At 47.4% G+C, this 144,179-nt stretch overlaps 3 protein-coding genes across 3 annotated transcripts; all 3 read left to right on the forward strand.

The window, feature by feature from the left end:
- Positions 1-37,396: 37,396 nt before the first annotated feature.
- On the forward strand, positions 37,397-41,496 carry LOC117860434 (uncharacterized). Its single transcript, XM_034743723.2, has 4 exons — positions 37,397-38,454; positions 38,533-39,948; positions 40,144-40,258; positions 40,948-41,496. Exons 1-4 carry the CDS (start codon positions 37,726-37,728, stop codon positions 41,163-41,165), a joined length of 2,478 nt encoding a protein of 825 aa, XP_034599614.1. The 5' UTR covers positions 37,397-37,725; the 3' UTR covers positions 41,166-41,496.
- Positions 41,497-46,068: 4,572 nt separating this feature from the next.
- LOC117860435 (nuclear pore complex protein NUP43) lies at positions 46,069-49,837 on the forward strand. The gene is made up of 5 exons (XM_034743724.2): positions 46,069-46,734; positions 47,756-47,825; positions 48,945-49,179; positions 49,259-49,332; positions 49,414-49,837. Exons 1-5 carry the CDS (start codon positions 46,139-46,141, stop codon positions 49,486-49,488), a joined length of 1,050 nt encoding a protein of 349 aa, XP_034599615.1. The 5' UTR covers positions 46,069-46,138; the 3' UTR covers positions 49,489-49,837.
- A 2,085-nt stretch (positions 49,838-51,922) lies between these two features.
- On the forward strand, positions 51,923-99,238 carry LOC140223184 (uncharacterized). The gene is made up of 15 exons (XM_072294729.1): positions 51,923-52,046; positions 85,524-85,785; positions 85,878-85,924; positions 86,009-86,040; positions 86,128-86,195; positions 86,264-86,647; positions 90,263-90,557; positions 90,876-91,565; positions 91,657-91,862; positions 92,652-92,794; positions 92,969-93,063; positions 93,105-93,223; positions 98,568-98,828; positions 98,904-99,036; positions 99,140-99,238. Exons 1-15 carry the CDS (start codon positions 51,923-51,925, stop codon positions 99,236-99,238), a joined length of 2,958 nt encoding a protein of 985 aa, XP_072150830.1.
- The last annotated feature ends 44,941 nt before the right edge of the window (positions 99,239-144,179 follow it).

The raw sequence follows: 144,179 nt of genomic DNA on the forward strand, positions 1-144,179 counted from the left end.
ATGAACTTCTATTGGAAGCTTAGGTTGGATTGCTTTTCCACCACATTCATCTTTGATGAAACACGAAGCTTTCTACCTAAGGAGGGGATGAGTTGAAAGAAACTCATTTCCCTCGTGACCCAAGCTCAGATCATTCCTTTGGCCCACAGAGTTGCATATCCTCTTTCACTATGGGGCCATGGACATTCTTGAGTTGTCTTATCCGGAGGTCAAGCCCACTACTCCATGAGCATGAAGATTCATCCCGATTCATCACAAAGATCATGCTCATCTTTGATATCTCTGAGATCTATCATCCATTGTGCTAAGGCACTACGAGTCATATGATCATCTTAGGGTTTTATTTCATAGGTGCCCCTTTGGATGGTTGCATTTAGTTCTGTTTTATCATAATATCAAAGCAAGGCTCGTAGTTGTATTTTTGCACTAACCTTGCAGCCAAGACATTATTGATAAACTCCAACTAGCGAAGCAAGCTGGACGTACATATGGTTGAGCATGGGATCACAATGTGATGCCCAAGATCATAGACTTCCTTTGATTTAAAAGGTCTATCTTTATAAGGAAAGTTTATCCTTCAGGTATTCTTGGGATGCTAACCATTCAGCGAGAGGCTACGTCAAGGATGGAGAGAAGCAAGGAAACAAGGGCATCGAGAGGACGATGACATCACTACTGCAAGCACATGGAAATAATCATCGCATCATCGTCATATGGGGCAATCATACCCCGCGATGACTAAGGTATGTCATTGAGGTAAGTCCACCACCATGATCTTTATAGTTAAATTAGTCAGCTTGGATAAAAGTGAACTTAAGCAAAAGTCAATTTCATTGGCCCTAGATCTATCCTAGCTTTTACCAAAGTCCCAGCACACGTAGTGGTTGGGCCCCCTCTCTTTTCTTTCCCCTCTACTACACGCACACACACGAGCAACGGGAGGCCTAGTAGAGCCCAACTAGTCTGATTGCTGCTGCCTCCCAGCCTTTGTATAGACGCTCCTCCAATGTTCCTTGACTCGTCCCTCGACGTCCCGGTGGGTTTGAACGTCGGGGGAGAAGAGTTCCTTCTTTTTAAAAAAAACTCATCCTTGTCCTCTCCTCTTCACTCCACTCTCATCTCCACTCAAACACACAAAGATCCACTCCCACCAGCAAACCCTGCTCACCACCATGGCTAGCAAAGGGCTCATCCCCTTTGTCAAGCTGGGCATGTGTTGGGATACGAGGTAGGCTACGCTAGCGCAAATCAAAAATTTCTACCGCGTAAACTAGGAAAACTGCCGTATATGGATCACGGGATTACCACTCGACGCACTGGTGCGGAAGATGTAGACTCGCGTCGGGGCAGCGAAGACGATCAGCGTAGTCAAACGTGGTCGATCACATCAACGTCGAGTGGCACCTCAGCAGCTCGTGCAGCACGGTCGTCCTCGTGCCGCGGCTCATCGTCGGCACATTGTGGCTCGTCGGCGGCTCGTCCAAGTGCTGCAGGCGCAACACCTCCAAGGTATCCACACGTGCAAGGAGGAAGCGTCACAAGCCGGACTGCTAGATCCACAAGTTGCAACAGGCAAGGGCGTGAGAGGCGCAGCAGATTTGTTTCGCAAAAAAAAGGTGTAAACCCTAGGGTGCCTCCACCCCTCTATTTATAGAGGTTCCTAACAGGCCTCTGGGTCCGAGGCCCATTAGTACTTCTAAACCTAATCCAACTCGGATCACATCCGAATTGGGCTTCCAGCCCCTTAAGTGTGTGACCCTATGAGTTCGGATACGTATAGACATGGCCCAAGTACTCCTACTCGGCCCAATAGTCGGTAGCGGCCTCTAGCAAGACGTGCCAACTACTATACGCACATGACGAACCATCACAACATTATGTACATGCTATTCCCTTTGCCTCACGATATTTGGTCTAGTTTCAAGCTGACCACTCTTTCTCGATCCTGTGATTCGGAATCCCTCTGTAGGTTAACTCTTAACCGTACGTAGCATGGCCATGCATTTTTGAATCCGATCACTTGAGGGGCCCAGAGATATCACTCTCAATCAAAGAGGGGCAAATCCCATCTTAATTGACCATATCTCACAGCATGCTTCTTGACAAACCCGAAAGCTATCTTTTTAACTACCCTGTCACGGTGTAGCGTTTGATAGCCCTAAGTAAGTTGATCCACATCTTGAGTACATGTGACAATCTTAGGTCTAAGGACAAAGCGTACATGTTGTGTAAAGAGAGAACTACTTCTCATGTTGGGTCAGTCCTAGCACATGTCTCCACATGTGCCCACATTATTAGTTTAACATCTCCATGTCCATGACTTATGAAATATAGTCATCAACTAATACATGTGCTAGTCTAATATTCATGTGTGTCCTCACATGAACTCCGACTAGGGACAACTTTAGAATAATCATACAAGTAAAGAGTTTCACATACAATTCACATAATTGCAAATCAATTCAAGTAGTCTTTTAATGGATATTCAAGAAACACAATATAAATCATGGATACAAATGGAACATCATCATCTCTATAATTGCCTCTAGGGCATACCTCCAACAGTCTCCCACTTGCACTAGAGTTAATCTAGAATGTACCTAATACCCATAGCTCTTACATGCGCATCATGCTTAGCCTGCGGGAGTGGTTTTGTCAACGGATCAGAAATGTTCAGATCCGTGTGTATTTTGCATATCTTGATCTCACCCCAGTTAACGAAATCTCGAATGAGATGAAATCACCGCATTACGTGTTTGTTCTTCTGGTGATTTCTTGGCTCCATTGCTTGCGCAATTGCCCCATTGTTATCATAGTAGAGATTCAATGGGCTGGATGCATTTGGAACACACCAAGCTCAATAAGGAAATTCCTTATCCAAACACCCTCCTTCGCGGCTTCCGAAGCTGCGATGTACTCGGCTTCTGTCGTAGAATCGGCCACCGTCTCCTGCTTGGAACTCTTCCAACTAACAGCACCACCATTTAGCGTGAACACAAATCCTGATTGTGACTTTGAATCATCTCTGTCGGTTTGGAAACTAGCATCGGTGTAACCTGTTACAACAAGTTCCTCCTCACCTCCATAGACGAGGAACATATCTTTAGTCCTTCTTAAGTACTTAAGAATGTTTTTCACCGTTGTCCAGTGACTCTCACCTGGATCAGACTGGTGTTTGCTTGTCATACTTAGCGCATATGAAACATCTGGGCGAGTACTTATCATTGCATACATGATAGATCCAATAGCCGAAGCATATGGCACTCTACTCTTGCGATTCCGCTCATCAGCAGTCGAAGGACACTGTGTCTTGCTGAGATGTATGCCATGTGACATAGGCAAGAACCCTTTCTTCGCCTCTTCCATGCTGAACCGCTTCAACACTTTGTCAATGTAAGTATCTTGGCTTAATCCTATAAGCCTTCTCGATCTATCTCTATAGATCTTAATGCCCGGAATATATGCCGCTTCCCCTAAGTCCTTCATCGAAAAACTATTTTTCAGTGAAGTCTTTACGGATTCAAGCATAGGAATGTTATTTCCAATCAACAATATGTCATCCACATATAAGATTAGAAACACTAAAGAGCTCCCACTAACCTTCTTGTAAACACAAGACTCTTCTTCGTTCTTGGTGAAGTCAAACCCTTTGACCACTTCATCAAAATGAATGTTCCAACTCCTAGATGCTTGCTTCAATCAATAAATGGATCTCTGAAGCTTGCATACCTTTCCAGCATTTTTCAGATTGACAAAACCCTCGGGTTGTATCATATACACGTCCTCAGCTAGGTTTCCATTCAGGAAAGTTGTCTTGACATCCATCTGCCATATCTCATAATCGAAATATGCAGCTATAGTTATAATAATCCGAATGGACTTAAGCATCACTACGGGCGAGAAGGTCTCGTCGTAGTCAACTCCTTGAACTTGTTGAAAACCTTTTACGACAAGTCGTGCTTTATAGATGTGAACATTTCCATCCATGTCCTTTTTCTTCTTATAGATCCACTTGCACTCTATGGCTTTAACACCATCAGGCGGGTCGACCAAGTTCCAAACTTGATTGTCTCCCATGGACTCTATTTCGGATTGCATGGCACTCTGCCATTTTTCGGAGTCTGGGTCCATCATTGCTTCTGCATATGTCGCAGGCTCATCATTGTCCAATAATCATATTTCCCGCATTTCACGGAGCCTTGCCGACCTTCGTGGTTGTGGTGGTGCTTCTCTTGCCATGGGTATCTCAACTTGCTCTACTACGTTAGCATCACTCATTGATTCTTGCCCGATCAGCTCATCTTGAACTTCTTCAAGATGCACTGTCTTTCCACTCTTTTCTCCTTTGAGAAACTCTTTCTCTAGGAAAACCCCGTTCTGAGCGACAAACACTTTGCCCTCTGACCGGTTGTAGAAATAATATCCCAAAGTTTCCTTTGGATATCCCACGAAAATGCACTTATCCGACTTGGGCGTGATCTTGTCCGACTGAAGTCGCTTGACAAACACTTCACATCCCCAAATCTTTAGAAAAGACAAATTGGGAACTTTTCCAGTCAACATCTCATATGGTGTCTTAACTACGGATTTAGATGGTACCTGTTGGCGTTAGAAATCGGTCAACCGAATCCCAACGTCCGACACACGACCCGGGAGAATCTGCTTAACTCCTGTTCGGTGATTGCCCTGGTGCGGTTCGCGCGGCGTGCCAGCTAATCTGACCTGTTGATTGGCAAGGTAGAATACGTGTCAGGTTCAGAAATCACGATCGGCTAAGTTTCCGATCTCGAGAAAGCTTATCAGCGAATCGGCCGATTTACCGTAATAAAGAAATCGGCTATGAGGCAGCCGATCACTGTAGCCTTGTAGATGGAAAACTACTAGAGTAATCGACACAAAGCTACGATAACAACACTAGGAATAGATCTAATCGGCGATATGTAAAATAGATGAATTTAATAGCAGAACGTGAAGAAAGCCGAAACCACCGATTCCTAGCTGGATAACTGGTGATAAAACTAGAAAAAACAGGTAAAACCTATGATTCTAGTAAATATCGATAACTAGTGAATAAATCTAAACGAAACAACAGTGATACGCCCAAAGTTAAAGCTTAGAATGTATTCGGTAAACGGAACTTACAAGATTGGCCAGAGATCAAGTTGATGCAGCCCTGCCAACTCGCACGAACTCGTGAAAAGAGAAAGTATTTGGCGAAGTCGCCTGCTTGAAAGTAAGTACGAGGAAAAAGTAGTTGGTTGTATTGATTTGTTGATCCCTTTACAGATTTACAAAGGTAGCTATTTATAGCCCTGTACAGATGACTCCTTAACCGACTAGAATTCTATCCCTAATTCAAACAGAAAACGAATATTTACAAGTACGATTCGTGCTAGGTTGGTTATTATACGCTTCATGGGCTGATCTCCCCCTTATCCTTCTATTCCTTTTCAATCCCATACAGGCCCAATTAACCCAACCTCCTAATCGGCCGATTCCTTATCGGCAAGAGGCAACCGATTGAAAACCCGGCACGCTCGACCCGAAGCGAGGCAGAAGTCATCGACCGATCTCGTACTGTAGCACCATTCGACCGATTCCCAACTGTACCTTTCCAGTTTCTTCTCTTCTTGGCACTGATTTCACTAGTGACGAAATCTGGCGTCAACACATGCCCCCCAGTTTCGGAGTAAAACATAGTCTTTTACTTCAAAATTCTCTTCAACTTCTCCTCCGAACAGCCGCAATGAAAATACCCTTCCGTTTCGCGGTCTTCCAGCTGATGATTGCAATCTTTTCGAAACGGGCGCCCACGACAACCACTACTCCCGAAAAACTCGAAACGCCAGCGCGGTGAAAATCCCATTTTTACCCTTCTCCAGGCACCCTTTAAATAGCGGTTCACCCCCGCACTTCATCTTCAAGCTCACGTCTTCCTTTCTCAGCGCGCGCGCCTTCTTCTTTCTTTAGCACCTTTCCCTTGCCGCCGAAGCTTTCTAGCGCCATCCTCCTGTTGCTTTTTCCCTTCTCCTCCAATGGCGGCTCCTTCTGGCAGCTCTCCAGCGCGCGATGTTCCGGAAGTAGCACCTCCGGCGGTAGTGGCGACGGCAGTTGCTCCATCAACAGAAGAAGGAGCTTCATCGGAGATCCCAATGGCGATCCCCATCACGGCCTCATCGTCCGCATCTGCACCGGCAACCACGCCGACCACACAGAACTTTATCCCAGAGGTTATTACCGAATCCTTCTTCTATCGGCAACGCATTTACTTTAGATCTGTTTCTTACTTTTTTACACCCCCCTTTCCTTTTTTAGGCGGTTAGGCATCGCATTACCATCCATCTTACGGGAAATCCCGACCTTATTTGTCTCGGACCTATGGGGAACCCAGATCCAATAGAGCTTATCAATTTAGAAACCCACAGGATACCCTTCAAACAGTCCGGCATGGACCTGGATCACTGGTTGGGCACTTTTAGGTCCTGGCCGAATGAAACCCCAGGTTGGAGGGAGTGGTACCAACGGGTAGCCACGTCGAAGAGTGTCTCATGGGACGAACTCAAAATCGGCCAGTGTATCAACCTGTCTTTGTCCCAGATGGAGAGAAATGAGCCGTTGGTAATAGCGGCTTCTTACTTTTGGTCTGATGCACTTAATGCTTTCTTATTTGGGCACGGACCTATGACCCCAACACTGGCCGATGTGGTCCTGTTGACCGGCCTTGACATTTCTTCCCCGGACACACCTTTCCACCTTTTAGCCGCAACGTCACATCGGCTGGACACAAGGGGAATCGGCGGGTGGAAAGGATTCATCAGATGTAATAAAAGAGCTGGGTCTGTTGAGAATAGGGAGCACACGGCCTTCTTAATGATGTGGTTAGAAAAACACTTCTTTTGTGGAAGAGCCGCCGGCCCATCAACCAACACTCAGGCTTTAGCTGAAGCACTGTCCAGAGGAAACCGTGTTCCCCTTGGGAAACACTTGCTAGGGGCGGCGTACCACATGCTCCACCAAATCGGCATCAGACTGTCCAAGGGAGAGCCGATCGGAAATCCAGGCGGACCCTGGTGGTTCATCAACCTATGGCTGAACCTCTATATGAGCGAGATCACTCAGCAGAGGGTGGACCGTATGATGTTCCCCAACATCGAATCGGTAGAAGCTCCTACCGAACGTCGCCGATGCATGTCTTTTGGTGAAGCAGCATCGGCATTTCCAGGTTGCACGTATTTTGCTACAAAAGTAGCGGAGTACTTCCGATGCTTTTATAACGGCTTTAATGAAGATGCAACCATTTGGTTTCCTTATCGGCGGGATGACCCGATCTTTGAACTCCCAACCTGCTTCGATTCAATCACTGGCCGATTCGACGAAGAACTCAACGATGAGTTAATCAAGCCAAGAATCTCGCCAGCCAACTTCTTTTCGGGGAAAGATGCCCCCACGTACGAGTTCTACAACCCCTCTGTTGCAGCACGTCAGTTCGGCATGGGTCAGCTGCCGATTCAAGTGTATTTTGCTGGCCGAGTCAAGTGCAGAGATGAGCTCACAACCGGTCTGGACTACAGTCGGGTACGAGACCGGATTCCGGACTCCAACACCATTGACCTGAACAACTGGATAGTAGCTCCCTTTGCTGTTCAGCCATTCAAACTCTGGTGGGCCGATTGGAAGCAATTCCTCTTCTGCAATTCGGCATCGGCATACTGCAACCTCCTGGATCCAGCCAACATCGACCCGAACGCCGAGGTATTTTTCCTTAGCCGATTTTTACTCCTCTTAACGCGACTGAACACTAATGGCTTTACTATTTCTTCAGGCCGAGAATCGTACTCCTCCAACTCATAGCCGGAGTGGTCGGCTAATAGAGAATCATCATCCATACACCTCCTACCCTCTCATCGGCTATGATGCTCCGTCCGTGGACGTGATTGCTGGCCGATCGAAACAAGTTCAGAAGAGAATCGCCAAGAAGACCAGTCGCCGAGTCCGAGCCCGTATAGAATCGGCGGATCCTCCTATGCTCGTATCGGCAGAGACTCCGGCCGCACCACCCGCTCAGGCCACCAAAGATGACGATACCCAAGTCATCGCACAAGCTGGGGCAGCCGCCGCGTCATTGTTGTTAGAGGCTGTTCAGGTAAACCTAAGTTTTATTCCTCCCGATTGTTGTTCTGATATTAACCCTTCTTATCTTAGACTGCACAGAGCACTCCCATGGACACACAACAATCGGCAGCAACCCAATCGGCCATCGACGCACCCCCGCTTCCATCCGTTGAGGTATAGCACTATTTCACCGATTTTCCCTGGTATTTGCATAATATACTTATTCAACCTTCTGACACAGGTCATCAGCACACCAAGCGCTCCTCAACCACCGGTCTTTTCTCAGGGAGCTGGTCCAAGCACCGCGCCGATCATCGTGGAGTCTTCCTCTTCCGATGAACCCATGGCACAAGCCTCTGAGCAAGGCATGACGGCTTCCCAAATGCAACATGAAGAAATTCGCTTCAAAGTGGTAAGTTATATTCCGGCTTTATTTAGCCGATTTGCTTCCACTCTCAGCCGATTTATTTTTTCCTCTTTATTATTTCCAGGAGCAAGACACCCCTGACAACAGCCTCTTCTCATTTGCGGTTGCCCTCTCCGACGATGAAGAAGTCGCCTCTCGTCAAATCGCCCTGAGCTCCATTCCTGACGATGTCCGAGCCAAGCTTACCTCCATCCGATCCCTTCTTCAAGGGGATATCGGCCGATTGGTAAAAGATGCTTCGCCGATTCGTCAACTGTTTGGCGACGTCAGCGGGTGAGTGCCCAAAGAAGTGGAGGAAGCATTGGCACCGGCCGCTTTTATCGAGTCCATGAGGATCCCAGTCTTCCGAGCCCTCCGTCACATGGCCGATCGCGCCAAGCTGGCCAAGACCCGTGAAGAGGAGGACGCATTCAAACGTCAAGCTCAGGAGGTGCACCAGCGTATCCATTTTCTAGAAGACTCCCGCCCAGGGATCGTCGGTGAGATAGACCGCCTTAAGCGCCGGAGGGCAAAGCTTGCCAAGGAAATGGAGCAAGTAACCAAGGCAATCAGCGCCGAAGAGAAAAAGCTCCAAGAACTTCCTTCAGTCATTGCCGAATTGAAACAGGAGAGGCAGCACTTGGCCCACGAAGCCCTGAAGCTCCACCGTAATGCGTCAGAAGTCCCTGGATCGGCGGATGAAGACCAACGGGTCCTGGACTCTACCGATCAGATCCGGCGTCGGGCGATCGCGGCTATCGATACCCTTCTGGGTAATCTGTAAAAGCACTGACTACTTGTACGAACCTTTAATAACTACTTTGACCGCCCTTCGCGACGCCTCCCTTATTTATTGCCTTTCCTATTTCCGATGGGACGCATCCTTACCAAATTTCCACGCCTCTTTTTCTTATAAGTACCGGCCTAGGCACTTCCTTCCGAGAGCACCAGCTTGGCTTTCGGTTTTATTCTCTTACCCCTCTCGTCGGTGCGGCTTTCTGTCATGTCTTCGTCGGCTTCCTCCTCCTCTGTCAACCAGGTGAAACCTTGGCCTCGACTTCCCTTTCTCCTTTTAGATCTTAGGAAGAGGATGCCCCTTCTTAATCTTTCTTTGTTTCAGCCTCGGCGTCTTAGCCCTGAGCTCGAACGCGCCATTGAGCTCATACACTCTGAGGACCCATTGTCGTCAGAGGATAAGGACCTGATCAGGGCTCACCGTGACGAACTTCAAGACCACGTCACCGCAGAGGCCCGTGTGGTCTTGGAGTTTGTGGAGAGCAACGGTCGCCGGCGATCTCCAACCGACAGGAGTCATCCGCTTCCTCCGCGAGTCATCCTTGAAGACGCAGCGGCAGGAACTTCGCGCCCGGCCATGGATCGGAGCCACCCTCTCCCACGTCAAATTGAAGCGGAGGCTTCAATGAAAGAAATAGAAGAAGAATACCTCCGTCTCATGATAGAGTTGGGTCGGACTGAGAGAGAACGCAAGAAACAAGCTGGTGAGGCTTCGGAGATGGATGAGGAGTACATCCATCGTATGATAGAATTAGGCCGGGCTGAGAGGGAGCGCAAGAAGAAGAATAATTAGTTATTGTATTTTTTGTTCTAAGGGCGACTTGGGTTTTGTCGGCCGTGTAATCCATCGCCTGTACCGAATGAATACATCGACCGATTTGGACGACTATGTGTTTGAACCGTTTTGTATCGGCTGTGTGCGATTGTATTACGGTCAATCCCTTATGCTCCGACCCATATACTAGGGTAGTATCTTTTTAAGTATCTTCCGTTCAGAGCCCTAGTAAATTCTTCTCCCTCAATTGTTTCCAAAATATAAGCATTTCCTGGAGCACATCTGCCGATTTTATACGGCCCTTCCCATGTAGGGGACCACTTTCCGAACTTAGGATCTTTTGACCCAATCGGCAATACTAGCTTCCAAACCAAGTCCCCAGGGGAAAATTGTTTAACTTTGACCTTCTTATCGTACCATCTGGCTACTTTCTTTTTGTTTACCTCAATGCTTATCAAAGCTCTCAATCGCTGGCCAGCCAAGTCATCGAGTTCCCCCTTCATGAGCGATGAGTATTCATCGGCCATTAACTGGTCCTGGAGCGAAATGCGCCTCGATCCCATCCTTGATTCCCATGGTAGTACTGCGTCGTGGCCATACACCAACTGATAAGGAGATAACTTAGTGGCCCCATGACAAGCCATCCTGTACGCCCATAAGGCCTCGGTCAAACATAGATGCCACTTCTTCGGCTGCTCTTCGATTTTCCTCTTGATTAACTTAATTATCCCTTTGTTGGAGGATTCAGCCTGACCATTAGCTTGGGCGTAATACAGAGAAGAATTCAACAATTTGATCCCCATATCGGTTGTAAATTCCTCGAATTCCCCCGATGTGAACATTGTTCCTTGATCGGTTGTTATAGTCTGAGGGATGCCGAATCGGTAGACGATATGATCCCTTACGAAGTCGGCCATGATAGCCGATGTCACGGCTCTTAACGGAATTGCCTCTACCCATTTGGTAAAGTAATCGGTAGCCACCAGAATAAATTTGTGCCCTTTGCTTGATGGTGGGTAAATTTGCCCGACAAGGTCTATTCCCCATCCCCTGAACGGCCATGGCTTGATAATGGGATTCATGGCCGATGCGGGTGCACGCTGGACATTCCCGAACTTTTGACAATCCTGGCACCCTTTATAATATTTAAAGCAGTCTTCGAGAATCGTCGGTCAGTAATACCCGTTATTCCTGATCATCCATTTCATCTTATGGGCCGATTCGTGTGCTCCCATACCCCTTCATGGATCTCTCCCATTAGAGTCTTGGCTTCTTCTGTTCCTAGGCATTTGAGTAGGACGCCGTCAATCGTTCGGTAGAACAGGTCGTCTTCGAGTAGTACGTATTTAGTAGCATGAAAACGTACTCGTCGCTCCACCTTCTTAGACGGATCTTTCAAGTAGTCGGCAATTTCTTTCCGCCAGTCATCGGCCGCGAGCTCCAGGGCCATTGCGCCTAGAATTGGCCGATACCCAGATGCGTGCTGGGCGAGCTTGTTGGCATCCTCATTATGGTCCCTTGGGATGTGCTCGATTACTGCGGACTTGAATTCTTTTAAGAGCTGTAAACAATCTTCGTAATAAATTCTTAATACGTCGTCTTTGCATTCGGACCTTCCGGTTAATTGATCTACGATAAGCATGGAATCCCCGAAGATCTCAACAGAATCGGCCTTGACTTCTCTTAATAGTTGTAGGCCCTTCAATACAGCTCGGTACTCCGCTTGATTGTTAGTAGCGGTGGCTTCTATCGGCAGAGAAAAATCATAGCTTGCCCCCCGAGGCGATATGAGAACGATGCCGATTCCTGATCCGACCCCACATGACGACCCATCAAAATATAAAATCCAAGGTGCCGGCTCTACGAGGGTAATCTCCGGTCCCCAGTGTTGGGCGACGAAATCGGCCATGACCTGACCCTTGACGGCTTTTGCCGATTCATACCGCAGGTCAAATTCTGACAAAGCTAAGATCCATTTGCCGATTCGTCCTTTCAAGATCGGCAGTGATAGCATGTATTTTACTACGTCATCTTTGCATACGACTACGCATTCTGCCGACAGTAAATAGTGCCTGAGTTTGGTGCATGAGAAGTAAAGACATAGGCACAACCGCTCCACTGGAGGATATCTTGTTTCAGCGTCCAGAAGTCTTCTACTAACATAATAAATTACCCGTTCCTTGCCTTCGAACTCCTGGACCAGAGCCGACCCAATAGCCTTTTCATCGGCTGATAAGTATAACTTAAACGGCTTACCAGTTTGAGGAGGAACCAATACCGGTGGTGAGACCAAGTATTGCTTGATATCTTCCAATGCTTTGCGCTGTTCCTCCCCCCATATAAATTCCTGGTCAGGCTTCAACTTCAACAGTGGTGTGAACGCCTGAATCCACCCAGATAGATTAGATATGAATCTTCTGATGAAATTTACCTTGCCGATTAAAGACTGCAATTCGGTTTTGTTCTGCAGGGCCACGACTTTGTTGATGGCCGCTATGGTCTTCCGATTGATTTCTATCCCCCGTTCGTGCACCATGAATCCTAAGAACTGTCCGGCGGATACGCCGAAAGCACATTTATTGGGGTTCATCTTAAGCCCGTGTTTCTTGGTGCACTCTAGCACTCTTCGCAAATCGGCCAGATGCTCTTCATGTCCTTTGGACTTGACTACGACGTCGTCGATGTAGATTTCTACCAGAATGCCGATAAGTTTGTGAAATATGTAGTTCATGGCTCTCTGATACATGGCACCGGCATTCTTCAAACCAAAAGTCATCACCACCCACTCGAATAGACCAAGGTGGCCCGGGCATCTGAAGGCCGTTTTGGATATATCGTCTTCGGCCATAAGTATCTGATTGTATCCAGCGTTTCCGTCCATGAAACTGATAATCTTGTGCCCCGCGGCAGCGTCGATCAGCACATCGGCCGTTGGCATGGGGTAACCATCCATTGGTGTGGCCTGATTAAGATTCCTGAAATCAACGCAAACACGTAGCTTTCCGTTCTTTTTGTATACTGGTACAATGTTGGAGATCCACTCGGCATAACGGCATTGCCGAATAAATTTCGCTTCGATTAGCCGAGTTATTTCGGCTTTTATGTCTGGTAGAATCTTAGGATTGCAGTGCCGTGCAGGCTGTTGGTACGGCTGATACCCTGGTTTTATAGGTAGCCGATGTTCAACAATAGATCGATCTAAACCGGGCATCTCATGATACTCCCAAGCAAAACAATCCTTAAATTCTCTTAACAAATTTGTCAATTTACATTTGTATTCTGGGTCTAAATTTGCACTAATATAAGTCGGCCTTGGTTTGGTACCATCGCCCAAATCTATCATTTCTAGTGAATCGGCCGACGTGAACCCGTGCCCTAACTTCCCATCTTCTTGGGCAGACTGATCCATCTATTCTGAGCCTTCGGAGCCGACTGCTCGGATCGGCTGCAGGCCAAAATCGGTGACTTTCAGGAAATCGGTCTCCCAAACTCTGCCGGATATGCACCTGACGGTTTCGCAGCTCCACTGCTGCGTGTCGGCTGCCGCGATGCTGTATGCGGAATCGGCGTTGACTACCTCGATGTTGTCGCCGACCCATTGTACCAGACATTGATGCATTGTTGATGGGATGCAGCAATTTGCGTGTATCCAGTCCCGGCCGAGTAGCATATTGTAGGACCCCTTGCCATTAATAACAAAGAAAGTGGTGGGAAGGGTCTTACTGCCGATGGTGAGGTCAACGCAGAGAGCGCCGCGAGCATTTGACACGTCGCCTTTGAAGTCCTTGAGCATCATATCCGTCTTGGTCAAGTCGTCATCGCTTTTTCCAAGCTTCCAGAGCACGGCGTATGGCATGATGTTGACCGCAACTCCTCCATCTACCATCAATCTAGTGAGGGGGCGGCCGTCGACATGCCCTTTAAGAAACAGTGCTTTCAGGTGCTGTCGTTTGTCATCTTCGGGCTTCTCGAACGTGGCCATCATTGGTTCCAACGCCAACCGTGTAGTCTGTTCTTCTATCGCCGATATATCCTGTTGATCGGCGGGAGTCATGAATTCCATCGGCAGTAGGAAAACCATGCCGATATCGGCTGCCGATTCATCACCCGCCGATTCGTCGTCCCCTTTGTCGTTTCTTTTGGGGCGCCACACCCGAGGCCTTCCTTCCTTCTTGTCCGTCGTGCTCTGTTGTTCCTCTTCCTGCTGTTCCCATTGGCGGAGACGTTGGATTCTTCGTTTTTGAGACTTGGTCAATCCATCGGGACACCACCTGGGGTTTATTGGTTTGCCCCCTGACTTGGCGCGTTCCCACTCCGGTTCGAGTCCTAATGGGTTTTCGTTTGTCACCCGAGCATCGGCCATCTCTTCGAGCCGACTGTGAACGTTGGCCTTGTTTTCTGACCGGTCATGTCGATCAGTCCTGCCCCCCTGCCTGTCATGGCATCTATCTTCCGACCGATCATATCGGTCACTTCTGCCCCCCAGCCGATCACGCACGGGAGGGTGCTGGTCATCTTGGTTGCGCCAATTCTTGCTGATCGGTTCTAGCCTTCCGTCTCTGGAGCGTGACCTATTGAACGGCCGATTGCCACGATATGGGCCGTTGCATTCTGGGCAATTATTGGCCGAAGGTAGCCTGAGGTTGTTTTCCCAACAGTGGATGAAGAACGGGCACCTCCAGTGATCTTCGTGCCGTCGCATCGCTTCTTCCCGGGATCTTGAGCATTCATGCTGACGTTGGTATTTCTGAAGCAGGAACTGAGAAGTAATGCGTGGCTCTTCCGATTCGCCATCGTCATCCTCCATACGCCGCTTCCCCTTGACATCTTCAGGCGTAGCTTGATTTCTGGGGTCAACGGCACCACTCTTTTTAGCCGATTCGGACGTCAGCACCTTTGTTTGGAGTGAATTCTTCCCCGTATCAACCATGTTGGTCGGAAAGGGGTGCTGGTCGATCTTCATTAGTTTGGCCGATTTTGTCGGCACTTCAAATTTAAGCCTGCCTTGCTCAATGGCTGACTGTATCTGTTGCCTGAAGATTTTGCACTCATTAGTATCATGGGATGTGGCGTTGTGCCACTTGCAGTATTTCATCTTTTTTAGTTGTTCGGCAGAAGGTATTGTATGATAGGGCGAGAGCTTGATCTGCCCTTCCTGGAGGAGAAGGTCGAAGATTTTATCGGCCTTTGTTGTGTCAAAACCGAATGCTTCTGGCTCCTTTTTACCGAACGGGCATGATATTGGCTTCTTTCCCTTGACCCATTCCGCAAGCCCGACCTCAACGTCTTCCTCGTCCTCCATCTCTTCCAGGAATGCCACTTTCTTCTGGAAATTCCTTCGTGGGTTGAAAGAATGTACCTCCTGTCCACACAATCGGTGGACGATTTGGCTTAAGCTCTCGAACTCCTGCGAGGCGTATTTTTCTTTGATGTGGGGCAGAAGGCCTTGAAAAGCTATATCGGCCAACTGCGCGTCGTTTAGAGTCAGGGAATAGCATTTGTTCCTGATTTCCCGAAACCTCTGCACATATGAGGATATCGGCTCGTCGCTTCTTTGCCTAAGGCTGGTCAAATCGGATAGCTTCATCTCATGCACCCCGGCGTAGAAGTATTTGTGGAACTGTCTTTCTAAATCGGCCCATGTGATAATCGAGTTTGGCGGCAATGTCGTGAACCACTGAAAGGCCGAACCAGACAAAGATGATGAGAACAACCGTACCCGTAGAGCATCCTGCGTAGCTGCCTCTCCGCATTGGATGATGAATCTGTTCACGTGCTCTACGGTTGAAGTGTCATCCATCCCCGAAAACTTGGTGAAGTCAGGAACTTTATACCGATGGGGAAACGGCAATAGGTCATATGTAGATGGGTATGGTGTCCTATAGGTGTAAGTTTGTACCTTCGGCCTTAAGCCGAATTGTTCTTGAATCACCTCCGCAATGCGTGCCGACCAATCTGGCTGTTGCTGGTGAACCGTTGGCTGAGGTATTAGCACGTGTTGGTATACTGGAGGTGGAGTAGCCTGATGCTGAGTGAAAGCAGGTGGCATCTGAGTAAAAGTCGGCTGTGTATTGAAAATCGGTTGTTTGAATGAGCCACTTGTTTCATCATACAACATGAGCTCTGCTGTTTTATTCATCTCTGGTGCGACAGGCTGGTATGGCGGCACGGTCGGCCGAATGGCCGCTTGGAAAGATGCCTGGAATGGAGGGTTCCTTGACTGGCCGATTGATTCTGACCGGCCGTGGCTGATGGTGCCCCCCAAGGTGATGGGCTAACTGGAGTGAATGGTGCAGAAGACAGTTGGATGGAGTTATACCCCATAGGAGCTGATGATGAGGAAGCACCTGAACCCCCAACAGAAAATTGGATCGGCTGTGAAACCGAATTCGAATAATTCTGGTTTGGTGGAATCGGCTGAAAATATGCCGGTCCCCTGTATCCTTGAGGTATCCCACCAGCGAAGGAGTTGACAACGGCGTTGTACACCATATTTGAAAGTACCGGAGACTGATCAACGAAGGCGTGATAAACGGACTGTTGAACCATATCGGCCATTTTGGCCGAGTCCTCAGAAATCGTGATCTGGCGGGGAGCGGGAAACGGAGTCTTCTTGATAGTCTCCCCGCTTCTGGAGTGACTGAAAGACTGTAAGCAAGCTTTACGGAACTGTGCCGTATGCTTATCCAGTTCTTCCTTCTGGTCGTCCTTTAGATCTGCTTCCGTCACCTCAATGACGTTATCTTCGGAGACTTCAGCAGCTTTCGACATGATGGCGGTTGTACTGGTCCCACCGGGCGTGCCAAAAGTGTGTTGGCGTTAGAAATCGGTCAACCGAATCCCAGCGTCCGACACACGACCCGGGAGAATCTGCTTAACTCCTGTTCGGGTGATTGCCCTGGTGCGGTTCGCGCGGCGTGCCAGCCAATCTGACCTGTTGATTGGCAAGGTAGAATACGTGTCAGGTTCAGAAATCACGATCGGCTAAGTTTCTGATCTCGAGAAAGCTTATCAGCGAATCGGCCGATTTACCGTAATAAAGAAATCGGCTATGAGGCAGCCGATCACTGTAGCCTTGTAGATGGAAAACTACTAGAGTAATCCACACAAAGCTACGATAACAACACTAGGAATAGATCTAATCGGCGATATGTAAAATAGATGAATTTAATAGCAGAACGTGAAGAAAGCCGAAACCACCGATTCCTAGCTGGATAACTGGTGATAAAACTAGAAAAAACAGGTAAAACCTATGATTCTAGTAAATATCGATAACTAGTGAATAAATCTACACGAAACAACAGCGATACGCCCGAAGTTAAAGCTTAGAATGTATTCGGTAAACGGAACTTACAAGATTGGCCAGAGATCAAGTTGAAGCAGCCCTGCCAACTCGCACGAACTCGTGAAAAGAGAAATTATTTGGCGAAGTCGCCTGCTTGAAAGTAAGTACGAGGAAAAAAGTAGTTGGTTGTATTGATTTGTTGATCCCTTTACAGATTTACAAAGGTAGCTATTTATAGCCCTGTACAGATGACTCCTTAACCGACTAGAATTCTATCCCTAATTCAAACAGAAAACGAATATTTACAAGTACGATTCGTGCTAGGTTGGTTATTATACGCTTCATGGGCTGATCTCCCCCTTATCCTTCTATTCCTTTTCAAGCCCATACAGGCCCAATTAACCCAACCTCCTAATCGGCCGATTCCTTATCGGCAAGAGGCAACTGATTGGGAACCCGGCACGCTCGACCCGAAGCGAGGCAGAAGTCATCGACCGATCTCGTACTGTAGCACCATTCGGCCGATTCCCAACTGTACCTTTCCAGTTTCTTCTCTTCTTGGCACCGATTTCACTAGTGACGAAATCTGGCGTCAACAGTACCCTATTAAGTGTGAAAGTTGCTGTCTCTAGAGCGTATCCCCAAAATGACAACGGTAGGTCCGACTGGCTCATCATTGATCGAACCATGTCTAACAAAGTTCAATTATGTCACTCGGATACACCATTTCTCTGAGGTGTTCCAGGCGGCGTAAGTTGTGGAACAATTCCGCAACTCTTTAGATGATTGCTAAACTCGTGGCTCAAATACTCGCCTCCACGATCAGATCGTAAGGCCTTAATTTTCTTGCCATGCTGATTTTCAACTTCATTCTGAAATTTTTTGAACTTTTCAAAGGTTTCAGACTTGTGCCTCATCAAGTAGACATAGCCATATCTACTAAAATCATCAGTGAAAGTTATGAAGTATTGGAATCCTCGTCTAGCCGTCGTGCTCATTGGTCCGCATACATCGCTATGTACGAGTTCCAACAACTCTACTGCTCTCTTAGGAAAACCTGTGAAAGGCATCTTGGTCATCTTGCCTAGCAAGCAAGCCTCACATGTCTCGTATGATTCAAAATCAAACGAAATTAGAAGTCCATCAGAATGGAGCTTCTTCATGCGCTTTTCGCTTATATGACCCAACGACAATACCACAAGTAGGTAGGACTCAAATCATTAGGCCGAGGTCTTTCAGCACTTACGTTACAGACAGGTGAACCATCAAGATTTAAAACAAACAATCCATTCATAATGGGTGCAAAAGCCATAAACATATCATTCTTAGAGATCACACAACCATTGTTTTCACTCGCAAATGAATAACCATCCTTCATCAAGCATGAAGAAGACAAAATATTTCGACTTAAACTAGAAACGAAATAACAATTATTCAACTCCATAATAAATCCTGACGGGAGGTGGAGTTGCATCGTCCTGACGGTCAACGCAGCAACTCTTGCATTATTGCCCATGCGGAAATCAACTTCTCCCTTTTCAACGCTTCTACTTCTTATCATTCCATGCATCGAATTGCAAATATGAGCAACCGATCCGGTATCAAATACCCAAGAATTAATAATTGTATCAGCGAGAAATATATTGTCTATAACATTAACAACAAGCGTACCTAAGGTGGAAGTACTCTTACTTCCGCCATTCTTCAACGAAGCTAGGTACTGCTTGCAGTTTCTCTTCCAGTGACCAGGTTCCTGACAATAAAAGCACTCTTTATCTGGAGCAGGTCCAGCTTTAGCCTTGGGCGTTGGGTTTGGCTTGGACACTCCAGCCTTGCCCTTCTTCTTCCAAGAATTGCCTTCTTGAAGCTAGGCTTGTTCTGTACATCCATCACATGGCTGCTACTAGCGCTTTTCTTAATGTCAACCTCTACTATCTTGAGCATACCACACAGTTCATTCAGATCCTTCTCCTTCCCATGCATATGGTAGTTTGAGATGAAGTTCCCATAGCTAGGCGGAAGAGACGAAAGAATGAAGTCAGTGGCTAACTCTTTGCCCATTGGGAAGCCTAGCTTCTTCAATCGCTGAGTGTAACCAACCATGTTGATTACATGTGGTCCTACTGCTGCACCTTCTGCTAGCTTGCACTCCAGAAAGGCCTTGAACACATTGAACCTTTCAGTCCTAGCCTGTGTCTGAAACATATCTTTGAGCGCCACGATCATATCGTGCACCTCATGATTTGTTTCGAACTGCATTTGCAGCTCGGGTTCCATGCAAGCAAGCATAAGGCAGCTTACCTCAAGATTAGCATCAAATTTCTTCTTGTAAGCAACCTTAACGGCAACAGATGCATCATCAGCAGGTACTTGTGGTAATGGGGTGTCTAGAACATCTTCCTTTTTATCGGCCCTGAGAACAATTCTCAGGTTATGGATCCAATCCGAGTAGTTTGTTCCATTCAACTTGTCCTTCTCAAGGACCGAACACAAAGCAAACAGTGTGGTGTTGGTAGGTTCCATTTAATCTACAACAAAAGTAATGCAAAATACACTAAGACAAACGTATCCATGATAGAGCAAATCACATTAAACTATTTAACAGAATCTACTCCCACTGAAATCAATATCCCTCTATTGATACTTAGTGATTCAGGATCCACAACTAACAAGTCTACTAGTGACTTGTAGCATCACCGCTAGCAAACAAGGTAGATCGGTAAGCAACTTCTTGCTAATCATATCACATATGACTCCTATTGTTGGGTCACATCTCCATGTCTTGGCGCCCAACCTTTATGCCCCAAGGTCCTTAACTGTTAAGATAACCTTGTTAAGCAAACCAACCCTTATGCGTGTAAGTGTCCGACACAAACCCGTCTAGTCAAGGAAAACTAGTGGCACCCTAATTTCATAGACCCACCACTAATTGTACAAGACATGGGATGGTGCAAGTTTTAGTTGGGAGGGCATACTAACTTAAACTTTGTGAGGGATCGTTCTACTTCTAACATCACCTCATGCAGGAAGTAAAACATAAATAGAATAGCATGCACACAGTTGTGACACAGTATAGCCCGTTTTCTTATGTGCGCCATTCTCCTGCTGATGAGTCCTCCAAGAACTAGAACATGCTATTGCTCCTAATATCTAGTAATGAAGATTACATAGTTGCTTGGATCATCACAGATTGGTACGCAGACCATTAAATACATTAAAATGACAACACATATGGCTCCAGCCGTGTTGCCGTACGTGTGACATGCAGGTCACGAATGAGTTACACACATGCATCACATACACAAGGAGGCCATGCTGATCACAAGATCCATACATCCTGCAAAACAGAGTTAGGCGTTCTAATGTTCCAAACTTCAGAGGCCCGAAACTCCATCTTCCAAGCTGAATTTGGGAAATCTAATTTCGCCGAAAATGGTAAAGCCATTGAATTTCATGTGTAACTTTTTTTGTAGATCAATTTTCATATAAAATTTTCCCCGATCCGAGATCGTACCGAAAAGTTACGGCTGATTTACCGAAGTACACGCACACGGCAAAATCCCGACCCGGTAGTAGATCCAATCTACTATTGCACATCCCATGTGCTTGGCGTATGAACCTGGATCTCGATTCGACCAATCATATTGATCTTCACTCGCTGCAACTGGCATTACGTGTATCACTTAACTCCGATGGTGGAAACCCGAACGGTAGGAGTATGTCGTTACACAACCATTGCAGCAAGAACACGAAACCAGGACATAGATCAAACTGAAAACTTGCATATCTCCATACGCACACATCCCGAATCCAAAACTAAACAGCTACAGCTCTGATACCACTGTTGAGATATGAGGTAGGCTACGCTAGCGCAAATCAAAAATTTCTACCGCGTAAACCAGGAAAATTGTCGTATATGGATCACGAGATTACCACTCGACGCACTGGTGCGAAATATGTAGAATCGCGTCGGGGCAACGAAGACGATCAGCGTAGTCGAACGTAGTCGATCACGTCGACGTCGAGCGGCACCTCAGCAGCTCGTCTACGTGCAGCAAGGTCGTCCTCGTGCCGCGACTCGTCGTCAGCACGTCGTGGCTCGTCGGCGGCTCGTCATAGCTCGTCGGCGGACTGCTAGATCCGCAAGTTGCAACAGGCGAGGGCGTGGGAGGCGCGGCAGATTTGTTTCGCCAAAAACAGGTGTAAACCCTAGGGTGCCCCCACCCCTCTATTTATAGAGGTTCCTGACGGGCCTCTGGGTCCAAGGCCCATTAGTACTTCTAAACCTAATCCAACTCGGATCACATCTGAATTGGGCTTCCAGCCCCTTAAGTGTGTGACCCTATGGGTTCGGATACGTATAGACATGGCCCGAGTACTCCTACTCGGCCCAATAGTCGGTAGCGGCCTCTAGCAAGACGTGCCAACTCCTATACGCACACGATGAACCATCACAACATTATGTACATGCTATTTCCTTTGCCTCACGATATTTGGTCTAGCTTCAAGCCGATCGCTCTTTCTCGATCCTGTGATTTGGAATCCCTTTGTAGGTTAACTCTTAACCGTACGTAGCATGGCCATGCATTTTCGAATCTGATCACTCGAGGGGCCCAGAGATATCACCCTCAATCAGAGAGGGGCAAATCCCATCTTAATTGACCATGTCTCACAGCATGCTTCTTGACAAACCTAAAAGCTATCTTTTTAACTACCCTGTCACGGTGTAGCGTTTGATAGCCCCTAAGTAAGTTGATCCACATCTTGAGTACATGCGACAATCTCAGGTCTAAGGACAAAGCGTACATGTTGTGTAAAGAGAGAACTACTTCTCGTGTTGGGTCAGTCCTAGCACATGTCTCCACATGTGCCCACATTATTAGTTTAACATCTCCATGTCCATGACTTGTGAAACATAGTCATCAACTAATACATGTGCTAGTCTAATATTCATGTGTGTCCTCACATGAACTCCGACTAGGGACAACTTTAGAATAATCATACAAGTAAAGAGTTTCACATACAATTCACATAATTGCAAATCAATTCAAGTAGCCTTTTAATGGATATTCAAGGAACACAATATAAATCATGGATACAAATGGAACATCATCATCTCTATGATTGCCTCTAGGGCATACCTCCAACAGCATGACCTTCGATCTTGATGGGAAGATCACTCTAGTGAATGCCATTATCTCTTTTGGTGATCTGTCAATGGAGGAAGTATAGGCGGTTGATGTTCAGCCCCTGGCCATCCTACCACCTGAGGGGAGAAGCAGGGCGTGAGAGGCGTCGCTGGGGGGGCCAAACCCCCAGTTTGGTCGACATAGGCCCGCACAATCTTGACTTCCCGCTCGACTGCGCGCTCATAATCACCTAGGAAGACGTAGAAACAGAGGTCGCACGGGTCGAGTCCCTACATAAGGTCGACAATGAGCGATGTTCGCCCAAAGGAGTCAACGAACATCTAGCCGTTCTACAGTATTGACATCTCGGGGCTGTCAAAGATGGGAGGATGTAGCAACACGGGATCAACGTCCTACTCGCCGGACACACCACCTCCAGCATCTCGCTTTGAGGTGTTTGGGGTGAAAACACCGAACGGCGAGTGCGGGAAAGTGCTCAAGCTGGCTCTCACACCCATGGAAAAAGATCTGGCTAGGTTCTTTGAGCCGTCTTCAGGAGGCACCAAGGTCGGGCGGCATCTTTTACCACCGAAAATCATAAGGCTAAGGGGCCAATTTTAGGGTAGTGATGAGAAATCTCCAAGGACCCCCATGGTTAAACAGCTATCCTCCATGATCGTATATTTGCACTTAGAAAATAGGAGACTTATCGATAAGTTAGTAGAGAGGAAGTTAGGAACGGAGGAACTTAAGGATGAGTTTTGAACCCTCGATTGTGGTCTTTGCGCTAAGATATTTTAGGGTTGTAGTACCAAATTCTGGTCCTCAAGATTTGCAGTCAAGTCCCTTCCTTGATTATGTGGTCGTGCAGCCAGCTCCAGCTATAAGCTCAAGATCTGAAGTTTCTTTGGAAGGGCTTCAAGAAGCTGCAGAACTAAGAAAACAAGTTCTTGAACAGGAGCAAATATTGAGCGACTTGAAGATGACGGCATAAGATTCCAATGCAGCAATGAAAATGCAGTCTAAGGAGATTGAGAGTTTGAAGAAAGGAGTAAGACAAACTGAGTACCTCCTTCGTCAACTGCTAAACTTCAGAGGGTAAGGTCAATGTGTTTCTTAGGAATCTGCTCATGTCTTCCCAGCTGCTTAGGCTAGCTTTGTCCTTAGTCAGAAAGACATCATGTGTAGTGGAATGTCTTATGGGACAATATGTCTGTGCTTGTTCTTGAGACATGAATAATAGTGTGTAAAGTGTGATGAGAAATATTTATTTGTATCTGTGGTATGTACAGATTATTCGAGCTGTCAATTACATAATTGATTTGTATGTAATATCACATTAGAATATATTTTAATTAAGCACTTTCTAGGCTACACCTTGTCGTCATCAAGATTTGCGAATCAAGACTCTAGACTAGTAAATTTCTTTTATGCGCGTAAGGCTTCGGATGGTAGCGTGGGAGACACGGGGTTAGACTGGTTCGGGCAAAAGGAGGCCCTACGTCCAGTATCGAGGCTGCTCGTGTTACCCACGCGGGGTTCTGTAGTAGGGGTTATAGATGAGCGAGAGAGGGAACTGATCCCAGGTCTCTTGAGTATGCTTGTGCTCTTACGAAGTGCGAGTCTTGAGGAAAGGAGTCCGCCTCCCCCCGTCTCAGGACCCCCGGTCCTCCTTTTATAGCGCAAGAACGAGCTCGGGGTTACAGTTGAGCCAGGCGTCAGGAGGAGAGGTAGAAAGGATAAGCTAAGTAGAAAAATAATACAAGGGGAGGGTCCCAAGGCCTCCGCTCTTGCTCCGGCCTCCGGTCCTTGTCAGCGCGTCCGGTGAGGGAGGGCGATTCCTTCCCGATCTTGTCGATGATCTCCCTGGTCGTCGTCGCTGTCGAGCATGATGATGATCTTCAGCTTCGGCATCCGTGCCCGCCGGGGAGGAGGTCCGATTCTGTTGCCCCATCGATTACCGTAAGACCCGGACGTCGCATCCCTGAAACTGCCGTTGGGAGCACGGGGCGCGAGAGCAAGCGATGCGCCCTCCTGTGCCGTTCGGCGCAGCTCATGAGTACTCTGCGGCGAATCAGAAGGAGCCGCAGCCACTGCGGCTTACGCCGCACGGCTGCGCACTGGTATTCGGGACCGGTTACGTTGGGGATGCCGCTCCCTTTTGGCTTGATAGGGCCGCGGCGTATTTATGGCGAGGTCGGTAGGGGGACCCACGAGATTGTCATCCTGATCCTCCAGTCCGCGCCCGAGGCTAATATTCGTCTTGTGGACCCGAGCGAGTCCGACCCCCACGCCCAGGGTCGGGCGAGGCGGAGTTTCTGTGGTAGGGGTCGGGCGCTCCCGACCCCGGTCTCTTGGGTCGGGCGAGGCGGAGTTTCTATGGTAGGGGTCGGGCGCTCCCGACCCCGGTCTCCTGGGTCGGGCGAGGCGGAGTTTAGTCTTCAAGGGATCGGGATCGTCCAACCCCGGGACTCCGGGTCGGGCGAGGCGGAACGTGGCCTCTCCCTTTCATATTGGGTTGACGGCAATTTTGCTACCTTAGATGGGCCTGGGCCTTTAAGTTCTGTTGATTTCGTGGGCTAAGGGAGATCGTTGATATTTCCCCCCAACAGTAGCCCCCGAACCTGTGGTGGAGCAAAGATGCTCCTCCAGAGGCTTTTTTTGTCGCTCGTTGGGGATCTCTGCTCGCCCTGCAAGCTGCGGTTGATCAGGGATAGGGAGTGTTGTTGGTCCGGCTTGGCCAGGGAGTTTGATCAGGAGAGGTGTCCTGTGGATGACTTGGCGCGGGAGGACTCCTTATTGCTCCGTAGGGCGCTCCCGCCTTGAGTCCTCAAATCGTGACCACACGCGTGGTCATTGGTTGCGACGCTAGCCCTCGAGCCCCCGCGCATTGCAGGAGACCGATCGGCAGGCTAGATCGGCTTTTGATCGTTACCCCTCAAGCATCCATTCGCTGGGACGGAGGGGATTAGCCGTGCCACGCTATCCTTGTTGGACGAACTGTGGTGCTCGTTGAGCTGCGAACGGGTCGGTTCGAGTGGAGTCCCGGTCCCCGTTCGGGGGGGGTCCGGCTCGGGCCAAGCTGGTGGCATACTCCAGATTCCGGCTGGCCAGTTCATATAGTTCCTGAGTCCGTTCGATCGGATTCGGGGGCTCGTTGCCTTTCTTCGGGGAAAAACCATGAACTTAGACGCCAGCCCGGGCTCGAACGTGAGGTCGGGACGCCCTTGGCTTTTGCTCGCCTGGGTGGTGGCCGCTAGCGGACCCGTCCCTTCTCACCCCTTGCTCGGGGGATGTCCTGGGGCAGCTGTCAAACCCTCTAGAGGGCCAGCCTTCGAACCCCTGGACCATAAGAGCGTTTTTAGATCTGTATCCCTTTTTTACCCACAGTGGGTCCTGGTCCGCTTGCAGAGGAAGTTGTGCGCATGACCTCCGAGAGTAGAAGCGGCAGAAAATGCTGAGCTTGTGGGGTAGGAGGCGGAGTGGTCTCTACGGTTAAAAAGAGATCGTGCGTACGATTTCCGGAGAAAGACGGAGGTGACGGGATGTACCTGACGTCGCAATAGATGCAGTCGACTCGTACTTCGTTTGCCGCGCACTCCTCATAGAGCGGAAGAGCTTTCTTCATCATAATCCTTATCTTCATCGTCATCGTCCTCATCCGTTGTCGTGCTTGAGCCCCTCCGCAGCCTTCGGGGTTCCGCCGCGGCCTTTTTCTTCTTCTGGTGAGTGAAGGCGCCTTCGTCGGCATCCTCCTCCCTCTTTGCCTTGCCCTTGGAGCGATCGAATATCGCCCCGACGGCCTCTTCGCCCGAGGCAAAGTCGGTGGCGATGTTGAGGAGCTCCTTGGTGGTCTGTGGGCCTACACGCCCCAGCTCATGGACTAGAGATCTACAGGAGGTCCCTGCCAGGAAGGCGCCAATGACGTTGGCATCGACGATGTTGGAGAGCTCGGTGCACTTCCTGGAGAAGCGTCGAATGTACCCTCGGAGAGTCTCACCCGACTCCTAGCGACAGCTCCAGAGGTCCCAGGAGTTCCCGTGGTACTTGTATGTGCCCTGGAAGTTCCCTACAAAGATCTCTCTCAGGTCGTTCCAGTTACGGATCCGACCTGACAGGACGTGTTCTAGCCAGGCTCGCGCCGAGTCGGCCAAGAACAGTGGGAGGTTGCGAATAATGAACAGGTCATCATCCGCTCCACCGGCCTGACAGGCAAGCCGGTAGTCGCTGAGCCAAGGCCCGGGGTTCGTCTCCCCAGAGTATTTGGCCACATTGGTGGGCTGTCTGAAGCGCGCTGGGAACGGCACGTTCAGGATGCGTGCGGAGAAGGCCCTAGGCCCCGCTGGGTTGGGGCTCGGGCTCCGATTTTCTCCACCATCGTGGTGACCACCACGGTGTACGCGGTAGCCGCGGTCGGCTCTATCCTCCCTGTACGCACGGGAGCGCCTCCGCGCGTCCAAGGCGTCACGGGCATCGCGGATGGGGCCGACGCGGCGGGGGATGGATGAAGCCCCATCGCCCGCACGTGTTGGAGTTCGTCGAATGGGCGAGGCCCGGTTTCCCCCATGGGAGGAAGGTTGATGGACAGATCCTCCACGCCTCTTGATAGGCGCGGAGGGTGTGACCCTGCTGGCGCCGTGTGTGCGGCGCCAGGATGCGGAGCTTTCTACCTGTTGGACTACTGCACACTCAAGTAAGTCGCGTACCTCCTGGCGGGCCCGTTGCTCCTCGGGCGTTGCCCGATCGGGGAGTCGTCGGAGTAGGGCTGCCGCGGCGGCGACATTCTGGCTGGCGCGTGCGAAGAGTTGGGGATGACCCTCATCCCCGCAGATGCACCACTGGACGTTGCGGGCTCGATGACGCGCCCCGCCCTTGTTGCGGCGGTGCTCGTCCTCCTGGTGGGGCACCGGGACCCTAACAAGGGCGTCAGTCGTAGCTGCGGCGCGCAGTGGGGGAGCGCGCTGCTTCCCTTCGGCGCCGTCGTCGTTGGATCCCTCGGAGTGCACGTCGGCCATGGAGCACTCGTGCGAGGGGTGGTGACTCTCGTCGTTGGAATCGGCGTCATGGTTGGCCATCTGAAGCCGGTGATGTACGCGCAAAGGTCCCCTACCTGGCGCGCCAACTGTCATCGTCAAGATTTGCGAATCAAGACTCTAGACTAGTAAATTTCCTTTATGCGCGTAAGGCTTTGGATAGTAGCGTGGGAGACACGGGGTTAGACTGGTTCGGGCAAAAGGAGGCCCTACGTCCAATATCGAGGCTGCTCGTGTTACCCACGCGGGGTTCTGTAGTAGGGGTTACAGATGGGCGAGAGAGGGAACTGATCCCAGGTCTCTTGAGTATGCTTGTGCTCTTACGGAGTGCGAGTGTGTACTGTTTGCTTGAGGAAAGGAGTCCGCCTCCCCCCGTCTCAGGACCCCCGGTCCTCCTTTTATAGCGCAAGAAGGAGCTCGGGGTTACAGTTGAGCCAGGCGTCAAGAGGAGAGGTAGAAAGGATAAGCTAAGTAGAAAAATAATACAAGGGGAGGGTCCCAAGGCCGCCGCTCTTGCTCCGGCCTCCGGTCCTTGTCAGCGCGTCCGGCGAGGGAGGGCGATTCCTTCCCGATCTTGTCGATGATCTCCCTGGTTGCCGTCGCTGTCGAGCGTGATGATGATCCTCAGCCTCAGCATCCGTGCCCGCTGGGGAGGAGGTCCGATTCTGTTGCCCCGCCGATTACCGTAAGACCCGGACGTCGCATCCCTGAAACTGCCGTTGGGAGCACGGGGCGCGAGAGCAAGCGATGCGTCCTCCTATGCCGTTCGGCGCAGCTCATGAGTACTCTAGGCGAATCAGAAGGAGCCGCAACCACTGCGGCTTGCACCGCACGGCCGCGCAACGGTATTCGGGATTGGTTACGTTGGGGACGCCGCTCCCTTTTGGCTTGACAGGGCCGCGGCGCATTTACGGCGAGGTCGATAGGGGGACCCACGAGATTGTCATCCTGATCCTCCAGTTCGCGCCCGAGGCGAATATTCGTCTTGTGGACCCGAGCGAGTCCGACCCCCGCACCCAGGGTCGGGCAAAGTGGAGTTTAGTCTTCAAGGGATTGGGAGCGTCCGACCCCGGGACTCCGGGTCGGGCGAGGCGGAATGTGGCCTCTCCCTTTCATATTGGGCTGACAGCAATTTTGCTACCTTAGATGGGCCTGGGCCTTTAAGTTCTGTTGATTTCGTGGGCTAGGGGAGATCGTTGATATTTCCCCCAACACACCTAAAAATAACTGGGCCCAAAATTTTGTGGGCTCGCCCCCTCGGCCCAATTTTTCATGGGCCTAACAAAGTTATGACGTCAACAATTGTTCGGCTAAATCCATTAAGAATTAAGCCTAAAACAAAGTTATGACGTCAATATATGTTGCGCTTGATCCAACAAGAATTGGGCCTAAACCAAGTTATGACGATCGCAATTATTAGGCTCGGTCCAACAAGAATTATGCCTCAATCAATCTATGATGATAGCAGTTATTTGGCTTGGTCCAACAAGAACTTGGCCTAATTCAATCTATGATGAAATAATTCGTCACAATTGTCATGTCACGTTGGACTATGGTCCGACATGGCATGCTATGCGGGAGCCAATTTATAACGACATGTGGGACGAACTTTTATTCATCATTATCTTAGTGATGCACCGAAATAAGGAACGTCACTAGTCATGGTTTATGACGCTCGATCAATGACAAAGGGTTTTCGTCAATCGAGTGTCATAAATCACGGTTTATGACACAAAAAATATTTTTATGACACTTTTTAGTTCATCATAGATCGGAAGATTTCTTGTAGTGGATGAAGCGCTTGTACAAGACTATGGGGCATGGCGATCTTTACGATGTCGCACCATAGACGTGCCTCTAGTATCTTTCCCTTAGGTGCTTTTAGCTAGGTTTACTTTCTTTCATTTATTTTCCAATTGGATTTGAAAGCACCTCAATTTTGAATTCAATAAAGTTTTGACTCATCAATCATCCAGCCCGATACAATCCTTTTGCATCACTTGCTTGTCTTTGTTGGAAGAAGCACATAGGTACAAACAAGTGTGGGGGAGCCACATACTCTCTAGTGCTGACATCATGCACCAAACACCCACAAACAGAGCACACCATGCTACACCAACACGTACGTGAAAGGGGAACTAGAGCCGGACCCACAGGGGTTCGGCCGAACCCCTGGTTCGGCCAACATAGGGGTGGCCCACTCAGGCCCATCTTCATCCATTGCATCGGTTTGTGTCTCTGATTCCCTGATCTCACTGATTCATGAGTTTGAATGAATTTTAAATCTGATTAACTAAAATCAAATTCAAATAAAATGAATCAACATGCTCCACCTGCTCTACATGCTTTCTATGGTTGGCTTGCATATGTTTTATTCCATACCTATCATCTTGATACTTGTGAACAAAAATCTTTAGGATAACATGCTCATCTAAGTAGTTGATGTTTGTGATATGGCTTGATAACATGATCTTCGCTCTTGATGTTTAAGTACTTGGGAAATTTATTTGAAAATTTAAAAAGCCTTTGCAAGCTCCTCTTTGATATGCGAAAGTTCTACCAAAGTCATATGATGAGTTATCTTGAAAAACCCTATGCATATGTTGCTTGTCTTTGCATTGAGCTTTGTCAAACTATTGTGACTCTTGTGAGAATTCTTTTCATGCTTTCATGATCAAGATTCATGTGCACACCATTTACCCCTTACTATGCTTCTATGAGAAGTTAGCACTGTACCAACCATCCATTCCACAAAATAAATGCTCCACCAATATGTGTTGGTCTTTCTCTCCAGTTATTGTTACAAAAGAGACATGGGCTATTAACAAAAATATGGACATATGAAGGTCCAAGTATTGAAAAAAAAAGTTCAACACTTGAAGGTCCAAGAAAAAAAAGATAGCCATGTTCTCAAAGGAATTTACAAAGGGAGAGAGATCATACAAAAGAAGTTTCCATTTCATCTACCATCCACCATATCCATACACGTGCACATCTTGATCTAACTGTATGGCTTGTTTTCTCCTTGGATCTGGTTTTTGACTTGGCAATAAATGTGATGCAAGTATGCCTTATTCTTCATACCCTACCTTTAACTCCACATATAGCCATCGTTAGAAGTAGGATGAAGAAAGGCAAGTCTAATACCTTGGTGATGACATATACACATTGAGCGATCTGAGAGAATCAAATGAGGAGCTAAGTAAGGTTTATTTTTGAAAACTTACTAAAAAATCCCAAGTTACGTGACAAAAGGAGTATGACTTGATTCAAGATTGTTCCATACCTCAACTACTCAAGATGGCATGATAGACACTTCAAAATTCACAAGTGCAAAGTATAGCTTGGAATATCCTTTATGCTCACTTCATACCTTTGGAAGTTATGTTTCACCTTAGTCCTTTCTCCTTCACTCGAGGATGAGTAAATGCTAAGTGTGGGGGTGTTATTAACGGCTCTTACGTACCAAATTTAGATCGTCAACTCCTGCATAAATACATAAAAGATAAGCATCAACAGTAGTGTTGGTGAATATTTGTATGCAGGTCCATTGCCGGAGAAAACACACCTCAAGAGCAAAGAAACACACTCTCAACCAATTAGGAGAAAGCATGTAGATCCATGGGCCCACAAATCAGGATTCGATACCCTTGGAATACTCTGAGGTAAAAGCTACAATGGTATTTGTGTGCTTACGAGTTTATTCGCATCGTAATTATACCAATAACTCCCCCAAGAGCTGGGTGAAGACATTAGGAAGCACATAGAAGGTGCGCTGGCAGGCCTCCGACTCGGGGTCCATCACGAGGTGCGCATCGATCTGACGCACTAGGGTGTCGTAGTTGATGGGCTACATGGCAGAATCGCCACAAGGAGGCACCTGTGCTAGCTCAGGGACCCTCGTGGAGGCGTAGGCGACTGAATTGGTTGGCGACGAAGTCCTGGCTCCCGAAGCAAAAAATCCTAGGTTGGGAAGAAGCTGGGGATGAGCTGCAACTCTCCTCTAGCAACGACGGCAAACTTGAGGCTCCCGAAACGAATGATGTCACCCGAGACGATGCCGCCGCCAGCGCTGATACCGAAGGAAGCCATCGAAAGCTAGCAAGGAGTGCGCAACTCTCCCTACTTGGCGCGCCAACTGTCGGTGTTTAGTACCGCCAAATAGTGATTATAAGCTGCGCTTCCTTCACTCCTGATGGCCAGCACACAAGAACAAGGAGTTTATACTGGTTCATGATAATCCCTACGTTTAATTTCGGTAGGAGTCTTTTTTCCTTTGGGATCGAGTGTGCAAAGGGCTTACAATGGGGTGCTTGCAAGCAAGCGTTTGTGCGGTGTATGCGGGTGAGTGTGAATGAGTGCGTGTGAGAGTCGAGAGTGAGTGTTTGAAGGCCTGGCTCCCTTTATATAGTCCAAGGGCTGGGCGACAGTTTGAAGAAAGGAGGGGGCCTTCCTAGGTCGGGAGCTATGAAATGGTCGAAAGGTCATCCTAGGCTAGCAATGGTGGGACCCCCTCCGTTGGGACCTTCATGTCCTATTTTTCCTCGTCATTCTTGGCCTGTATGACCCGCACGATAGCTCCTAAACGGCATGGAGTGCCCACGCCTGGAGTGGCGTGGCCTGCACTAGATGGGCCTCCGTCGTGTCTGCCAACCCTGTGGTAGAGAATGGAACAAGGACTGTCGATCGTACTTATCATGGGTAGGTAGGTTCCGTGTCAATGGCCTAGAGCGAGGCATGCCACCCGTCCTGGCTTTCCCTGACATGCTGGACACCCTCACGGTCACTCAACGTCGTGAGGTTAAGTTCCGGGTCCCACCAAGACGATCAGGCCCAGGCCTGCCGTGACTACCTCGTCCTGCCCCTGACGGGTCATTAGGGGGGGACGGTCATGATGATGTCTGGGCACCTTGTTCCGGGCGTGCGTACGGGCCGTGGAGGCTCCTCCCTCCCAGGTCGTCCTGGTGTGGTCCGAAGAGTGCGGCCTCACCCTTGGACCCACTCGGATAGAGGTCGGTTCCCATGCCCGGTTACGTCCCCGTACGCAGGCAGGCGTGAAGTGGTCAGGAGCATCATGGCTCACATTGAATGTGTCGTGGCTCGATGCTGGTAAGTGCTGTCAGAGGGCAAGTGGAGCACCCCGGGTTCCGCACAGGCCCACATTCCAGGCCGAGTGGTTAGGCAGGCCGTGGCCCCTCACAACCGACCTCCGGAGGTCAGAGCGTGGGCCATGGCGGCGTGTTTGGCTCCTTCTAGCTGTCTAGCTAGTGGGCCTCGCGTCCCATCAGGCGTAGGAGCTTTCAGCTCCCGCCGCAGGGGTACCCTTGGTACTGGAACCCGTCACTTTATGTAGGAATTGACAGCGGATTTGGTACCTAAGGACCGTCAACAACACCCCACACTTAGCCCTTTGCTTGTTCTCAAGTAAAAGCGAAGGACTAAGGTGGAACATAACTTGTTGTGGTATGATGCAAGCATATATATAAGATATTTCAATATATACCTTTACTTGCAGGCCCGTCGATGGCCAGAGGAAGAAGCAGGGTGAGCGACCGCTCATGGCAAAAAAAAGGGCCTCCAAATTTTGACAGCCAAAGACCCTATATCTCAATCTTTCATGATTTGTTCCGCGTCCGATGCATCCACGGCAACTGGATCGTCGCAATGAGCGTCGTCCTGTGCTTACATCGCTGAATGCGTTTCTTGTGATTTTCCCATTGCAAACTCGCGAGTCGACATCTCGGCAAACTACGATTTGCAATCATGTTAACCATCGTCGCTGCCTACGGCGAGGCCCTGGCTTGACGGACGCAACATGTGGCTCCGTGGGGGATCCCGAACTTAGCATTTCACAGATGTAACACCGCATGTGACAGCCAGTAGTCGAGTAAGACTGCAGGAGGATGATCTCCTCGGGCCCAAGAAGCTGCAAGCCGCCAAGACCCAACGGCCATCGTGAGGAGCATAATGTGAGATTGTGAACGTGATTCTTTTATTCCTAAATTGAATTTTTGCCATCGTGGCCATAAACAACACTACTAATATGTGTTGTTCGATTTAATTTAAATTATTTCTTTTTGGTTTGTGAAACAGATACTCCCTCCATCTCAGGTCGTTTTAGCTTTTCTAAGTTCATAGGTATTATTATGCATCTAGACATACACTATATCTAGAAAACCCAAAACGACCTACAGTTTGGGACGGAGGGAGTATTAATTTCCTCGAAGATTATATCTACAAGAATTAGAAAGTATGATTCTGATCCTAAAAAGTGTAAGAAAAACATAGACTAGAGCAGATGATCAATCACAAAAGGACCCATTTTGTATTCGCACACACGGACCTCAAATTCCTGGAGACGGCCCTGTTTACTTGTGAATTTTGAAGTGTCTACCATGTCACCTTGGATGTTTGAGGAATGGAACAGTCATGATTCAAGTCACCACCATTCATTCTATTGCGTAACTTGGATTTCATCCAAGATTAAATATGAACAACATTTCATTCACTTGAGTTTGCATGTCTTCATCCATGCCATGCTTGATCATTTTCAGCTTCAGGACTTTCAAAATTGCAAATCAATTGAGCATGTCTATCTTGAGCCGGTGATTTAGGATTTTCCATTCCTGCTTCACTCCACAATGCTAGATTTGATACCTCAAAATCCTCCTTCACAATGCTAGATTTGATACCTCAAAATCCTCCAAGTATTAGAACTTCACCCTAGCAAAGGGTTCATGGTTCAAGCCGTTGCTGGGTCTATCCTTGCTCGGTACCTTAGTGCTAAACTGCTAGTCCCTTGCTTGATTTCTTCGTCCTATTTTCTTCAAACATTTTATATTCATTTTTTAATTCAATGAATTATCACTTGTCCACAAGATTTTCAAATAGCGAGATCAATAATGACACATAGTCGTATCTCTTGATCATGCACACTATCTTTGCCTTTTCTTCTCCCGATGGCTCCCAACACAAAATCTATTGATGTCGCACCACTCTCTCACTAACCTCTCACTTCTTCTGCACCTGTACCACCAATACCCGCCTACCATCCTCGTGCGCACTCGTGCCTTGGTGCCACACCGCCGCACACCACCCCACACCCTTTTCTTTAAGTCCACTCCCACACCTGAAATCAAACCCCAACCCCCCCCCCCCCCCCCCCCCCCCCCAAACTCACGAACTGTAACCCTAGCTTGCTATCACCGGAGAATATGAGGAAGCCAAGTGGATACGGAGGCATAAAACGCTCGGGTAGCTTCCTTTATAAAATTATTAAAAGAAATAGGTTCATCCCATGTATGGTTTCTTTTCCATGTAATGGAGAAATTTCAACCAAAGAATATATAGCATCAAGTAATTACATTTTTATGTTTGTATATACCGGTTATATGAGTAAAAATCAAGAAAGGTAATTGTCCTATAATATAGTTTGCTTTGTATGTTATATAAATTTTCAATTCTCAGCATATACTATTATGGAATCTATTGCATCAATTTGTAATTTTGTATATATTATGACAACTCTTAAAATTTGAGGGGTATACTTGGATTATAATTTTGCAATATCGTGTAAGTAATTAAGTATATTAAAATATAAGTTTGCATCCGAAATTAAAAACTTAAAGTATCCATGTGAAAAGGCACACTAGCAGATTATCGTTTTATTTTCTAGAGCTTTATATTTTTTAAAATAAAGCAGGTTACCTTGGTGTTTGTTAAAACAATGCATATATGGATGATCCTAGATGGTATGATTCAACCAATTTGCTTCAACCATATGCCATTTTAGTATATAGTTATACCAAGTGTGATGGCATCATCCTGGATGAATTGGTACAGTTCACCCAACCAAACAAAAGATAACTGTCCATTTTGAACTATTTCATAAATGAATCAAATGATACATGCAACCAAACATATAACCAAACATATAGATAGTAGATATTAGGCTATTTTTAATTGGAGTTTCATCATCATTAAATAGGGTGACACATCAGTGTTTTTGATGATGTGACAAGTCGTGAATAAAAGAGAGATATGAAATGAATTTCAGCACCATAAAACTATATATACATTGGTTCTTAGAAGCCTTGTGTGTGCATGTAGTCTTAGAAATAACAAACAAAGAAATTTTACATTGTGTAGAACTATTTCACTATGAACTAAATGTTATGTTACTTTTGTGGTATTTTTGGAACTATAAATATGAAATGACCATCGACAATGGCCTTAGGCCAATTTTAATGCACATTTACAAAGGGGGTGTTTGGGAGGGGGGCTAAACTTTAGCCCCCTCCTTTTAGCCAGATTTTAGCCCTTCTCATCCAAACATTAGGGTTAAAATGGAGGGACTAAACTTTAGCCCTCCATAATCCATTAGCCCCTCCAAGGGTGCTAAAATAGACTAAAGGGGCTAAAAGTGGTCCCCCGGACCAATTCTCCCCCTTGCCCCCCTCCCATCTCTCTCCTCCATGTGCCTCTCGCACCCCCCTCTCGCCTCCACGCTGCCTCCGCCCGGCACCCGCTGCACTTCGCCTCCGCCTCGCCGGCGCACTAGAGTCCGCACCACCTGCTTCACCTCCGCCGCTTCCGCGGACACAGCCTTCACGACTGCAGCACCCCCGCTGCCTCCGCCTCCTCCTCCTCTACGGTAGGATCCGGGCCTCCAACGACGACGACGGCGCCAAGGAGCGAGATCCGCCACCACCTCCACGTGCCTTCTCCGTTGCCTCCGCTCAGCCACGCCTCCTTCGCCCGGCCCAGCTGCTCCTTGGTCTTGACCGAAGCTCAACATCGCATCGGCATCAACATCGAGAACGCCGCCAGCACGAGTCGCGACGAAGCGGCAGCGGCGAGACGAGCACGGGCGGTTGGTGTTCATCCAGGAGGGTCGTACCCGGTTTGAGATCGAGATCCAGCGCGGCGTGTTCCCCCGACGGGTTGAAGGGGACGAACTTGGGCCCCGGGCGTGCTTGAACGAGAAGGGCACGTCGCCGCCGCCGCCACCTTCACCCGCCCCCGCGGCCTCCGCCGGTTTCCCCACCGCCATGGCCGCCGCCGCAAGGGAGGGCCTGGATTCATGTGCCTTGGGCTTGGCCGTGGGCCATCAGCCCTGCGACCGCGCCTTCTCGACCTCCGGCATGGTGGTGGTGGTGGTGGGCGACGTGGAGATCTGACTATGCGCGGTGGTGGACCCATGCTTCCTCTCTTACCCGGGCCTCCGCTTCCGCAGACGGCGGCGGGTGTCCTCCGAACGACACGCCTCCGCCGGCACCGCCGCCTCTGGTCGGCCCCGCGGCCTCCGCCCGACCCTGCCGCGTCCCTAAGCGCCGCCACGTCGCGCTCGTGCTCGTGAATAGGAAGATGACGAGGATGGGAAGCAGCACCATGTGCGTGGCCACGGCCCCGGAGGAAGAAGAGTTGCGGGAGAAGTAGCGGAACTTGCCCCTGACGCTAGCTAGGAGGAGGGAAATGAGGGGTATTGTTGTCTTTTGTCAAGCAAAGTGCTTTAGTCCCCCACCCAAACACTCTAAAGTGCTAAAGTTTAGCACTCCATTTGAGGAGGCTAAACTTTAGCCCAGGACTAAACTTTAATCCCTTCCTCCCAAACAGGGTCTAGAACAGTGAACTCGGTAAAAGACATGCCTTACGAAACTGGACCGGTCGAGCAGTATAAAAACAAAAGACATGAAAGAACCGGTGTGTGAACCGGCGGCGCCTGCTGGCCGCCTCCTGAATATCCGTACGACTGGCAAATGAAGGCTGATTTCTGGGGAATCCGGAACCCGTAAGAAACAGCCCAAGCAGCCCACGACCGGCCCAATCTCATCAGAAACGCACGCGCACGTCGCCGTCGCGTCGCTGTAACCCTAGCCTAGCCGCCCCCGAAGCTTCTCGTCCTTCTCCTTCCGGCGGCCGCGGGCGGCGCGGCGAGTCGGCGGCAACCCCGCCCCCCTACTACTTGCATCCCCCCACCTTACCCCCCGCTCCCCGCCTCCTCCCCCTCAGCAACGCAGATCCTGTCCACCGCGTTCACGAGAGCCACTTCACCGGGCGCGGGATCTGATCGCAATCGGATCCCCTCCACCGCCTCCTCCTCCTCTGGAGGGGCCCCGGGCCCGACGACGACGGAGGCGAGGGTAGACGACGGAGGCAAGGAGGACGACGAGGCGGAGGACGAAGAGCCCATGCCGGCCGCCGGGGCCCGCCGCTCCACGCGCGTCTTCATGCCCAAGGCGCCCAAGCCGCTGCAGCCCCAGGACCAGGCCGACCCCGCCACCAGGGTCCTCCGCTCCGGCAAGCGCCTCGCCGCCGATCGGATCCGCTGGGACGCCAAGGACGCCGCTGCCTTCCACGTCGACGTCAACCAGGACCAGCAGCGCCAAAAAGAGGATCCCCTGAAGCCGGTACTGCCGCCTCTGACGAAATCCTTCGGAATCGTCTACACCAGGAAACGCCGCCGCCGGAGGCACCCCGCCGCCGAGGTTCTCGCCGAGGACGCGGACCGCAGCAGGAGGTTTGGGATAGTATACACCAGGAGGAGGGGCAAGCGACTGAAGGTCGCCCCTCGGCTCACACAGGAGCCGGACGTCTCCTCTGACCTTGCCGCGGCGATTCCATGCTCCTCCTCCCAGGAGTTTGCATCAAGAACTGGCTTCTTGGATGCCCATTTCTCGGCCCTGGATGGTGCTGCAGCTCGCTCTGGGGCTCTGACGCTCGTCGTCCTTGTTGATACATCTTGCTCCGGGAGCTCTCACCGGTTCCTGGGCCTTCTTCTACCTGTGCTGCGGTGGATGCGCTGCAGTCAGCAGCGGGGCAAGGTCTGGAACCTAGCCACTTTCATCTTGTCTGCTGGTGTTGCTGCTGCTTTTGCATCGCAGGGGGTGCACTTTGTCAAGCTCCAGCGCCGGAGGGCTGTAAGCTTTCTTCAAGCCATCATCTGGCTATTTTAGTTTCATGTACAATTGGTGTAACATTTATGTTTCTTCTTGCAGTCTGCATTGTTACATAGGCCTCTGGTGCAGTGTGGGTGGTGTGCACTTCATGGTGCCAAGAAATCTGAACCTCTGGTGTCGGTCATTTTCTCGGCACTTCCTTCATACTTTTGGAGCTTGCATTCTGCTGTAGCTCTTGATTCCATGTATCTGCCAGCTGTGATTCGGCAGAGCAGCCCACTGGTTGGGGGAGCTGAAGAAATCTATCCTCACACTCCTTTGTATGTGGATTATGGGGCTCAGAGCACTGGAATTGCCAAACCCACTGCTGACGTTGGCAGCGATGAACCTTGCAGAGCGGTCCAGGACTACGTGCCCCTTGTACAAGTTGCTGGACTAGTGGTGCATGATCTGAGGCTAAAGAAGCATCAAAGGAAGAGGAGATCAATGAGGCATCCCCGAAATCGACGGCGGATTACATCAAAATTACCTGACAATGGAATTGGGATGAAGCAGAGCACAGCTGCCATCCAAACAGAAGTAAAGCTGCCATCAAGTAGGCAAGAACCTCCTGTGGAGCCTGTCCAACCTAAAGCAGCATTAGAAATTTCTCTTGATTTGCTTGAAAACATGGACGAAAGTGATGTTTCGACTCCCATGGGATCAACTAGGAGAAAGAGATCTTCTGTGAAGAGTCCTGTTGACAGAATGAATGAAAGGCTGGCCTTGGCTGAGGTGAGACAGAACATAGATTCTGTTCACAGCAAAGCAAACCTTTTAATCATTCAAGCTGATAGATGCTGGAGGGAAGAAGGTGCTGAAGTTATGCTAGAACTATCAGATACCAATAAGTGGTGTATAGTTGTGAAGATACAAGGTGTTACTAGATACTCCCTTAAGCCTTCAGATGCGAGGTTACATGTCATTAATCGTCATACTCAAGCCTACATTTGGGCAGTTGACGATGCATGGAAGCTTGAGTTCACTGATAAGTGGGATTGGCTGTTATTCAAAGAGTTGCATGTTGTAGGCCAAGAGCGCAATTCCCAGGGAAAGACAATCCCAATTCCTGGTGTACATGAGGTTTCTGTTGACATGGAAGGAATTGTGGCAGATCCTTTCTCACGCCCTGTGCCGGACTACATCAGGGTGGTGGATGATGAAGTTGTGCGAGCTCTCTCTCGGGATTCTATCTATGACATGGACTCAGAGGATGAACGGTGGCTCATCCAGTTGAATCATGCAGATTTCAATCAAAATAGCTCTCAACGGAATCATATCTCTTATGAAGATTTTGAGATGATAATAAGCATATTTGAAAAGGATGCCTATAATAATCCCCAAGGAACAAACGATTTGGGTGAGCTTCTTTCCAGATATCCTGCTTTAGGAAAGGATGACAACGTGCATGATGTATATGAATATTGGACAAATAAGAGGTCTAAGCGAGCTGCACCATTGCTGAGGATATTTCAGGTAATTTTGGGGACCAAGTTTAGTTCTCTTATCACTGCTTTCTCATTTGTATTGTCTAGCCTTGACTATATCATCTAATTAATACCATTTACCTATTACCAAGCTTAATTCTTTTTATAGCTTGTTCTTCTTTCTGTCAAGTTTTACTTGTATCATCTAATTGACTAATTGATAAACTGTTTCATTATTCCTTAGGGTGTGCCTTTAAGGCGAGGACATCTATCACAAAAAACTGCCATGAAGAGAAAGAGATCTTTGAAGAGACAAAGAAGCCAAGCTGGCCGTGGAAAGCCTGAAGCTTTATTGCAAGGTAATTACTACTCCCTCTGGACTCTTTTGTTAGGCGCAATGAGCCTCAGCCCAGCTACAAAGACGCGCATCGGGTAGGTTTAATTATGTGCCGGGTGCCACGCTGGAATCACTAATGCTGCGTTCTTTCCAACCCCCATTGGCCCCCATCCCGCGATGCCTTGCACGTGATTGGCCAACGCTAGTCTGCATGGATCCCTCACGATGCAAAACTGCTTCATATTCTCTCCACATGAGTTAATCCATGACTTGATACCTGTATGTGCCCTGCATATCAATCTTTTTGGAAAACCGTAACACACCTAATAAAAGGATCTGGAGGGAGTACTGCATAAGAAACCTACTGTTAGATGTCATTAGCAATAAATGTACATCTAATAATGAAATCCAACCAGGAGAGAACTGTTAAATCTCTGCCCTGTATTCTTGTGCTGCCATTTTTCTTCAAAAAACACATTTCTGGTTCATACTGAAAAGTGAACAATATTTCTCTCCCTTTTGTTTTGACATTTGAGACCAATAGCAGCAAGACCTTTCTATCCACTTGACACAAAAGGGAAACCTTGCTCTGCCTAAATAGGATAGGACTTAGAGAACTGGTTAAATGATTTATCATTTTTCACATGATGACTAAGCTTCTATTGAGGAATAATAATCTTGTTTCATCTTTTTGCGCATCATTGTTGACAGACCATGCTGAAGAGGAGGCGGCCTTGCAGAGAGTTGTGCAAGCTGAACGTGCAGCAAAACATGCTGTAGAAACAGCTATTCGTCAGCGCAATAGAGCCCAGTCTCTCATGGTTAATGCAGAACTCGCAACATACAAATCCATCATGGCTCTCAGGATTGCTGAGGCTGCTAGGATATCTGACTCTTCTCGAGATATTGTTTGTACTATCCTTGACTAAAGAAGAATATTGGCTGTTCATTGATTTGTGTGGAGGGCATGGGCAATACTCTCCTTTTTTTTACTTTGGTTAATCGCCCATGGTATTGGCTTTTCGATAAGCTGTGGAGCTATTTTTTCCCCTCCTCTCCTGTTAACTTTGTCAAGCCAATTTTGAGGCGAATGCTGAACTCAAAAACTGTAATTTCTTGTATAAATGAAAGTAGCTAGTTAGAATCTGTATCTTATTTGTACTAATGTTCTGTAGAGATGATGAAAGAAAAAGTAAAAAAGAAAATGTTGCAAGAGATGAAGGGAAATCAAGCATCTGGTTGCATCCCTTTTTGTCTTCAGTGACATGCTGTCTATAATATGTCTTTTCTCCATTTTATCACAATGTGCCATGTTGTGTTACTTCCTGAGTTTATTTACTTTGTTTTGTAAATAAGATTTTACCACACCCTATTGCAATTGAGCCATTGCAATTTGTGCCCATCATTTTGGAAGCAGCAAAGTCACTCAAAGGTGATTGTTTCTGTTGACCATCACTCATCTTGTGCTTGATTGACTTGTTTTCTTGCCTTGGTCCATGTGCTATGTTAAGATCTGTTTCAACCTCATCAGTCATCTTCATTTTTTTATTGTATTTGCAGTGTGTTCTATGTTTTTAGTAACTACTGGTGGTGGATCTGCAGTTTTTACTGACTAAATGGAGTAAGATGATGCGGAAATTGGTGGAACAGTTGGCAACGGAATCATAAAATCATTGGAGTTGGAGAAGAGACCACAGTAAGGCCTTTCTTTGTCATTCCTGTTTGAGCAACATCTTCACACAATCCATCATTGATTTGATTTCATATGTGTTTACCATTATATTGGTATATTTATATTCTGTTTTGTCTCATGTTCTTGTTTACACTGGGAAGGAAGGCAGTAGGAAATTTTCAGTTATGCTAACGTGCCACCGCACAGCATTAGGTTTTTTCTTTCTTTCTTTTTTTCTGGAATACGCAGGAGAGCATTTAGGTATTTCCTGAAATGTACCCCACATTATGTACCCTGTTAGAAGTAAAGATTATTAAGTGTTATTTGCCTGCTCAATGGTCACAAGCAAATGTTTGGTGTGTTATTAATTCGAAGCTAACTTGCGTGTTTGCTACATTATTTGACTTTGTGCTTTTGTATCCATGTGTTTTTCTGTTGGTACTTTGTTGCATGTAACTCGACGAGCATGCATGTCTGTGTGTATATATATATATATATATATATATATATATTTTCTGCAAGTTAGCCATTTGAGTTGTAAGGTAATTTGTGAAACCAGTATACTGGTAACTTTTGTACTGTCTTTGTTGATTGTAGTGTTATTGCTGCTTGTTCTAGGTAGTCGGCTCTTCTTTCTAGGTAATCGTCCCCTAGATTAAACTAAACATGTTCAATATTTGGGTCTTCCTGTAGAAATGTGCTGAAGATTTGTTGGAGGACAATTGCACGGCACAGGTCTGAACCCAGGCAGTACAAAAATCTTAGTCTTGAGAATCATCCGACATCTCCCTTCACCCAGAATAGTTTTGCAAAGGTAATGGAGATGCCATAATTGTTGCTATGAACAATCTAGATGGAATTGTTTATCGGCAGACCAAAGGGTGGCCTCCTGATGGTATGTTCTGGCCAGACCAATGGTTACAGGTTTACAGCATATTGTTCTAGATGCGGGTAGTGCACATTAGTGTGGGCTGTGGTCTGCTCCGGACGGCTGGAGACATGCCCCGAAGTAAGGCAGGCATCTCTGTGGCAACTAAGGTGATCTCTTTTGCTCTCGCTCTCCCGCCCTATCTCCCTCCCTCTCCCTCTCTCTGTGTGTGTTTTGACACGAAGGTGGTCCCTCTTGGTACTACTACCTGTTGGTTTTTTGCCATCCGACTTCAAATTTGTTTGAGCTGGGCAATTTACCTGGTATTTGGTCTTTCTGGGTCCTGGAACCGGGAGGCAACTGCAGTGTGCAGTGTCTGAGCACTGAGCTCATGCTGTGATGTCGTCTGTCAGCAGCAGTTCGGCTGCCGCGAAACCTAGTATGCGTGTACGCAGCGAAAAGTTTACTTGCGTTGAATCTATCATTGTCAGCTGCTGCAGCAGCACTGGATGAGCTTAGGCCTTGGTTCTTTTTTTTTCTCCTTTTTTTTTTCGACACGGCACTGTGTTGAGAAAATTTGAAGTTAGTATCTTTGCGCTGGTGGTTCGGATTGTAGCTCCTGTTTCTTGCATTGTGTCAGTCTCGTCGATCCAAGGAGTTGGGGGGCAAGCACCAACTGGGCCCTTATTGGCGAATTGGGCCTGTGTGTCACGACGGTACGCACAAAGGCCACGATCTGTCACTGGTGCTGAAGAAAAATGTTATTTTCATCATGTAGATCTTTTGGTTGCAAACCTGCCAATAAGCATCCAAAACTAACGTTACACACGAACAAATATCTGTTTTCTTGAGATTTGCTTATCTTCTTGGCATTTACTTTTCTGCCAGCCATACAAAGTTACGGAGTGTCGATCGCAATTTTATACCAGTATGACGTATCCCTCGTAATGATGATGGATTCAATTTCTCGTAACTAAACAGAGTCTTAACCCAAAAACTGTCATATAGAGAAGAAGCAATGATATTTTCATAAATACGAGCGCCATGCTAATTTCATTGCAAGATAAGATCAGTATTACGCTTTGAAATTTTAATCGATTAGTATTAAGGATTTTCAAATACCCAACGGTACTGGGTAGCTCAGTTGGTAAGGTTACTCGTGGTGGAATCTACCCACCAGGGTTTGAGTCATCGACTCGAGTTGGTGCTCGTATTTTTTTTGGATTTAATCAGTGCTATTCTTTTAGTGGTAGGTGATGTGTCCCTTGATAGCGAGACGCTAATGCTATTCTTCCGGTGGTAGGTGACGTGTCCCTTGACAGCGAGACGTCAGTGGTGATTTCGTCAATCTCGAGGATTTGCTAGCTCAGTCTTTCGAAAGTCCTCATAGGAGTAGGGTTGTGTACGTGTGTTTGTATGAGCGAGTGTGCATACGTATACGTATATGTGAGCTTCTGTAATTCATTACAGATGAAAAAAAAAACCAGTATCCATTCCAAAACATGATAAAGACCAATTTGGAAGGCTCGTTTTCAACCCAAAACCAGTGTAAATAGTAAAATACAGGTCCGAAACCCAAAACTAGTGTAAAATAGAGGTCCGAAAATTGCACCAGTTTTGGATTACAACTAGAAAAATTAAAACATCCTAGCGGGCCACACTTTTTTCCTTGATAACTATCGGGCTGCTCCCTTCCTCTCCATCTCTCCCATGTGTGTTCATGTCGCTTGTTTATTCCTCACGAGATCTCGCGGCGGAGCGGCACCAACCCCTTCCTGATCACCGCCTCTCCCACACTGCCATCTACTGCCACCAGCTCACCATCTTCTATTGTTCTGGTGACCCTCAGTGACGCAGGTCGCCTTCAGTTCGTAATATCCTATCCTCTCCAGGTTGGTTATCGCCGCCTTGTTAGGAGAAAATGTTTATATGACTTTTTTTCACAAGATATTACGAACAGAAGCTAAACTACAGGTGAATTAAATTACAAGGTAAAATAAGTTGCTGGACACCCTTCAAGTGTGGCTTTTGCCACGGACCATTAATAAAAGTTTGGATAAAAAACAATCTTCAAATGGTGGTAGTTTGCTGCAGGGCACTACACCCATCATAATATTCGATTTTAATACAAAGTCATTCAAATTGCATACTCTACCCTTAGCTTTGCAACCCATCATGACTTAAGGGTGCGTTTGGTTCCCTTGCTTATTTTTAAGCAAGTGTCACATCAATGTTTAGATACTAATTAGGAGTATTAAACGTAGACTATTTACAAAATCCATTACATAAGTGGAGGCTAAACAGCGAGACGAACCTATTAAGCCTAATTAATCCATTATTAGCAAATGTTTACTGTAGCAACACATTGTCAAATCATGGACTAATTAGGCTTAATAGATTCGTCTCGCCGTTTAGCCTCCACTTATGTAATGGATTTTGTAAATAGTCTACGTTTAATACTCCTAATTAGTATCTAAACATTCGATGTGACGGGTGCTTAAAAATAAGCAAACGAACCAAACCAGACCTAACAAGGCATTGACGGCGTTCAGAGCACCCGCTGTGCAGCAACCAGGAGCACCTTCAGTAGCACATTCAACACGTGGAGGACCACCTCAACCCACGCTACTAGTCCAACGCCTCCACTTCCACATTTGAAGAGTGTCCGGTAGCCAATTTTGCCAAATTACAAAGCTATCAAACATGGCTTTAGAGCTGCTTGGTTCGCTTCCAACTTTTGCCCAACCAAAATTGTGACATGCCAAAATTAGAGCTAGTCAATACTAAGGCATGTCAAAGTTAGCCTATAAAATTTAGGTATTCACTTGTGCCAAAATATGACAACCAATACGTTTTCCTCCCGTGAGCTTTAACAAATTTTTAGTGACTTGCCATTATTTTGGTTATAAATATTGATGTGCCGATTTTTTTAATAATGAACTGAATACTGAATACTAGCAAAAATGTGCAGGTGTACTCTAAATTTAGTTGGGCAAATATTGAAAAGGTAATGCTAAGAGCGGAACGTCCGGAATCTTAAAAAAAAATCAGATGCTCCGACATATGTTGCAATAGTTAAATATCGATGTTGTAACTATAGTTCCCACATATTTCACAGTGACTGTTGCATAAAACATATTGTTTATGTTATGGTGGAAATTTTCTATCCCAAAGTTAAATGATGTAATCATTTTTTTCGTATACGTTTTAATAATTCGACTATAGATTTTGATATTTTGTCGCAATTTCCGTCGGACGTCCTTGCGCGTGCCGATATTGAAATCCAACAGGCTCAATTCCGCTCTCCATCCATTTCCCACTACAGCACAGACCCCCAGGAAGAGGAACCCTAAACCCCAGGAATGGCGGATTCCCCCTCGTTTCGCCGCCACCCGCTCGCCTCCTCCGTCGACCTCGTCCGTTGGCTCCCCTCCTCCGCCGCCTCCCCATTCGAACGCCTCCTCGCCGCCGCCATCTACGACCCCTCCTCGGGCCCGGCCGCCTCCAGCATCCGCCTCCTCCCGCTCTCCGACCCCACCTCCCCGCTCGCCTCCCTCCCCCTCCCGTCCCGCGCCACCGCGCTCCGCTGCTCCCCCTCCACGCTCGCCGCCGCCACCTCCTCGGGCTCGCTCCACCTCCTCCCGTCCTCGTTCAACTCCGACGCGGCGGCGGCCGTCCCCGGCGGCGCGGCGTTCCACGTGGGCCCGGTCCGGGGCCTCGACTTCGGAGGCGAGGAGTGGGTCACGGCGGGGGAGGACGGAAGAGTGCATGTTGTCGGTGGGGGAGGGGATGGGAGGTTGGTGGCGAGGAGGGTGTGGGACGGGAAGGGGATGTCAGGGTACGAGGCCGCCAGGTGGGCGTCGCCGGCGGAGTTCGCCACGGGCGGTGCCGGGTGCGGCGTGCAGTGGTGGGATCGGAGGAAGGGGGATGGCGTGGCGGTGCAGTGCAATGGCATCTGGTGAGTGTAAGAAAACCTGGACCTTCAGTGTTTCTGGTTTATCTTCCTGTTAATGATACGTTTCTGGTAGCAGTAGGATTAAAGAATCTTGGTTACTGTGGTTTTCTTGTGGATTAGAACATTGTGGCTTCACCTCTGTATGTCATTACTCATTACCTTTCCAAATATTGGCACATACAGACATTGCTTTGATAACCATATGTTTCAAGCATTTGAGTTAATCAGGCATTAAGAGTAGTAGATAGATTGTTGGTCATCTATATCTTCCACTTGAAAATCCTGGCTCAATGCTAAACATTTCTATTAAATGTTCCATAGCTATGGATAATCTCTGGTGCAGAATTTGATAAAATTATGCGTTTCTTTCAACTTGGTTTTTTGGTATGCACTTATGCAGTAGTAAAAGGGACTTTCTGTGATGCTTTGGTGCATGGTGCACGCCTGTTAATTCTGTTTGGTAAATAGAACTGTCATTTAATTTAACTATAGTTGTTTAACAAATTCCCAACAGAACGTTTGTTTTTCTCTCTCATTTGAAATGCTTTTACATGAGTACATTTATAGACATGGTGGCATTTGTGAATTGCAGGTAAAAGTCAAAATCTGGTGTCCCGAAAACATGCTTATCCAACAAAGCATTGCCACGCATTAGACAATTATTACTGGTACTTTAGCAGAAAGTTAGTTACATTGATGTGAACATTATGATTGGATAGTTTACTTTCAAGTTTCAACCAGTGGCTGAAACGTATATTCTAACAAGACCTATGTAACTTTGGTATCTTGATTGAAAAATCTAGATTTTCTGCTACTGCTGCATCTAGTCCGTAGTTGAAATGTGATCTGACCTTTGGCCTCCTGTAGCTGCCCTCTTCAAGACAAGCTGTGGGCAACATTTGCTAGCATATGTAGTAAAATAGATGAACTGCCCTCTCCAAACAATCTTTGCTAGCATATTTCCATTGTATGTATTAACGAAGCACTGCTATCATGCTGACAATGAATGAACTTACGGGTGCAGGGGTCGTGGTATTGTTACTGGCATGGTGCATTCCATTGACATTCATTCATCAAGAAAGCATATCTGTGTGGTAAGAACAATGATTTAATATCATAGCAGAAGGATGTTTACTTCAATTGATAAAGCGTTATTTTAAATGGTAAATGGGGATCTAGCCTCTAGGATAATAAATCATCCATTGCAGCAATAAGGCTGCAAGTTGAAATATGGAATTCAGTCAGGCAGAATATCAAGCAATGGTTTGTTTCTCCTCCAAAATTCCTTTAGATTCGTATATCCCAATTAGGCCTGGATTTAGTTCAATAAGAAGAAACCTACATCAGTGCAAAATTTAGAGCTATCTCGCAAGAGAATTTTAGACAAATGGGAAAAGATCCATATCACTTTGTTTTTTGTCAGTTTCAGTTGTGTTCCTTTCTCACTTCCTCCTAATCATTTGGTTTTGCTTGTATTAAAGCTGCTTCAGAGTTAATGGTAACTAATGCTGTTGTTACAAGTTGGATGCTTTGCTGATCCACATCACCCCTCTTATGAACATGATTACATGAATATATGATAAGCAGAAGCTTACCTTGTGCATAATCCAAAATATTAAAATGGGAAATACAAGACTGACCTATGTACATTGTGAAGTCATTAACTTTTGATTGTTCTGAAGAAGTTTTGCTTTCTGTGCTTTCCTTACATGATGATGCTCTTAATGGAACAGCTTTTTCGTGCAAACAATATTTTGCTTACCTAGTTTTCCGAAACTGATTTGTTATTTTATTCTGAGAGTTGCTTTGTCCTATAAAATCTCTTTGTTTATCTAAATATTTAGTTAAATTGAGATTATTTGGTTAGTGTACCAGTGGCCATCTGCTATAGTGTACATTCTTGCATGTGCCACATACCTAAAAAGTGAGCCTGAGAACTGTGGGATAATGGGCCTAGAGGACTCTGGTGTGATATAGTCCAATGGCAAGGTGATTGGGGGCAGTGGACAGCATTTATTGTGTTAAAACTGGTATACAGGTCACTTCATTGCTGCCGATGAGTGGCACATAGCTCATGTTATGTCTAGTTGTGGTGTGAAGACCCTTGATGGTCTTGCTGTTGGTCCACCCCTGTTGAGTCACTCTAGATGAGTTTTATGGATGTGTTTAGATGAGTCATGAATGCAGTATGAATCACCTCTGAATGTTTGTAGGTTGGAGGCTCCTCTGGGACAATATTTGCCTGGGATCTGCGGTGGCCACAGCAGCCTATACCACTCTCTGGTGTAGGCCTTAATGGAACAGCCGAGCCAGTGTGTGAAAGTGAGGTTTGGGAGGTTCATTTTGACACCTACACCCAGTCTTCCGATATCATCTCATCTGCATCCTCAAAAATATTGCCAGTGATGATGTGCTCAGAGGATGGGATCCTTGCAGTTGTCAAACAAGGTAAGCGAGCAACATGTACCACCATTTTGGTTGTTTGTATTTATGGAAATTGCTTGACATAGCTCTTTTATTTTCACAGATGAAAGACCTCTTGAACTGCTTGCTGAAGCCTGTGCTATCAACTCCTTTGACATAGATCCTCAGAACCCTTCTGTAAGTTCATGTCTTCACCGAATGAGCAAGGTTTTTTTTTTTGAAAAATGATATGCCAATACTACTGTGCATTTTGCATAGGATGTGGTTTGCGCACTGGAATGGGAATCGATTGGTGTCCTAACACGCGACAGAGATACATTGGTGGAAGAATGAAAATTTTCTCCATTCAAGGGTCTCCTGTGAGGTGTCCAGCCCTCTGGTTGCAGGAACTTCTATGTCAGAATAAGAATCTTCTGACTTATGGGGGCTCCCCTATTCAGAGAGAGAGTTCTACTTGTGATCCTGGGCCAACCATTGGAGGAAAAAAGCGTGCTTGGCGCACACTGACTCTGCATACTTGACAATGTGTTGTGCTGTTGGAAGCCTTAGGAGCTTCTGTTGTCATGGGTACCTGCTGATTGTGAGGATATTTTTTGGTCTAGCTCCTAGCTGTGTAATTTGGCAATGTTGTATGCTCACTGCTAACAGTTTGATGGAGCAGCAACGCAATTTGGTTGCTTTTCGTTCGGTGTTGGTGGATGTGAGCTGTAACTATTTCGTATGGTCTGCATTGACCCTTGCATTTTAATCGGCCGATGAACATTTTTGCCGCAGCCCAGCTGATCCTGAAATAACGATAGTGTTCGATTTGGGGCGCAGACGTACAGTTTTAAGCCAAGGGAAGATAGCTATTTGCAGTTTGCACCCTCGGCGTACCCAAAATTTGAAATATCACCTTTTAGATCTCAATTAACAGCAGACAAGTCCGAGTGTAATGTCCAGCAGCTGATTACGCCGTAATACAAACAGCATCCTGCTAATGACACTCAGCAACGGGCCCCAGATGGTCGGCGAGGAGTATCATCGCCGTGGAGCGTGCGTCCCGTCCTTCCATCACAAGGAACTGCCCCCTCCGGGCCCACCTGTCACCGGCTGCAACGCCCGGCGGAAACCCAACTCCTTCCATCACAAGGAACTGCTCCCTCCGGGTCCACCTGTCACTGGCCACGGAGCCCGGGAAGAACTGGTCTTCTTTCTTTTATTTATTACCTTCCTCGCGTATGTATAAGATCGAATCCATTCTTTTTCGAAATCCTTTTCAAAAAAGAAGAGCTGAGGGTATGGAAGAATTGGTTGAAGCGAAGCTCGGTATTCTTAAAAAAAGAGGGGAAGCAGAACATGGCATGGGTTACGTACTTCAGCGCCGTAGCGCCTGGTATGAGCCTTGTGGAGAAGCAATAACTAGTTCACGGGGCTCATTGGATGGGGGAATCCAATTGACAGCCTTGACTCGTATGATCATTACCCTTCAACTGGGTTATTCTATTCCACTTCTAGTGCACTGGAACTCGTGGTTATGGACCTGAATCCTTTAGTATGGAACATTGTCTTTTCCAAGTAAAACAGACGTAGCTGCCTTCTTTTTGGACGTGAAGCAAAATCCGGTATTCAAGGAGTTGAACCGGGATTTCTAAATGGATTTCTAAATGGATAGGGACTTCCATTTATTTGTTGAATAGACAGTCTCGCACGGCTCCTAAGTGATAAAAGAAAGAAGAACCGGTCTTCTTTCTTTTTTGATTACCTTCCTCCCTCGCGTATAGGTATTCCCTTCTTAAACTATGAATCTATTCTTTTGGAAAAAGGATTATCTGGAATCATGCATGAATTGGGCGCGGATCCTACTCTGGAAGCAGAAATACCCATATTAATAGCAGGTTGAATTCCGGCATTAAATAGATCCACGGATAAGAATATGTGTTCATCTGTAATTGAGATTACATTAGTAGGAATATAGGCAGAAACGTCTCCAGATTGAGTCTCCACTATTGGTAAAGCGGTCATACTCCCTTCACCTAAAAGACAATTTAATTTAGTGGCTCTTTCTAAAAGGCGTGAATGCAAATAAAAACCAACTTTGTTGACCTTCCGGCACTGGGCAGGCATCAGCTCCTGGTCCGATATGGAATGAACTTATAATCTGATCGCAAATAAAAGCGCTAGTGCCACAACCAGTCCCTCGCGAGATCGCGGCCCTTTGTCCCGCCCATTGTAGATGAGAATTCAATGAATCTTATGCTACTCATTAAATAGATGATTTCTTTTTATTCAATTCTTTATTCTTACATTAAAGAACTCATTTATATGGGAATTTTGGATAACATTGGATAATATAGGTAGAGGTTGTATGTCCTATTGCAAGAATAGTTTACTCGTCTATTCTCTAATTCACCTTCTCTAATTCACCCGATCCGATAGTAACCAACGATCAAAACTTTGGTTCAAAATTCTATTGCTTCCAAAATATCTTTTTTTGGATTCCAGTTTACAAGGGAATTTAGAAAATTCAAATTCTGAAAAAGAATAAGTAGTGATATAACGCAAGGTCTTCAAAAGTAGAACAGATCTTCTCCCCGGCAGAAACCGTCTTTGATGCGGCGCCCTCTTGCCTCCTTTCGCCCTTCAAAAAACTCCCCCCTTCCGCCCACATATCTTTCGCGATCCCACGCCCGTTCCGTCTCCCGTTCGCTGCCGCGGCATCGGAAAATTCCACCTAGATGGCTAGACCCCACCGCCGCTAGCGTGCCGGAGGAAGGGACCGGCGAGGATGTTCTACTCGCACACGATCCTCGCGCGGAAGAGCCCACTGGGCACAGTGTGGATCGCCGCACACCTCGAGCGCAAGATCAAGAAGCCGCAGATCGACGGCATTGACATTCCCACCTACGCAGGTCCGTCGGCCCTGTCCCCCCCCCCGGTCGCTCGGTGATGGTGCGTTGCGCAGAAATCTTGTCCCCGATCAGCATTTGCAATTTGAAGGGGAGAAAAAAAATGCCTTGGTTGGGTTTTGTTTAAATATTTCTTCTTGTCGTAGGGTTTTGCTGAAGATAAAAAGTTCTTTTCTTTCGGTTGGGCTATTCTTGTTTAGATTATTTGCTCCCTGTTAACGGCGTTCAGTTACTGGATGAAGTTTAGTGTAAAGATTTGTTCTTGTCTTAGCATTGTTGCAGAAAAATTGAAAGAAGGTTATTTGATTGGGTTCTGGGAAAGAACAAAATGTCAGGGACTCAGAACTCAGTAAAGTAGCAATTGCATATAGGCTGTTTGTGCAGATGTTTGGGCTTGTTATGCCCAAAGATGTTATCTTTTGAACCAAGCATGCACATTTGAGATTAATGGTGAATTCAATCTGCCAGTTAGATTTTTTATGAAAATTTGAAAAAAGAGGAAGTAATTAGTATTGTCAGAATAGTTCATTGTTTTGAAGTTGTTGACAATCCTTGCCTGCGTAATACTAGTGATTTACTTTCCTTAGATTACTAGCTATGTTTAGGAAAATTAGCTGTAGTGTAATCGGCCTGATTGGAGGCCATTTCTTCTTGCCATGTAATTGTCCATTTAAGCAAAGGAATAGACACAGGAAAAGCTGCCAATTCAGTAGCACCAAAATAAGATCGTGTCCAGAGTGTTCGCGTGAGTATTCTTGGGCTTGTGTGTTTGGCCGTGATCCTGCCGGCAACGTGTGCGTTGTCTCTCCGGCGAGGTTCTAACAAGTTTACGGCGCAGCATCTGTGCCGGAAGTTTGATCTCACCACGTTCGAAGACGGCGAGTCCGTAGAGGACTATGCGCTGCGCCTTAACAACATGGCGGCACATCTCGCCGCACTGGATGAAGAATTGAAGGATGCTGATATCGTCGCGAAGATGCTCCACAGCCTCCCACCCCGTTTCAAGCAGATCACGATCGCCATTAAGACACTCCTCGATGTGTCGACGATGTCGGTCGCCGATCTGACGAGCAGGCTGAAGGAGGCGGAGGAGGCATTCGAGGAAGTGCCGGCGTCGTTGCAGCACGAGGGAAAGCTATACCTCACGGAGGAGGAATGGGACGCACGGCGGAAGAAGCGCGAGGCGGAGAACCACTCCGGCGGCGGCGCAAGAGGTGGTGGCGGCAGCATGAACAGAGGAGGAGGAAGACGCTGGCGCAGTCGTGGGCGTGGTGGCTTGGGTGGGCCGTCAAACTCAGGCCGGCCCACTGGCGACGAATGCAGGCGCTGCGGGAAAATAGGCCATTGGGCCCGTGAGTGCAGGTCGAAGCCCAGAAGAGAGCAGGCTCACATCGTACAAGAAGATGAGGAGGCCTCACTTCTACTCGTGAAGTTGTCCCCAACTCTGACCTCAACACCGCCGCCGCAATCCACCAGCACACCACCGGCCGGGTCGCTGGCGCCTCCCCCATCGATGGCCGCTCCACTTCCCAGGGTCAATCTGGCGTTGCAAGGAGCCGGCCATGTCGGGCATGCACCCCAGGCCCACGAGTAGACCTTGGATGGCCCATTGAGGGGCGTACTCGGACACGATCAGGACAAGGGATAGGCGTATCCCATTTGGACTAGTCAAGTATGTATATAGAAAACTACTCGGGTCTTACCGAGTAGAACTCTGTAATAGTACTCGACTAGGACTCGGACTTGTAACCCTGCCCTCCCGTGTATGTAAGGGCGGGCAGGGACCCCCCTCAACATCAACTCCAGTTCATCCAAGATCAATACAAACCAACACACAGGACGTAGGGTATTACGCGATCTAGCGGCCCGAACCTGTCTAAATCGTGTTCCTTGCGTCACCATTGATTCCTTGATTCTCGACGATCCTTACCGCACAAAAGACAACCTAGGGTACCCCCTAGGCGGGTTGCCGGTCTAAAAACACCGACAGCTGGCGCGCCAGGTAGGGGGACTCGTCGAGTTTCTCAGCGCAAACTCAATGGCAACGGTCATCGTCAAGCCCCTCTTCTTCATCGAAGCGGGCGCCACCTTCGTTTTTTTTATCCTGGCTCTGCATCGCCGATGGCTCGGGTTCGTTTCGGCACCAGATCATCAATGCTCAGGAGAAGAAAGTAGAAGATCGGGCTAGAAAAAACCAAGATTTCAAACTTGAAAATTTCGAGTTCGACCACACGTCGGACTCGACTTCGCTTCGGACCGGTCGGTCCCAATCAATCCCCAAGTCGATTTCAACTTCAAAGCGATTCCCGCACGGACTCCGCAATGCAGTCGAAGTTCACCAAGGCTTTCTTACTCGAATCCAACTCGAACTCGGGCGCGATGAGGATGTCGACTCCAACTCGGTTTATCCGCCAGAGATACCATTATCTGGTCCAGCCCAAGGATTGGTAATAACTTCAACATCACAAGGCAGATTCGTACATTGGCTAGGATTACGACCATCTATTCTTGCCCATAACTACGACTTGCACCTTGTTGCTCATATAGACAACCTCCCATATCAAGAGGGCGTTCCGCTCACTCCCAATCACGAGGAAAGTTCCACAGAGATTGCAACATCAAGCTCCGGAAGCTACTACCCGGACAGGGAAGTCCTTGTTATTACTCAAAATAACAACCTGGGTACTAGCCAGAACAGAACCCCCAGGCGATTAGCATAACTCGACAACATCTCCAAAGATGAGTCTACAGCTGACGCTCCTCACAATGAAACCTCCGAGCAAAGAAACCAAAGAAGGACGTGCAACACTGCTCAAGCCGAACGACGGCAATCCATGGCCACAAATATTCCCATCACAAACCTTAAAAGGGCTTTCGACGCAGTTTAGGCTCAGGAGCACAATACTCCACTCGCGGCGATCGCCTCAATCAATCTTCTAACGACGTTGATGCCTCAAGATAGGGATAACGAAGCCACAACTCAACTCGTGCAGCGCGGCAACGGACTGATCGCACAACTCGCGAAGCAAGCCTACAAGTTACTTGACAAAGAATCACCAATTCCGTCTGTTCCTCGCATCACAGCTCACCAAGAAGGCAGCAAGGGAGCTGTAGACAACAACAATGCCCAAAGAAACGACAATGAAGTTGTCAACCAACCTCCGCAACACAGCCAAGGCCCAAGCAAGCACAAGGCCCCAGCACGCCATAAGGATGTTGGAGAAGTCAGTTGCACCAACTCTGTAAAAAGCATCCGCCCTACTAGGAAGAACCACGAAGTGTCCAACTTTAGTGATCTGCGAGAAATCCTCAACAGTCGGCGCAAGCGAGAAGTCGATAACTACAACCACTTTCCTGCTTTCACAAACCGGGTAATGAAAACAAAACTACCTGAGAAGTTTAAGCCAACTGAAATCACCAAGTATGATGGCAAACATGACCCAATTCAATGGCTACGATGCTACTCGATAGCCGTCCAAGCTGCCGGGGGCAATAACGACACCAAAGTTATCCACTTCCCCATATGCATGGAACCCGCACCACTGACCTGGCTTGAGTCACTCAAACCCAAGTCCATTGACTCTTGGGCAGACTTGACAAAGGCTTTCACCGACGATCCATGGCTAGACTAGGCAACAAGATTGACTTAAGTCAAGTTAAGCAAAAAGAAGGCGAGACCTTACGCGACTATCTGCGACGGTTCTTCAAAAAGAAGGCTACCATAGTTGACATCTCAGAAACAGACGTCATCGAGTGCTTCCAGAACGGACTCTACGATTGACGAACATACCAAGACTTCGGTCGCCGACGACCAACTAATGTCAAAGACCTCAAAGTCATGGTGCAGCAGTGGGCGGATGAAGAAGACAAAGAGCGATAACGTTTCAGCTCCCACCGTAACTGTGGTCGCGATAACAATAACAATGACCAAGATAGAACTTGACACAATGATACTCGAAACAACTATTCGAGTAATCACAACCGAAAAGGAAGCCCGACAACACTGTTGCTGCCATGACCAACTCTAGGAAAAAGGGATCCCGTAAAAATGATGAAGGGCCAACCTTCACTGAGCTACTCAAAAAGCAGTGCCCATGGCACCTGACTAGCAAGCACTCGGCAATAGACTGCTACAGCATGCACCGAGTAATGCAAGACTTACCCGCACCACCACCCCCTGAAGAGTACACCAAGAAAAAAGATAAGGGCAAGAACAAAGTCCACAACGATGAAGACGAAGAAGGTGACTTCCAGACCGCCTCAAAAACTTCAATGTCATCTTCGGCGGTATTCCAGACACCCCATCTAAGCGAGCCAACAAACTCGTACTTAGGGAGATCATGGCCATTGAACCAACGGATCCAACACCGCTAAAATGGTCAGAAGTGCCCATTTCCTTCAGCAGATAGGACCAATGGACCACGTTCTCAGAGCTAGGCCATTTCCCTCTAGTACTCGATCTGGTTGTGGCAGGCTCAAAGTTAACCAAAGTACTCATTGACGGTGGAAGTGGACTCAATGTTATTTTCTCTAAGACATTGAGGAAGATGTGCCTCGACGTCACTGAAATGCTTACTCCAACAGATTCACCTTTCTACGGTATCGTACCCAGAAATGCGGCTATACCACTAGGACAAGTCATCCTCCCAATTACCTTTGGAACTAAGGAACACTACCGTACCGAGTACATCAGATTTGAAGTCGCCGACTTCGAGACATCTTACCACGCCATATTCAGAAGCCCAGCACTTGCCAAGTTCATGGCCATACCACATTATGTTTACTTGGTACTCAAAATGCCAGGTCCCAAGGGAGAACTAACGCTGCAAGGAGATCTACGGCGATCCTACGAATGCGACATTGAAGCCGTGGAAATTGCCGCGACTTCTCAAGCACCTAGTCCCATGCAACAAATCTTCACAGCTTCAAAGAAGCTCCACCCAACCGAACTAGAGATCCCAGAAAACAAGTCGGGGTCCACAAAGGTGAAACCCACCAGCGAGCAAGACTTCAAACTAGTCGATCTCCGGACGGGCAACCCTTCCAAGACAGCCCTGATCAGAATAGGGCTAGATCCTAAATAGGAATCCGCGCTCGTCAGCTTTCTTCAGGCTAACCACGATATCTTCGCTTGGAAACCGGCTGACATGCCAGGTGTGCCTAAGGAGCTGATTGAGCATTCCCTAAATGTCGATCCCAAAGCTACTCCAAAACGGCAACGACTTCGCCAGTTCGCTCAAGACAAACGAGAAGCAATCAAAAAAGAGTTAGCCAAGCTACTCGCGGCAGGGTTCATCAAAGAAGTCTTTCACCCTGAATGGCTCGCCAACCCCATGCTCGTTCATAAGAAAAATAATGAGTGGAGAATGTGTGTCGACTACACCGACCTCAACAAACACTGCCCTAAAGACCCTTTCGGGCTACCCAGGATCGATCAAGTGGTCGACTCCACCGCTGGATGCGCTTTACTATGCTTTCTCGACTGCTACTCTGGCTATCATCAGATAAGCCTCAAAGAAGAAGATCAAGCCAAAACAGCGTTCATCACGCCTTTTGGAGCTTTCTGCTACAAAACAATGTCCTTCGGACTAAAAAAATGAAGGGGCAACTTATCAATGGGCCATACAGATGTGCTTCGAAAAGCAACTTCACGCAATGTTGAAGCTTATGTCGATGACGTAGTCGTCAAAACAAGAAACCAGGAGGAACTCATTGCGGACTTGGATGAAACTTTCTCTAGTCTACGCGCTTTTCGATGGAAACTCAATCCTACTAAGTGCGTCTTTGGAGTACCTTCCGGCAAACTACTTGGGTTCATCATTAGCCATCGCGGCATTGAGGCCAACCCGGAAAAAATATCTGCCATCACAAACATGCAAGCACCAGCTAGCATCAAGGATGTGCAGAAACTTACAGGCTGCATGGCCGCTCTCAACCGGTTCATCTCGAGACTTGGAGAACGGGGACTACCCTTCTTTAAACTTCTCAAACGCCAGGATAAGTTCAAATGGACGAAAGAGGAAGACAAGGCACTAACACAACTCAAAAACTTTCTGTCAAAGCCTCCTGTACTCACTGCTCCTTCTCCGAATGAAGACTTGCTCCTATACATATCAGCTACTACTCATGTCGTCAGCACAACAATAGTAGTCGAACGGTCTGAACCGGGCCACGCTTACAAGGTCCAACGACCTGTCTACTTCGTCAGCAAAGTACTCTCGGACTCCAAAACTCGGTATTCACCGATACAAAAGCTCTTATACGCAATTCTGCTCACCTCCCGGAAATTGCGCCATTATTTCCAGGAGCACAACATCACAGTCATCTCTGACTTCCCGCTCGGCGAAATTCTTCACAACAGAGACGCCACGGGTAGAATCTCCAAATGGGCAATTAACTCGGAGCTCTCACCTTGGACTTCAAGGCAAGGACAGCTATCAAATCCCAAGCTTTGGTCAACTTTGTAGCTAAATGGACTGAAAATCAAGTGCCAACACCAGTCGAACGGCCAGAACACTGGGTAATGTATTTTGACGGGTCCCTCAAACTTGAAGGGGCCGGTGCAGGCATTTTACTCATCTCCCCCAAGGGAGACCAGCTCAAATATGTACTGCAAATCTTCTGGGAAGCATCTAACAACGAAGCCGAGTACGAAGCACTGCTACACGGCTTCGCCTTGCAATCTCCCTCGGCATCAAAAGACTACTGGTGTACGATGACTCACTAGTCATTATTAACCAGGTCAATGACGAGTGGGACCGAAACAAGGACAACATGGACGCTTACTGCAAAGAAGTCCGTAAACTGAAAAATAAGTTCTCAGGCTTGGAATTTCATCACATCGTCCGTGACAACAACGTTGCCGCCGATGTCTTATCCAAAATGGGCTCAACCCGTGCAGAGGTTCCAGCAGGAATTTTCGTACACGAACTGCGTAAGCCGTCCATATCTGACCAAGTCACACCGCCAGCGGTCCAGACTGCTGACGTCTCTCGTGAAATCATGATGATAGAAGTCGACTGGAGGACACCCTTCATCGACTACATCAAAGATCACCAGTTACCATCCGACAAAAATAAGGCTAAACAAATCTTCCGGTGAGTAAAAAATTACGTTCTAGTTGGAGACAAGCTCCACAGGAAAGGTGCATCATCTGGGGTACTCATGAAATGCGTTACCAGGGAAGACGGCCAAGAAATCTTAGAGGAAATTCACAAAGAAACAAGGCTTTTAGAGCAGGCTTCTACTGGCCAATGGCTCTGGCCGATGCTAAACAACTAGTTCAGAAGTGCAAAGGTTGTCAATTCTTTACCAAACAACAGCACGTAGCGGCCTACAAGCTAGTCACAATACCTCCAACATGGCCATTTGCCTGCTGGGGGCTCGACATGATAGGGCCATTACCAACTGCGCCAGGAGGATTCAACCGAGTACTCGTGGCTATCGACAAATTCACCAAGTGGATCGAGGTCAAACCAGTCACTTGCCCCAAGGCGGACCGGGTCCTCGACTTCTTAGATGAAATCGTACACCGCTACAGCTTTCCTAATAGGATTATCACAGAGCTAGGGTCAAACTTCAACAACCATGACTTTTGGGAGTACTGTGAGAATAGCGGCATCGACGTCCGCTATGTCTCGGTCGCTCACCCACGAGCCAATGGACAAGTCGAGCGTGCTAATGGCATGATACTCGACGCCCTGAAGAAAAGACTACATGACGTTAGGAACACCAAAGGCGGCAAATGGCTCACAGAGCTACCCAATGCTCTGTGGGGCCTACGAACCCAACCATGCAAGACTACTGGGCTATCACCCTATTTCCTCGTGTATGGCTCGGAAGCCATACTACCCGCCGACATCATGTGGCAATCACCATCAGTTGAACAATATGACGAAGAACTGGCAGAAGAAACAAGGTGAACAGATATAGACAGTCTAGAAGAAATAAGATGTGCAACACTAGTGCAATCCGCAAGATACCTTGATGGTTTAAGGTGTTACCACGACCGCAACGTCAAGGAAAGATCTTTCAACTTGGGCGATATGGTCCTCAAACGTATCCAAGACACATCAGGGTTGCATAAACTCAATTCACCATGGGAGGGTCCTTACATCGTATCAAAGGTTACGGGACCTGGATCTTACAGACTCCAAGAGCTTTCAGGAGAACAAGTACCAAACTCTTGGAATATAGAACATCTTTGTTGCTATTACCCATAGCAGCATCTGAGTAATCACTTTAAGGCAATAACTCATGATGACTACTCGGGCTAACCGCCCGACTACCGACTTCAAGGTACATTAGTTTTGACAAGAATTATCAACTCAACAAGGATCATTGCCTTGGTACAAAGTTTCTGTAAAGTAATTCTTTACTCAGAACCGAAGATACATCATCAAGGTACATACGAGTACAAGTACTCGGAATACACAAGAACTACAAGCAACTGCCTACTGGCGGGCTGCATTTAAGCCTTAGGCTTTTACTATATCACAAGGCCACTCTGGTCTGCCGACTACAATGGGAAGGGCCTACATGCAAGGAAGCTGCACAAAACGCAGCCATATCCAGGTCCTCTACCCAAGGCAACGCCAGGAACTCCTGCATTACCACTGCCTTGACAGTGGCAACGATGAATCCCACGCGTCGCGCCTAGAGGGAACCAAGGTTGCTCTTTTGCTAGCCTTGCAGAGCTAATCCACTCTACGGCCACATCTCCACCTCTAAGAGAGCGGGATAAAGACCGCGGTACTCATCACCCATCACCCACGAGTTCCAGTGTGTACCCCACTGGATCATGAGCTGCAAGATGAGGCGCGCGATGAAACCTCCTACGAGGATTCTTCTAGCATCGTGGCTATTCCTACGAGCGCAGGAGTCTGTGGAGGGAAGGTGGCCTCAATCTACGAGGAATCTTCTAGCACCGGTGCACTCTTTGATGGCTCTCTACACTCAAACAAAAGAGAACAGTACACCCGTGCATCCACAAAGGACAAAAGAGAACAGTACACCCGTGCCCCTTAAAAGCAGAATACTCGACAGCATCGAGACTACTCGAAACTCAGAATTACTCTAGCCACTTCAATTCGGGCGAGACAGATTAAAAAATACTCTTCGCAAGGCAACCACTTCAAACAACAAAAACAATGAGCAAGCATTAATTTGTCAAAATATTGTTCAAAGTACTCGACAGATTCAAGGGTACATAAAATGCTCAAGGCTCTTCTAGAGAGACAAACTCCGACATCTTCGACGTGATAGGCTCCGCCTTCTCAAGGTACCGCGCATATGCTTCTTCTGTGCCATCACCAGCCACTGCCAAGTCTACCCTCGGGTAGTAAGACTTCACGACTGCAAGGACCTGTTTGCAAACAGCTTTGCAGAGTCCCGCCACTTTACTCGGGGCAGCCTTCAATCGCTCGACTAGTGATTGCGGCCCTACGCCTTCTTCCACGGGGGCTATGGCGTTCACCAAGTCTTCAGCTGCTACAGTTAGCTCCTGGAGTTCGCCTTGGAGTCTTCCCATGGTCTGGGCATGATCCTTGCTTGCCACCATGGCCATGGCAAGCATCACGCCATTCTGCATCTTCCTGTCTTGCTGATGCTCGCAAGCAGCCTGTGCTTCCGTCAGCGCGGCCCGAAGATGTTCAGCTTCATCCGCCACTCGATCGTGCGCGTTTCTCTAGTCGAGGAATTGGCTCCTTGCAGCAGCCTCTTGCCTCTTGAGCTCTACAAGACAAAACAAGTTCAACCACAACCGACTACAATTGGACATACTCGGAGTATGCAGAGTACTCACCTTGATACTTTTTGTTCAGCGACTTATAGCGGTTCTCAAGTTTTTGCTGCAGGACTGCGTGATCCGAATGTTCCACAGCAAAAGACTTCTCTCCAACCTCGTGAACCCTCAGAGCTTCTGTCAGTTGCGCACATTCCTGCTCCAATTGATGACTTCGTTCCTAAAAGGGTCCGAGTATGCAAGGCAATACGATAAGTTAAAAGCCTCACAATTACTCGATCTATGTAACAACTCAAAGAAATTCACCTGGAAACTCCGGAAAACATCAACGGCCCTCTGGAACTCTGAGTCAGATGGCAGGCTGAGCACTTGTCTTTGAGTACTCTCCGCAAGATGAGGAGTTGTACCCAAAGTGGAACCTACAACATTTATCATCAATCAACTGCTTGCTACGACTACAATAATAGAACTACAGAAACATACCTAGAGCAGTTGCCTCTTTGGCTTTTTCAACATCCACTAGAGCCAGAGATCCGCCAGTGGATGTTGATAAGGCAGCACTTCCCGAACCCGATGCGGCGGCGGGAACTTCCACCGAACCGATGACGTCTTGGAGCATGGACATGGTAGCTCCAAGACGACCGGCGTCAACTTCGGGTACCTCCTCAACAATTAAATCCTCCAAGGGAGCTGAAAATGTAGTCGGGGGATCCGACTCTACCCCTGTCTCCACAGGGATAGTTTCCTCCGCATCCCTGCATCAAGAAATGTCATTATATGACTTCAAGACAACTTAAAGATATACACCAGATAAGCAAGCTCACCGAGTTGAGCGTGGCGGAAATCGCACACGTTTCTTCTCGACAACAGGGGCCAAGTAGTCGGCGCCGCAGGAACAACCTGTAAAGTAGAAGTCAAGACTACAATTCAACTCAGACAAGCAAAACTAGTTGGGACAGAATGCTTACCACTGGCGATCACACTGGACAACAAAGAACCATTAGCGACTACTGGCGACACCTCCTTTGCAACACCAGCTGCTTCAGCAGGCAACCCCAGGACCGCCTGGTCAGTAACGGGCAGCGTGGCGGCCGACGGAGTTGGTGCGGATAGCTCGGGGGCTACTCCAACTTCTGTTGATGGCACCCTTTCTAGCACCATATCAACAGATACATTACCGACGTCCGGGTCGGTCACGACTACTCCTTCAGAAGCAGCCTCATCATCACCAAGCGCCGTGTCAACAGCCTTTATGAACAAGACAAATTAGTCACAACAATAGCAAGTTCAAATTCATCAGCTACAGATGAGTTCACGACTACATACCTTGGTACCCCGAGACTTCTCAGGGGTTGAAGCAGACTTAGCCGCAGACATCTTGCGGACTACTCTGCGTTTCTTCATAGGAGGAGAGGGTTCATCCTCCGACTCCTCAGCAACAGTTTCTGACTCTTCTTCGGACTGCGTCAAGTAGTCGGCAAGAACTCGAGACTACAAAAAATAAGTCGATATTAACAACAAATATCACACAAGTCAAAAAGTACAAGTCAAGTGCAAAGACATACCACTTCTAGCTCATACCAGGCATCGTACTGATGAAGAGCCGCAGGGATTACTGGTACTCCCTGATAGTTCCTAAAGAACTTGGCCAGCAACGCCTCTACATCATCATCGGATATATCCTCATTGGACATACGCGATGGATCCTTAAGACCTGTGTACTCACTTCCCGAGTAAGCACGTTTTTGAAGCGGCTGGACTCTTCTCTTCAGAAAGCTGGCCGCCACATTGATCCCAGTTAGACCGAGTGCCTTCAACTCAGTAATCTGCTGCATCAAGTGATCAAGCTCGGGGGTGTCTTTGGGTTTGCTCACCCAGTTTTCTGCATGCTTGGGCGCGTGACCAGTCACCACAGGCAAGCGAGGATCATGGTTCCTGATGTAGAACCACCTCTTCTTCCACTCCCCATGGGAATCAGTCAAGTTATACTCAATGTATGCGTCCGAGTTCCTGAGTTGGAACCCGGTGCCTCCAAAGACTTCTGTCCTTTGTGCACTTGGCTGCAGCTTACAGCGGAACAGCTTCCTAAACAACTCAAGACTTGGAGGAACTCCCAAATACACTTCGCAGAGGTGTACAAAAATTGACATATGCAGTACACCATTGGGGTTCAAATGCACAAGTTGAAGCTTATAGTACTCGACAATACCTCTGAAGAAGTAGGAGGTGGGCACTGCTGTCGGTGTTTTAGACCGGCAACCCGCCTAGGGGGTACCCTAGGTGGTCTTTTGTGCAGTAAGGATCGTCGAGGATCAAAGAATCAATGGTGATGCAAGGAACACGATTTAGACAGGTTCGGGCCGCTAGATCGCGTAATACCCTACGTCCTATGAGTTGGTTTGTATTGATGAACTGGAGTTGTTGTTGAGGGGGATCCCTACCCGCCCTTATATACACGGGAGAGCAGGGTTACAAGTCTTGAGTCCTAGTCGAGTACTATTACAGAGTTCTACTCGGTAAGGCCCGAGTTGCTTTCCATAAACATACTTGACTAGTCTGAGCGGGATACGCCTATCCCTTGTTCTGATCATGTCCGAGTACGTCCCTTAGTGGGCTCTCCAAGGTCTACTCGTGGGCCTAGGGTGTATGCCCGACAAGCCCCCGAGTACTTTGTAGTCGCGCGCCACAGTCTTGGGCATTGCGGGCACTATCCGAGTAGCTAGTCGTAGAGTTTGTAGACCAAAGTGCTCGAGTACTGTCGTGTGGCTGGAAGGTACTCCTTTTATTCCTTCGAGTTGCTTCTGTTTCGAGATTTTATATGGTAGTGCAATGTCAATCGTACTCCATATGGAGTAGCCCTCGAGCCTTAGGTTGAGTCGAAGAGTCATGCTTAGGGTCAAACCAGTCTTTTATCTGTTTTACCCTCGGTGGTCTTTGAAAAAGAAAAAACTGACCAACGGGTACGGTACCCGCAGCCCCCGAGCACTTAGGCGATCTCTGTCGTTGAAGTGGTCAACAGTCCATTGAAAAGAGTAGCCGTTGAGTGTTTAAGGCGATTAATCTGCAATTAATCTGTCCGTTGCGCAACCGACGCGTGGAAACCAGAGCTGGCGGAGATAAAACTGGAAGGTCCCCTTTCGGTTGTTTTTACGCCGCATGGTAATCATATCTGATTATCTGCCTCCTCCGTTCTCCTGCTCCACATTTGCGCCGCCGCCAGTGCCGCCGCTGCCATTGCCGCCCCTTGAGAGAGATCCGAGTGAGAGTGCCATTCTAGCTTGAGGTTGAGTCCGTCGAATGCGCACCAAGAAGATGGGCAAGAAACCCGAGAAGATCCAGGGCAAGGCTCTGGCGATGTGCAAGGCAAAATCCAAGAAGGGGAAGGAGCTGGTGCTGCCGGCGCTGAAGGTGGGGCCGATGAACTAAATTGCGCCGTCGCCGCCTGGGGCCACGTGGCAACATTCAGTGATGAAGGAGAAAGTCGTGCAAGTACTAGTCGATGCGAAGATTCTGCAGCCGAAAGAGATTCTTAGGTGGCGCCCCGCATTTCCAAATGCGTGGAAATTTGAGGAACATCCAGGCGAGACCGTGATGCTCGCACATTTTGTGGAGAGGGGGTTGGCAGTGCCCACATCCAACTTCTTCAGAGGTATTCTCGACTACTATAAGCTTCAACTTGTGCATTTGAACCCGAATGGTGTACTGCATATGTCGATATTTGTACACCTCTGCGAAGTGTATTTGGGAGTTCCTCCAAGTCTCGAGTTGTTTAGGAAACTATTCCGCTGTAAGCCACAACCAAGTGTCCATAGAACAGAAATCTTTGGAGGCACCGGGTTCCAACTCAGGAACTCGGGCGCATATATTGAGTACAGCTTGACTGACTCCCTTGGGGAGTGGAAGAAGAGGTGGTTCTACATTGGGAACCATAATCCTCATTTGCCTGTGGTTACTGGTCACGCACCCAAGCACGCAGAAAACTGGGTGAGCAAACCCGAAGACACCCCTGAGCTTGATCACCTGATGCAGTAGATTATCGAGTTGAAGGCACTCGGTCTGACTGGAATCAATGTGGCGGCCAGCTTTCTGAAGAGAAGGGTCCAACCGCTTCAACAACGTGCTCACTCTGGAAGTGAGTACACAGGTCTCAAGGATCCATCGCGTATGTCCGATAAGGATATATTCGATGATGATGTAGAGGCGCTGCTGGCCAAGTTATTTAGGAACTATCAGGGAGTACCAGTAATCCCTGCGGCTCTTCGTCAGTATGACGTCTGGTATGAGCCAGAAGTGGTATGTCTTTGCACTTGACTTGTACTTTTTCTCTTGTGTGATATTTGTTGTTAATATCGACTTGTTTTTTGTAGTCTCGAGTTCTTGCCGGCTACTTGGCGCAGTCGGAAGAAGAATCAGAAACTGTTACCAAGGAGTCAGAGGACAAACCCTCTCCTCCGGCCAAGAAGTGCAGAGTAGTCCGCAAGATGTCTGCGGCTAAGTCTGCTTCAACCCCTGAGAAGGCTCGGGGTACCAAGGTGTGTAGTCGTGAACTTATCTGTTGCTGATAATTTTGAACTTGCTATGGCTAATTCGTTTTGTACATAAAGGCTGTCGACACGGCCCTTGGTGATGATGAGGCTGCTTCTGGAGAAGTAATCATGGCCGACCCGGATGTCGGTAATGTATCTGTTGACATGGTGCTAGAGAAATTTCCATCAACAGAAGTTGGAGTAGCCCCTAAGCTATCCGCACCGGCTTCGTCAGCTGCCATGCTGCCCGTTGCTGACCAAGCGGTCCTGGGGCTGCCTGCCGGAGTAGCGGGTGTTGCAAAGGAGGTGTCGTTAGTACTTGCTACTGGTACTTTGCTGTCCAATGTGATCATCAGTGGTAAGCATTGTCCCTTCTAATTGTATTTGTTTGAGTTGTATTGTAGTCTTGACTTCTGCTTTACAAGCCTTGGCGAGAAGACAGTGCTGGCAGCTGTTCCTGCGGTGCCCAGTACTCGGCCGCCTATCGTCGAGAAGAAACATGTGCGATTGCCGCCACGCTCAACCCGGTGAGCTTTCTTGTCTATTGAATGACTTTAATTTGTCTTGAAATCATGTAGTCACGTATTTTGGTGCAGAGGTGCAGAGGAAACTATCCCTGTAGAAACAGGGGTAGGGCCAGATCCCCCAACTACATTATCTGTTCCTTTGGAGGATTTAATTGTTGAGGAGGTACCCGAAGTTGACACCGGTCGTCTTGGAGCTACTATGACAATGCTTCAAGACATCATCCGTTCGATGGAAGTTCCTGCTGCTGCATCGGGTTCAGGAAGTGCTGCCTTATCAACATCTACTGGCGGATCGCTGGCCGTAGTGGGTGTTGAAAAAGCCAAAGAGGCGACTGCTCCAGGTATGTTTCTGTAGTCTTGTTATTGTAGTCGTAGCAAGCAGTTGACTGATGATAAATGTTGTAGGTGCCATTTTGGGTACAACTCCTCATCTTGCAGAAAGTACTCAAAGACCAGTGATCAGCCTGCCATCTAGCTTGGAGTTCCAGAAGGCCATCGATGTTTTCCCAAGCTTCCAGGTAGATTTCCTTTTTGAGTTGTCACATGGACCGAGTAGTTGTGAGGCTTTTGACTCACCATAATACCTTGCATACTTGGACCTTTTCAGGAACGAAGTGATCAACTAGAGCAGGAGTGTGCCCGACTGACAGAAGCTCTAAGGGTGCACGAAGTTGGAGTGAAGTCTTTTGTTGTGGAGCGTACGGATCACGCGGTTCTGCAGCAAAAACTGGAGAGCCGCTACAAGTCGGTGAACAAGAAGTATCAATGTAAATACTTTGCATACTCCGAGTATGTCTGATTGTAGTCGACTGTGGCTGATCTTGTTGTGTCCCGTAGAGCTCAAGAAGCAAGAGGTAGCTGCAAGGAGCCAAGTTCTCAACTGGAGAAACGCACACGACCGAGTGGCGGATGAAGCTGAACGTCTTTGGGCCGCGTTGACGGAAGCACAGGCTGCCTGCGAGCATCAGCAGGACAGGAAGATGCAGAATGGCGTGATGCTTGCCATGGCCATGGTGGCATGCAGAGATCATGCCCAGACCATGGGAAAACTTCAAGGCGAACTCCAGGAGCTAATTGTAGCAGCTGAAGACTTGGTGAACGCCATAGCCCCCGTGGAAGAAGGCGCTGGGCCGCAATCACTAATCGAGCGATTGAAGGCTGCCCCGAATAGAGTGGTGGGACTCTGCAAAACTGTTTGCAAACAGGTCCTTGCAGTCGTGAAGTCCTACTATCCGAGGGCAGACTTGGTGGTGGCTGGTGATGGCGTGGCTCGCAACTGCACAGAAGAAGCATATGCGCAATACCTCGAGGAGGCGGAGCCTATCGCGTCGAAGATGTCAGAGTTTGTCTTTCTAGAAGAGCCTTGAGTTTTGTATGTACTCTTGAATCTGTGTCGAGTAATCTAAACAATACTTTTGAACAAATAAATATTTGCCCATTGCTTGAGGTGATTGTCTTGCGAAGAGTAGTTTTACTCCGTGCTGGCTGACCCGAAATCCCAGGGTCGGCTTCGCCCGACCCTTTGGGGAAAACTCCACTTCGCCCGACCCCTTGAGGGGGGAAACTCTGCTTCACCCGACCTTGAGTCCTGGGGTCAGGTGAGCCTGACCCTTTGGGGGAGGAGCTCCGCCTCGCCTGACCCCGAGGGGGGAAACTCCGCCTCGCCCGACTCTGAGTCCTGGCCCTTGAGCAGATGATCGGAGTAGTCCAAGCCCCCGAGATAATGGTGTGAGCGTATGCCGCGCTTGACTTGGAGTAGTTCCAAGTGTCGAGTAGTCACAATGCTGTCAAGTACTCTGCTTTTTGAGGGACACGGGTGTACTGTACTCTTTTGTCCTTTGTGGATGCATGGGTGTACTGTACTCTTTTGTCCTTTGTGGCATAAGTACCGTCACGTGGGCAGAGTCAGGAGTCGTCAGACTCATTGATCATGGGCGCATAGTAATCCTTGGGCAGGTGGTAGTTGCATCTTTCGGCTATAAATAGAGCCAGTTGGAGAGCGAACCAAACCAAGTTCCTGAGTAGCGATGAATTGCCTTTGGTTACTTCTGTTTGAGTGTAGAGAGCCATCAAAGAGTGCATCAGTGCTAGAAGATTCCTCGTATATTGAGGCCACCTTCCCTCCACAGACTCCTGCGCTCGTAGGGATAGCCGCGATGCTAGAAGAATCCTCGTAGGAGGTTTCATCGCACGCCTCATCTTGCAGCTCGTGATCCAGTGGAGTACACGCTGGAAGTCGGGGGTGATGGGTGATGAGTGTCGCGGTCTTTATCCCACTCTCTTAGTGGTGGAGGTGTGGCTGTAAAGTGGATTGGCTTCGCAAGGCTAGCAAAAGAGCAGCCTTGGTTCCCTATAAGTGCGTCGTGCCGGATTCATCGTTGTCGCTGTCAAGGCAGTGGCAATGCTGGAGTTCCTGGCGTTGCCTTGGGTAGAGGACCTGGATATGGCTGCGTTTTGCGCAGCTTCCTTGCGTGTGGGCCCTTCCCATTGTAGTCGGCAGACCTGAGTGGCCTTGTGATATAGTAAAAGCCTGAGGCTTAAATGCAGCCCGTCAGTAGGAAGTTGCTTGTAGTCTTCGTGTATTCCGAGTACTTGTACTCGTATGTAACCTGATGTATCTTCGGTTCAGTAAAGAAATACTTTACGAAAATTTTGTACCAGGGCAGTGATCCTTGTTGAGTTGATAGCTCTTGTCAAAGCTGAGGTATCTTGAGGTTGGTAGTCGGGCAGTTAGCTCGAGTAGTCATCATGATTTATTGCTTTGAAGCCATTAATCAGATGCTGCTATGGGTAATAGCGACAGAGATGTTCTATATTCCAAGAGTTTGGTACTTGTTCTCCTGAAAGCTCTTGGAGTCTGTAAGATCCGAGTCCCGTAACCTTTGATACGATGTAAGGACCTTCCCATGGTGAATTGAGTTTATGCAACCCTAACGTGTCTTGGATACGCTAAAGGACCATATCGCCCGAGTTGAAAGATCTTTTCTTGACATTGCGGTCGTGGTAACGCCTTAAACCATCAAGGTATCTGGCAGATTGCACTAGTGCTGCGCATCTTGTTTCTTCTAGGCTGTCTATGTCTGTTCGCCTTGTTTCTGTTGCCAGTTCTTCGTCGTATTGTTCAACGGATGGTGATTGCCACATGATGTCAACGGGTAGGATGGCCTCCAAGCCATATACGAGGAAATAGGGTGATAGCCCAGTAATCTTGCATGGTTGGGTACGTAGGCCCCACAGAGCATTGGGTAACTCTTTGAGCCATTTACCGCCTTTGGTGTTGCCAACGTCATGTAGTCTTTTCTTCAGGGCGTCGAGTATCATACCATTAGCACGCTCGACTTGTCCATTGGCTCGCGGGTGAGCGACTGAGACATAGCGGACGTCAATGCCATTATTCTTGCAATATTCCCAAAAGTCGTGATTGTTGAAGTTTGACCCTAGGTCTGTGATAATCCTATTGGGAAAACCGTAGCGGTGTACGATTTCATCCAAGAAGTCGAGGACCCGGTCTGCCTTGGGGCAAGTGACTGGTTTGACCTCGATCCACTTGGTGAATTTGTCGATTGCCACGAGTACTCGGTTGAATCCTCCTAGAGCAGTTGGTAACGGTCCTATCATGTCGAGCCCCCAGCAGGCAAATGGCCATGTTGGAGGTATTGTGACTAGCTTGTAGGCCGGTAGATGTTGCTATTTTGTGAAGAATTGACAACCTTTGCATTTCTGAACTAGTTGTTTAGCGTCGGCCAGAGCCATTGGCTAGTAGAAGCCTGCTCTGAAAGCCTTGCCATCTAGTGTCCTCGAGGAGGTGTGGTTGCCACAGATTCCTCTATGAATTTCCTCTAGGATTTCTTGGCCGTCTTCTCTGGTGACACACTTCATGAGTACTCCACACGATGCACCTTTCCTGTAGAGCTTGTCTACAACTAGAACGTAATTTTTTACTCGCCGGGAGATTTGCTCAGCCCTATTTTTGTCGGATGGTAACTGGTGATCTTTGATGTAGTCGATGAAGGGTGTCCTCCAGTCGACTTCTATCATCATGACTTCACGAGAGACGTCAGTAGTCGGGACCGCTGGTTTGGTGACTTGTTCGGATATGGATGGCTTGCGCAGTTCGTGTACAAAAATTCCTGCTGGAACTTCTGCACGAGTTGAGCCCATTTTGGATAAGACGTTGGCGGCAACATTGTTGTCGCGGACGACGTGATGAAACTCCAAGCCTGAGAACTTGTTTTCCAGTTTATGGACTTCTTTGCAGTAAGCGTCCATATTGTCCTTGTTCCGGTCCCACTCATCATTGACCTGGTTTATAACAACTAGAGAGTCGCCGTACACCAGTAGTCGTTTGATGCTGAGAGAGATTGCAAGGCGAAGGCTGTGGAGTAGTGCTTTGTACTCGACTTCGTTATTAGATGCTTCCTAGAATATTTGCAGCACGTACTTGAGCTGGTCTCCCCTGGGGGAGATGAGCAATACGCCTGCGCCGGCCCCTTCGAGTTTGAGGGACCCGTCAAAGTACATTACCCAGTGTTCTGGCCGTTCGACTGGTGTTGGCACTTGATTTTCAGTCCATTCAGCTACGAAGTCGACCAAAGCTTGGGATTTGATAGCTGTCCTTGGCTTGAAGTCCAAGGTGAGAGCTTCGAGTTCAACCGCCCATTTGGAGATTTTGCCCGTGGCGTCTCTGTTGTGAAGAATTTCGCCGAGCGGGAAGTCAGAGATGACTGTGATGTTGTGCTCTTGGAAGTAATGGTGCAGTTTTCGGGAGGTGAGCAAAATTGCGTATAAGAGTTTTTGTATTGGTGAATACCGAGTTTTGGAGTCTGAGAGTACTTTGCTGACGAAGTAGACAGGTCGTTGGACCTTGTAAGCGTGGCCCGGTTCAGACCGTTCGACTACTATTGCCATGCTGATGACATGAGTAGTAGCTGAGATGTATAGGAGCAAGTCTTTGTTTGGAGAAGGAGCGGTGAGTACAGGAGGTTTTGACAGAAAGTCTTTGGGTTGTGTTAGTGCCTCATCTGCCTCTTCCGTCCATTTGAACTTGTCCTGGCGTTTGAGAAGCTTGAAGAAGGGTAGTCCCCGTTCTCCAAGTCTCGAGATGAACCGGTTGAGAGCGGCCATGCAGCTTGTGAGTTTCTGCACATCCTTAATGCTAGCTGGTGCTTGCATGTTTGTGATGGCAGATTTTTTTTGGGTTGGCCCTAATGCCGTGATGGCTAATTAAGAACCCGAGTAACTTGCCGGAAGGTAGTCCAAAGACGCACTTAGTAGGATTGAGTGTCCATCGGAAAGCGCGTAGACTAGAGAAAGTTTCCTCCAAGTCAGCAATGAGTTCCTCTCGGTTTCTTGTTTTGACGACTACATCGTCGACATAAGCTTCAACATTGCGGTGAAGTTGCCCCTCCATTTTTTAGTCCGAAGGACATTGTTTTATAGCAGAAAGCTCCGAAAGGCGTGATGAACGCTGTTTTGGCTTGATCTTCTTCTTTGAGGCTTATCTGGTGATAGCCGGAGTAGCAGTCGAGAAAGCATAGTAAAGCGCACCCAGCGGTGGAGTCAACCACCTGATCGATCCTGGGTAGCCCGAAAGGGTCTTTTGGGCAGTGTTTGTTGAGGTTGGTGTAGTCAACACACATTCTCCACTCGTTGTTTTTCTTACGAATGAGCACGGGGTTGGCGAGCCAGTCAGGATGAAAGACTTCTTTGATGAACCCTACCGCGAGTAGCTTGGCTAACTCTTTTTTGATTGCTTCTTGTCTGTCTTGAGCGAATCGGCGTAGTCGTTGCCGTTTTGGAGTAGCTTTGTGATCGACATTGAGAGAATGCTCAATCAGCTCCTTGGGCGCACCTGGCATGTCAGCCGGTTTCCAAGCGAAGATATCGTGGTTAGCCCAAAGGAAGCTGACGAGCGCGAATTCCTATTTAGGATCTAGCCCTGTTCCGATCAGGGCTGTTTTGGAAGGGTCACCCATCTGGAGGTCAACTGATTTGAAGTCTTGCTCACTGGTGAGTTTCACCTTTGTGGACCCCGACTTGTTTTCCAGGATCTCTAGCTCGGTTGGATGGAGTTTTTTTGAAGCTGTGAAGACTTGTTGCATGGGACTAGGTGCTTGAGTAGTCGCAGCAATTTCCACGGCTTCGGTGTCGCATTCGTAGGATCGCCGTAGATCTCCCTTGGGGCCTGGCATTTTGAGTACCAGGTAAACATAATGTGGTATGGCCATGAACTTGGCAAGTGCTAGCCTTCCGAGTATGGCATGGTAAGATGTCTCGAAGTCGGCGACTTCGAATCTGATGTACTCAGTACGGTAATGTTCCTTAGTTCCGAAGGTAACTAGAAGGACAACTTGTCCTAGTGGTATAGCCGCATATCCAGGCACGATGCCGTAGAAAGGTGAATCTGTTGGAGTAAACATTTCAGTATCGTCGAGGCACATCTTCCTTAATGTCTTGGCGAAAATAACGTTGAGTCCGCTTCCGCCGTCGATGAGTACTTTGGTTAACTTTGAGCCTGCCACAACTGGATCCAGGACTAGTGGGAAATGGCCTGGTTCTGAGAACTTGGTCCATTGATCTTTTCTGCTGAAAGAAATGGGAACTTCTGACCATTTCAACAGTGTTGGATCCGTTGGTTCGATGGCCATGATCTCCCTGAGTACAAGTTTGTTGGCTCGCTTGGATGCGGTGCATGAGATACCGCCGAAGATGACGTTGATGGTTTTTGAGGTGGTCTGGAAGTCGCCTTCTTCATCTTCGTCGTTGTAGGCTTTGTTCTTGTCCTTATCTTTTTTCTTGGTGTACTCTTCAGGAGGTGGTGGTGCGAGTAAGTCTTGCATGACTCGGCGCATGCTGTAGCAGTCTATTACCGAGTGCTTGCTAGTCGGGTGCCATGGGCACTGCTTTTTGAGTAGTTCAGTGAAGGTTGGCCCTTCATCGTTTTTACGGGGTCCCTTTTTCCCGGAGCTGGTCATGGTAGCAACAGTGTTGTCGGGCTTCCTTTTGCGATTGTGATTACTCGAATAATTGTTTCGAGTCTCATTATGCCGAGTTCTATCTTGGTCATTGTTGTGGTTGTTGTCGCGTCCACGGTTGCGGTGGGAGCCAAACCGTTCTCGCTCTTTGTCTTCTTCATCCGCCCACTGCTGCACCATGACTTTGAGTTCTTTGACATCAGCTGGTCGTCGGCGACCGAAGTCTTGGTATGTTCGTCGATCGTAGAGTCATTCTGGAAGCACTCGATGACGTTTGTTTCAGAGATGTCAACTATGGTAGCCTTCTTTTCGAAGAACCGTCGCAGATAGTCGCGTAGGGTCTCGCCTTCTTTTTGCTTAATTTGACTTAAGTCAATCTTGTTGCCTGGTCTGGCCATTGAGCCGGCGAAGTTGTTGGTGAAAGCCTTTGTCAAGTCTGCCCAGGAGTCGATGGACTTGTTGGTGCGGGTTCCATGCATATGGGGAAGTGGATAACTTTGGTGTCGTTATTCCCCCCGGCTGCTTGGACGGCTAGCGAGTAACATCGTAGCCATTGGATTGGGTCTTGTTTGCCATCATACTTGGTGATCCCGGTTGGCTTGAACTTCTCGAGTAGTTTTCTTTTCATTACCCGGTTTGTGAAGGCGGGAAAGTGGTTGTAGTTGTCGACTTCTCGCTCGCGTCGACTGTTGAGAATTTCTCGCAGATCACTAAAGTTGGAGACCTTGTGGTTCTTCCGATTAGGGCGGATGCTTCTAACCGAGTTGGTGCGGCTGACCTCGCCAACATCCTTATGGCGAGCTGGGGATTTGTGCTTTCTTGGACTTTGGCTGTGCTACCGAGGTTGGTTAACTTCATTGCCGTTTTTTGGGCCATTGTTGTTGTCTGCGGCTCCCCTGCTACCTTCTTGGTGAGCTGTGATGCAAGGAACAGATAGAATCGGTGACTCTTTATCGAGTAACTTGTAAGCTTGCTCCGCGAGTTGTGCGATCAGTCCGTTGCCGCGTTGAGCTATGGCTTCGTTATTCCTATCCTGAGGAATCAACGTTGTTAAAACGTTGATCGACGTGATATCCGCGAGTGGAGTATTGTGCTCCTGAACCTGAACTGCGTCGTAGACCCTTTCAAGATTTGTAATGGGAATATTTGTAGCCATCGACTGCCGTCGCTCGGCTCGAGTAGCGTTGCGCATCCTTCTTTGGTTTCTTTGCTCGGAGGTTTCATTGTGAGGGGTGCTGTAGACTCATCTTCGGAGATGTTGTCGAGTTGTGCTAATCGCCTGGGGGTTCTGTTCTGGCTAGTACCCGGGTTGTTATTCTGAGTAATAACGAGTATCTCCCTGTCCGGGTAGTAGCTTTCGGAGCTTGATGTTGCAATCTCTATGGAACTTTCCTCACGGTTGGAAGTGAGCGGAATGCCTTCTTGATATGGGTGACAAGGCGCGAGTCGTAGTCGCGGTCAAGAAGAAATGGTCGCAATCCTGGCCAGTGTACGAATCTGCCTTGGGATGTTGAAGTTATTACCAATCCTTGGGCTGGACCAGATAATGGTATCTCTGGCGAATAAGATGAGTCGGAGTCGACGTCTTCGTCATGCCCGAGTTCAAATCGGGTTCGAGTAAGAAAGCCTTGGTGAACTTTGGTTGCGTTGTGGAGTCCATGCGGGAACTGCTTTGAAGTTGAAACCGACTTGGACACTGGCTGGGACCGACTAGTCCGAGGCGAAGTCGAATCCGACGCGTAGTCGAACTCGAACTCGTCGATTTTGAAATCTTAGTTTTTTCCGATCAGATCTTCTGGTTTCTTCTCCTGAGCATCAACTATCTGGCACCAGAACAAACCCGAGCCGTTGGCGACGCAAAGCCAGGATCCGAAAACGAAGGTGGCGCCGGCTTTGATGAGAAAAACGGGCCTGATGATGACCTTTGCCATTGAGTTCGCGCTGAGAAACTCGACGAGTTCCCCTACCTGGCACGCCAGCTATCGGTGTTTTAGACCGGCAACCCGCCTAGGGGGTACCCTAGGTGGTCTTTTGTGCGGTAAGGATCATCGAGGATCAAGGAATCAATGGTTACGCAAGGAACATGATTTAGATAGGTTCGGGCCGCTAGATCGCGTAATACCCTACGTCCTGTGCGTTGGTTTGTATTGATGAACTGGAGTTGTTGTTGAGGGGGGTCCCAACGCACCCTTATATACACGGGAGAGTAGGGTTACAAGTCTTGAGTCCTAGTCGAGTACTATTACAGAGTTCTACTCGGTAAGGCCCGAGTAGTTTTCCATAAACATACTTGACTAGTCCGAGCAGGATACGCCTATCCCTTGTTCTGATCATGTCCGAGTACGCCCCTTAGTGGGCTGTCCAAGGTCTACTCATGGACCTGGGGTGTATGCCCGACAACTGCCAACCCCCTCTCCACAAAGTGCACGAGCATCACTGTCTCGCCTGGATGTTCCTCAAATTGCCACGCATTTGGAAATGCGGGGTGCCACTCAAGAATTTCCTTTGGCTGCAGAAGCTTCGCATCAACTAGTGCTTGCACGGCTTCCTCCTTCATCACTGAATGTTGCCACGTTGCTCCAGGTGGCAGCGGCGTAGTCTGGTTTGTCGGCCCCACCTTCGGCACCGGCAGCACCAGTTCTTTCCCCTTCTTGGACTTCACCTTGCCCGTCGCCGGAGCCTTGCCCTGGATCTTCTCGGGTTTCTTGCCCATCTTCTTGGTGCGCATCCGATGGACTCAACCTCAAGCTAAAACGGCACTCACCCTCGGATGTCTCTCAAAGGGTGGCTATAGCGGCAGCGACACTTGCAACGACGCAAATATGGAGCAAGAGAGCAGGGGAGGAAGAAAAGTAGATCTGATTACCATATGGCGTAAATCTAACCGAAAGGGGGCCCTCCAGCTTTATCTCCGCCAGCTCCGGTTTCCACGCGTCAGTTACGCAACGAATGGATTTTAAACAGATTAATTGCAGATTAATCGCCTTAAACACTCAACGGCTACTCTTTTCAATGGATTGTTGACCACTTCAACGATAGAGATCGCCTAAGTGCTCGAGGGCTGCGGGTATCGTACCCGATGGTCAGTTTTTTCTTTTTCAAGATTTCCAAGGGTAAAACAGACAAAAAGCTGGATTGACCCTAAGCCTGACTCTTCAACTCAACCTAAGGCTCAGAGGCTACTCCATATGGAGTGCGATTGACATCGCACTACCATATAAAAATTCTCAGAACAGAAACAACTCGAAGGAACAAGAAGAGTACCTTCCAGCCACGCGACAGTACTCGAGCACTTCGGTCCGCAACCTCTACGACGAACTACACGGATAGCACCCGCAATGGCCAAGACTGTGGCGCACGACTACAAAGTACTCGGGGGCTTGTCGGGCATGCACCCCAGGCCCACAAGTAGACCTTGGACGGCCCACTGAGGGGCGTACTCGGACACGATCAGGACAAGGGATAGGTGTATCCCACTCGGACTAGTAAAGTATGTATATGGAAAACTACTCGGGCCTTACCGAGTAGAACTCTGTAATAGTACTCGACTAGGACTCAGACTTGTAACCCTGCCCTCCCGTGTATATAAGAGTGGGCAGGGACCCCCCTCAACAACAACTCCAGTTCATCCAAGATCAATACAAACCAACACACAAGACGTAGGGTATTACGCGATCTAGCGGCCCGAACCTATCTAAATCGTGTTCCTTGCGTCACCATTGATTCCTTGATTCTCGATAATCCTTACCGCACAAAAGACCACCTAGGGTACCCCCTAGGCAGGTTGCCGGTCGAAAAACACCGACAGGCTAGGAGCATGGCGGTGACGGATCTGGGGTGATGGCGTCAGGATTGCGCGCCCAGATTGAGATCAGAGAGGAGAATGTGTTTGCTCACCTTGGAGAAGAGAAGGAGCGGGAGGTAGAAACCTGGGTCCTGGACACCGGCACCACCAACCTTATGTTCGAATCCAGGGCCGCCTTCTTAAAGCTGGACACGGCGGTGCTCGGCACCGTGCTGTGGGGCAACGACTCGGTGGCGCAAATCGAGGGCCGGGGCACCGTCACATTGGTTTGCAAGAACGGCGAGCTCCGGTCATTCTCCGGGGTCTACTGTGGCGGAACCGCCCAACTTAAGCTGGTTTAAGTGCGCCTAATTGCTGTTGGGACAGCAATTATCCGAAACGCACCTAAAACAGCATAAGTCCGGTAGTCCGTCGAGTGTCCCTAGGACTCCTCGAAGGATCCACGACGTGTCTCATAGCCATACATCAGGATAATATCCGCGATGGGATAATATCAACAAATATTACATTTTTACATACATAATTAAGAGGTACGAGTTATTACCAGACTTAAGTTGAGACCAACTTAGTGATGCAGAGTTAGACAAGCTCTAAGATTAAACATAAACAGTTTAGGAGAAGATGCGTCGATAAACGGTTTTCTAGAGTATTGAGAGACTCAGGTCAATACTCTAGGTCTTCGGGGTCTCCTCTTCGGTAGCTTCCTGGGTAGCTTCTGAAAGATAACCACAAGGGGAAAACCTTGAGTACGGGGTACTCAGCAAGTCTTACCCGACTAACCAATATAATAGTTTTTCATTGGAATGCATGTCAGCCTTTGGGTGTGCTTGGTTGACACGATTTTTGCCGAAAAAGCTTACTACGAGTGAGGCCTTAGTTTTGTCTTTTAGTTTAGTTAAGTTGTTACCTAACCATTCTAGATGATAACAGAAGTAAAACAATCATAATTGTTAATTCATACAGTACTTGGCAACAGAAGATTTTATATCACATGTGTTATACTACGATACTCAACAGTGATCAAGTGCATTCATAACCGAGAATTGCGGTGATCCGGATCAATTTACATCCTGCAGGAGAGCATCCCGATCACCAGCATTATACGACTGTCCAGGTCGTACTAACAACCTCTCGATTAGTAAAGTCAATGATTAGGAATACAACTACCCGGACCCAGGGATGCACCCCCACATGGGACCCCACGTCTGGCCTGATCCCCATGTGAGTTTCAGGCTACACCCCTGCCAATCTCCAGCACGTCAAATGCGGGTACGAAGCATTCCTGATCATAGAATTTACTAATCTACTAGGCTTTACTGGTCCCATACCCAGTAAGTGATCAGATGTTATCACTTGATCAGCAGTTAAGACACGGATCGGTCCTCATTCAGATTAATTAGCAGACAGAACTACATCTCTAGCTTCTGTCTGGTTCTATACTCCAAACTATCTTTCATAAGCAGCATGTATGACTTAAGAGTTTTCCCTAAGGTTGGTAAACCAAGCATGTAAGCAAGTAAGCAATTCTAGACTTGGGTAGTTTCTAGGATTTGAACAAGTGGCAAAGATGTCCTTAATTCAAGGCATGATCATACACAAGAATAGGTTTCAAGCAACTCCTAGACTTAGTGCATATAATAACCAAATAACCTATAACTAATCACATGAAATAACGACTCCAAAATAGATAGGTATACATGCACCGGGGCTTGCCTTGATCGTTAAAAAGATTAGTAGAAGCCGACGGATTTGCTTCACAGGGGACAAATTCAAACACTTCGTCGAACTCCAAGGGTCCTTCTGAAAATTCCCAGTAATCCTCTTCTGGTGCTTCTAGATCTATGGTGCATACATGCAGGGGTTAGAATGCAAACTTTTTAAATAACAGACTATACAACTTTCCTTCATGATAAAGTTGCAAGCCAACAAGGACTATACGACTTATCACGATTAAGTTGTAAGTCAAAACACAAAAGAAATCTAAAAGATTAACCTATATTTTTTTTTTCTTACTTAACCCTTCCTATAGCTTTTAATTTTTTTTGATAAAGGTGGTAAACAATTTCTAACTTGAAAATCTAATTTCCTATGAGTTAAGAGTTATTTGTGATTGGTAAAGTATTATTCATATTTTTATACATTTTATAAATATTAAGTATTTATTTAATTACCTTGAAAGGAAGGCATTAAATAAATACCCAAATTTTTATTATTTTCCTAGGGTGTAAAAATTTTAATGCATAAAGGAAAATAAAACAAGCCTAACAAAATTGGTTTCACTAATTTTGGACACTCCTACAAATTTCTGTGATTAAAATGGTGTAAAACGAATTTAAACGGATTATTTTGCTAAAGAAATCTAACTTTTCCCGAAAATTCCCCCGGAAAAACTTTTCTTACACACCCCCATGCTACCCTCTCTCACGAAACATCGGACCCCACAGCGCGGACCCCACCTTCCTATTCCTTTCTACCCGCCGGTTCTCCTTTCCCCCCTGACGGGCCCCCACGGGCCGATTTCTTCTTTTCTTTCCTTTAGCAGCCCAGCACCGGCCCACGGACCCTCTTTTTTTTTCTTCCTTTTCCATGTGACGCCGGCCTGCGTCGCTGCTCTGGGCCTCCGGCCTTTTCTCTTCCGGTCACCCGCGCGCGTGCCACTGGGCCTCAACGCACCGGCCCACAGACGGCCGCACCAATTCGGCCTTCTGCTCCTTTCGCCCCCCTCTCTCTGACGCGCGGGCCCGGGTGCACAGCTCCTTCTTCCTCCTCCCGCCAAAAGCGCGACCGGAACAGGGGGCGGCGCGGCTCGCCGGCCGGCGCCCTCCTGGCGGCGAGTCTAGACGACGACACCAACCCTAACCCTACACGACCTCGTGCGCGGCGACAGCTCCCCTGGAGACGACCGGAGCTACCCCCTCCACGGCGACGGGCGGCAACCCCCTCGGCCGGCCGTGGTTACCCGTGACAACTGCTTAACCGACTGAAACGACTACTTCTACTCCATCCTGGAACCCTAAGGACTCGACTACGACTACTCAAGAAGAAAGAGAGACAGCGCAAGGTAGTTCTCACCGAGAGCGGGCGGCGCGACGGCGGCGGACAGAAGCGGCGGCGAGCACGGCTATTCCGGCGAGGATGTGGGACAACAACTAGCTCGGGGTGTGGCTGGAGGAGTGAGCGAGAGGAATCGACGAGAGCTACTCGGAGGTGGTAGGATTTTGCTTGGCGGCGGTGTTTGACAGAAGAGGCACTGGCGGCGGTAAAAAGAGCGGTGGTGAAACGGCGGCGCGGGAGCGGTAGATATTCAAGCGTTTAACCCTTCGCATGGACGACACCGTGGCCTACCCGTAGGCTGATGTGGTGAGGAGGTGGCCTAGCTAGCTGCGCTGGCGGACGACCGACGACGGCGGCGGCGACACGTCTGGAGGTTCTGTCACTGCTTCTCCCGCCCGTGATCTTCAGAAGCGGCTAACGGTTGATTCTTGATCCGACGGCCTCTCGTGCTTTAACAGAACTTGGAGATAAACTCAAGACCTTCATATTTTATTTTGGCGTCGACTTGAGATAAACATCGAATCAACTGAATTTTTGAAATTTAGCTCGGGTTGGCTCTGAATGTTGACTGAATTGTAACTGCTGTTCGTCAGTTCGACAGTGATATGGACTTTAATTTGGGAACCAATTTAAGGACTTAAATCTTGTTTTTCCAGTCCAACTTCTTCTCAAATGTGTTCTATGATCTCCCAAGTTTCCATTTTGCCCAAGAACACCCACCCTTCTTGATCTACATTGCTCTGAATTTAAATTCAAAGTCGACCCTTACACTGTCGGTTTCAGACTTAGTCATTTTTCAGAGTTTCAGACAATTGTGATTTTGTGCTGACTTTGAGCTCGAGGTTGACTTCCTTCCTTTCACTGTTCCTGGCCAACAACACATGATTATTGTAGTCCAAAGTCTATATTTCAACATGGTATAGTTGTTCTGGTGCACTTGGTTGAAAAATTGTCCAGAATTGAATTTTGAAAACAGACTCTGTGGCTGTTTTCCTGAATCTCTATTTTCGGACAGTGAACAGTAAACAGCAATCCCTCTTTTTCTTTTTCTTTCTCCAATTCTTTTGTGATAATTGGTACTAATCTGATTCCAATTTCTTGATCCCTTAAATCTAAATACTCTTACACTTGTGTTCCATATATTTGACAAAATTTTCTGAATTTCAAATTTGAAATTCAAATTTCGGTCAAAATTTAGCCGAATTTGACCTTTTTGCCATTTTTCCTTCTTTTTCTTTTGGATTTCCTTCTGAATTTTTCATGGTCACTATATTATTTCAAATGGCATTTATTACATCTACTTCATCCCTCAGCTGACGACGAAAATCGTCAGCATCGGCCAGCTCGACGAGGACGGCTATAAGGTCGACATCGATGTCGGGGTGATGAGGTTCTGGGAGTCCAGCGGCCAGTTACTGGCAAAGGTGAAGCGTGCGACCAATCGGTTGTATGTACTTCGCATCAAGATGGCAACGCCGTCGTGCCTGGCGGCGCGTGGACGCGACGGTGAGGCAGCGTGGCGCTGGCACGAGTGTTTCGGCCACATCAACATGGCAGAAATGAGGAAGCTGGCAAGGGAGGAGCTGGTGCGCGGCCTGCCGGAAATCGGGCAGGTCGACCAACTGTGCGAGGCTTGCCAGGCCAGCAAGCAAAGGCGGAATCCCTTCCTGGCGTAGGCGGAATACCGTGCACGGTAGCATCTCGAGCTGGTACGGTGACCTGTGCGGCCCCATCTCGCCGGAGACACCTAGAGGGAACAAGTACTTCTTGCTGGTAGTGGATGATCTCAGCAGATACATGTGGGTAGCCGCAATCCCATCAAAGGATCGTGCCGCGGCTGCCATCAAGGAGTTTCAGGCACGGGTGGAAAGCGAGTCCAGCGTCAAGCTCAAGGCACTCCGGACTGACCGTGGAGGAGAGTTCACCGCTGCCGAGTTTGCGGAGTACTGCGTGGCTGAGGGCGTGCATCGTCAGTGTACCGCGCCCTACAGCCCGCAGCAGAACAACGTCGTTGAGCGTCGGAATACCACAGTGGTGGCAACGGCGAGGAGTATGCTCAAGGCCAAGGGCCTGCCTGGCTGGTTCTGGGGTGAGACGGTGAGCATCGCTGTGTACTTGCTGAATCGGTGTCTGACAAAGAGCGTGGATGGGATGACCCCGTTCGAGGCGTGGCATGGGAAGAAGCCGGCTGTACATCACCTCAGGACATTCGGCTACATCGCCTACATCCGGAACACGACGCCACACCTAAAGAAGCTCGACGACCACAGCCGCAAGATGATCTTCGTCAGCTACGAGTGCGGCACAAAGGCGTACCGCGCCTACGACCCCATCATAAAGTGCGTCCACGTGACGCGAGACGTGGTGTTCGACGAGCAAGCCCAGTGGGACTGGGGCACTGGAGGCAACAACAGCGAGCCAAGCAGCAGCGATGACATCTTCACAGTGGAGTACGCGACCATAGGCCCAGCCGCGCCAGAGGATGATGACGCCGTCAAGGCTCCTGGAGAGGGTGTGCTGGGAGAGCAGTCGCCGCTCCCCGATGTGGGCAAGGGCGAACCAGAACCTGGTCCATCGGACGGCATCGACAACAAGAACCTTGATGCCGATCATGATGATGACGTACCTCTCCGGTTCCGAAACATCGATGACATTATCGGGCCAGCCTCGCCATGTGGCTTAGCACCGCGCGCACTGATGGTAGAAGAGGTACACATGGTGAGCGCCGATGAGCCTGCCTCATTCGCCGAGGCAGAATGTAGCCCCTGCTGGAGGAAGGCGATGATGGAGGAGATGGAGTCCATCGAGGAGAACGACACATGGTGCGTTGCCAACCTCCCACCCGGCCGCAAGGCGATCAGGATGAAATGGGTGTTCAAAGTGAAGAGGGACGAGCACGGGGCGGTGTCCAAGCACAAGGCGCGCCTTGTGGTGAAGGACTATGCACAGCGGCGCGGTATCGACTATGATGAGGTGTTCGCACAGGTGCCCAGGCTCGACTCAGTGCGCCTGCTCATCGCCCTCGCGGCGCCCGAGGGGTGGGAGGTACACCACATGGATGTCAAGTCGGCGTTCCTGAATGGCGACCTACAGGAGGAAGTCTACGTCGAGCAGCCGGCAGGCTTCATCATCGCCGGCAAGGAGCACAAGGTACTCAAACTGCAAAAAGCGCTGTACGGCCTGCATCAAGCCCCGTGCGCCTGGAACGCAAAACTGGACGACACTTTGTTGTCGCTCGGTTTCAGGAGTTGAACAGAACACGCCATCTACGTCAGGCGGATTGGCGGTGCTCAGCTGGTGCTCGGGGTCTATGTCGATGACCTTGTGATCACCAGTTCAAGCCCTGGTGACATAAGGGCGTTCAAGAAGGAGATGGAGGCCGCGTTCAAAATGAGTGACCTCGGTCTGCTTCACTACTACCTCGGCATTGAAGTGAAGCAGAGTGAAAAGGGGGTCTCGCTGAGTCAAGGCGCCTACGCCGGCAAGATCCTTGAGAGGAGCGGCATGGCCGGGTGCAATCCCTGCCAGGTGCCCATGGAGGCACGCCTGAAGCTAAGCAAGCACAGTTCAAAGCCACCGGTCGACGTGATGATGTACAGGAGCATCGTCGGGAGGCTGAGGTATCTGGTTAACACCCGCCCTGATTTAGCTTTTGCTGTTGGGTATGTTAGCCGGTTTCTGGAAGATCCACGGGAGGACCACCTTGCTGCTGTGAAGCACATCCTGCGCTATGTGGCAGGGACCCAAAATTGGGGGCTCTGGTTTGACAGGAAAAAGGGAGATCAGGTACTGTTGACAGGGTTCAGCGATGCTGATTTTGCAGGAGATATTGATGCAAGGAAAAGCACAACAGGGGTCATTTTCTTCTTGGCCAGCAGCCCAATTACCTGGCAGTCCATAAAGCAGAGAGTGGTGGCTCAATCCAGCTGTGAATCGGAGTATATCGCAGCAGCTAATGTGGCTTGTCACGCACTATGGCTTGCTCGAGTGCTAGCAGAAGTGCAGGGGTCTGCGCCGAGTGTGCCACTGCTGAGGGTGGACAACAAGTCTGCTATTGCATTAATCAAGAATCCGGTACTCCACGGACAGAGCAAACACATTGAGGTGAAGTATCATCTAGTCCGGGAGTCCACTGAAAAGGGCCTGATCGAAGTGAAGTTCATCAGGAGCGAAGAGCAACTGAGTTATATTCTGACAAAGCCACTGGGCAGAGTCAAGTTTCATGAGCTTCGCACAAAGATTGGCCTGTTCCATATTGATAGCAAGCACGGCAAGGCTTAGAAGGAGATTGTTGACAATAATCCTTGCCTGCGTAATACTACTGATTTTCTTTCCTTAGATTACTAGCTATGTTTAGGAAAATTAGCTGTAGTGTAATCGGCCTGATTGGAGGCCATTTCTTCTTGCCATGTAATTGTCCATTTAAGCAAAGGAATAGACACAGGAAAAGCTGCCAATTCAGTAGCACCAAAATAAGATCGTGTCCAGAGTGTTCGCGTGAGTATTCTTGGGCTTATGTGTTTGGCCGTGATCCTACCGGCAACGTGTGCGTTGTCTCTCCGGCGAGGTTCTCACAGAAGTTTCCTTTTTCCTTGTCAGTTCACCCAAAATCAGTAATAATGTCTTGCAATTTCGTGAGACAATGATTTTGGAAGAATGGGAGATGTCTGAGAAATTTTTGATCCTTGTGGTCACCTTTAATCACTGAAACAATGTCCCTTTAGATAATCGGCATTCATGGTGGTGCCATTCTACATTCGAGATATTTTGATTGATTTTTTGTGGTTATGTCCCTGTGTTTATTCTGCAAACTTTTCCATAGTCATCTAATATACGCCTTCTGCCTTTGCAGAGAGTATAATGTTTCCTGAGGTTCCAATTGCTTTAAGATTATCAGGGCATCTTCTCCTAGGCCTAGTTCGCATTTATTCATGGAAGGTGAACTACCTTTTTCAAGATTGCAATCGAATGATAACTACAATCAGAACTACCTTCGTTGCTGTGGAAATAGACCTTCCAGTTGAGGTGGAGCCTGCACCGTTTGATTCCATCAGATTGCCACTTACATTAAATCTTGACGACTTAAACTTAGATGATGTAATTTCTCAGATGAAGTAAGCAATTTTTTTGTTCTTTTCTTTTTTTTTTCTTTGCCATGACCATGCAATCTCATTGTAATACTCTTGTTTCATTGAACTTTCTTCAGTACACCCGCTAATGATCAGAAGACTCTTGATCAGATTACTTTGGCAGGTAAGGGAAGTTCAATAAAGTAAATGCTCATGGACATTGCAATTCCTAATTCCTGTGTTTACGATGTCGCTGGTGTTGCAGAAGAAAGAGAATATGTGATGATAGATCTCGATGAGGTATTCATTATTGTCCTAGCTTGTTTCCTTTTTTGCATTCTTTTGTAATTCTCAAATAACTAACATTTTACTTATGCAACGCTGCAGGATGATAGAATAGAACCACCAGCTTGTGGTCTATCACCATATATGGGGCCTGAACCATTTGAGGCAGGGTATGTTTCTTGAATATTCTCTCTCTTTCTTTTCAGTGAAGTAATGTATCCTTTGCAATCATGTCCAGGACATTCCCTCGGTTCGATGATGGTTTTGGAGCAAATAACACTCTTAGTGATGAGATTCCTCTAGACCCTCCTCCTGGCAACATGCTAGAAAAGCCTAACATTGAAACTCCGTCAGATGGAGCACAAGATCCGCCAGAAATAATGCGAGAAGCTCCACAGGAGGAGCCTGACCACTTAACAGATTCAGTTTTTGGTAATGATGACCTCATGGTGGTGGACAAGTATTCTTCACCGTTTGTGCAGAACAAGGTTATCACCCCTCCATCAATGAATGGAATTTCTTCCGCTGGTCAACAAATATCTGGGATATACGTACCCTTCACAACTCCTAGCACACATGATCTTATTGATGATGTCGGGCCCCTAAATTCTGGTTGGTATTTGTTTGGTGACACATTATGCATCTGATGTCCGTCTGTCTTCACTTTTGCATTTTAGTATAATTGATTGAAGCTGTTTTGTAATTCCACCAGCATGAGTTGTATGTGGTATGCTAAAAGGTCAATAGAAATGCATTTTATTGCAATGATAAAAAAATCTCATGATCCAGCTTCCCTCTTTTCAGATTTTAGGCAACCAGTTACCTGAATTGCGTCTTGAACCATCACCACCTCTGCCTCAAGCACAAGATAACAAGAGAAAGAGAGATGATGTTTGACTATCAAATAATGCTAGACGGGGAGTAAGTGATTCTTTCTGACCCACATTTGAACTTACATTCATATCTATTTACTTTAGTAGTCACAACAGCAGGCTGCCATGATTTTGGAGTAACTTAAAAAATGATTTGACATTTTTTTTCTGAACTTTAGAATGAAAGAATTAGATAATCTTGGATCAGTGTGTTGGTTCAAAACGTCTACTTCAATACCGTGTTCAAATTTTCTTCCCATAATAAACTGATAATAATTATATCACCTTGATGATAGGACATCACCTGCTCGGATACAACCACATTGACAACTTTTGGTTCACAGGTGAAATAATTCTTTATCATGATTATATTTGATACATTTGATGAATTGATGCTTCACCATGATGTGTGTTCATTATCATTTTCAGAAATACATACGTGGATCAAAAAGAATGTTAAACATACATGGAAGGTATGGAGGACCAACGAAGTTCATTGGGGGCCAAGTCCAAGTATTCCCAAACTAGGCCACCACGTCACTTTAGGTCCAAGGAAAGAAAGAGATCAAATCCAACATGTTTTGGGGCTGGATTCGGACTGCAACACTACGCTGGACTCCGTTTTGGGCATTCAAGTACTTCATGAAATCCTTATGCAGCCTATTTTTATATGGATCCAGACTCATGTCCATATGTATTTTTAGGCGGCGACAATGATCAAATTACGACCGTGAGGATTTTCTGTTCAAGGTGCTGCGTCACCTTATTTTGGTCTAATGAGCCTTGTATCAAGTTGGGTCCATTAGGGACACATCCTAGGGTTGGAGCACGACCCCAACACCCTTGTAGTCGTCCTCCCACGTTCTTATACCCCTTAACTGCCACTAGGAACACTTGACTTTTATTTAGATGTAAGTTTAACCATTGCTACTTCCTTGTAGACACATCTGTCGAGTAGACCATCTGTTCTACTTGATTCAGAATCCCAACTTTGTGATTTCGGATTGGTTTTTATCTCAATATTTGCAATTGAGTTGATTGTTCTACTTGTTCTTACTTGTTCCTTGATTGCTTGCAGGAATTACCCTGGTGGTTTGGTTGATCGTGCTCCATGAGATCGCGACGACCATTGGTGGTGGTGTATCGGTTGCTTAGGTGCAGCATCCTTGGATGGGTAGTCGGGCCGTGAACATCGTATCCATCCACAAATCGAGTTATCCCCCTTCTCTCATCGAAAGATCAGGATTCAACCTCACTGGTTCATATCAGTTGGTATCAGAGCCTGTGGGATTGAATCATGATATTTCAATGAGAGAAGGGGGATAACTTGATTTGGGAATGGAGACGACGTTCACAGCCCGACTACAACCATCCAAGGATGTTGCACCTTAGCAATCGATGCATCACGTCTAATGGTCGTCGCAATTTTATGGAGCACGATCAACCAAACCACTAGAGTAATTCCTGCAAGCAATTGAGGAACAAGCAAAAACAAGTAAAACAAACAACTCAATTACAAATATGGAGATAAAAACCAATCTGAAATCACAAAGTTGGGGTTCTGAATTGAGTAGAATGGATGGTCTAGTTGACACACGCGTCTATAAGAAAGTAGCAATGGCTAAACTTACATCTAAACAAATCTGAGTGTTCCTGGTGGCGGCTAAGGGGTATAAGAATGTGGGAGGATGACCACAAGGGTGTTGGGGTCGTGCTTCAACCCTAGGACATGTCCCTAATGGACCCAACTTGATACACGGTCCATTGGGCCAAAATAAGGCGACACAACACCTTGGATAGAAAAATCTCTCGGTCGTAATTTAATCATTGCGGCCACCTCAAAATAGATATGGACATGAGTCTGGATCCATATAAAAATAGGCTGCATAAGGATTTAATGGAGTACTTGAACACCAAAAATGGAGTCTGGATGAAGTCGTGGCGGCTGTCGCAAGTTGGTGTAGTGCTGCAGTCTGAATCCAGCCCCAAAACGTGTTGGATTTGATCTTATTTCTTTCCTTGGGCCAAAAGTGACGTGGTGGCCTGGTGGAGGATGTTGGGAATACTTGGACCACCCCCAGTAAACTTCTTTGGTCCTCCATGCCTTCCATATATGTTTAACACTCTTTTTGATCCACATATGTATTTCTGAAAATTACAATGAACACACATCATAGTGCAGCATCAATTCATCAAATGTATCAAATACAATCATTATAAAGAATTATTTCACTTGTGAATTAAAAGTTTCCAATGTGGTTGTATCCGAGCAGGTGATATCCTCATCACTTGATCTCCCCAGGCAATGATGTAACAAATGAAAACATCCAACCTGTATTGAATATGATACTTCATGATACATGGTTGTGCCTTCTGAAATATGGCCCAACCCAAAGGATACTTTTTAGTTCTTTGTTTATGTTCTATTATGGTTATTCTTTGGCTGTGGACATCAAGGGCATCAGCTCCATCATTCTTGTCACCAAGACTGGCGAGCACCAACTCTTCACCGGAGTCTTTTACATCCCCGTGCTGAGAAATTCAATCATCTGCCTTGGGCAGCTGGATGAGAGTAGCTCGTGTGTGGAGATCGACAGTGGAGTGCTCCAGATCTAGGATCAACGATAGTGCCTACTCGCCAAGGTGGAGAGAGGGTGTAATCGCCTCTACATCCTCTATGCGGCGGTGGCGCAGCCCCTCTGCCTTGCTGCTTGCCGCAACGATGAGGCTTGGTGGTGGCACGAGCGCTTTGGGCACCTCCAGTTTAAGGCCTTGAAGCAGCTCAACACCAAGGAGATGGTGCGGGGCATGCCGTGCGTCGACCATGTGGAGCAGCTCTACAACACCTGCATCATGAAGAGGCGAGCTTCTGAGCCAAGGAGCGGCTCGAGCTCGTGCACGGCGATTTTTCTGTGGGCCGGTAACGCCAGCTACACCTGGAGGTCGGCGTTACTTCCTACTACTCATTAACGACGTCTCCTGATACATGTGGTGGTCCTTCTCGACACCAAGGGAGCTGCTCCGGATATCATCAAGCACGTTCAAGCTACTACAAAGAACGAGTGCGGCCGCAAGCTGCACATGCTACGCATCGACAATGGTGGCAAGTTCACAGCGGCTGAGTTCGCGTCATACTGCATGGACGAGGGGATCCAACGCCACTACTCCATACCATACACCCTGTAGCCGAACGACGTCGTCGAGCGGCGCAACCAGATGGTGGTGGCCATGGCCCGAGCCCTTCTCAAGTAGAGGAGGATGCTGTCCATCTTCTGGGGAGAGGTGGTGCTGACGGCCGTCCACATCCTCAACCACTCACCCACCAAGGCCCTTGATGATATGACACCATACGAGGCTTGGCATAGGCGCAAGCCGGCGGTTGCCCACCTCCGTGTCTTCAGCTGCCTCACGTATGTCAAAGAGCTGAGCCATGTCAGCAAGCTCGATGATAGGAGCACTCTAGGGGTGTTCATCAGTTACGCTGAGGGGGTGAAGGCCTACCGCATCCTCGACCTAGAAACACAGCGTGTGCGCATGTCGTGTGACGATGTATTCGGCGAAGAGCGAGGTTGGGCGTGGGGAAAGATTGTTGATGACGGCTCGACTCCGACGTACGACAACTTCACCGTCGACTACGTCCACTTCGAGGGAGCTGTGGGAGTGGGTAGCTCTTTTTCGCCGAGCATGCCTACCCCAGTCCCCGGGTCTCCACCAACTCCGGCGAGTACTACTCTGGTAGCGACGAGCTCTCCACCGCCACCGCCACAACTGGCCACGCCACACTCTCCTGCACTGGCAGCTACTTCGGGCACGCCTGCACCAGCACTGGCTCACAACGAGCACAACCTGGTGGAGTTCGCCACTCCTCTCTCTCACGACGAGGACCGCGTCGATGCATACCACGATAGTGAGCCTCTGAGGCATCGCACCATACAGGACATTCTCGGTGACCAGTCGATGCCAGGATTGGTGCCTTAGGACTTGGAGGCAGAGCTGCACCTCGAGTACGAAAATAGGAAGCCTCACTCCTTCATTGAGGCTGAGGGTCATGCGGCATGGCGCGCCACGATGAAGCTAGAGATGGAAGCTGTTGAGAAGAACCGGACTCGGGAGCTAGCTGATCTTCCTCCCTGTCACCGCGCGATCACCCTTAAGTGGGTGTACAAGCTGAAGAAGGATGAAGCTGGTGCTATTGTCAAGCACAAGGCTTTCTTGGTGGCATGCGGGTTCATGCAGCAAGAGGGGGTTGATTTTGACAATGCCTTCACTTCTGTTGCACGGATGGAGTCCGTGCATCTCCTTCTTGTGCTGGCCGCCCAAGAAGGCTGGTGCATCCACCACATGGATGTCAAGTCAGCATTCCTCAACGACAACTTGAAGGAGGAGGTGTACATCCACCAACCACCGAGATTCGTCATCCCAGGTAAGGAGGATAAGGTGTTGCGCCTGTGCAAGGCCCTCTATGGCTTGCGGCAGGCACTGCGAGCTTGGAATGCCAAGCTGGATTCCACCTTGAAGACTATGGGCTTCGAGCAAAGCCCGCACGAGGCGGCCATCTACCGGTGCGGCAACAGAGGCAATGCCTTGCTGGTGGGCGTCTACGTTGGCGATTTGGTGATCACGGGCACCAAGGATGAGGAGGTGGAGGCATTCAAGGAGGAGAGGAAGGCCGCCTTCCAAATGAGCAAACTAGGGCCTCTCTCCTTCTACCTTGGGGATCGAGGTGCATCAGGATGAGTCAAGCATCACTCTCCAACAGACCGCCTATGGCAAGAGCGTTGTTGAACTGGGTGGGTTCACCGACTGCAACCCGGCTCTCACTCCGATGGAGGAGAGGCTGAGGCTAAGCTACAACAACACGACTGAGAAGGTGGATGTTACACAACACTGGCACCTAGTGGGGAGCCTTCGCTACCTCGCCCACACGCCGCCGGACTTGGCGTTCTCCGTCGGCTACGTCAGTCGGTTCATGCAGCGATCGATGACAAAGCACTAGCAGGCCATCAAGAGGATCCTCAGCTACGTCGTGGGGACTCTCGACTATGACCTCCACTACCCGAGGTGTCCCGGGTTGGCATACTTCATCGGCTACAGTGACAGTGACCACGCCGGCAACATCGACACTAGTCCTTGGCAAGTGCCTCATCAGCTGGCAGTTTGTCAAGCAGCAAGTGGTGGCCCTGTCCAGCTGTGAGGTCGAGTACATCGCTGCTTCTTCTGCTTTGACTCAGGCTCTCTAGCTCACTCAGCTGCTCGGTGATATCCTTGGCATGGACGCTGAAGCAGTGGAGCTTAGGGTGGATAGTAATTCGCTTTGGCTCAGACGAAGAATCCCATCTTACACGAGTGAAGCAAGCACATCAGAGTGAAGTACCACTTCATCCAAGGTTGCTTGGAGGAAGGGAGTGTCAGGGAGAACTACATCAACACCAAGGATCAACTCGCCGACCTCTTGGAAGGATCAAGTTCCAGGAACTTTGCTTTAGGGTTGGGATGGTCTAGCTACAGCTCAAGACACGCAAGACCTAGGGGGAGATTAATAGACTAAGTCATGTGTGTGTTGGGTGTGCTATCTATCTATCTATGTGCCTGTGTGACCTTATCTACTTAGATGCTCTTTAGATGCTTTGCTTAGCTTCTAAGCCACCTACCCATGGTTGGCCTATATGTAACCCAATGTGCCCCTTTGTGGGAGTGGTTAATGGAAAAGATCATTTTAGGCCAACATTCTTGATGTTCCCTTCTCTTGCACAGCTATATGAAGGAACAATTTTATGGTGCAGTAGGTATGTTACTCTACAAGAGAAGAAAGGTACCACAAACAGCCCTGGATATGTGGAAATTCAGCAGGACTAGCGGACAGGCCAGCAGCTTCTTGCTTGAACCCTTAGTGCAAGGTAAGCTAGTATGCTCTTTTATTTTAGAGGTTTATGCTGTCTTCACTTCTCAAAATACCATGACATACACATACCCCAAATTCACTACTCTTCAGGGATGTGCACTTACCTACATGGAACCTACAATAGAAACTTTCCGCGTGTGAGTGACCCTAATGCTGAACCTACCTCTAGTGAACCCATGGTTGATTATGGTGGTAGTCAGGATGCTCCTTCTAAAAGATAGCTCACCCCAAAGTCTCATGGAAATGAGGATAGACCACCAGAAGGTGATTTGACCCCAAAATCTCCATGAAACTCGGATCCACAGCCTGAACCACGGCCCACCCCCAAGTTGCATGGAGGAGCGGGTGCCGCACGTGATGAAGATATGTTGTCTGAGTTCCCTCAATTCTCCCTAGTAGATATGCCATCTCCAATAAGGGAAGAGGATTCTGTTGGAGCCCAAAAGTGGCAACAAAGCTGACTAGGCTAGACTAGCCGGTCAGACCGGTCTCTATGGGCGGTCTGACCGGTCTTGAGTAGTTGGAGGAGTCGGCGCGGTCACAGTTGCTGGCGCGGTCAGGGCGGTCGCTGGCGTGGTTGGCGCGGTCGCTGGCACGGTCGGGCTAGTCGCTGGCGCGGTTGGCGCGGTCGCTGGCGCGGTCAGACTGGTCACCCCGAGTCCGAGATGAATCTTGGAGTCCTAGCCGAATTGGAGTTGAAATGGGACTTTCTTACGGTAAAAGACCTCCCACCCTATAAATATAAAGGGCCTTGGCCGATTGAGGGGCATCACCCAATCGACAAACATATCTTTTATACTTTTTATCTCCGAACCCTAGCTTTTCCAAGCCCTTTGCTTTCCTCCTTCATCTCGACGGCGGTTGAGGATGTTCTGAGTGGCCTGCCGATCTCAGAGCAACCCTAGGTTCGCCATCTCCAACGGAGTCCCTCCTGAGGTGTTGGACGTAGGTTTTCTCAGTGCCCCTGTGAGGACGTAGGTCTGATTGGCCAGGTGCAAGAGCTTCGATGAGGTGGTTTCCTAATCTACGTGCGAGCTAGCATACTCGTGTGTTGGATAGAAAAAGTGCCAACACATTTTGGCGACTCCACTGGGAAAGAAAGATCTGGTTTTTACAACCGTTTCGGAAAACCCTAGCAAGATGGGATCTACTACGGAGATTGACAAGAACAATATCATCAAGGCTTCCATGGAGGGTCTCAGTGAGGAGGAGTAGTAGAACATCGTGATGCTCCAAGAGTACGTGAAGATGCAGTATCTAGTGGGCTTCAAGAAAGATTGTAAGGGAAAAGCGACAAGAGCACGAGACTTCAAGATGCCCGCGATCAAGATGAAGGTTAACATGATCGAGGAAGTATCCAGTGTAAGTAACTTCCCCCTCAATCAATCTGCTATGAACGAAGAGTTCAAAAGGGCTTTTAAAGTTCAGAATCAGATTGCTACTTCTTTGGTAAATCGCTTGAAACAACTTGTAGAAGGTAGATATGTTGAATCTAATAAAAATGATTCTTCTCAAGTTGATTCGCATGGGGTTATGCATGCAAGTCCAACGGCAGACCTAGGTGCTACTCCCGAAAACCCTAAATATGACATGCCATTGAACTTTTATGTAGGACAGACGCCACCTCGGGTCCAACTGCCAAAGCTGAACACGGCTGAAGCGGTCAAACCGGTTCTGGCAGGCGGTCTGACCGGTCAGGCATCTCAGGCCGGCCAGTTAGCGATGGTCCCTAAATCGCCTGTGCCGCTTGCTTTTGTGCCTAGTTTGGTTGTTCCTAACTGTACTAGTGAGCTTGGAGTGAATACACCCTCGGTTAGCACAATAGCATACATGTCGCCCCCGATCCCTAACACCATTGTTGCTTCTAGGGGTATTTCAAACAACGTGTTTTCTGATTTGCATCGCATTCAGAATGGCAATCCACCCCACGCAAATGTTGTGAATACATCAGCCCCAACGCTACAAGAGCCAAATCCTTATAGTGAGGTCAGAAAATTTAAAGAGGAAATTTTGGCTATGATTCAAAGCAAGTTTGGCATAGGTGTAGGCAATTCAAAGTTGTATCAAAAGCAATATCTTGCTGATTTTAACTATGTCCCCTATCCTGTCGGTTGGCGCATGCCCGATTTTGTTAAATTCAGTGGCGAAGATAATCGAACTACTTGGGAACACATTAGTCAATATCTTGCTCAACTAGGCGAAGCTTGTTATTACAATGCTTTGAGAGTTCGTTTATTTTTCTTATCATTAACTGGAACCACTTTGGCTTGGTATTCTTCTTCGGCTCCAAGCTCTATTGATTCATGGGATCAATTAGAGAAGAAATTTCATGATCACTTTTACACCTGGAATTTCCAATTGAAGTTGACGAATTTAACATCGGTTAGGCAAGGCATAGAGGAATCTGTTTCCGATTACATAAAATGATTCAAAGAAACTAAAAACTGATGTTTTAATTTGTCACTTTCTGATAATGGTTTCGCCGATCTTGCTCTTAAGGGTTTAAAATCATCTATTAGAGATCGGCTAGAAGGTTTTGAGCTTCATACCATTGCACAAGTACTTATGGGGGCTTGGACAATGGAACTTAGTATTGCTAAGAAAAAAGATAGCTTCAAGTCTCGTCGGTCTAACATGCATGCTATTGAATATGATTTCGGTAGTTTGAACGACGATGACAATGAAGTTTATGTTACTGAATTTGTTTGGCCCTCTAGAGCTAAATCTTATTCTTGTGCATCCCTTAAGCCGGCTCATAAGAGTCGGCAAGAAGAAGTGAAGTTTACTTTCGATGTTTCCAAGTGTGATCGTATCTTTGATGAGTTGCTTAAACTTGGACATTTGAAAATATCTCATACTATTCCTCCACTTGAAGAGCTGAAGAGGAGAGCATATTGCAAGTTTCATAATACTTTTTCTCATGCAACTAATGATTACAATGTGTTTCACCTATAGGTTCAATTGGCTATAAATGAAGGCCGTTTGACGTTTCATGAAATGCAAGTGGACAAGACACCGTTTCCTGTCAACACTATGGACATAGTGCAGCCTAAGGTACTGGTTCGGCCACATCAAGCCGAAGCTGCCAAAGGCAAGAATGTTGTGATCGGGGAAAGAAACCCAATTTGAGGGGAAAAGAGTTGACAAGGGAAGTGGTGTATGAAAAGACTCCAGATGGCAGTAAGTCATTTAAGATTACTATAAAAGCTTCTGGACACGGAGGGCAAGCAACGTCCACGGCATTGGGTCAAAAGCCGTTCAAGTCTACTGGGCAGAACAAACCGGTCAGACCAGTGTAGGGGACCGATCGGACCGGTCAGCCCCAGGAACGCCGCAGAATGCTGAAACCGAAGCGTCCAGAGATTGGGACTTGGAAGCTTAATGTGGCAAAAGATCAAAGGAGTAGCCCTAGGGAAAAAGTCACCTTTGATATGCTTCTGGATAAATATTCCAAGCAAAAGGCCGTTACAAGTGATCGGCCATTAAAAAAGAGATTGAGGTCACCTAGTCATCGAGAGAGGCAAGATTCACCGCCAAGAGCGGTGGCAAGATAGAGAAGTGACCAAGGTCAACCAAAGTAGTACCCCTCCACATCTTGGGCTCCTCCAGCATCAAATCCCCCATGCCCGGTGTGAGATGACAATGGGGTAATGTGGGTGCCTTACCAGTCCGTGCAACAGCCATCTTTCCATCTTGGATGGGGAGAATCAAGGAAGTTGGCTTTGGACAGAATCTCACACCCCGTGCAAGACTGTTGGGCATCCTGCTCATCTTGTCAGGGTGCACAGACCCAACTGATCCGACCGGTCTACCCCAACCGGTTGGACCGGCCTGTCCAGACGTGCAGAATGCCTCCTCCAAAGCAAGTGTATCATCCTAAGAAGAAGGAGGGGGAGGTTTAGAAGATGAAAATAGACTTAGGGAAAGGTACAAAGAAAGCTGTTATCTAGGTTGGGTCTATGGATATCCCCGTTGAGTGTAATGCTAAAGAGCTGGTTGGTATAGGCAATCTGGTCGTGTCATCTATTCCAAAGGCTCCTGCTGCTAATGATCATGAGGCTAGTAGCAGTGGTTCCAGCTCCAAGTACTTCTTACCAAGATGGTGTCCTCCTGGGTTGACTCGCACCCAAAGGAGGAAGTTGCAGAGGTTAAAGCTGCAAGGAAAGAGGGAACAAGAGTGAGAGAAGCAAAGGGATGAAGCATTCAACAAGTATAGGCCCATGGTCCCTCAGAAAAAGGAGTTGTGAGTCAAGCAGACGCCCCAGCTCCACCGATCAAACTGACCAAGGAACCGGTCAGACCGGTGGAGGCGCCATCACTAGCACCTGAACCGGTCTGACCGGTCGAGGGGTCGGTCAGACCGGTCGAGCCAAAATCGCCACCCAATTTTGCCTCTTTTGTCCCTATGACTTGTGACAATGAGTTGGCATCAGTTCATGAATCAGAGGACGGTGAGCAGCTTGTTGATTACAGTTCTTCACCTGAGTGCATGAACCTTGACATAAATGTGATTCACATGTGGATTGATGGTTATGTCATCTCAGAGGAGGAGCTGGCTCAACTTGACTTTGGGCCTAAGGAAGATGTATTCCAGAAGCCTAAAGCCACTGACAGTCATCTGAAGGCGATGTACATGAAATGGCATATCAATGGGAAACCAATTTCTCAAATGCTAGTTGATGGAGGAGCGATTGTCAACTTAATGCCCTATTCTTTGTTCAAGAAATTAGAAGGTTCAGATCAGGAGCTGATCAAGACCAACATGACTATCAGCGGTGTGGGAGGAGGCGAGCCTATGGGAGCTAAAGGCGTTGTCTCTATGGAGCTCACCGTTGGGAGCAAGATGTTGGCTACCACTTTTTTTGTCGCCGAGAACCAAGGTAACTTCAGTTTAATTTTGGGTCATGATTGGATACATGCGAATCAATGTGTTCCTTCTACTTTGCATCAATTCTTAATCCAGTGGGTAGGTGATGAAGTAGAGGTCGTGCATGGTGATACGTTGGCTTGTGTTGCTGTAGCTGATAGTTCCACCATAAGTGTGCATGATAATGTCAAGGGCTTATCTGGTTTAGATCTTTCTGATTATGAGTTCATTAGTTGCACAAAGGATGGTTCCATCGCTGCTGTAGTAAAGCCGGTTGAGGATCGGCTAACTTATCACATATGATGTAATGAATGTAAATCTAGAGTGGTTGTAGCAGAGGCTAGAACAATATTGGGCGGAGAAGAACGATATGTGTAAGGCCATTGAGGACCTTGATGATATGAGTAAATTAGGACAAGAGTTTATGTCGACTGATCCTTTAGAGAAGGTGGATATTGGTGATGGTACTATACCAAGACCGATGTTTGTAAACAAAAATCTTAAGCCTACTTTTAAGGCTGATTTATTAAAGTTATTGAAAGAGTATGTCGACTGTTTTGCATGGAAATATACTGAAATGCTTGGCTTAAGCCGCGAGCTAGTTGAGCATCGGCTGCCTATTAAGCTCGGTTTTAGGCTTCATAAACAACCTGCTAGATGCTTTAATCCTATTATTTATGACCGAGTGAAAGAAGAAATCAATAGGTTGCTTGATGCAAAGTTTATTAGACCTTGTCGATATGCTGATTGGGTTTCTAATATTTTGCCTGTTGAGAAGAAGGGCACGGGTAAGTTCAGAGTGCGCGTTGATTTTAGAGATCTTAACAGAGCTTCGATGAGGTGGTTTCCTGATCTACGCGCGAGCTAGCGCACTCGTGTGTTGGTCAGAAAAAGTGCCAACAGATTCTCCTTTCAAAACTGTCCATCGAACTCCACATTCTGGGTTAGGAGGAACTGGTTTTACTGAAACGCCACAATCTGTCAGGACCAATTCATTACCTGGACAAAGTACTCCCCACTCTGATCATACGGAGTCCCTGTTTCCAGTCAATGATGATTTTGATGATCAGCCAGAGATTGCAGGGCTCATAAGTACTCCTGGTGGCACATCTAGTGCAGGTACTGGAACCGCAGGATTAGGAAACATGTCTGCTAGGACAAGGTAATAAGATATGTTTGAACTGATCGTGCCCTTTTTATTCAAGTGCAAGTTATGACTTTTTATATGGCATTGTAGGGCTGTTGCACTGTTCTTCAAAGATCATGTGCCTTCATCCACATCGGATGAGCAGCCTGGAAAATTCAGTTTGAGCAGAATCTTGGAAGGAAAAGTAAGAAAGCAAGTTGCACGGATGTTCTTTGAGACAATGGTAATATTTAGAATTGCACTAGTGTTCTTTTTTGCGATATTTTTTTAAGCAGCTGGCAACTTCCTTCATTCGCTGATTTGGATTTCTATATCTTTTTCTGTAGGTTCTGAAGAGCTATGATTACGTTGATGTCCAACAAGAAGAGTCCTACGGTGATATTGAAATCTCAGTTAGACCCTCACTCGCAGAAGCTAAACTTTAACATAGCTATTCAAAATTTTAGAAGGAATGGCACCAGGTTTCATCTGCAAGTAGTTATTCAAAAGTTTAGAAGGAATGGCACCAGGTTTCATCTGCGGGTAGTTATTCAAAATTTTAGAAGGAATGGCACCAGGTTTAATCTGCGGGTAGTTATTCAAAATTTTAGAAGGAATGGCAACATGTTTCTTCTGCAGTTAAGATCATATTAGGATTTGCTGTAGTTACCTGAACAATGGATGCTGTGATGAGTAGTTGGTGAACCTACTAATATATGTAATTGTGATCTGTTTTCGTGCGAGGCTAGAAAACATTATTTCTTGAAGTTTAACATCCGGAGGTCAAATGGACATGAGGAACTTTTGTTCTAACTTATTTGTAAATACTATATGGTAGTTTTTCCTAATCCCATCAGAAATATTTTTGTGGTGGAACTAAGGGGCTGTTCGGATACAAGGTGCTAAACTTTAGCAGGGTCACATCGGATGTTCGGATGCTAATTAGGAGGACTAAACATGAGCTAATTACAAAACTAATTGCACAGATGGAGTCTAATTCGCGAGACGAATCTATTAAGGTTATTTAATCCATCATTAGCAAATGGTTACTGTAGCACCATATTGTCAACTCATGGACTAATTAGGCTTAATAGATTCGTCTCGCGAATTAGACTCCATCTGTGCAATTAGTTGTGTAATTAGACTATGTTTAATACTCCTAATTAGTATCAAACATCCGATGTGACAGGTGCTAAAGTTTAGCAGGGTATCCAAACACCTCCTTAGGGAATATGTGTAAATAGTGCGATATAATGTTTGTGTTTATAGCATGTCTAATAAGACAGTTGTCATTGTAACTTTAGTAAGTGAAAACAAACCTCCAGAAACATCCAAAAAATTGTTTTTTAAACATTAGTATTTGATGAAAACTACAAAATAGGTATTCGCTGGGAAAGAAACCATTGACAAACGTAAAGTGTGTCCTTATCCTCCAAGAGAGTATTTTGGGACATCGGAGCCGTACGTGTGGATCATGGCGGCAGGAGCTCAATCCCGCGGCCGAGGCAAACATCAGTGGTGCCTGCCTGACGCTGTGCCCGTCGCGCGAGAGCAGAAATGGGTGTTCGTCACGCGAGAGGCGCTGCTGCTGGGCGACGCATGGCCTTTGCTGGCAATGGCAACTGCTGGGTCCGGTTACTGTTACCTCAAGCAAAGGACACACAGCGTGGCAAAAAATTTGCTAGGAAGCTGCCGGAAACTTGCTTTGTGGATGACATATCCTTGTATCTATTTGCTAGGAAACCCATAAATTTTTACCACACGACCTTTCACAAATAGGATGCAAAATGAGCTCAAACGAGGATGAGATCAGGAGGGACAAATATGTTGTTGTCTTGGAAGAGTTTAGGGAATTTTAATTCAAATAACGGATGTGCGATATATGAACTTTGGAGCAGTGGTGGACCTTGGATTTGAACGTAGGGTAGGCCTGACCAAAATTTCGATATGCAATATTATACACAATACGGTAACACGGCTATAAAATTCTGTAACAATACAGTATATATGCATAAAATAACTGAATTCACATGCTAATATACTATGAAGGCACTGCGTAGAGAGGTTGATGAGCAGATGTCAGCCTGTTGGGTCAATTCTTCATTGTGGGCTACAAAAGCGAACTGCTAAAAACTTGATGGGAAAAAATTCAGGGCAGTCCTAGGCCTACCTGGACTACCCTCTAGGTCCGCCACTAGGAAAAAGGGAATTTAGATACGTGTTTGATTTATTGGGCTGTCGTGGGTCTTTTTCTTTTCTATTGGGCTAGTGGGGAGCCTTGTTTGCTGGTGTCTTGGGCTAGACGATAAGGGCGTGATTGGTAGCCGGGAGGGCACCGTCCGCCGCACCGTCCCGAACCTTCCCGTGCACTCTCGCGTGTTCGGTTGGCCTTCCCGAACAGAAACGCCGCACCCCCCATTCCTTTCTCCCATTCCATCCCGCATCAGCCTGTCCGCCCAGAGGGCTCCTTCATTCGCGAGCCGGGATGGAGCGATGCTGGCGGGCATTTTTCGGCAGAGTGCGGGAGATGGCGCTGTCCCGGGGCTAAAGGTGCGGGAGGCTTACGGTGACCTCCCATCCTCCCACCATTGTCTTCGCTCCCTTCCTCCCTGGTGAGCCTTCTCTTCTTCCTCCTCCTATTCGACCTCGGTTCACCGGTGGATGGAGGTACTCTGGCGGCGCCCTGTGCCCCCGCCGGTGCTGCGACAGTACATCTCCCCCTCCTCTTACGCTGCTTCGTCCCCTCTCCCGCGATGATCTGTTGATTCATCTTATTTTTCTTGATGTCGATGAACCCTAGGTTCTTCTTATCTCAGATCCATCTGCTTCTTTTGTTGTTTTGTATCTGGATTTATGGTTGTGATGAACCCTAGGTAGTTTGTGATGTGGATCTATGGTTGTCACATATAGAGGTTGATCTGATTTTTTTTATTCTTGTACCATCGTCCCGGTGGGTCGAGGTCCTCCGGTGGCACCCTGTGCCTCCGTCGGTGCTACAATGGTACATCTTGCTAGGTGTCGATGAACCCTAGGTTATTTTTGATGCGGATCTATGGTTGTTCTGCATCTGCATTTATGGTTTTGATGAACCCTATGTTGTTTCTAATGCGGATCTATGGTTGTCACATATACTTGTCAATCTGATTTTTTGTGTCCTTGAACCATGTCTTACTCCTTTGCAACCAATCACGCCCGTAGTACTAAGCTGAGCAAAGTGCCTAGGCCGATGATGATTCCTTGCTGCCGGAGGAGCACCTTCGGGTGTGGCAGCCACGTTTAGGATAACATGTACTTTTGAATGTTTGCTTGCTTAACAACATGACCCCAAGTTCTTCTACTGAGCTCTAATGAACACTGCATTGTATTCTTAGACATGGACTTGCAAGGTAGGCACCAGCCGCGGCTGCTCTTGTTGCTGCTATTGCTGCATGGTTTTTCATGTGGTTTAGAAGGAGAGCTGAGGATGCTCGATCTATTACCTATGGAACCATGATAGAGAGGGACAAAGAGAGGAATAGCAACCTCAGATTCAATGAATCTGATGATGTCCATTGTGTCAACCTACTAAGGATGAGGAGGGCACCTTTCTTCCAACTGTGCGACTTGTTTCGATCTAGAGAGTTGGTTATGGACAGCATCCATGCCACTGTTGAAGAACAAGTTGCAATGTTCTTGCATGTAGTTGGACACAACCAGAGGTTCACAGTCATTAACATGATATTTAGGAGGTCACTTGAAACTATCAGTAGGTTCTTTCATCAAGTCTTGTATGCAGTTGGTGAGTTAAGAAATGAGTTGATTGTTCCACCATCCACTAGTGTCCATTATAGGATCCTTGGCAGCAGGAGATGGAACCTATATTTCAAGGTTAGTGGCCCTTTCCTAATTGTAAACCAACTGACTTTACCCATATGGTAGTAACTTGTTAATATGGCTATGGTTTTAGGATTGCATAGGAGCAATTGATGGGACACATATCTTAGCTAGAGTTCCTTTGAAGATGCAAGCTGCCTTTAGAGGCAGGAAGCACACCATCACTCAGAATGTACTGGCAGCAGTGGACTTTGGTCTCAGGTTCACATATGTGCTTGCTGGTTGGGAGGGATCTGCACATAATGCTCTAATTTTGTTAGATGCTCTTGAAAGGGCTGATGGCCTTACAATCCCACAAGGTACCATACCTCACATATACACATGCCAACAAATTACAGCCACTAAACTGATAAATCATCTCCATTTCTCACATTGTCTAGGGAAATTCTATCTTGTGGATGCTGGATATGCAGCCAGGCCTGGGTTCCTACCGCCATATCGTGGTACAAGGTACCACTTGAGGGAGTTTGGTTCTAATAGGCCCCAAAACCAAAGAGAGTTGTTTAACCTGAGGCATTCTTCATATGATGTTTGCATGTAGTATTTACTTTGCTATTTGATTCCTAAGTACTTTGGTGTTTCTTTTTCTGATGGTATTGTGGTTAGGACATGGCTGTGATGGGTGAGGAAGTTGTTAGTGTTGCCAATGAGGCAGGGGCTGAGGGTGGGGTGGCTACTGTGGTGGAAGAGAACCCAGCAGCCCCTCCACCAATGGAGCCCAGCCTGGGGAGCCAATGCAATGGACCAGTGTTCAGTCAGCCTTCATGCTTAGGAGGTTTCATGATCTGGTTGGGCAAGGGGTCAAAACCGACAAAGGCTTCAAGGAAGTTCATGTTAGGCAAGTTGCTAGGATGGTTTCTGATTTGCTGAAGTCAATATCACCACCAACCAAATTTACAACCACCTGCGCAAATGGCGCTAGAGATGGGTTAAGGTTGCTAGGCTCAAGGATCTCAATGGTGCTCTCTGGAATGAGGAGCATCACATGATAGTTCTTGAGGTGGAGCATCTGATAGGCCACACTAAGGTTAGGCCACAACCATATATCAAACTGTTATGGTTAATAATTGCCCTTTTCTCTAACTATTGCACCATCTCTTTGCCCAACTAGGATCATCCTACTGATGCCAAGTTCTTGAACATCCCAATTGAGAACTATGTCTAGATGGAGGCTATTTTTGGGTCTAGCTAGGCTACTGGTAGGTTTGCCATGGGTTCCAATGAACCTTTAGGTGTACCAACTGACCTTGACCACCTTGAGGGGGGAGATGTTAGATCAGAGATAATTGATTTAGGTGGGAATGAGGGTGATTTCTGGTAAGAAAAATGAAGCCTCTAATGGGCTGGACAGCTCAAAGGGTTTTGATGATAAGGAAGAAAGAGGTGGTACAAGAAGGAAGTTGTGTGTGGAAGAATACCAGTTGATGCATGGTATGACTATTGGTGTTGCCTCTGTTGCTAATACCCTCAAGGCTCCTCAGCACAATGAGGTCCATGAGGATCTTTATGGTTGTGTCATGTCCTGTCCTGGATACTCATAGGAGGCCTTGATGTTTGCACTTGTGTATCTGCTGAAGAACAAAGCAGAAGGCCTATGATTTGTTCAGATAAGTGAAGCCCATAGGATCCTTTGGCTTAGGACCTACCTGAGCCAAGCCAACTTCCTCTAGGTGCTTAAGGAATGCCATCTAATATTTTGATTGCCTATGCTATAGTCTGACATTTTAGGTTAGCACTAACCACTAATGGTGAGGGTAGAGACACCATTTGAAGCCTATCCAAGGCTGCATATATTTTTGTATAGCATAGGACACATGGTTCCACTTTGTAGAGGTGATTGGGAGGGATCTGTTGGGTGTGTAAACTTGAACACCTGCACCTTATCGTTGTGATGGATGCCATGTCTTTGTTCTGGTTATTTGACATTTCCTGTTGGTTTACTACCTGGTGATTCCATCTTTCTTTGATCTTGCATATATGTTGGTTATTTTGAACTGTCTACTACCTGGTGATTCCATCTTTCTTTGATCTTTCATATATGTTGGCTACTTTGTTCTGACTTGATGGAACATATGTCAAGGGAAGATGAAAATAAAATTTAAGGCCAACACTTACTATATCACATTTGCTTTTATCATACATTTACCTTTGCAATTGAATCAAGTTTTATTTTCTTTGTAAGGCACAATGGCTTGGTATGTTGTGTACCGAGATAGGAAGCCTGGGGTGTACGCAAATTGGGTAACCTATCATCAGTAGCTCATATTGTCGTTGTTGTTGTTGTCCACTGGTACTGCTTGTTACTTATTTCTGGCTGTCTTGTTGCCAATCTGTTGTCGATGTGCTGTTACTGCTTTTTCTGTTGGCACTGTCCTACTGTTTTTGTTGCCAATGTTGTATTATTTGTGGTCTGCTATTGCTCTTGTGTCACTGATGCTCCAAGCTCAAGGTCAAGGGAAGATGGAAATAAATCTGAGGCCAACACTTACTATATCACATTTGCTTTTATCATACATCTACCTTTGCAATTGAATCAAGTTTTATTTTCTTTAAGGCTAAGTTAGAGAGTGCTTTGATTGAGATAGATATGCTTAAATCTGCTCCTACTATTTTTGATGTTGTTGAGTGTAATGAATGTGCTATTCATATGGATAGTCTAGCATCTTTACAATCTAAGCATGCTTTGTTGGTAGATGAATTGGATTTGACTAGGGCTACTTTAGATGAGGTCAAGACTAGGCCTGTTTTGCTTGGTGCATGTAAGTCTTGCCCCGCTTTGCAAGTTCAGTTGGACGATGCATGTGCTAAGCTTAGTGCTTTAGAGAAGTCTGAGTTCATTGCTAGATCTAAACTTCCTGAATGCACTGATTGTCCTGAACTCAAGCTTAGTTTGCAACATGCTGAGGATGAAAACTCTTACTTGCGCACGGTTCTTAGTTGGGTGTCAAGTAGGGAACCTCAGCTAGGCATGATGATTCAGGAGTTCAAAAGGGCTGATGGTTTTGGGCTTGGGTCCATTATGAAGGGTTGTCATTTTAATGGGTTGCACAAGTTCTTTGATGGGTTGTGTGAAAAGGTGGGTCAAAATAGTGGTGAGAGAAAGAAACCAAGCTATAATCAGTGTGAGCCACCAGCTGACTACACCCCTCGAGAGTCACCCACTAAAAATAGAGAGCAACCCATTCCAGCTTGTGAGCAAAACTTGTCTGAGTGTGTGAGAGATGGAGTTTTCATTGAGACACCACCCAAAGTACCTAAGAAAGCCATTTGGATGGAAAAACCAAACCATCTCAAGAACAAGCTCGACACACTTCCAGAAATTGCTCCTAAGAAACCTCCACCAAAACCCCAAGCCAAGCCACAATCTAGAGTGAATCCACAGCCAAAATAACTTGCTAGATTCCACAGTGAGTATTGCAAGAAAGGGGGTCACCTTGAGTTTTGTTTTCGTAAGAAGAAGGCTTTGAGGCGTGAGTGTGAGTGGGGCAACAGGGATATGTACCACCCTTCTCATGGTGTACATGTGCCTAGAGTAATCCCTCCACCTCATCGTGTGGATAGTGTGCGTTTTGCTCCTTCACGTGTTTTTGCCAGGCATGCCCCTCGCCATGATCAATATGGCCCAGGACAGCATGGTCGTGGTTTTGAGTCTCAGAGCTACAACGGACCACGTTTTCCCCCTAGCGTTGGCCGTAGTCCTCCTATGAGACGAGAGATGGTTGATTTTGCTAACCCCACTCTTGAGCAAATGGTTCGACACTGGTATTCTACTTGTTTTTCTAACCCCAGTGTTGAGTTATTTGCTCATCCTTGGTCCTCGTTTGCTTGAGCAGGTCAGAGGCCTGTAGAACACATGGCTTATTGATTCCAGTTGCTCTTGACAAATGACCGGTGATCACAGATGGTTCTCCAGCCTCACCCCCGTGATGACCAAGGAGTACATCACTTTCGGGGATAATAGCAAATGTAAGGTAATGTTTGAAGGTGCCATCAAGGTGAGTGAGAACTTCATACTTAAGCGAGTTGCCCTTGTAGATTCTTTTGGCTTTAATTTGCTTTCGGTTTCAAAACTCCTTGACGATGGCTTTAAGGTGTGTTTCAAGCATGGGTCTTCAAAGATCTTGGCCGGGTGATGCGCTCCACAAGATCGCTGCAGTCATTGGAGGTGGTGTATCGGTTGCTAAGGCGCAGCTTGGAAGGCTGTAGTTGGGCCGTGAATGTCGTCTCCATCGACCAATAGAGTCATCCCACATCTCTCATCGAAAGATCGGGAATAAACCCTAGTGGGTTCATATCAGTTGGGTTCATCTCCGCAATCTTCCTAGAGATTTTCGTATCTGTTGTATTAACAAGAGTTGTTAAATCTGAATTCAAATGGGCTGTGTGTGATAGCCTTATTGTTTTGGTTGTTATAGTACCACACAAAAGTTTTAGGCTCCTGCAAAACCAAAAAGAAAAAGAAAGAAGAAAAAAAAGAAAGAAAAAGGACAAGAGAAGGAGAAGAAAGAAGGGCCTGAATCTGTGAATCTATTGTTTTTCTTCATGCTGTGCTAGTTGCTCTTTTTTAGTGACTACCTTTGTGCCTAGGCTCACGTCTCTAGCATGGTTTAGCATAGGACCAACACAGTAGCGCCGCTGAATGATTACTTAACTTGCTTTTGTTACAAACGTGGTGCTAGTATATTTCCTTGGTTAAGCCCACCTACAGCTCCACATATTCGACTACAGCTTGACAGGTTTTTTGTTTTTGTTGCTGCGGCACCGATACACTTCGCTCCACAGTTGTAGACTTGTTGGTTGCCGTCACCTCCTGTTTGGCTTGGTAAGAACTTGTAAGGGCTTGTTGAAACAAGTTGAGTTAGAGAGAATTAGAACCGACACATCATAGTAGTTGACAGGAGGATACATATTATTTTTTTGTTTCTTGTTTTCTACTAATCATGGCAGGTGATACGGAGATTGTTGAGCTGTTGAAACTAGACCGTCATATTCAGGATGTGATTCAACACTTGCTGTTATATGATGGTAAGTTTGATCCTAAAGCTTACATTGATTGGGAGCTAACAGTAGATAATGAATTTGATGAGCATGACCTGTCCGCGAAACAAAAGATTTATATTGCCTCTAATGTTTTGACTAAATATGCTTTGCTTGAATGGAAACGCATTTGTAGGCACAACAAAGTTCTAGAATCTTGGAAAGACTTCAAGTTTCTTTTTAGAGATGCATTCATTCCTGAATATTATGCAAATTATTTGCTTGAAAAATTAGTCAACTTTTGGCAAGATAGTAGGACTGTGAAAGAATACTTCTATGATTTTATAATTCGTATCATGTTTGGTGGATTAGATGACTGCATGGAAGATGTTATGCGTAGGTTCATGAGAGGACTAAATTCTGAAATTCAAACCTTGTTAATTAGCAATTCTTATAGCCATATTGGTCAATTGTTTTGTGTTGCTCTCAATACTGAAAAGGAGATTCTAGTATCTGTGAATAATTGCAAGAATGATGTGACTCATAATGTCCAAAATTTGTCCACTCTGCATGCTAATGAAGAGCAACAAATAGTGGAACCCACTGTCGATTTTCCTTTGTCACAAAATGAATTACTTGTTGTTCCTTGTGATGAAGAGGACTTGTGTGCTGATGATCCTTTTACTCCTATGCCACAAGTAGCGAATAAGTGTGACACTTTTGGTTTAGAACCATACAAATGTGCTGAAGAAAAGCTTTTTCATCCTATTACTTGTGCACAAGATGAACTGAACTTGCTATCCTCTTTAAATACTTTGGGTTATATTGAATTTGATATTCTGTGTAATCTAAATTGTCTAGAAGAGAAACTGAAATTTGATTCTTGTCTGCCACGTTTTAATCATTGTTCGCTTCATCCAATTGGCAAATATGACAGCAAATGCGAATATTTGGTGCATAAAATTTATATTTGCTCTAATCTGAAATATCCTTTTGGGCAACAATACCATGATCAAATAGAGGGCTGCACTAATACTAATAATATCTTGCAAAGTTTTCCTAGTGTTTTTCCATATATTACAGGGTAAGGCCAAAGATGGGGAGCATTACTGGTTGTGGCCATGCAGCATGACCAGCTCCATGCTCCAACATCAAAGCAACCACCTTAGAATGCCATTGGAGCAAGTCGAGGACGACTTGCAGCCAAGAAGGTGAGAATGATGAGGATATCACTTGCTCGGATACAACCACATTAGTAACTTTTGATTCACAAGTGAAACAATTCTTTACCATGATTGTATTTGATACATTTGACGAATTGATGTTGCACCATGATGTGTGTTTGTTGTCAATTTCAGAAATACATACGTGGATAAAAAATAGTGTTAAACTCACATGGAAGGCATGGAGGACCATAGAAGTAGATTGAGGGCCACGTTCAAGTATTCCCAACGTCCTCCACCAGGCCACCACGTCACTCTTGGCCCAAGGAAAATGATGAGGACATCACCTGCTTGGATACAACCACATTAGTAACTTTTGATTCATAGGTGAAACAATTCTTTACCATAATTGTATTTGATACATTTGATAAATTGATGTTGCATCATGATGTGTGTTCGTTGTCAATTTCAGAAATACATACGTGGATCAAAAATAGTGTTAAACACACATGGAAGGCATGGAGGACCAAAGAAGTAGATTAGGGGCCAAGTCCAAGTGATATGAACCCGCTAGGGTTGATTCCTGATCTTTCGATGAGAGGCATGGGATAACTCGATTGGTCGATGGAGACGACATTCACGGCCCGACTACAGCCTTCCAAGCTGCGCCTTAGCAATCGATACACCACCTCCAATAGCTGTTGCGATCTTGTGGAGCGCTCGGAATGAATTTTGCAACAAGGTCAAATCCGTTGGAAAGAAGACAATTTCAGGTTTCTAGATTGTATTTAATCTCCCAAATCGAACATCATATGGATCCGTGGTGGCAGAAACGCAGCAACGATGTATATGGTGATGGTGGATGTCGTGATGACCAAAACGTGATAGAACTCAAAACTCTAAAGAAAAAGACACTAAGACCAGCAACTTAACACAACCGATGCAATCTAAAACTCAACAAGCCCTAACTAAGTAGTGCTAGCAAAGGCTCAAAGGGTTTATAGGATTGCGGGTAAACTAATCTACTAATTTTTTTTGGCCTTTTCTGGACTATGGGAAAGTAAAATAACGAAGGATTGGAAGTCTCTCACCAATAAACCTTGCTTTGATTATCAACTGATATGAACCCACTAGGGTTGATTCCCCATCTTTCAATGAGAGGCATGGTATAACTCGATTGGTTGATGGAGATGACGTTCACCGCCTGACTACAGCCTTCCAAGCTGCGCCTTAGCAACCGATACACCACCTCAAATGGCTGCCACGATCTTGTGGAGCGCGTCACCCGGCCACTAGGGCACTCGTCCTCCAAGCAATCAAAGAACAAGCAAGAACAAGTAGAACAAGCAACTCAATTGCAAATATGGAGATGAAAGCTAATCTGAACTCAGAAAGTTGGGGTTCTGAATCAAGTAGAACGGATGGTCTAGTCGACACACGCGTCTACAAGGAAGTAGCAATGGCTAAACTTTCAACAAAACAAAACCCAATCTGTTTGAGGCAGCTTTAGTCCTTATTAATACCTAGGAGGACGACCAAGGGAGTGTTGGGGTCATGCTCCAACCCTAGGACATGTCCCTAATGGACCCAACTTGATACATGGCCCATCGGGCCAAAATAAGGCGACGTAACACCTCTGGACAGAAAACCTCTTGGTAGTATTTCGGTGATTATGGCCGACATAGAGAAGATATAGATATAAGTCGAGATCCATATGAAAATAGACTTCATAATGATTCCAAGGAGTACTTGAACACCTAAAACGGAGTCCAGATGAGGTCGTGGTGGCTGTTGCAAGTTGACACAGAGCTGCAGTCCGAATCCAGCCCCAAAACGTGTTGGATTGGAACTCTTTCTTTCCTTGGGCCAAAAGTGACGTGGTGGCCTAGTGCAGGACGCTGGGAATACATGGTGATATGAACCCGCTAGGGTTGATTCCCGATCTTTCTATGAGAGGCATGGGATAACTCGATTGGTCGATGGAGACGATATTCACAGCCCAACTACAGCCTTCCAACCTGCGCCTTAGCAACTGATACACCACCTCTAATGGCTGCTGCGATCTTGTGGAGCGCGTCAACCGGCCACTAGGGCACTCATCTTGCAAGCAATTGAAGAACAAGTAACTCAATTGCAAATATGGATATGAATGCTAATCTGAACTCATAAAGTTGGGGTTCTGAATCAAGTAGAACGGATGGTCTAGTCGACACACGCATCTACAAGGAAGTAGCAATGGCTAAACTTTCAACAAAATAAAACCTAATCTATTTGTAGCAGCTCTAATCCTTATTAATACCTAGGAGGACGACCAGGGGGGTGTTGGGGTCATGCTCCAGCCCTAGGACATGTCCCTAATGGACCCAACTTGATACATGGCCCATCGGGCCAAAATAAGGCGACGTAGCACCTTTGGATAGAAAACCTCTCGGTAGTATTTCGGTGATTGCAGCCGACTGAGAGAAGATATAGATATAAGTCCAGATCCATATGAAAATAGACTTCATAATGGTTCCAAGGAGTACTTGAACACCTAAAATGGATTCCGGATGAGGTCGTGGCGGCCGTTGCAAGTTGACAATAAGCTGCAGTCCCAATCCAGCCCCAAAACGTGTTGGATTGGAACTCTTTCTTTCCTTGGGCCAAAAGTGACGTGATAGCCTGGTGGAGGACGTTGGGAATACTTGGACTTGGCCTCCAATCTACTTCTTTTGTCCTCCATGCCTTCCATGTGTGTTTAACACTATTTTTGATCCACGTATGTATTTCTGAAATTGACAACGAACACACATCTTGGTGCAGCATCAATTTATCAAATGTATAATATTTAATTATGGTAAAGAATTGTTTCACCTGTGAATCAAAAGTTACTAATGTGGTTGTATCCGAGCAGGTGATGTCCTCATCATTCTCCCCTTCCTGGCTGCAAGTCGTCCTCGACTTGCTCCAATGGAATTCTAAGGTGGTTGCTCTGATGTTGGAGCACGGAGCGATGGTCAAGCTGCATGGCCACAACCAGTAATTCTCTCCTTCTTTGGCCTTACCCTATGGTATATGGAAAAAACTAGGAAAACTTTGCAAGAAATTATTAGTGTTAGTGCAGCCCTCTATTTGATCATGGTATTGTTGCCCAAAAGGATATTTCAGATTAGAGCAAATATAAATTTTATGCACCAAATATTCGCCTTTGCTGTCATATTTGCCAATTGGATGAAGCGAACAATGACTAAAATGTGGCAAACAAGAATCAAATTTCAGTTTCTTATTTAGACAATTTAGATTACACAAAATATCAAATTCAATATAACCTAAAGTATTTAAAGAGGATAGCAAATTCAGTTCATCTTGTGCACAAGTAATAGGATGAAAAAGCTTTTCTTCAGCACATTTGTATGGTTCTAAACCAAAAGTTTCACACTTATTCGCTACTTGTGGCATAGGAGTAAAAGAATCATCAGCACACAAGTCCTCTTCATCACAAGGAACAACAAGTAATTCATTTTGTGATAAAGGAAAATCGACAGTGGGTTCCACTATTTGTTGCTCTTCATTAGCATGCAGAGTGGATAAATTTTGGACATTATGAGTCACATCATTCTTGCAATTATTCACAGATACTAGAATCTCCTTTTCAGCATTGAGAGCAAGACAAAACAATTGACCAATATGGCTATAAGAATTGCTAATTAACAAGGTTTGAATTTCAGAATTGAGCCCTATCATGAACCTACGCATAACATCTTCCATGCACTCATCTAATCCACCAAACATGATACAAATTTTAAAATCATAGAAGTATTCTTTCACAGTCCTACTATCTTGCCTCAAGTTGACTAATTTTTCAAGCAAATAATTTACATAATATTCAGGAATGAATGCATCTCTAAAAAGAAATTTGAAGTCTTCCCAAGATTCTAGAACTTTGTTGTGCCTACAAATGCATTTCCATTCAAGCAAAGCATATTCAGTCAAAACATTAGAGGCAATATAAATCTTTTGTTTCGCGAACAGGTCATGCTCATCAAATTCATTATCTATTGTTAGCTCCCAATCAATGTAAGCTTTAGGATCAAACTTACCATCATATAATGGCAAGTGTTGAATGACATCCTAAATATGAGGGTCTAGTTTCAACAGCTCAACAATCTCCGTATCACCTACCATGATTAGTAGAAAATAAGAAACACAAAAATAATATGTATCCTCCTGTCAACTACTATGATGTGTTGGTTGTAATTCTCTCTAACTCAACTTGTTTAAAACAAGCCCTTACAAGTTGTTGACGCCAGATTTTGACACGTGTGGAATCGGCGTCAAGAAAGGAAGAAATTAGGAGATGCGGCAAGACACAGAGGTCACGATTGGAAATCGGCTGATTGGTGCTACAGTTGAGGATCGGCCGATTGGTGCTGCAGTGTTTCCGCGAATGGAGTTGGTAGAAATCGGCCGATTGGGAGGCTGGAGCAATTGGGCCGGTATGGGCTTAAAAGTGAACTATGAAGATAAAGAGGGAGTCAGCCCATGAGAGCATGATGATCAACTCCAGTACGAATCATACTTGTAAATATTCGTTTTCATTTAAAATTAGAGATAGAGTTCTAGTCGGTTAAGAAATCATTTGTAACAGGCTATAAATAGCCACCTTCATAGATCTGTAATCACCACCAAATCAATACAACAAACTACTATTTCCTCGTACTTACTTTCGAGCAAGCGACTTCGCCAATACTTTTCTTCTTTTCACGAGTTCATACGGGTTGGCGGGGCTGCATCAGCTTGACCTCCAGCCGATCCTGTAAGTTCCGTCTATCGAATAATATCTAAGCTTTAACTTCAGGTGCATCGCTGTTGTTTCGTTTAGATTTGTTCACTAGTTATCGATATTTACTAGAATTCTAGATTTTGCCTGTTGTTCTAGTTTTATCACCGGTTATCCAGCTAGGAATTGGAACTTTCGGATTTCTCGTACTTTATTACTTAATCTATTGCTTTCTGCATAGCCAATTCAGATCTATTCCTAGTATTGTTACTGTAGCGTTGTTTAGATTATTCTAGTAGTTTTCTTTACTAACGCTGCTTAGCAGTCGGCTGCATTATAGCCGATTTCTTTATTACAGCAAATCGGTCGATTCGCTGATAAGCTTTCTCGAGATCAGAACCTTAGCTGATCGCAACCTCTGGGATCTGACACGTTTCTTTCCTTGCCAATCAACAGGTCAGATTGGCTGGCATGCTGCGCGAACTGCACCAGGGCGATCACCCGAACAGGAGATAAGCAGATTCTCCCGGGTCGTGTGTCCGACGCTGGAGATTCGATCGGCCGATTTCTAGCGCCAACACACTTTTGGCACGCCCGGTGGGACCAATACAACCGCCACTATGTCGAAAGCTGCCGAAGTCTCAGAAGATAACGTCATTGAGGTGACGGAAGCAGACCTCAAGGACGACCAGAAGGAAGAATTGGAAAAGCAGATGGCATACTACTGGAAGACGTGTCTGCAATACTTTAGTTGTACCAGGAGCGGGGAAACTGTCAAAAAGACTCTGTTTCCAACTCCCCGCCAGATCACAATCGCCGAGGACTCGGGCAAGATGTCCGAGATGGTCCAACAATCTATCTATCAAGCTTTCATTGATCAATCCTCAGTGATTTCTAATACGGTATACAATGCCATCATCAGCTCCTTGGCCAACGGCGTATCCCAAGGATACCAGGGGCCGACGTATGCCCCACCTATTACAGCCCCGACCAGGAGTTATTCAAATATACCCTACTTGGCTCCTCAGCCGATCCAGGCTCCAGTTGGAGGTCCCAACGCCTCCTCATCATCAATCCCTCTGGGGCCTAACGGCGCGCCATATCTCTAGCCGCAATCCATTCAGTTATCCTCCGTGCAGTTGTCTCCTTCGAATTCAATGCCTTGGAGGGCACCATCGGCAACGGTCGTCCAAGATCAATCGGCTAGCCATGGAAGCGCTCCAATCCAGGCACCTTTCCAATCGGCTGCGCGGCCGATGATGCCACAATATCAGCCCATCGTGCTGGAGATGAGCAGGGGCGCAGAAGCAACGGAAGCACTTCAGGGCGCTGCGCCGATCGTACTATATGACGAAGCGGCCGGTTCACTCAGATAGCCAATCCCGACTACGCAGCCGGCCACATCACATCAAGTGGCACACATTCTCGCCCACCACCTGGTCATCCCGCCGCCGGTCTACCAACACGTGCCGGTTCCCCAGCCGATAGTCCATCAACAACAACCTGACTGGACGGCACGCATAGTGGAGGTGATTCAAGAGCAATTCGGTTTAAAACCAAAGATGCAAACCTACACATACAAGATGCCATACCCACCTACTTAGTACTTACTGCCATTTCCCCATCGGTACAAAGTTCCTGATTTCACCAAGTTTTCAGAGCTGGATGATACCTCAACTGTAGAGCACGTGAACAGATTCATCATCCAATGCGGAGAGGCAGTGGCGCAAGATGCTCTACGAGTGCGCCTTTTCTTGTCATCCCTGTCTGGGTCAGCCTTCCAATGGTTCACTCCACTTCCACCCAACTCAATACCTACATGGGCTGACCTGGAGAAGAAAGTTCACAAATACTTCTACGCGGGGGTACATGAGATGAAGCTTTCAGATTTAACCAGCCTCAGACAGAGAAGTGACGAACCGGTATCCTCGTACGTGTAGAGGTTCTGGGAGATCAGGAACAAATGCTACACCCTAGCCCTGACTGACACACAATTGGCCGATATAGCCTTCCAAGGTCTCCTGCCTCATATCAAAGAGAAATATGCTTCACAGAAGTTTGAGAGCCTAAGCCAAATCGTGCATCGATTGTCTGGACAGGAAGTACGCCCCTTTGATCCGTGAAGGAATTTCCAGAAGAAGGTGGCGTATTTAGAGGAGGCTGAATCCGAAGAAGAAACAGAAATCGGCCTGGTGGAGTGGGTTAAAGGAAAAAAGCCGATATCATGTCCATTCGGGAAGAAGGAGCCGGAAGCATTCGGTTTCGACACATCAAAGGCCGATAAAATTTTTGATCTTTTCCTCCAGGAAGGACAGATCAAACTCTCGCCATACCATACAATCCCGTCGGCCGAGCAACTAAAGAAGATGAAATATTGCAAGTGGCATAACGCTACTTCCCACGATACAAATGGATGCAAAATCTTCCGACAGCAAATACAATCAGCCATCGAACAAGGTAGGCTCAAATTTGAAGTCCCAACAAAGCCGGCCAAGCCGATGAAGATTGACCAGCACCCCTTCCCCACCAACATGGTTGATACGGGAAAGAATTCGCTCCAGACCAAGGTGCTGACATCTGAATCGGCTAAGAAAAGCGGTGCCGTAGACCCCAGAAATCAGGCGGTGCCTGAAGACATCAAGGGGAAACGCCGGATGGAGGATGAAGGCGACGGATCGGGAGAACCACGCAAGCCCGTCACCTCCCAATTTCTACTCAACAAATATCAACAGCAACAAGAAAGCTCAAGATTCTGGGAGGAAGCGATGCAGCGACATGAAGATCACTGGCGATGCCCATTCTTCATCGACTGCTGGGAGAGCAACCTTAGGTTGCCGTTGGCCAATAATTGCCCTGAGTGCAATGGCCCGTATCGTAACAATCAGCCATTCAGGAGGTCTCGTTCCAGAGATGGAAGGCTAGAGCCGATCAGCAGGAACCGGCGCGAACAAGAAGACCGGCGCCCTTCAGTGCGTGATCGGCTGGGGGGCAGAAGTGACCGATATCACCGGTCGGAAGACAGGCATGAGCGAAACGATAGGCCGGGGGGCAGATTCAATCGGCGCAGCCAACTAGAAAAAAGGGTCAGCACTCATGAACGGCTGGAAGAGATGGCTGATGCTCGGGTATCAGACGAGAACCCCTTAGGACGCGAACCAGAATGGGAACGTGCCAGGCCACTGACTAAACCTGTGAACCCCAGGTAGTGCCCTGACGGATTGACTAAGTCTCAAAAACGAAGAATCCAACGTCTCCGCCAATGGGAACAACAGGAAGAAGAGCAATAACATATGGTGGACGAGGAAAACGGCAGGCCTCAGGTCTGGAGCCCCAAAAGAAATGATAGGGAAGACGACGTCAACCGGGGATCGGCAGCCGACGTCAGCATGGTTTTTATTCTGCCAATAGAATTCATGACTCCTGCCGACCGACAGAACATGTCGGCAATAGAAGAACAGATGGCACAATTGGCTTTAGAGCCAATGACAGCCACGTTCGAGAAACCCGAGGATGACAAACGACAACACCTAAAGGCATTGTTCCTCAAGGGGCATGTCAACGGCCGACCCATCACCAGATTACTAGTAGACGGAGGAGCTGCTGTTAACATCATGCCATACGCCATGTTCCGGAAGCTAGGAAAGAGTGATGACGACCTGACTAGAACATATATGATGCTCAATGACTTCGAAGGCAACGTGTCTCCCACCCGCGGTGCACTCTGCGTCGACCTCACCATCGGCAGTAAGACCCTTCCCACTACTTTCTTTATTATTAATGGCAAAGGGTCCTACAACATGCTACTCGGCCGAGACTGGATACATGCAAATTGCTGCATCCCGTCTACAATGCACCAATGCCTCGTACAGTGGGTCGGCGACAACATCGAAGTGGTCACCGCCGATTCCGCATACAGCGTCGCGGCAGCCGATACACAGCAATGGAGCTGCGAGAATGTCAAGTGCATATCCGGGAGGATATGGGACACTGATTTCCTGAAGGTGTCCGATTTTGGTCTACAGCCGATCCGAGCAGTCAGCTCCGAAGATTCAGATTAAATGGATCAGTTCGTTCGGGAGGATGGGAAGCTAGGGCACGGGTTCACGTCGGCCGATTCATTGGAGATGATAGATTTGGGCGATGGCACCAAGCCAAGGCTGACGTACATTAGTGCGAATTTGGATCCGGAATACAAATGTAAATTGACAAATTTATTAAGAGAGTTTAAGGATTGCTTTGCTTGGGAATACCATGAGATGCCCGAATTAGACCGATCTATTGTCGAACACCGGTTGCCCATAAAGCCGGGATATCGGCCATATCAGCAACCCGCACGGCGGTGTAACCCTAAAATCCTACCCGATATAAAGGCCGAGATAACGAGGCTAATCGAAGCAAAATTTATTCAGCAATGCCGTTATGCAGAATGGATCTCCAACATTGTACCCGTATACAAAAAGAATGGAAAGCTCCGCGTATGCATCGATTTCAGGAATCTCAATCAGGCCATGCCGATGGACGGATACCCAATGCCGACAGCCGATGTGCTAATAGATGCTGCCGCGGGAAACAAAGTTATTAGTTTCATGGATGGAAACGCTGGATATAATCAGATACTAATGGCCGAAGAAGACATATCCAAAACGGCTTTCAGGTGCCCGGGTCACCTTAGTTTATTCGAGTGGGTGGTAATGACTTTCGGTTTGAAGAACGCCGGCGCTATGTATCAGCGAGCCATGAATTACATATTTCACAAACTTATCGGCATTCTGGTGGAAATTTACATCGATGATGTCGTAGTCAAATCAAAGGGACACCAGGAACATCTAACCGATTTGTGGCAGGTACTGGAATGCACGAGGAAACACGGGCTGAAGATGAACCCGAACAAATGTGCTTTCGGCGTATCCGCCGGACAATTCTTGGGATTCATGTGTGGCGGAACCGTCCAACTTAAACTGGTTTAAATGCGCCTAATTGCTGCCGACACAGCAATTATTCGAAATGCATTTAAAACAGTATAAATCCGGTCGTCCGTCGAGTGTCCCTAGGACTCCTCGAAAGATCCACGTTGTGTTTCATAGCCATACATCAGGATAGTATCCGCGATGGGATAACATCAACAAACATTACATTTTTACATACATATAAAAGGTACGAGTTATTACAGAACATAGATTGAAGCAAACTTAACAGTGTAGTGTTAGACAGAGTTCTAAGATTTAAAACATAAACAGTTCAGGAGGAGATGAGCATTTAAAAACTTCTTAAGGGTGTTGTGAGACTCATAACAATACCCTAGGGCTTCGGGGCTTCCTCCTTTGTAGACTCCTGCGGAGCTTCTGAAAGATAGCCACAAGGGATAACCCTGAGTACGGGGTACTCAGCAAGTCTTACCCGACTAACCAATATAATAGTTTTCTTTGGAAGTGTATGCTAGCTTTTTGGTGTACTTGGCTAACACAACTTTTGCCGAAAAGCTTACTACAAGTGATGCCTTAGTTTTATCTTTTATTTGGGTTAAGTTATTACCTAACCATTCTAGATGATGAGAAAAGAGTAAATACATCAATAAGGTATTTGAGCCATGCATCACTTATTTATCAGAAAGGTATATAATTCATGAATTTACACTACGATGCTCAACAGTGATCAAGTGCATTCATAACCGAGAATTGCGGCGATCCGGATCCATTTACATCCTGTAGGAGAGTACCCTGATCACTAGCTTTATACGACTGTCCAGGTCGTACATAACAACCTTTCGATTAGCAAAATAAATGATTGGGAATAAGACTACCCGGACCCAGGGACGCACCCTCACATGGGACTCCACGTCTGGCCCGATCACCATGTGAGTTTCAGGCTATGCCCCTGCCAATCTCCAGCACGTCAAGCGCGGGTACGAAGTATTCCCGATCAGTGAGTTTACTAACCTACTGGGCTTTACTGGTCCCATACCCAGTAAGTGATCAGATGCTTATCACTTGATCAAAGGTTAAGACAACGAATCGGGCCTTAACCAAGTTAATCTAGCAGACAGAACTACATCTCTAGCTTCTGTCCGTCTTTCAATTTCCAAGTTATCTTTCCATAAACAATAGGTATGACTCAAAAGTTTTCCTTAAGGTTGGTAAACCAAGTATGTAAGCAAGTAAGCAATTCTAGACTTGGGTTATCTACTAAAGGGTTGAACAAGTGGCAAAGATGTCCTTAACACAAGGCATGATCATACACAAGAATAGGTTTCAAGCAACTCCTAGACTTAGTGCATACATATAGCAAATAACCGATAATTGGACACATGAAATAATGACTCAAAACTAGATAGGTATAAATGCACCGGGGCTTGCCTTGTTCGCTTAAAAAGTTAGTATTGTCCGACGGGTTGACTTCACAGGGGACTAATTCAAAGACTTCTTCGAACTTCGAAGATCCTTCTGAAAATTCCAAATATTCTCCTTTTGGTGCTTCGGGATCTATAGCACAACACATGCAGGGGTTAGGAATGCAAATTTTCGAATAAAAGACTATACAACTCTCCTTCATGATAAAGTTGCAAGCCAACAAGGACTATACAATTTATCATGATAAAGTTGCAAGCCAACACACAAAAACCCAATTCTAGGAGTCCAAAGTCCATACTTTAACATGTTATAGTTATTTGGATCCACTTATTTGAAGAATTCAGCAGAAATGAATTTCCAAAATAGACCCTGCTGCTGTTTTTCTGAATTTCTATTTTCGGATGATGAACAGTAAGTTTAGTTTTCCATTTTCTTTCTTCAATTCCTTTGAGATATTTAGGACCATTTCTGTTTCACATTCTTGATCCTCAAGTTCTAATTACTCTTACACTTCTATTCCATATTTATGCCGAATTTTCTGAATTTTAAATTCAAAATTCAAATTTCAGCCAAATTTGACCCGAATTTGATTTTTGGCCCATTTCTTTTTCTTTTCTTCTCGAATTGCTTCCAATTCTTTAAAGCCACTTTAATGACTGAAATGGCAGCTGTTACAGCCTCTCCCCCTTAATAGAATCTCGTCCCGAGATTCCCGGGGTTAAATCTTCGGTTTTGAGAATGGAAAGGAAACTGCGTCAGGTCAACTATTCTTCCTTTTTCTGTACAAGGATAGTGGGGTTGTGGCTTTCGTTCATCTGCTCCTGACGGTTTCAAATAATTCCGGATATTTAGACTCTAGGTCCTCAGCTTGTTCCCAAGCAGCTTCATCTGGAGTATGATTTTTCCATTGTACCTTGTAAAACGTGATACTCCGAGTTCGGGTATCTCTTGTCTTTTGATCTAGAATTTTAATGGGCCTTTCCTCATAGGTTAGATCTGGCTCGAGCTCAATTTCTGGATCTTCTAAAATCTCTTCTGGAACTCTTAAGCACTTCTTAAGCTGGGATACATGAAATAGGTCATGTATAGAAGCAAGTTGGTCTGGCAACGACAGCTTATATGCCACTGGACCTTTTCGTTCCAGAATCTCATAAGGACCAATATATCTTGGGGCTAACTTACCCTTTACTCCAAATCGTTGTACTCCTTTCATTGGAGATACCTTTAAGTATACAAAATCTCCAGTATGAAATTCTAAGGACCGTCTCCTTTTATCCGAATAACTCTTTTGTCGGGACTAGGCTATTTCCAAATGTTTGCGAATCTTCTGGACCTTTTCCTCGGTTTCCATAACCAGGTCTGATCCTAAATGTGTCCTTTCTCCTACTCCTGACCAATTTAAAGGAGTTCGGCATCTTCGACCATACAGGGCCTCGAAAGGTGCCATTTTAATACTAGCTTGATAGCTATTATTATAGGAGAACTCGGCTAGGGGCAAACATTCGTCCCATAGCTTAGAGAAGGTAAGGACACATGCTCTCAACATGTCTTCCAAGATTTGATTGACTCTTTCTGTTTGTCCTCCAGTTTGAGGATGATAGGCAGAACTTCTAATGAGAGTAGTGCCCATGTCCTTTTGCAACTGTTCCCAAAATCTGGAAACAAACTGGGAACCTCGATCAGAAATAATGGTCTTTGGTACTCCGTGCAAGGATACGATCCGGTCTATATAGAGTTTAGCATATGTCGACACCGGATAAGTAGTCTTGACTAGAATAAAGTGAGCTGACTTAGTAAGACGGTCGACAATAACCCATATGGAATCATACCCTTTTGAAGTGGTAGGCAATCCAACTATAAAGTCCATGGAAATATCCTCCCATTTCCAGACAGGGATTTCTGAAGGTTGTAGTAAACCTGCCGAATTTTGTAGTATGGGCTTAACTCTTCGGCAAGTATCACATTCAGCTACATATCTTGCAATTTCAGGTTTCATCTTGGCCCACCAAAATCTTTGCTTTAAATCTTGGTACATTTTATTGCTTCCGGGATGAATAGCAAACTTAGATAGATGTGCTTCTTCTAAGATCACTCTTCTTAGGTCCTTATCTTTAGGAACTACTATCCTTTTTTTGAAGTACAGTCCTCCATCTTCTTCTTGATTGAATTCGGGGACCTTCCCTTCGGCTTTTTGCTGATAAAGTATCTTAATCCATGGATCTTCTCTTTGGGCTGTTATAATCCTTTCCTTTAGGGTATCTTGGATCATAATATTCTGAAGGGTGCCTTGTTTTACTATTTCCAAACTCAAATCTTCCATTTTCTCACATAAGGTTTTAAGGTTAGACTGGACGGTAGTGCAGTGGCATTGGGCCTTTCTGCTCAAGGCGTCGGCCACCACATTAGCCTTACCAGGATGATAATGGATTTCTAACTTATAGTCTTTAATCAGTTCTAGCCACCGTCTTTGCCTCATGTTCAAGTCCATCTGAGTAAAGATGTACTTCAAGCTTTTGTGGTCAGTAAAGATACGACATTCACTACCCAAAAGATAGTGTCGCCATATCTTTAATGCATGCACTACGACTGCAAGTTCTAAATCATGGGTAGGGTAATGCTCTTCATGACGCTTCAGTTGACGAGAAGCATAAGCAATAACTCTGCCTTCTTGCATAAGAGCAAACCCTATGCCTGTCCCTGAGGCATCACAGTATACATCAAAGGGTTTCTCTATGTCAGGTTGAGCTAGCACCGGGGCGGTAGTTAGCAATTTCTTTAAGACTTGAAATGATTCTTCACACTCAGGTTTCCATTCAAATTTCACTTCCTTCTTTAATAATTCTGTGATTGGTTTAGAAATTTTTGAGAAACTGGGAATGAACCTACGGTAATAGCCGGCCATTCCCACGAAACTTCTTACTTCATGAACAGAGGTTGGTGATTTCCAATCCAGTATGTCCTTGACCTTTTCGGGATCTACTTCAATTCCTTTTTCGGACAATATGTGCCCAAGGAATGGAACTTTCTTTAACCAGAATTCACATTTACTAAACTTGGCATACAACTGGTGTTCCCGGAGTCGATTTAGAACAATGCGCAAGTGTTGCGCATGTTCTTCTTCATTTTTAGAAAAGACAAGGATATCGTCTATAAAGACGACCACAAATTTATCTAACTCTGGCATGAATACTGAATTCATGAGGTACATAAAATGCGCTGGGGCATTTGTCAATCCGAAAGACATAACCAAGTATTCATATAGTCCATATCGGGTTGAGAAGGCTGTTTTAGGTATGTCCTCGGGTTTTATCTTAATCTGATGGTATCCTGACCGAAGGTCAATTTTTGAAAAGACCTTGGCTCCAGATAACTGGTCGAACAACAAGTCAATCCGTGGCAACGGATACTTGTTTTTAATGGTTACCGCATTCAAGGGGCGGTAATCCACACATAGCCTCAATGTGCCATCCTTCTTTTTAACAAATAGAGTAGGGCAGCCCCATGGTGAAGTGCTAGGTCGGACAAAACCTTTATCCAACAATTCTTGGAGTTGTATTTTTAATTCTGCTAGCTCCTTAGGTGGCATTCGATACGGTCTTCTCGAGATAGGAGCGGTGCCTGGTTCTAACTCAATAGTAAATTCTACCGCTCTATCAGGCGGTAGCCCAGGCAGATCTTCTGGGAATACATCTATAAACTCATTAACCACAGGAATAAATTCTAGAGTCACTGCTCTAGTCTTTTTGACCATCTGGTCCAAACAAGGATGAGCGGGTAATTGGAGCTCAAAAGGGTGGCCTTGGTCATCTTACATACTAACGACCCGATTAGCCATATCAATTTGAACTTTACGTTCCTTCATCCAATTTACCCCCAAAATAAGATCTATTCCTTGATCTTCCAGAATTAAAGGATAAGCACCCACCTTATTTCCGTCTAGGTTTAAAATCACATTGCGAGCTACTTGATTTGTATTCTGTGTAGCTCCAGTAGCTTGAATAGCATACTTGACATTTAATGTATGTACCTCTAGTTGGTGTTGCGTGACAAACCTTCTACTTATAAAAGTATGCGATGCGCCCGAATCAAATAAAACCATGGCAGGATAATTGTTAACAAGGTACATACCTGCCAGGATAGGCTCTCCTGGAATTTCCTCCACGTTCATATAATGAGCTTGTCCTGTCTTAGTGTTCACAAACTTACGACGGACAAACTTCTGTCCAGTGCCTTGGCCCGAGGTTTGAGCCCTTAAGTTTGCATTTCCCCCAACCTTGGGAAAACGACAGTCCCGGGCAAAGTGTCCCGGCTTTCCGCAGTTGAAACAAACCTGTGGATTTCCTGGAGGAGTAGGGTTACGAAACCCGAGAGGTGGTGCAATTCCAGGACGAGGAGCAGCATTGGGAGCTCTAACATTCCAAGGCTGGAAGGGCCGCTGCTGAAATGAAGGTCGATACATGGGTCGAGGAGGACCTCGATACACTACCTTCATTCTTTGTGGAGCATTCCCAAAGGTTCCAAAAGGAACATTCTTCCTTTTCAATGCTTCTTCTTTCTTTAAGGTTTCGTCCAGGATTTTCATCTTTTCTTCCGCGGTAATGGCTGTACTTACCGCAGAGCTATAATCGGCTAAAGTGCTGGTGGACAACTTCTCCTGCATTCTTGCATTGAGCCCTCGAAGATAACAATCTGTTTTCATGGACTTAGTGTTGACATGTTCTGGTGCATATTGGGCTAAGTGGTCAAACTCACTGGTATACTCCAGAATACTGCGGTTTCCTTGCTGTAGTCCTAAGAACTGTTCCAGTTTCATCCTCATGATACCTTCTGGCACAAACTGTGTCCTGAAGGCTTCCTTAAAATTCTCCCATGTAACCTCCCTTACAACTGGCTGCCTAGCCAGATAGCTGGTCCACCAGGTCCCTGCGGGACCTTGGAGCTGGAGTCCTGCAAACTCGGCCTTTTGAGTGGTGGTGCATTGGGGGATTACTCGAAACTTCTGTTCCATTGTTTGAAGCCATTCGTTAGCTTCAAGGGGATGCTCGGCCTTCAAAAATATTGGAGGACGGGTCTCCAGGAACTGGGTGTAGGATACACCCCGCTCTGGATCCCGCCGATGTCCACCGTTACCAGTGTTCTGTACAATCATTTGAAGTAATCGAGCTTGTTCTACCCCGGAGTTCATAAGGCTAGCTATAGCATCTGCCAGTGTTGGTGCTCTTGGTAAATTCTCCTCCTGGCCCCCTGAACCTGAAGCTCGTGGACCTCTTGGATCCGTCATGCTGCCAAGAGTAAACAGAATATTAATATCTAGGGTGCATTTTATCAACTATTCCCTGCACACTAATATTTCACACATCATAGCATGACCACACATAAACCACACTTATACACATATTTATTTATAGTACATGCCCTGAAGTTACTTTTTACAAAAACCACCATACTACTCCGTCCATCACATATATCTTACATAAATATATTACAACATCTTTCAGACAAAGTCTCACTTCATCCATCGTAAGGGTAAATGCCTAGTTCCTCGGCATTCAGTCCTAGTCGAGCCATTGCTACCTGCAGGATATCTTGGTCTACGGTCATCAATGTTTGCCCTGGAGGAGCGACGGGTGGAGCTTGGTTCACTGAGTTTTCACTTCCTGATTCCGGCCCGGGGTCGCTCGAAGTGTAGGAAGTGTAGGATGCGGAGGTGCTAACTCCGGAGTTTCCCTCCATCTCTTCGGGATCCTCCTCTTCTTCCCCATCTTCTGGCTCCTCTTCTCCCCATGCTGCATTGGCCCGTAGCCCTCTGGATCTAGCCCATCGGCGTTAGCATTAGCCCAGGCAAATTGTTGATTTCCCGCGGGAGCTTCACCCTGATCGTCCTCCATGTCAACATCAAATCCTTCTAGGTTCTCATGAGCATACAGATCAATCTCAGGAACTGCAGGTCGAGCAGGATCTTCCTCCACTTCTACCACAGGTACTAATTGGTCTGCCTCTTCTGGGTTCGGTGGCTGGGGCTCTTCTGGTGGTGGAGGTGGTAGAACATTGACGATATTTTGTGCAGGTACCTGGGCCTGCATCTCCTCCAAAGCCATATGAAGTGACAGGATCTCGTCCAGCTGCTGGAATCTTTCTGCTTCCAGCCTATTGACATTGGATTCGGCCTCCTCCCTTGCTCTATCTGCCATGCTTCTGCTGGCTTCTATGAACCCTTGCATCACCCGGAGTTTTTCTTCATAATCGTCGATTCTTCTGGATTGCTCCCTCATTATTTTCTCCATATCGTGCTCTCTTACCAATGCCGCCTTTTTGTACAACTCCTTATCATGTCGGGCGCCCATCAGCTCCATCTTAGCATCTTCATTTTTCTGCCTCTGATTGTAATACTCTCTGACGCAAGATTGATGTAAGTTGTACATGGCCATCATGTAATCAGAAGTAGCAGCAACCAAGATATCATGCTCTACCCGAGAGGTGTTCTTCAAAGCTTTAATTCTTCTCTTCCAGATCCCGTCATCTTGATTCTTGATAGGATAGAACCGAGCAGAGCTCGACCCTATCTCCGCTTTGTGATTTTCACATAACTCGGTAAGAGCAGTCATAGCCGCCCTTTCCATCGTGTCATTGAACTCAAAACCTGATTCCATCACCTCTTCTAGACCCCAATTGGGATGGGTGTCGTCATCTGGAATATGCACATAAATAGTGCAGTACTGTTTGTGACCCGTATCTTCCTTCCTCCAATAATATTCTGGGGGATTGTGAAAGCCTAATTCTTGTAGCGTCTTCCAAAGCAACTGCACAAACCCCGGCTTATCCAAATAGTGGCCGCGGGTCCATCCATCTTTATCAGTGTAGCCTTCTTGAAACATCCTATAAAAGAAACGAGGTCAGGTTTAACGGCACTCACCAAACCCAAAATTTTGAAAATATGCTTATGCAACATGATGCAACGATTCCTACGGACTCACAGACTCATATACACACTCGTAAAGAAATTGGTGGCATCGTAATCTCTCCCTAAATAACAGACTACCGAATACTAGCGACATGCAGCAAGCAGTTAGCATCTGCAAAACAAACAACCGGTTAACACTACTGCCACGTGTGACTCATATTTTCGTTATTTTAAAGTAGAGTCTCAATTTTAAAAGGCAATATCTGTTGATTATCCCAACCTACGGCTCTGATACCAGCTGTGGTGGAACCGTCCAACTTAAATTGGTTTAATTGCGCCTAATTGCTGCCGACGCAGCAATTATTCGAAACGCATTTAAAACAGTATAAATCCGGCCATCCGTCGAGTGTCCCTAGGACTCCTCGAAAGATCCACGTTGTGTTTCATAGCCATACATCAGGATAGTATCCGCGATGGGATAACATCAACAAACATTACATTTTTACATACATATAAAAGGTACGAGTTATTACAGAACATAGATTGAAGCAAACTTAACAGTGCAGTGTTAGACGGAGTTCTAAGATTTAAAACATAAACAGTTCAGGAGGAGATGAGCATTCAAAAACTTCTTCTTAAGGGTGTTGTGAGACTCATAACAATACCCTAGGGCTTCGGGGCTTCCTCCTCTGTAGACTCCTGCGGAGCTTCTGAAAGATAGCCACAAGGGATAACCCTGAGTACGGGGTACTCAGCAAGTCTTACCCGACTAACCAATATAATAGTTTTCTTTGGAAGTGTATGCTAGCTTTTTGGTGTACTTGGCTAACACAACTTTTGCCGAAAAGCTTACTACGAGTGATGCCTTAGTTTTATCTTTTATTTGGGTTAAGTTATTACCTAACCATTCTAGATGATGAGAAAAGAGTAAATACATCAATAAGGTATTTGAGCCATGCATCACTTATTTATCAGAAAGGTATATAATTCATGAATTTACACTACGATGCTCAACAGTGATCAAGTGCATTCATAACCGAGAATTGCGGCGATCCGGATCCATTTACATCCTGCAGGAGAGAACCCTGATCACCAGCTTTATACGACTGTCCAGGTCGTACATAACAACCTTTCGATTAGCAAAATCAATGATTGGGAATAAGACTACCCGGACCCAGGGACGCATCCTCACATGGGACCCCACGTCTGGCCCGATCACCATGTGAGTTTCAGGCTACGCCCCTGCCAATCTCCAGCACGTCAAGCGCGGATACGAAGTATTCCCGATCAGTGAGTTTACTAACCTACTGGGCTTTACTGGTCCCATACCCAGTAAGTGATCAGATGCTTATCACTTGATCAAAGGTTAAGACAACGAATCGGGCCTTAACCAAGTTAATCTAGCAGACAGAACTACATCTCTAGCTTCTGTCCGTCTTTCAATTTCCAAGTTATCTTTCCATAAACAATAGGTATGACTCAAAAGTTTTCCTTAAGGTTGGTAAACCAAGTATGTAAGCAAGTAAGCAATTCTAGACTTGGGTTATCTACTAAAGGGTTGAACAAGTGGCAAAGATGTCCTTAACACAAGGCATGATCATACACAAGAATAGGTTTCAAGCAACTCCTAGACTTAGTGCATACATATAGCAAATAACCGATAATTGGACACATGAAATAATGACTCCAAAATAGATAGGTATAAATGCACCGGGGCTTGCCTTGTTGGCTTAAAAAGTTAGTATTGTCCGACGGGTTGACTTCACAGGGGACTAATTCAAAGACTTCTTCGAACTTCGAAGATCCTTCTGAAAATTCCAAATATTCTCCTTTTGGTGCTTCGGGATCTATAGCACAACACATGCAGGGGTTAGGAATGCAAATTTTCGAATAAAAGACTATACAACTCTCCTTCATGATAAAGTTGCAAGCCAACAAGGACTATACAATTTATCATGATAAAGTTGCAAGCCAACACACAAAAACCCAAAAAGATTAGCCCACAATTTTATTTTCTTACTTAACCCTACTTAAGGATTTTTCTTTTATTTTTAGAAAAAGTTATAATTATTTTCTAACTTGAAAACCTAATTTCCTATGAGTTAAGAATAATTTGTGATTAAGAAAATGTTATTTCATATTTTATGCATTTTATAAAGATTAAGTATTTATTTAATTACCTTAAAAGAAAGGCATTAAATAAATACCCAAAATTTTATTATTTTTCTAGGGTGTAAAAATTTTAATGCATAAAGGAAAATAAAACAAGCCTAACAAAATTAGTTTCACTAAGTTTGGACACTCCTAGAAATTTCTGTGATTTAAATGGTGAAATTCGGTCTTAAACTAATTATTCTATAAAGGAAATCTAATTTTCCCGAAAAACACCCCGGAAAACTTTTCTTACGCAGCTCGACTCTACCCTCTCTCACGCGCGCTGGGCCCATGGCGCGGACCCACCTTTTCTACTGTTCTTCCTACCCGCCGGCCTCTTTCTCCTCCCGACGGGCCCTTTGGGCCGTTTTCTTTTTCTTTTTCATTTCCCCGGTCCGTTACCGGCCCACGGCCCACGGCCCACTTCTTCTTTTCCTCTCCTCCCGCGAAACCTGGCCTGCGAAAACCTTGGGCCTCCGGCCTCTTTTTTTTTCCAGCGGTTTCCCGCACCAACACCTGGGCCGTTGACACTGCGGCCCAACTGACGCCGCGCTTGACCGGCCCCTCTCTTCTCCTTCTCCCCTCTGACTCGCGGGCCCGACGCTCCAGCGTCTTCTTCTTCCTCTCGCCAAAACGCGCGCGCGCGCGACAGGGGGCGGCGCGATTCGTCGGCCGGCGCCCTACCGGCGGCGGGACTAGGCCAAGACAACACCTCTATACCTTCACGCACCCGCGCGCGGCAACAGCTCCTCGGGAGATGGCCGAAGCCATTCCCTCCACGGCGGCGGGCGGCGGCACCTTCGGCCGGTCGCGGCTACGCACAACGACGGCACAAACTACTCGAACAACTACTACTACACCACCCTGGCATCCTAGGGACCTGCCTAAGACTACTCAAGAAGGAAGGGAACCAGCGCAAGGTGGTGCTCACCGTGAGCGGGAGGCGCGGTGACGGCGGACAGAAGCGGCGGCGGTTTAAGGCGTGCCGGCGAAGAAGCTGGGCAACAAGCTGCTAGGGTTGTTGGTGGGATGTAGGCGGAGGTGTGGACGGAGGGAATCGATGGGAGATGCGGTGTGGTGGGAGTATTTTGCTCAGCGGCGGCAACTGGGACAAAGGTGCTGGCGGCGGTAGAAAGACGGCGGTGAAACGGCAGCGCGGGAGCGGTAATTATACGAACAGTTTACCGCGCGCATGGGCGACACCGTGGCCTACTCGTAGGCTTGCGTGGTGAGGAGGTGGCCTAGCTGTTGCGCTGGCGAGCGACCGAGAGCGGCGACGGCGACACATCGAGCTCGGCTCTGCTGCTCTTCCCCTTTCTGATTTCTGGCGCCCAAAAATTCAGAGCTTCCCCACGGTGGATTTCCAATCCGACGTTGCATATGTGTCTTAACCAAAGTTGTAGATAATCTCGAGCTTTCCAATTCATCTATAAACCTTTGCTCGAGATAAACATCAAAAAGTCTTCAAATTTGAATTTTTTTCGGGCAATTGACTGAACCCTTTTACCCTTCCATTCAGTTTCGTCAGTCATTGGAGGTGATCATTTGCCCGACTTAGTGATTCATTTTGGTGGTCCAAATCCTCTTTCTGTAGTCTAACTTCTACCCAATTGTGTTCTACCATCTTCATGGTTTCCATTTTGCCCAAAAACACCTACCTCTTTTGATCTATATTCTTCTGAAATCCAATTCAAAGTCAGCCACTCACTCTGTCTTCAGACTTAGCTGTTTTCAGTATGACAGTCACCTGTGACAATGAGCTGACTTTGAGCTCAAATTCGAAATTGTTCCCTTCCATGTTCCTGGCCAACAACACCAAATTCTAGGAGTCCATAGTCCATACTTTAACATGGTATAGTTATTTGGATCCACTTATTTGAAGAATTCAGCAGAAATGAATTTCCAAAATAGACTCTGCTGCTGTTTTTCTGAATTTCTGTTTTCGGACGATGAACAGTAAGTTCAGTTTTCCATTTTCTTTCTTCAATTCCTTTGAGATATTTAGGACCATTTCTATTTCACATTCTTGATCCTCAAGTTCTAATTACTCTTACACTTCTATTCCATATTTATGCCGAATTTTTCTGAATTTCAAATTCAAAATTCAAATTTCGGCCAAATTTGACCCGAATTTGATTTTCGGCCCATTTCTTTTTCTTTTCTTCTTGAATTGCTTCCAATTCTTTAAAGTCACTTTAATGACTGAAATGGCAGCTGTTACATCATGATTCATGAATGTGGGATAGAAATCAACCGAAAGACCATAGCGGCCATCAATAAAGTCGTGGCCCCGCAGAATAAGACTGAGTTGCAGTCCCTAATCGGCAAAGTCAATTTCATCAGAAGATTCATATCTAATCTATCCGGGCGTATCCAGGCCTTCACACCATTGTTAAATATGAAACCCGACCAAGAGTTCGTATGGGCAGAAGAGCAACGCAAGGCACTAGAAGACATCAAGCAGTACTTGGTCTCGCCACCAGTATTGGTCCCACCTCAAACTGGTAAGCTGTTTAAGCTGTATTTATCAGCCGATGAACGAGCTATCCGGTCGGCTCTTGTCCAGGAGTTTGAAGGAAAGGAACGGGTAATATATTATGTTAGCAGAAGACTTCTGGACGCCGAAACAAGGTATCCCCCGGTAGAGCGGCTATGCCTATGCCTTTACTCCTCATGCACCAAACTCAGGCACTATTTGTTATCGGCAGAGTGTGTAGTCATATGCAAAGACGACGTGGTAAAATACATGCTGTCATTGCCGATCTTGAAAGGACGAATCGGAAAATGGATCTTGGCTTTATCAGAATTCGATCTACGATATGAATCGGCAAAAGCCATCAAAGGTCAGGTTATGGCCGATTTCGTTGCCCAGCACTGCGGACCAGAAATCGCCGTCGTGGAACCAGTGCCGTGGACCTTATATTTTGATGGTTCGTCATGTGGGGCCGGATCAGGAATCAGCATTGTTCTCATATCGCCTCGGGGGGCAAGCTATGATTTATCTCTGCCGATAGAAGCATCCGCCACTAATAAACAAGCAGAGTACCGAGCCGTGTTAAAAGGATTACAATTGTTGAGGGAGGTCAAGGCCGACGCCGTCGAAATTTTTGGGGATTCCATGCTTATCGTGGACCAATTGATAGGAAGGTCCGAATGCAAGGATGACGTATTAAGGATTTATTACAAGGATTGCCTCCAACTCCTGAAAGAATTCAAGTCCGCGGTTATTGAGCACATCCCTAGGGATCATAACGAGGATGCCAACAGGCTTGCCCAGCACGCGTCCGGATATCAGCCGATTTAGGGCGCTATGGCTCTAGAGCTCGCGACCGACGACTGGCGAAAAGAGATCACCGATTATTTGAAAGATCCGTCTAAGAAAGTGGATCGGCGGATACGATTTCAGGCCACAAAATATGTGTTACTAGAAGATGACTTGTTCTACCAGACGATTGATGGTATTCTACTCAAATGCCTAGGAATAGAGGAGGCGAAGACTCTGATGGGAGAAATCCATGAAGGAGTGTGTGGAGCCCACCAATCGGCACATAAAATGAAGTGGATGATTAGGAATAATGGATACTACTGGCCGACAATCCTCGAAGACTGCTTCAAATATTATAAAGGATGCCAAGATTGTCAGAAATATGAGAATGTGCAACACGCGCCCGCATCGGCTATGAATCCAATCATCAAGCCGTGGCTGTTCAGAGGATGGGGAATAGACCTCATCGGACAAATTTATCCTCCATCGAGTAAAGGACATAAATTCATTCTAGTAGCCACAGACTATTTCACCAAATAGGTGGAGGCGATTCCGTTGAAAGCTGTAACATCGGCCGCCATGGTTGATTTCGTAAGGGACCATATCGTCTATCGCTTCGGCATCCCCTAGACTATCACAACCGATCAAGGAACGATGTTTACATCGGGAGAATTTGAAGACTTCACGGCCGATATGGGAATCAAACTGCTAAACTCCTCTCCATACTATGCCCAAGCTAATGGTCAGGCAGAATCTTCCAATAAAGGGATAATTAAGTTAATCAAGAGGAAGATAGAAGAACAACCCAAAAAATAGCATTTATGTCTGACCGAAGCTCTATGGGCATACAGGATGGCCTGCCACGAGGCCACCAAAGTGTCTCCTTATCAGTTGGTGTACGGTCACGAGGCAGTACTGCCGTGGGAATTGAGGATAGGATCGAGGCGCACGTCGCTCCAAGATCAGTTGACAGCCGATGATTACTCCTCACTCATGAAAAGGAAGCTTGATGACTTGGCAGGTCAACGATTAAGAGCTTTGATTGGTATCGAGGAAAACAAGAAGAAAGTAGCCAGATGGTATGACAAGAAGGTCAAAGTCAACCAGTTCTCTCCAGGGGACATGGTATGGAAGTTAGTAATGCTGATTGGGTCAAAGGATCCTAAATTCGGTAAGTGGTCCCCCACTTGGGAAGGGCCGTATAAAATCAGTCGATGTGCCCCGGGAAATGCTTACATTTTGGAAACGATCGAAGGAGAAGAGTTTACTAGGGCTTTGAACGGGAGATACTTGAAAAGGTATTACCCTAGTATATATGGGTCAGAGCATAAGAATCGATCGCAGAATATGATAAACAAACACGCAGCCGATACGAAAGAAAATCGCCTAAAGAGAAAATATAATCGTCCAGATCGGCCGATTTATCATTCGGTACGAACGATAGATTATATGGCTAATGCAGTACAAGTCGCCCTTAGAACAAAAAATAATCAACCACGCTTCTTCTTGAGTTCTCTCTCAATCCGGCCTAGTTCTATCAGAAGACGGATACTTCGTTCTTCTATGTCTTTCATCGCAGCCTCCGCTTCGACTTGACGAGGAAGAGGATGACTCCGGTCCATCGCCGGGCGCGATGTCCCCGCCGCGGCATCCCCAAGGGCAACCGAACGAGGGAGCGGGTGGCTCCTATCAACTTGAGGTTGCCTGTAGTCATTGCCGTCGATGAAGTCCCAGATCCGTTGGACATCAGCGGGAACGTGATCTTTGAGTTCTTCACGGTGAGCCCTAATCAGGTCCTTCTCTTCTTGCGATAATGGTTTGTCAGAATACACGAGCCTGATGGCTCGTTCGAGTTCAGGACTAAGGCGCCATGGCTGGGAAAAGAGACAACATATAGCCGCTTAAGATGAGGTTTTAGGGGAATCGAACTAAAACAAGGCGGAGGCAGATCTCTTACCTGGTCAACAGACGAAAAGGAAGAAGATGAAGAAGACATGACCGCAGAATGCTCCGATGAAAACAAGTCAGGGAAAAAGGAATCAAGTAAAACAGGCGCTCTCAAGAGCGAGACCAAGGCTGGCATTTATAAGTATAGAAAGCGTGGATGTTTGGTAAGACGCGTCCCGTCAGAAGTAAAAAGGGCAAGAAATAAGAGGGTGCCGCGAAGGATGGTCAAAAGAGTATTAATGTTCTTACAGAACGACCAGTACTTTTACAGATCGCCTAGAAGGGCGTTGATGGCCGCAATTGCTCGACGTCGGATCTGATCGGCCGAATCCAAAACCCGTTGGTCATCCTCTGCCGACCCTGGGACTTCTGACATGTGGCGGTGGAGTCTAAGGGCTTCATGGGCCAGATGCTGCCTCTCCCGCTTTAAATCGGCGATGACGGAGGGGAGCTCCTGAAGCCTCTTCTCTTCAACGGCTATTTCCTTGGTCACTTGCTCCATCTCCTTGGCGAGTTCTGCTCTTCGGTGTTTGAGGCGGTCTATCGTGCCGACGAGTCCAAGGCGGGAGTCCTCGAGAAAGTGAATTCGTTGATGTACCTCCTGAGCCTGATGCTTGTACGAATCTTCTTCGTCATGAGTCTTGGTCAGTTTGGCACGATCGGCCATGTGACGTAGAGCCTTGAAAACCGGAATCCACATTGACTCAATGTAAGCGGTCGGTGCCAAGGCTTCTTCTGCTTCCTCCAAGACTCGCCCGCTGATGTCACCAAAGAGCTGCCGAATCGGTGAAGCATCCTCTACCAATCATCCGATGTCCTCTTGAAGAAGGGATCGTATACTTTCGAGCTTGGCGTGGATGTCATCAGGGATAGAGCTCAAAGTAACCTAACGGGAAGCAACTTCCTCGTCATCAGAAAGCAACTTCCTGTAAAATGGTAGACGAAAAGAAGACAAGTCAACCGATGGTGGTAGCAAATCGGCCAATAAAGGTTGGGAGATTTCTTACTTCTTTAAAGCGGATTTCTTCCGTCGGCATCTGCGAGACCGCCACTCTCGACTCTGGGACTGGCACCATTGGCTCGTCGGAAGAAGAGGACTCAACGACAATCAGCGATCTGCTTGGGCCGGCCTCTTGAAGGGTGACCGATGGTTGATCAGGTAGCGTGCTTAGCGTACCAGTAACCTGCGTCAAAGTTAGTAAGAGCATCATCCAAATATTAGAGGATTGGGTTAAAGGATCGTATACCTCAACAGGAGGGGGCGCTGGCATTTCAACAGCTGCTTGGGACACCACCGATTGCTGAGGATTTACGAGGGCAGTCTGTGCAGCCTAATATAGGAAGAGTCAGTATGGAAATAGCAATCGGGAAAATCGGACAGTGAGTTTACCTGTATAGCCTACACCAATAATGACACGGCGGCTGCTCCGGCTTTTGTGGCGACTTGAACATCGACCTCTTCAGCAATCGGAAGGGTTGGCACGGCCGAAGTTTCCGCCGATGCGATTATGGGTGGATCAGCCGATTCTGTACGAGCACGCACTCGGCGACTGGTTTTCTTGATGACTTTCTTCTGCGCCTGTTTCGCTCGGCCGGCGATGTCATCTACAGAAGGGGCATGATAGCCGATGAGGGGGAATGTTGTGTACGGATAGCGGTCCTCTATCGGCCGACCACTCCGGCTGCGTTTTGGGGGAGCACGGCTTTCAGACTGAAGCAACAGCAAGAGTTAGTATATATGTGTAAAAAATGAGGGGGGATGAAAATCGGCTAGAAAAAAGAGAGGTACCTCGGCGTTCGGGTCGATGTTGGCTGGATCCAGGAGATTGCAGTATACTGCTGCAGAAGTGCAGAATAGGTACTGTTTCCATTCGGCCCACCATAGCTTGAACTGCTGAACGGTGAAAGGAGCTACTATCCAACCGGTCAGATCTATGGTGTTGGAGTCTAGGATCCGATCACGCAGCCGGCTATAGTCGAGACCCTTGGTAAGTTCATCTCTGAACTTTGCTCGGCTGGCGAAGTATGCGTAAATCAGCAATTGACCTAGGCTGAATTGCCATGCTGCGATAGAGGGGTTGTAGAACTCATAAGTAGGGGCATCTTTCCCCGAGAAGAAGTTTTCCGGTAAAATCCCCGGTTTGATTAATTCATCTGTGAGGTTTTCATCGAATCGGCTAGTGTTTGAGTCGAAACAAGAAGGGAGTTCGAAGATTGGGTCCTCCCTCTGATAAGGGAACCAGTGTAACGCCCGCAGAAATCACCAACTAAAACCACCCGTTAAAAACTGCCTTTAAAATCTTTTTACCGCTGAGCTCCCGGAAATCGGAAATCTCCCCGGCGATTTCGCCGTCCCGGTACCCATGCCGACCCCCACCTATCCCTTTTATCTGTGCCCGTGAATCTCGCCGCGTGCCGTCGTCAGACCGCCGCGCGCGTGCTCCGACCGCGTGCCGCAATCGCCGCCGGTTTTCCCCTTTCCTTTTCCTTTTTCCCCTCCCTTTTTATTTTTCTTCTCTCCTTCCTTTCTTCTTCTTCTTTCTTCTTCCTCCCTCCTTCTCTCTCCTCCTCCTTCTTCTTCCTGGCGCACCGCACGCCTGTCCTGGCGCCACTCCATTGGACCGGCCCCCCCGGTGCATTTACTTCCGGTGCCCCACCTTCCCCTGGCGCCACGCCGCACGGCACCCCTGCGGCCGCCCCAGGCCGGGCCTCGGCCGGCCCCGCCGGAGCTCTTGCGCCAGGCTGCCCGACCCCACCGGAGCACCCGCACCGCCCCGCGCTGGTCCCCGGCCGAGACGCCGGCGTGCCGGTCACGCCTCGCCGCCGGCCCCTACCGCTCGCCCGGCCCCTCCGGCGCCGCCCGCCGTCCGTGCACGCCACCGCCGGCCCCACTACAATGCCGGCCACCTCCCCCTCGCCGGCCTATAAAAGGCCCGGCGCCCGGCCAACTTCCCCATCCACCAACACCACCTCCGCGCCCTACTCCAAGCCGCCGCCACCTCAAGCCGCCGCCGCCTCCTTGCCGCCGCCGCCGCATCCCTGCCGCCGCCACCTCCCGCACGGGCGCCGGTGCCCCGCCCCCCCTCCTCCGACGACACCGCCCGAGGTGAGGCAAAATGGGGCCTCCACCCCATCCTCCGCCGCCCCGGCCCTCGGCCGCCGCCGGCGCAGCCCGGCCGGCCGGCCGCCGCCGCACACCCCCATCCCCCCCTTCTCTCTTTCTTCCTGGAAGAAGAAAGGGAAGATTTCCCAAAAATTTCGATCTAACCCTCACTTCCTCCCAAATTACGAGCAGGTCCCCCCACCACTCTCATAAAGCTATTCGTGGATAAGCCCCACCACCTCCAAAGTTATTTACAAATAGGTCCCTGGTTTAGTACAAATCAGTCCTAAGCCTCTGTTTAGGCCCCTAATCCATGTTTAACCCGTCATTTCATGCGCCAAACTCCCTCCAATTAATCCCAGATTTTACCATGTCATCCTCCAGAATACTTTCGCCGATCTATATCCAAATTTCCCAGAAATAATACTTCTACCTATTTTCCGTTCACGTTTCCTGTTCGGAGCTCACGCATAAAAATTGTTTTCTCTTTTATTTATTTGTGTGTCTGTTTGTGTGTGCCGTAGATCGCGGATTGCCCGAGGAGGAGCCCGAGAAGGAGTTTGACCGCGAGCCCGAGCCCGAGGACCAGTACCGCGAGCCGGAACTCCCGGGAGGCTTTGAAGACGGCAAGTCCAATCTCACCCTTTGATGCATACTTAATACCTAGTTTTTCAAACACAACCTACTGGCCTGTTTTACAAAATGCATATTATTTTATCGCAAGACATGGTTGGATAGCCACCCCTTGATTGTTATGAACATTCCTTGTAGTCCTATGCTTATCTCTAAATATGACTCGCTCTGTTTAGATGATAACCACTGCTAGAACGCTTAGGAAATTGTTACTCAACTGCAATCATTATTACAATAGGTGTATTCGGGAAATAAGTGTGTGTGTGTGTCCACGCAAGAGAAATGGCTTTTTGGGTTGGGGAAAAAGGATGTGTTGACGGGATGGATGGGTGTTCCTCGTGTGGCATGCCATGTTGTTGTGCTCGTACCTTGGTGGTTGAGCAATGTCGGGAGATATCCATCCTGTCGTGATTAAGGACCGAGTTGATGTGTCATCTTGTCTAATTCCACTATCGTGCAACCACTTGACCGTTGTATTGGCAACGGCTTAGCATAAATCCCACTAGCTGAACTGTTAGTCCTCAGGGGTGCTGGTGAGCAACGGGAACCCATGGAAAAGGAGTAAGATCTTGGTGACTTAGGTCCCGGTTACGGTCTCATGGACGAGCCGTGAACCCCTTGGGTGATTCCACGAGGGCTAGCCAGCCTTAGCTAAGGTGGGTAATGGCTTTGTTAGGATCCGTACAGTCACTAAGGTGATCGTGCTGCGGTACCCTACTTGTGGGAAAAGTGTACACCCTCTGCAGAGTTAAAACCTATCCGGGTAGCCGTGTCCACGGCATTGGACGAGTTACGGCTTGGTCACATAACTAGCAATTGGGCAAGAATGTCATGTGTGTGTGGGGGGGGGGGGGGGTTTCAGAAAAGTCTGGCAGTTGTGCCGTGCGCTATGACGGACGGGGAGTCCGATAGCGATAAAAGCTTGGATCCTTTGTGTAGGATCCACCCCACTCAATGTTTCGGGTATTAAAGGAAAACTTTACAAAAACCCTTTCGAAACGATCCCTTGCATGTGTTAAAATTTAGCTTTTCCGCAAATAAACTCTAGCCTATCCTTGTTATACTTGTGCATAGACTTGCTTGTATCCCCTCCGTGGATGGGGTTGGACTTGTTGAGTACGTTAGTACTCACCCTTGCTTCGATTGCTACAGAGGAAGACCCGGATTTCGTCGCCGAGGACCTCGAGTAGAGGTTGTGTCCGCACCCGACGCTGCCTGTGGTGTTGGCCTGCCCAAGATGCTGCTGCTGCCGTGTAGTCCCGAGTGCTGTCTTTTGGCAGTTGCTTGGTTAGCCGCCGTTATTTATTTACTGTTTATCGCTGCGTGGCTTTCACGCCCACTCCCTCGGGAGTTGTACGGTAACTGAATTATCTGTCGAATAAATGTGCTATCAGCCTCCTGGGACTGATATTTGTATCACATTTAGTCTCTACTTATGTGGGGACGCTTCAGGTGGTATCAGAGCCAGGTTGGCTGTAGGACGCGACCTTAGGACCGGATTAGCCCTTTTTGACCAAAACAAAAGAATTACAAAATTTCTTCCTACCTTTGCTCTATTATAAAACTAATTTGTGCCCCGGATCTTTTCCAGATGGCCGAGGAAGGATGGGTCAACAGCCATTGCCTGGAAGAGTCTGGTTTTCCCAGATTGTTGTTTGCCTGCATGGACCGCCTCGGGATTTATGAGCGTCCGGAGTACACCAGCAGGGAGTACAAGGACCGCGGGACCCCTCGATGTGAGATGATCATCTACATCGGGCGGAGTAGCCGCTACCCGGACATCCAGCCATGGAATGTGACTGCCACCGGCTTCCGGCACAAGGATACTTATCAAGTGGCAGCTCGGAAGGCCCTCCGTTTCCTGTGTCAGATCTATGAGAGGCACATTGGCCGCACTCCGATGAGGTTCTACCCGCCTGTCAAGAAAAACCACCCGGTTTGGCTGGCCCGGGTACGGACCTTGGAAGGACGTGGACAGCGTGAGGATGAACCCACTGTACTGCACATGGCTGCCTACCTTCTCACCTTGGATGAACTCTACGACGAGCAGGCTGCTAAGTTGAAGCAGCAGACCCGTAGGGCCGAGGACGCAAAGGTTATGGTGAGGAGGCTTCAGGTGAAGTTAGCCGCTGCCGAAGCCCGAGCCGCAGCCGCTCAAAGCAACGAGGCCATTGCCGTTGAGGCTCTCAAGGAGGCTGAGGATCGGTACACCAAGGAGCTGAAGGATGCCCACCTCACTGTTCGTGCCAGAAGAAGGATGGTGGCCATCGAGGACGACGAGGCCCCGATCCTTGAAGGGATTCCCATTGTCCTAGGGCCCAGTAAGCGGAAAAGTCCGGACACCACCCCGGCACCACCACCTTCGGAAAGGAACTCTGAGGTGTCGGATGGAGTGGTTCCCGAGACTCCTCCCACGGGCGGGACTCTGAAGGATGAAGTGCTGGCCCTTCTCCTTCCAATGGAAGATCACTCAGTCCAGGGAGAAGACTCGCCCCGCGAGTAGTGTGCCCAGCCAGGATTGCCCAAGGATTGAAGCCGTCATGGTCCGCAGTTTAGAGTTGTACCCCCCAGTTGTGTTGCTGTAACCGGTCGTGTAGTGCGTGTTTTGGCCTTACCCAGCAGTGTTGTACCCCCCCCCCCATGGCAAACTAAATAAAATCGCTTGTGTTTGTTGCTTGTTAGTCTGTGTGTTTGTCGACAGGAGGTGGATTCTGTCTCTTCGAAAATACGAAATAACCACTCTAAAGATCACAAAAATTCAAATCACACTCTCATAAAAAGGTCTCGCTCAATCTGCAGATGCCGCCCAAGCGTGCCACCAGGACTTCCCCAAGTCAGGCCCATGCCTCTCCCAGTGCAGAGAGGCAGCCTGAAAGGCAGGAGCCACCCCCGGCAGTACTTCCTGAGGAGCAGGAAGTAAGCCAGCCGGAAGGAAGAGGAGAAAGCCAAGTGGGAACACAGCAGCCACCGCCCCCACCAGTTATCGATCTGGTTCAAGTGATGAACAACCAAACCCTTCTGTTGGAAGCTCTGGCCAACGCCGTTACTCGCCAGAGGCCCCGCGGGCAGAATATGAATGAGAAGTTGACGGACTTCCTCCGGACCAAGCCACCCACTTTTGGCGGGTCTGTCAACCCTTTGGATGCAGATGACTGGCTGCGCGTCATCCAGAGGAAGCTGGAGCCCTTTGGTTGTGAGGGCAGGGACAAAGTTCTCTTGGCTGCACACCAGCTCACTGGGACTGCCCTAGCTTGGTGGGAGAACTACTCCTCTGCCGCCCAGGATGCCTCCACTATCACCTGGGATGAGTTCGTGACGGAATTCCGTCGCTACCACATTCCCGCCACCACCATGAAGCGCAAGGCGGATGAGTTCCGTGAACTCCGCTAGGGCAACTGATCTGTGGAGGAGTACACCTTCCAGTTCATGGAGCTGGCCCGTTATGCTCTGGAGGAGGTGGACAAGGATGAGAAGAAGCAGGACATGTTCAAGAAAGGCTTGAACGCGGAGCTGAGGACCCTGCTCACTCCCCAGATCTACCCCAACTTCAACACCTTGATGAACATGGCCATCTTGACTGAGAGGGCCAAGGCAGAAGAGCGGAGGGACAACAAGCGTCGGTTCCTGGAAAACAAGGCACACCAGCAGGACCGATTCCAGAAGCCAAGGAGCTTCGGTCATCCCTTGCCCAGATCCCAAGCTCCCATGCATTATCGGACCCAGTCCCAAGCATCTGGTTCGCATCAGACTGCTGCCCCATTTCGGAGCCAGAACTCTATCAAGGCCCCACAGAGCAGCGCCAGCCAGGTCACCAGCAATGGTAGGGCATGCTTCAACTGCAGAGAGCTAGGGCATTTCATCGCCAACTGCCCCTATGCCAACAAGCCAGCAGCATCAGCCTTGTCCAACTCAGTAGCTGGGCCCAGGGCCACATTATCAGGAGCCAACCGTGTGCCAGTCCGCAGCAGTGGCAACCCCAGCAACAACAACAGCCAGCAGATGAGGCCGCCCCAGCAGTCATTCGGACGAGCCCGGGTCAACCACATCGGCGCACAGGAGGCTCGCGACGCTCAGGGTGTGGTACTCGGTGAGTTCCTAGTCAGCTCAGTCTTGGCAACAGTACTTTTTGATTCTGGAGCATCACATTCCTTCATATCCTCAAGTTTTGTGGAGAAACATCATATACCTACAGTACTACTAAAGTTACCCCTATTAACCTGGACTCCTGGAGCCGACATTCAGTGTCGACTAGGCTGTTCTCGGGTAAGGATCAATTTAAGTGGGGTAGAATTTCTAGCGGATCTAGTAGTACTTAAGTCTAAGGGGATAGATGTGATTCTTGGAATGGACTGGCTGAGCCTACATAACGGTCATATAGGGTGTGCTAATAAGGTAGTGCACCTGACCAATCAAGATGGTGTGCAAGTGACCTGTCACACTAAGGGAAGTGGTCCAGACCCCATGGTGTTCAGCATGGAGACCAAGACCGTAGAAGGAGTTCCGGTAGTGAGTGAATACCCGGACGTCTTTCCTGAGGAACTACCTGGAATGCCCCCTGACAGGGACATATAGTTCGTAATTGACCTCGTCCCCGGAACCTCCCCTATAGCCAAGAGACCCTATAGAATGGCAGCCTCAGAGTTAGCCGAGCTGAAGAAGCAGTTGGGAGAGTTACAACAGATGGTTTTATCAGGCCCAGCTCATCCCCGTGGGGAGCCCCCGTGCTTTTTGTCAAGAAGAAAGACGGGAGTATGAGGATGTGTGTGGATTATCGCGCACTAAATGAGGTCACCATTAAGAACAAGTACCCCCTCCCTAGAATTGATGACCTGTTCGACCAACTGAAGGGAGCTAAGTATTTCTCCAAGATAGATCTGAGATCAGGGTACCATCAGCTCAAGATCAAAGAGAGCGACATCCCGAAGACCGCCTTTGTCACCCGTTATGGTCAATTTGAGTTTACAGTGATGTCCTTTGGATTGACCAATGCACCAGCTTATTTCATGAACCTCATGAACAAGGTGTTTATGGACGAATTAGATAAGTTTGTTGTAGTCTTTATTGACGACATACTTATCTACTCCAAGAGTGTTCAAGAGCATGAACACCACTTACGGGTGGTCTTGGAGAAACCGAGAGCCCACCGACTCTATGCTAAATTCAGCAAGTGTGAATTTTGGCTTGAGAAGGTGGCATTCCTTGGTCACATCTTGACCGCGGAAGGAGTAGCAGTTGATCCTGAGAAGGTGGAAGCCGTCTCCAACTGGCAGCAGCCCACTAATGTTAGTGAAATCAGGAGTTTCCTGGGTTTAGCAGGGTATTATCGGAGGTTTATTGAGGGATTCTCCAAGATAGCCCGTCCCATGACAGAGTTGCTCAGAAAGGACAAGAAGTTCACCTGGACCGAGTCATGTGAACGGAGTTTCCAAGAGCTGAAGAAGAGATTGACAACAGCCCCAGTGCTAACCCTGCCAGATATCCAGCGAGATTTCGTCATCTACTGCGATGCATCTCGACAAGGATTAGGCTGTGTCCTCATGCAGGATGGGAAGGTTGTGGCATATGCTTCCCGACAACTTAAACCCCATGAGCAGAACTACCCAACCCATGACTTAGAGTTTGCAGCCGTAGTGCATGCCCTCAAGATCTGGAGACATTATCTGATTGGGAATAAGTGTGAAATCTACACCGACCATAAAAGCCTCAAGTACATCTTTACCCAACCCGATCTGAATTTAAGGCAGAGGAGGTGGCTAGAGCTGGTAAAGGACTACAACCTAGAAATCCATTACCACCCCGGCAAAGCTAATGTTGTAGCTGATGCTCTGAGCAGAAAGTCCTATGGACAGCCCGGACACGAGAATGCCCGTCTATGAGAGGAAGTGGCCCGGTTAAATGTGCATATCATCCCCCAGAATGCTAGCCGTAGGCTAAGTGTCCAGCCCACCTTCAAGGCAGCGGCAATGCTCTGCTCTGGCAGCGTTTCTTGCTCGTTGTCGATTCCTTTGAGGTTCGGTTTCCTCTCCCTCCATGTTGGCGGTGAGCTCATCCTGCGAGACGTCATCTGGGTGACGTTTGTGTCATGGATTTCTTTCTAGCTGATCTTCATCCTTACCACCTTGTGGAGTAACGATTGTGAGGAGTTCCCGCTCTGGAGTACCCAAACTTAACGTGATGACCTCTGTGGAGCCATCTTCTTCGTAGATAGGTGACAGAGGGATACCCTCCTAGTACGGGAGGGTGTCCAGATAGGCAACAAGGCGTG

This window comes from Setaria viridis, chromosome 6, assembly GCF_005286985.2.
Source record: "Setaria viridis chromosome 6, Setaria_viridis_v4.0, whole genome shotgun sequence".
Lineage (NCBI taxonomy): Eukaryota > Viridiplantae > Streptophyta > Magnoliopsida > Poales > Poaceae > Setaria > Setaria viridis.

Coding starts and splice junctions, on each gene's coding strand:
- LOC140223184 (XM_072294729.1), top strand. CDS start 51,923: ATGTTCTACTCGCACACGATCCTCGCGCGGAAGAGCCCACTGGGCACA. Junction 86,648..90,262: donor CTAAATTCTGGTTGGTATTT/GTTTGGTGACAC, acceptor GGCTTGGCATAG/GCGCAAGCCGGCGGTTGCCC. Junction 91,566..91,656: donor CATTCAAGGAGGAGAGGAAG/GCCGCCTTCCAA, acceptor ACTCTCCAACAG/ACCGCCTATGGCAAGAGCGT.
- LOC117860434 (XM_034743723.2), top strand. CDS start 37,726: ATGCCGGCCGCCGGGGCCCGCCGCTCCACGCGCGTCTTCATGCCCAAG. Junction 39,949..40,143: donor CATTGCTGAGGATATTTCAG/GTAATTTTGGGG, acceptor ATTATTCCTTAG/GGTGTGCCTTTAAGGCGAGG. Junction 40,259..40,947: donor GCCTGAAGCTTTATTGCAAG/GTAATTACTACT, acceptor CATTGTTGACAG/ACCATGCTGAAGAGGAGGCG.
- LOC117860435 (XM_034743724.2), top strand. CDS start 46,139: ATGGCGGATTCCCCCTCGTTTCGCCGCCACCCGCTCGCCTCCTCCGTC. Junction 47,826..48,944: donor CAAGAAAGCATATCTGTGTG/GTAAGAACAATG, acceptor GAATGTTTGTAG/GTTGGAGGCTCCTCTGGGAC. Junction 49,180..49,258: donor CCTTGCAGTTGTCAAACAAG/GTAAGCGAGCAA, acceptor TTATTTTCACAG/ATGAAAGACCTCTTGAACTG.